A 144,179-nucleotide genomic window follows, 5' to 3' on the forward strand; every position below is an offset into this window, starting at 1 on the left:
AGAATTGTTTTGAATCCCATAAGGTGAGGTTAAGCAGGTGTTTGAAATTTTTCCAAGGGACTGGTAATTTATTTTTGGGGAAGGGAGGCTGGTGAGATCAAGATGGGGGCTGATGAAAAGTAAAAAATGACACAGTGAAAGAGGGGGACTCGCCCAAATTTGTCACAGCCATTTGAAGGGAGAGGCATGAAAAAAATGACACAGTTGTGATTTTTCAAATAGAAAAGTAATACATTTGAACATATTTAGGGACTGATCAGTTATTAGTGGAAGTAGGGGGAATTATCATGATTTCCTTTTTACTAAAATACTGGTTGACAGGACTTTGTTTTGTTGTCTTGGTTTTGTATATGAACTTCTCTTGTTTATGTTTTATGAATAAGGAGAGGCGAGACTTTGTTTTTGACATTGTTTACAGATTTGGCTAAACCTTAATAATAAATGAATAGGTGAAAAAAGATCATACATTAAAAACTCTGTTTTTTGGTATCACGGAAGGCAAACGTATGTGTTTGACCATAAATTCTTTTGCATACAATAGGATCCAATAGAAGAGACATGCTTAGCAGCATAGCACACTTTACATACTTAGTAATTTTCCATCTTCTTATTTTACCTTCAGATCAGGGCCCATCGAATGAAGGGATCTTAGCGCTAAGATGATCATAACTCCCATATTTTCCCATAGGCTTACAATAGTTGTAGCGCTAAGATCACTTTTTGGAACGAGACCCAGGATTTTTCACATAAAAGGCTGTAAACCGATGAACATGAAATATCTGCCCTGAGTTTAGGCTTATAAAAATACAAGAATTGGTTCTCAGGCAATGACTTTTGAAAATATAGTAGAGGCGGGCGGGCGATGGGGTTTTTTTTTGGGTGGGAGGCTTGTTCAAACTAGTATGTAACCAAATAAACATTTGTGTACCATCAACCTGGGAAACGGCCTCCCGACATAAACAAGCATATAAACTCCCATTGCCGCCATGACCATAACACGAGATGCGCAGTAAAGCAGTGCACATGTAAAGGGAAGTAACTGTGTGCTATATTGGATTGCAATGTTTTAAAGTATTTTGATTTTTAAGAAAAAATTAAGATGGAAGTAAAAAAAAACAACATGAGGAGGACTTTATGATGATGTGGGCAGCGCCTGAGAACCAAGACTATTTTTTTTTTTTCAGCCTTACTATTGGCTCTTGGATGTGAAGTTTAACGATTAATGGATATTTGGGGTTTAATAAAGTTTCAGATTTCTAAACAAATGTTGACATGCATTTTTCAAAATCTTTGCCTTATTTTCAGTGCCCAAGTGAAGAAAATATTAACTGTATCTCACCCAAGCGAAAGGCATGGCAGTTCGGAGCAAAACGTTCAGCGTTCCGGCGACAGCATTTGTCTTGGCCCGAGAATGTGGAAGTTACAATCCCGACGTTACGATCAGTGTCACTACAGGAGAACATGGACTTGGTGACATCTCCCTCACCTCAGCCATCTGTAGATGACGATGAAAACCCAACATTTCCAGAGGAATCTCCGAAACGATCTTGGCAGGAGGAGGATGGGGAACCAGCTGTTATAGAAGTGGAGGTGACGCGATTCTGAGAAACTGAAGAAATATGCATATCAATGTGGATGAATGGAAAATGCCATAAAATGGATATTTTTGCTGTACAAAGTTTTGATACATGAATGAAATGGATTAATGAGTGGTGATTAAGCTTCGTTTGGTACAAGTTGTCTCCCTTTGTATCTCCTGTAGTATTTTAAAAAGATGCATTTGATGACCTGGATTATGTATTCGGTGTGTGTATGGGAGCATGAATCAAGCAGTGGAACCACATTTTGTTGTTGGTTCATCTACAAGTAAATTATTTTATTTTTTGTTAGTATTTGATAAACACTTTTAATGAACATGTATTGTCTATAGGCCTCTATGTTATGTGGATATTTGTTAATTGTGTAGCAGGGTTGGAGTCATCCCACAGATGACATCCTTACCTTGTCAGCTTGCTGACAGGGTTAACCTCCTTGGTCATGAGGACAAGGCGTCCGACCTCTGATCAGAAGGTCCGTGGTTCGAATCCCATCACGGGACTCAGAAATTTTATGGCCGCTACAATTGCAACATGAAATTGCTTCACATATTTTCAAAGCAGTTTTTGCACAGCATGTACAGTGATGGGGCCGATGATCGGAGCTATGGTGGGACCCATGACAACTCAAACAGTCATGGATACCAAATACATCGGCCTCTCAGTGTGCACACAATGATCTAACGTTTGCATTATCGGTGGGGTCGCAATATACGGTACCATAAAGTACAAATCTGCCAATATTCTTCAATATCTTACAGATCACAAATAATTAGTTGCTTCTCGGTACAGAAGGCACTATTCTGAGGATTTCATAAATACTCAAATTTAGCTCTTAACTTATCCTTTATATTTTATTGGAATGGTTGGTTCATTGACTGGGGTGATGTTACATGATTTGCAGAGTTGTGTCCCTTAGTTGTCTAGACATTCAGTCTTCTGGCGCAATTAAGTCCAAGAAGCTGACTATAATGATCTGGGGTCTGTCACCACTGCACCCGTGCTTCTCCGAAGTGGTGATGGAATAGGACCTGGATCACTGTGGCTGGCCTCCCACATTGATTAGCCACAGGGGGGTGTATAGGAAATAGTGTTGAAGGTGAGGTGAGGTGAGGTGAGGTGAGGTGAAATGTGGTTCAGCATCATGGTGGCTATGTAACAGTGAATATTATCCTACCCAATTTTTTATCCCGGGGATGAAATCCTCTAGTGTCAGGATGATTCTCCCTTGTGAATTTGAACCCATACCAGTGTGTTTAATCCTATCTTATGCTATACTCTAGAGTAAAACTTCCCCAGGATAATATTTAGGTAGGATATAATCTTAGCTTACAGCTACACCCCCTGGCCGCTCAAGTCTGTTCACATCTCCAGTGAAGATGGGTCACAGAAATTACATGATGTCCTTTTGGGGAATAATCATTTGATATTCTGGAGGGGACCTGGTATATTTTTTTAACGTGTTCCAGACGTGTACACTGTAAGGAAATAATGTTTCCGCAGGTTTAAAGAAACTTGCTTGATTTCATGTAATTTCTTGTAATTGATGCTTCTCCCTTAATCAGATAAACATTTCACACATCACACTCGCCAACCGTCAGTGAGTGAGTGAGTGAGTGAGTGAGTATGGTTTTACGCTGATTTTAGCAATATTCCAGCAATATCACGGTGGGGGACACTAGAAATAAGCTTCACAAATTGTACCCATGTGGGGATTCGAACCTAGGTCTCTGGCGTAACGAGGGCATGTTTTAACCACCAGGCTACCCAACCATCCTCTTAATGTGAGAATGTGGACTTATTTCTAGTTAAACAATTAAGATTATTTGTTCCTCAAGCTTTAATTAAACAAAGTTACAAGTTTTTAATATTTTTAGAAATGTATTCAGTTTGAAAACGCATTTTCTGAATGTGAATGTACCAATCATTTTAAACAACTGTTGGTTCTGATGATGTATTGTTATTTTTTTAAATATGAAGTTTCTTTGATTTTCATTTTGTTTTCTTAAAACTTTTTCATCTTGGCATTGGTTGTATTGTTAATTTTTTAATATGAAATTTCTTTGATTTTCATTTTGTTTTCTTTAAACTATTTCATGTTGACATTGTTTATATTTTTTAATTCAAAGAAATAAAACATGTAGACATGATCTGTAGTACATATTTAATAGATTGTAATTGTTAGATCATGAGGTCTAAAGCCCAACATATTATATACTACTCAAAAGAAGTTAAAGAACACCCATGGATTAGTATAGTCACATGGTAAAATGGGGTGCTCTTTAACTTCTTTTTAGTAGTATATACAATAACATGCCATGAGGTCTGCTAAAATGTGTATATAGAACAGAATTGTGCTACATATCTGTAATGTATATGGCTTGATTTATACTGAAAATGAAAGGACAGCACAATGTTGTTTTCATGTTGAATTCATAACCATGTATTATAACTGACTGACTGACTGAGTATGGTTTTACGCCGCTTTTAGCAATATTCCAGCAATATCACGGCGGGGGACACCAGAAATGGGCTTCACACATTGTACCCATGTCGGGAATCGAACCCGGGTCTTCGGCGTGACGAGCGAACGCTTTAACCACTAGGCTACCCGACCGCCCCTATGTATTATAAACCTAGTCATGTCGTGTACAGTCATGTGTTGAGGCACAGGTTGATGTCAATGATGTACATAGGTATTTCATACGGTACAATCTCTTCTCATGATACATGTGTGATACATGTGTGATACACTGTGATACATATACACACAACATGTACAAGGTACTTATGTATACATACTGATCCATTAGGTGTTTCATATATATGTATATACGTGGAGTAATGTGGGCTCAGTTGATTGTTAGCAGTGCTATACCTGCAGGAGAAGGCGGCTATGCTATAATTAAGGCTATCATCCTTTTCTTACATAGAGTACCAAACATAAAGTACCTTATACCTCTGTATCAGCCTCTGTACCCTAAACCCTGTGAAGATCTGGGGTAGAATAGGTCTTCGGCAACCCATGCTCGCTGTAAAATGCGACTATGCTTGTCATAAGAGGCGACTCACAAGATCGGGTGGTAAGGTTCTGTGACTTGGTTGATGCATGTCATCGTATCCCAATTGCGCAGATCGATGCTCATGATATCAATCACTGGGTTGTCTGGTCCAGACTTGATTATTTACGGACAGCTGGAATATTGCTGAATATGGTTAATCAACAAACAAACAAAAAAACGCAGGAGAATCACTTTGTGTTTGGTTTTGGCTTGTTTATGGATCCCACTAACCAAAACGTTTTCTTCCTTCCGAGTTGAACACAAATAGCTGGCGCAGCAAAGAGTGAAAATGTCAGTTTTGTCGGTCATGAGATGAGATAAACATGTTATTGGACCAGAAAAGACAAACGTATTAAGATGTCACTTTCCCTCTGTGTTCACTGGAGTAGGAACCTTCATAGAGTGAGACTAAAACGGTCGGAACATCGGAGCTTCGTTTGTTGCTGTTGTGATCACAGACATGCTGTTAAACACTTTTTTGTGTCAAGTGTATGCGAAAACACTGAGTTGAAGATTAAAGTGTCTCAATTAGCACAAATGATGCTTCTACATGTATTTGTCATAAATAATTCTCAGGGGTCCCCCAGGAATGTGGAAGTAGTCTATCAGTGTTTATGTCATTTCAAGAATACAGTCTCCTGAAAAACTTTAGAACGTCAAAATGTGTCGTTCATACACCTATAACGTCAGTTTCACTGTCATGTGACCTGCCTCTTGTCCAATGATAAAAACGTATATCGTGTAAACAGCACTTTAATAAGTTATTGTATATTAAGAATTTTCTTACTGATCTTTCTCCGAAAACCATAGTGTCACTGACAGACTCAATGTATGTATGGGGTAAAGTCACTACTAAAGTGTCATATCACTCACTGTGTTGAAATAAATAACCTTTGATTTGGAGAATAAATATTGATTGCAGTAAATCAGGAAATGTGTTTTCAACAACACAGACAATCTAAAATAGTTCACAAGTATGCAAACAGTGGCAATGTTATAAATAATTGAGACAAATGTTTATGATATATTTCAGGTGATTCTTCATTCATGTCAAGTTTCATCATGTGTGATAATGAGAACAGGAGCACCTGAACTTGTTTCATTACATCACTACCCTTCCATTATCCTACTGAGGGAATGGGTGGCCCCATCCTCCGAGGCAAGCGTGTACACTAGTCTATATCAAAGCCTAGTTTCTACCCTTGCCACATCAAGGCCACTTTTCCTGGCTTGACCCTGGACCCACCTCTCGTTGTGCCCCTTGTAATGATATTGAGATATCCAATCAGATCGCTGTTCTTATATAGCTTCACAAAGATGGCGACTACCACAGACCTAGTCGATCAGATAACGAAAACATTCGTGATTTCATCACTGACACAAAAACGTAGGCAATTGTTGGGGGGGGGGTGGTTTGAAGATGAAAAACCATATTCATGTCAATATTGACAGGCAGCATTAAATCACTTTCATACGAGGTGTACTAGTCGTGGATGTTGATTTTGTGAAACATTCTCTGATTGGACTCTCGATATGCGCGATAGTCCAATAATATTTAGCACAGGAAAGTGGGCTTGACGTGTCAAGGGCGGAAACAAGACTTTGATGAAAAGGCTAGTGGACACTCTTGCCTTGTGTAGATGGGGTGGCCCAGGCGTCTTAGGTGCCACAATTCTCTTTGTAGAGTTTCATCCCTTGGGCACCCCAGAAACCTGTGATTGTGGGTTCGAATCCCCCGATTATGTTTCTAGGTTTGTCAGCACTATACCCATGTTTATGGGTTTCACCAAATGGTAGATGTCTCAGACCTGCATCACTTAGGGCTTTCGTCCACCCACATGAACCCGACATGCCGTGATATAACTGGAATACACTCCAAAGTGTCATCACCCCTACTCACTAATTAACCTGCTGGGATGAGGCCATAATAAATTATTAGATTTCCAACCACTCTGCCTCACATATTCCTGTCTCTCATAGACAGACATATGCTATGTGTATTGTCGTGTTGAAATATACCATACATATACATAGTCCCATCAAACATTGATCAGCATGTAGATCACATTCGTGGACCGTTAATGTCCACAGACGGCTTGAACAGGCTGCTTGTATATATTAATATGCATTTATGTAAAGTAGTGACAAATAGTAGTGTCAAATAGGCGTCAAACGGAATTGCATGCTTCATGGAAATGGCCATTTAGTCATATACATATAGGATTTACAAAACTAGGAATCAAGTTGTCAAAAATGGAATCGGAATCAAGGCACTTCAAACACTTTCTGACAATTTATAAAATAGAATGCAAACCGTCACAAATATTTGAAAATTTTGGATGAAAATCTATGAATATATAATGGCCTACATATATACATACCATTCCCCACATGAGTTTTATGCTTCATCAGCTGGTTGTGTTTTACAAAGTCTTTATTTTTTAGAAAAATATGCTACTGTATGATTGTATTTGGGTCACATTATACTCTGATTCAGATAGAATTTACTTCTAATTCTGTTATACCTCTGTTGTCATTCTTGTTAATAGAATAAAAACAAATGTAGAAGAATCGGTATATATTTGCTGTGCCAAGCAATTCGTTGAACACGTTTAAATTACTCTGTGATACTGTGTCATGTTCGTGCAATAGCTATTGTTGATAAGACAAGCATGTACTATATAAGTATACATAGATATTAAGAGAAACATGTATTTATTCTACTGGTCATTGTATGCAATATTTTACATATGCATAAACACATGTATATAGTTTGCACCTGCAAATGAGTACTTATCATAATTTGTATGTTTTCTAGCCACAGATTGTTTCAGATGATTGAAGTGAATGCAATGTTGTGAATAAGACCTATATCTCTGTGTTGGTAGACCTAGCTGTGCAAGTGGTCAGTGTTGTATAGAACACAAGCCGTGGTGTTTATACAGACAGGAAAGCTACATAGCTTACCGTATTCAACGTAATAAGCGCCCAGGGCGCTCTCAAAATTAGAAAAAGGGGGGCGCTTATTAGAATATTGTTTTGAGTTGAAAGATTGTAAATTTCATGGTTTATGTTGACAGCCTGAAATGTTTACATACAACAGATATATATTTCCAGAATTTATTTGCCCATATTTAAGGGTGATATAACAGAGGAGTGCGTATTATTCACGAATAAATAAGTCTTGTGTACATTGATCAATCGGAAGGGGTGCTGATTGGGATTGTTCACTAGCCAATATATTAGCAAATATCGCCATGGGCGCTTATTAGAGCGGGGCGCTTATTACGTCAAATACGGTATTTCTACCTGTTTCTCATATGTATTGTTGGTTGGATATAAAAATATTCTGAACATGACATTTATGTACAGTTTCTTATTAAGGGGATTAAAATCAGTTCCTCTTTCTTCATCGTCTTGTGTGTTTGTGTTTGGAAATAAGCTTCTGATAGTTTGCTGAAGGAGTTGGGATTTTTGTTAGAGACCGAATCTTTTTCAGTCAATGCTTTACAACATATAATTTTTCTTTAAAAGGAGGTCCTACAAGTTGAGGGATGACAAAATAGACACGATCTATACTGCAATGTCAGTTTAATTAAGGACCCGTGAAGATCCGGGGTATAATAGGTCTTCAGCATCCAATGCTTGCTGTAAAAGGCGACTACACTTGTCGTAAGAGGCGACTAACGAGTGGTCAGGCTCACTGACTTGGTTGATGCATGTCATCGTATCCCAATTTCGTAGATCGATGCTCATGATGTCAATCACTGGATTTTCTGGTCCAGATTCAATTATTTACAAACTGCCGTCATATAGCTGGAATATTGCTGAATTCAGTGTTAAACAACAAACAAACAAAATCAAATCCCAGATGCATCCCAATTGTGATCACTGATCGGTCATTATCCTTGCTCATTGGATTAAAAAAAGTGTAGACCGCCTCCATTGTTAGCGGACAGAGCTTCTGCGCGGATAGTGGTAGGTTGGTCGTTTGATCCCCGACCACGTCATACCAAAGATGTTAAAAGATGGTACTTGTTGTTACCCTGTCTTGCGCTCGGCATTAAGGGGCTAACAGAAGGACTGGTCAGCTTGGAGTGGCATAAAGGGGCTAACAGAAGGACTGGTTGGCTTGGAGTCGCATAAAGGGGCTAACAGGGGCTGGTTGGCTTGGAGTCGCATAAAGGGGCTAACAGAAGGACTGGTCGGCTTGGAGTCGCATAAAAGGGCTAACAGGGGCTGGTCGGCTTGGAGTCGCATAAAGGGGCTAACAGGGGCTGGTCGGCTTGGAGTCGCATAAAGGGGCTAACAGAAGGACTGGTCGCCTTGGAGTCGCATAAAGGGGCTAACAGAAGGACTGGTCGGCTTGGAGTCGCATAAAGGGGTTAACAGAAGGACTGGTCGGCTTGGAGTCGCATAAAGGGGCTAACAGGGGCTGGTCGGCTTGGAGTCGCATAAAGGGGCTAACAGGGGCTGGTCGGCTTGGAGTCACATAAAGGGGCTAACAGGGGCTGGTCAGCTTGTATACTGTGTCTGAGTGGGGTATTCATGTTAAACTGCAGCATGGTATCTCTGTGGGCTAGCACTATAAAATCAGCATTAGTCCGGACCATAACAAGCAATCTGGAATACACTAGAATCCCAATTACACCTCAGTATCCCCAACCTCCATCACTTGGGCATTGCAATGTACGGTGACATTAACAATCTACTTTTCAAAGTGCTGCTGAACCAGACTCCCTCGTTATCTTTCCCGTGAAGATCCGGGGTAGAATACGTCTTCAGCAACCCATGCTTGCTGTAAAAGGCGACTATGCTTATCGAAGGAGGCGACTAACGGGATCGGGTGGTCAGACTCGCTGACTTGATTGATACACATCATCAATCCTAATTGCTTGGATCGATGCTCATGATGTCAATCACAAGATTGTTTGGTCCAGACTATTTTCAGACCGCCGTCATATAGCTGGAATATTGCTGAGTAAGACGTAAAACAACCAACCAACCAACCAACCGACCCTCATTTTGCTGGTGGCTTGAATCAGAAAAACAAAATGACAGAAAATCATGGTCATGTTCCAATGCTATTTATTCAAAGCATTTTAAAAAAAATCAAATAAATGTACAAGTTTAAAATATTTGTACTGAAGAGGATGAAAAGCAAAGGCACACAAGTTATGTCCAGATGACTACGACATTTTGTGTAATGTCAAGATTTGACATTTAATCTGTAATTGACCATGTAGCCACAGAGAACTATTCACCTGTGTCGGAAATATTTTAATTATTAAGAAGCTGAAATGATGCAATTACCATTCTGCTCCAAATAAGCTGCAGAATGTTAGATACAGCAGCCACAAGGGTCTGTACTGGTTTCCACTTCGCCATGCCACTGTTGCAATGTAGACAATACTGTAAATCGTGAAATTAATGCGTCTCCAAAAGAATGCGACCACTGGAGCCTAGCCCAAAATGCAACTCAATATGAATGCGACACTCCCTCCTCTCAAGCACCAGTGGATTTCTATCTAAAGATGTCCTCAGTCAGGTTTAGAATCCTCACCTTAATTAAATATGATGTTTAAAAATGCGAGCAAAGACCAATCACATTTAATTCACGCTCGTGTTAATTTCAAGATTTACAGTATTCTGAATAGGTGGACAAAAATCTTTTTGGACGATAAGGCCGTAACAGAATTCCGTTAAAAAGACCAAATGATGACATTTAGTAAACCTGAGTCCAATAAAATAGGAATGGCTTCACAACTGTCATTAAACTGTAATGCCTGTTAAAAATATCATCCTTTTCATATTCATTGACCCATTTTGTATGGATACAAGATTTTATGACAGAGAACCTATTAAGGCATTAAATATGTGCACCAACCTTTAGTCAGTGATCCGTCCTAACTTGTAAGTGTAATCGGTATTGAAATTTTAAGAACCCTATCAATGAATATGACACTATAAAGGTAGTGTACTATATCTTAGAATATCAACCGAATTACTATCCGGCATAAAATGTCCAGAAAAATAAGCATACTAATAAGGATGCAAAAGGACTTTCAGGCAATAGTAGAAATATACAGGTATTTTACTGGTAAAATAAGTTTTCGATCATGAAATGAACGAGTATTCAAATGCTTCAGACAACTATTTATGATTCACATCAATAATACCCCTGATTTGAGGATCACTTCATGAGTAAAAAGCTATAAATCATTTTAAAAATCACATTACAAATTTTTACCAAGCAATTTTTGGACTGTGTACGAGGATCATCTTTTAAAAGTACATCTTATCAATACAAATCTTATATCAACATCATTAAAAATCATTTCTCAAGATGTCTGGCTACATACACAATGAAGTCAAGTAATTCTAGCAAGTATGCAGTAAAATATACAACTGACATGAGATATATATATAACATGAGTGTGAAGGATGATAAGATATGACCATGTCATGATGAAAATGGTTTATTAGCAAAATAAAACACAAAATGCTAAATAAAGATTTCTGAGATCTATAAAATTCCTCAATTGCATGTGGAAGAAAAAATCCTTAGAACTGATTAAGAATTCATTAATTGTGTTAACCTATCAATTTCTTTAAATCAACCATAAATATTAAAATATACACATCTTAATATATTTTTTTCATATTTGACAAATGTTGACAATCAATTTAAATCTGACAAAATCATATTGTTTTGGTAGCAACAACTGTAGAGTGATAGTTGTTACATGTAGACATGCTTGTTGGACGATGGTACTTGTTATTGCATTGATTCCTTATTATATACAGCGGACATGTACTCATCGCATCATCAATAATCTGCAAGCAGGGAGATTGAGCTTTTGAAAAATCACTTTGTTACTGTAACGCTAAATTAACATACTTTCAACTAAAAATCAACAAATGTTCAAAGAAAACAGCTCTCAAACAATGATAGGCTTGTTTTACGTAGGCAATTTAACAAGCAACACATCTACATAACCTACATTCATACATTCACACACATACAGGATACAGTAAAGATGCAACTGGACTTTGTGAACATATATCTGCATCAAGGCATCAGCTAACCGCCATCAAGACATTAGGATCTTTCTGAGGAGGCAGCAGCAGCAGCATATACACACCACCTTTTATTGTTTAGCACCGTACTAAATGTATACACAAAGACAACTGTTGTATAACATGACGGTTAACAAGTTGGGTGTGCCAGATATATCAGGCCAATATTACTAGATGTCACATTCTAATAAAGATATTTCAGAAAACTTTAATGATCTTGAAAAGAATTGATAATATAAATTGTAATATATTATGTAAATGAGACAAAGAAATGGTGAGATAATGCAATAATTGGCAATACCGTTTCATAATTTCTTTAAAAAGATGGATTATTACTTGGAACATAAACCCATAAAATAAAACTAGCTCCTATCTAACAGAGTACAGTTAGTTCCGGAGAAGGTTCATCAACCTAACCTTTATGTAAAAAAGGTATTTTCATGAAGGAAATGCTGGACGCTAAGTAAAACAATTTGGCACATCAAAATTTGACTATCAAATTTCATTTAACATACATAAGCTGTGTGTAAGCTATGGAGGTATGTTTGATTATTATTCCAGAAATACAAATTTCCCAGATCTTTGGATAATATTCAATGAATAAATATCAAAACTGACCATAACCCAAAAGCACAACATACATACAATTGTGTGCACAGCGAGATAGAGAGATGGCTCCAAACACAGTTATAGAAAACATCTCCATGATCATAAATACTTCTACTCAAAACAGAGTAAGATTTATGGGTCATTTGATTTTCTTCAATAATACTAGTCACTTCAGGCATTGCTGCACTTACCTACCGGTACTTACATAGATGTGCACAAAGCGTGTTTCATACAAACATGTGATGAAAATAATTGTTCCTACAATGATGAAGAACTTAAGAATTGCCATGATACAAATACCTTAAATTTGCAGCTGTCACTAATTATATAGCTTGTAAATTCTGTTCCAAAAAAGATATTAACTGAAAACACAAGGTCATAAAAGTGGACACAAAATTCTAAAAGCGGAAAAACATTTAATATTATTCTGTCAATCTTTTTCTTAGTTCCTGATTATGTTATTAATTAGTAATAGTTACGACCACTTACAAATTTGCATAAATTTTACATAAAGTTATTAGTTAAATAAGAAGGATATCTTATTTAATATTATATGTTCAAAAGCACTAATATGAAGTTACATAGCAAGGTGAGTTCTTTTCATGTACATATTATGTAAAGGTACTAGGAATTATACTTGAAGTCCTTTCTAATAACATTCTTGTAAATTCTTCTAGTAAATAATTATGAAGTAACATAACTGTCTTTAAGACTCCAAACTTAATTAGGCCAAATGCTACAACTCTCACACTGCCGAGAACACACTTGTCCACACAACACGAAACCCGCTCCTGGAGGAGGGGGAAGAGAGATGCAAGTCACAGTTCACGCCCTCAACATCGGTACTGCAACAGGATACCCACTCCGTTCTGGGATGTGCATAACAATATATACCCAGCTTCTATGTACAACTATTGTCGATGCAAGTGGGGGAATTCTTCACAAATTTGGTTTGGCGCCACGTCATAGTCAATTTCACCAGTATCTTAGCTTTTTCTCTTCATACTGTTTTACTGACAAAATACAACAGGTTGCCATGGTAACATTTCTGATTGCCATGACAACACTTGTGCCCATCTGTACCTAAGCGTTAGAGACTAGTGACTATGCCTTTTCACTTTGCGGCAATAATGCAAACTGTTCTGGCAAGTGTTCCGGTGATTTGGATTCGTGACTGGTTTCGTTAGACGGGAGTACAGATTGAACAGATGACGGGTCATCAAGCCCCAACGACTCGTAGTATCGCAGCCGATTTTCTGTCAATGCTGGACCCCATTCTGGAGATGGCTTGGTAAGTTTCCGGAATCTCTGCAATTGGAAGTGTTTTGCTTACAGTTTTAAGTTGGTAACTTCATATACATATTGTCTCTTATCAATAACAATTATATCAAAACTTTCAGAAGCTTTTTTATTGTACATGCATAATGTAAACTGCCACCATCTACATCAGAGGAACCCCCCCCCCCCCCCCCCCCGCCCCCTAGTTCAAGATGGAAGTGGCCACCATCTGCATCAGAGGAACACCCCTCCCACCCAAACCACTCACAGATCCACAGTACCCCATACAAGTGGCTCTTGTCTACGTCAGATGATGACCCTCTCACAACCCCTGCCTGCTCTGGTCTCTAGACTTAAATGGCAAGTTGCAATATGAAGTTGCTGCTGACGAGATAAAGAGTAAAGTTTCCACGCGATCTGAGCACTTACTTCCATTAGCGTTCCTTCTGCCAAGTACATCTGAACCACCATCATGATAGGAATTGGCAGGACGGAGATAATCCCTAACGACCAGCCGACAACGATAGCCCACTGGGGATACTCCTTGTCTCCGTACGTCACGGGGCCGAGAGTAATCACACTGAACAACCAGATGAACTGCAAGAAGAATATTGGCAATGCAAATACTTGTGATACACCCATCATATTGTTGGGTTCCGTGTTTGTCCCTTTACCATCTTCACCTGTTTTTTCAAGAGAGCAACAAACATGGATTTAACATAAAGAATTTTCACTATGTTTTTCGTTCAATATTTTTGGTAATAATTTCTGTATCATGCCATTATAAAGATCTGCACCAAACGTTTCAGCCAACAGACTTGAAGCCTGCAGTTTATGAGATACATCTTTCCTGGTCTAATGACAGTTCTTCCTCATTTACTTATGGAACTCTTGAAGATATTTATCTACAAATATCACTAAATGACTGGATGTTAAAAAATGATTTTAGAGCTCATATTTCATTAAGTTAAATCACGGTTTGGTTGTTCTTCCGGAAAAAAACCCAGGCGTTTTGAAACGAAAAATCATAATGTTTCAATATTTTTGGGTCATGGAAAGGATATACAAGAAGATCGGACATACATTGGAAGTATGTAACAGATCTGAGAATTTACCAGGAATGGATTGAGTCTTAGATATGTGTACCATGTGTAGCGGCCAAAAAATTTTCAAGTCCAGTAACGGGATTCAAGCCATGAACCTTCTGATCTGAGGGCGGACACATTGTCCACATGACCGAAGAGGTTAACCCTGTCTGCAAGCTGACAAGGTAAGGATGTCATCTGTGGGATGACTCCACCCCTTGCTACACATGAATAATTTAATATCAAAATCTGCTTCATGTAAAAACATAGCACTTCTGAAACACTCCAAAGCCACTAACGATGAGGTCAGATAGAATGACGGCACTATACTCACCAAAATAACGGAGGGAGTGACATACTTCCACATGTACTTCCACCACCGATGGGGCTGGTAGCCAATCATCAGCTCAATGTCCTTGCAGAACCGATCAGTACCTGAAACAATTAACTATCAACTGTAGATCATAGAAATACAACTCCACCTTTTCAAGCCTAAAATAGCCGTCATTTCACTTAGTAACTGGGCTTAGCATGGGAGTCACGTTCCTCTAAGCACTAAGATCTGTTTGTGTAATGGTGTCAGTGAAATCTCTTAGATGGACCCCATCACTTTGAAGCGGCCATAAAATTTCCAAGTCCCGTGATGGGATTCGAACCACGGACATTCTGATCCGAGGTCGGACGCCTTGTCCACATGACCTTGTCCAAATGACCAAAGAGGTTAACCCCGTCAGCAAGCTGACAAGGTAAGTATGTCATCTGTAGGATGACTCCACGCCCTGCTACATACTCCCCCGTCAACAGAAGGCCGCATAGTAGGGTACTGAGGCTAATTTTTCTCAAATTTAATATGAACGTGCTCAGCCCCACGTTGGGCGCCAATGTAGCGTCCATAAAATTACCGAGTCCCATGATGGGATTTGAACCACGGACCTTCTGATCCGAGGTCGGACGCCTTGTCCACATGACCAAAGAGGTTAACCCTGTCAGCAAGCTGACAAGGTAAGGATGTCATCTGTAGGATGACTCCACGCCCTGCTACAACTTCATGAACATCCCGACTCACCGTAACACCAGGAGATAGCCAGACACTCGGTGAGGGAGATCAGCATAAGGGAGAAGCTGGCACAGTACCAGTCCATGATCTGCAGGATGTAGATACCTCCCTGGAACACACACATCACATAGTCAATCTCCATCTACTGTGGGGGAGGTCGGGTAGCCTAGTGGTTAAAGCGTTCGCTCGTCACGCCGAAGACCCGGGTTCGATTCCCGACATGGGTACAATGTGTGAAGCCCATTTCTGGTGTCCCCCGCCGTGATATTGCTGGAATATTGCTAAAAGCGACGTAAAACCATACTCACTCACTCACCATCTACTGTGTCATATTGGGAACATATGCTTCAGCATAACAGCTTCGCCCCCTTGGTTTTTCCCTCTCCCCAGGGCATGCTCTGTCTACCAAAACCTCGTGAGCGTGTTTTCTCCAATACATAAAAAATTGTGTGTGTGTGTGTGTGTCTGCTTGTACTAGTCTGGACAAATGCCGATTTTATAGTGCTAGTACACTGAGATACCATGCCACAGTTTAACATGAATACCCCACTCAGACACAGTATACTGACTCCAAGCCGACCAGTCCTTGTCTTGGCCCCTTAATGCCCAGCGCCAGACAGGGTAACAACAAGTACCATCTTTTAATGTCTTTTGGTATGACGCTGCCGGGGATCAAACCCACAACACTACCACTGGACCACGGAGGTGGTCAATCTACTTTGATGCTAATTTCTTTAACTTAAAAGAAGCCACATCGTGCCAGACAGTCTGAACACTCAGTTGTTACAGACGATTTCAAACCCGCCATGTGTTGATTAACTTCAGATTAGAGTTACTTCCCTTGGTCTGAGTAGTGAGAAAATTCCTGACTTTGAAATTGTTGGCGATACTGTATTCATTTCTATTACACTGATTAATATAATTATCAAGTCTTACAGTTGTATTTAATTCTATCGCATACTATTGCAATAGTGTGGGGTACTATTGTCACACTATTGCAGCCCCGTGAAGATTCCGGGATAGAAAAGGTCTTCAGCAACCCATGCTTGTCGTAAAAGGCGACTAACGGGATCGGGTGGTCAGGCTCGCTGACTTGGTTGATGCATGTCATCGATTCCAATTACGTGGATCGATATTCATGATATCAATCACTGGATTGTCTGGTCCAGACTCGATTATTTACAGACTGCCGTCATATAGCTGGAATATTGCTGAGTGCGGCGTTAAACCAACCAACCAACCAACCAACCAACCAACCAACCAACACTATTGCAAGAGAAAAAAGCCCCTAGAGCAGTCACCTGTGTTATCAAGGGTAGTCCAATAATGAACTCGAAGAAGCAGCAAGCTGCCGTCACCAGGACTTTCTTGTTCCTCAGGTATTTGGGATACTCATCAATGACTCCACTCAACATTGTCTCGAACATTCCAAACTAATGAAAGAAAACAAAAAGTACTTCAAGAGGTGCTCCATATCAACATAGGCGGCATACAGTGATATATGAACAACAGAGCAAGGGGGGAAAGGGGGAATCATGCTCAGTATGTGGCTCAACACATAACTATATATCATACATCAATTATTGGTCAAAAGCACATAAATGCTTTGAGTAATCTACCTGTAAACCTTCGTCAGTGTGGTCTGCATGGTCATTGATACAGACCATTCTGAACGAACATTTACATAGATCTAACATACAAGGGCATAAAATGGGAACATTTCTTGCCTTTTCAAATATAAAAGCTCAGAACAAGATCATTTGTGTCTATGCTACATGGTAATGGGTTATTGTGCATGAATTTATGAAGTGCTGATCAGAATAGATACCATTTCCTTGCCATGCTGAAGTTGTGACCTTTGGAGAATGTGAGCGTTTATGTTTTCAAAACACCAAGAAATGTTCAAAGTGTTTCCATAACAACCAATAAAATAACAATATAACAATGCTATGGTCATCTAAAGAGACAATGAAGGGTGATCCCTAAATTTAATGTATTAGTCACGAATTCCAAAGCTTTTTTTTTTTGTGCAAACCTGCATAAGTCCCATATACATTTTTGCATATTTTGAATTTTCTTTTTTGTGCAAAAAAGGCAATTTTTTTGTATAGTAAGTAATATTTTTGAGAAACCTGTAGTCCGAAACAATGTGTTCCATATATAGTTTGTTAGCTTTAATACATGAGTAAAAGGAAATCAAACTTGAAACTTTGGAATTTTGCTAATACAGTATTTTGTTTTTTGTGTGTTATAAACATATAAAATAGTTTTGGTTTTTGTTCATAAACACAGAACTCAAACATTGGATATCAGATGCTTTCCAAAAACTTCACACAAGGAATCAAGTATAAGAGGCCAAAGCACTTTTCACCTCAGATGTAAACATTTATTTGTTTACATTATCACTCAATATTTGTGTCATTTACAGCACCAATATCAAACATTTGAGTTCTGTTCCTCTTGGCTACTCATGAATGTTGAGATGATGTGTGTTTTGTGGTGGAAAACTTTCACAAGTCACACAAAAATGTTTTGAAAGCAAAGTTGAGATGAGGCTTGATGTACCGGGGAAGCTCATGCAACTAATTGTCCTTCAAGCAAATTCATATGTCATCTAATTTGAAAACAAATGAGGAAATATATGTAGTATGGATAAAAAACATCTTCTTAATGAAACAATGAAACAAAAATTATTCAGAATATTTACAAAAATATCATTCATCAAAATCAACATAAAATAATTTCATATATGTTGTTAAAAGGTAATAAAATTAATCTTATAAAAAGAATCGAAAATTCTACCTTAGAATCAAACACTATTACTGTAAATTTTAATGACGAATCTACAAAATAACTAAATCCAACATTTACTTAAATCTTGAAGAGACCTCCCTGGTACAAGCTGATGTATTCTGTAATGTGATAACAGAAAACACAAGATAGACTGTTGTCTAGTTCATAACGTGTCAACAAAACCTAGCAGACTGGTGGCATCGTGTTGTTGAAGACCGGTCCGGCGCCCTGACCCGGCCTTGACCTCCCACCGTGACCTTGCTGAGAGAACAGAGGAGAACATTTTAACGTAAATGCAGCTTACCAACACTGCCAGTAGAAAATTCTACTTTCTAAGATACTTTGCTACTTCTTTTTTTTTAAAGAATTCCTGAGAATTCAGCTGCTTGTTGGATTTTTTAAGTTAGTTCTCATCTTGAATGCCTTCAGTTGTTTTCTCTATTTTAGTGAATGTTGGTATCTTTTCATTAATAATAAAATAAAAGAATGATCTCTCTTTTTTGTGCTTGCCTGATACGATTTTCATATTTTTGGGTTTAAATGAACTATATAGTTTTTTTCTTTTTTCCCTAGCATTAATTCTTCATCAACTTAATTGGTTTCCTCTCTTGGATTGTCGTGCTTAACTCTACAGCCAAGGACTTGATTCAGATCCAAACTGTAACTTTGGTACCGGTGTCATGTGTGATCAAGGAAGCTGTTTCAATTGTTCATATATAATATCCACTTGCTGTCAGATTTAAATAGAATTTCAAAATGAGTTTGCTGAAGAAAAATTTGTACACTGTGACACTTTGAAAATGCATTTTAATTTTTTTTTATAATAATTGGTAAAATGCACCCAAAATTAAATTAAGTTGTTCTGGGTATTTAGGCATGAGTTAATCAAACGACAATATTGTATGGGTTTGAATCCCATTCTATATCTTTGGAAATGGACTTAAGAAGAAAAAGAAATCTTTACTGATTTTGAGTTTACGTTGATGATTGATTTTTATTGTGTTTCTTCAGCAGATATGATCAAAGTACATGTACCGTGTCCTTGGATGTAGAATTTCAAACTCAGGTCATATCTGTCCACAACAAAACTCAAAGTTGTAATTTTTTTTATTAAAGTTGTAAAACAAAATAATCCAGTAAATTATTTTACATAAAACTTTTCAAAAATGTTCTTACATTTCCTATTTTCATAGTGTATTAGCTTTTCCAAATTATTATTTCATAAAATTATTTATTTCCAAATTTCTAGATTCAAATTTGTCTGATTAATTTCTTCAAAAAGAAATTTTGTTTCAAAAAGTTCAGGATGCCAAGTATTTTAAATATATTCCTAAATATGCTTTCCGCTATTATCATTCTGTTGACCATACAGTTATTAATATTAATCCTTGCATGCAACCCCAGAGTCAAGCACAGCGCCATATCCTCCTATATCCATCTGTCACAGGGGTATTGATACAGATATGGTTACTACGCCAACCACTTCTCTATCACCTTACTGTAGGGATCTGACAGTACTAAAATCAAAAGCCAGCACAGGAAAAATGCAACAAAACAAAAGAACGACACCAAAAAATCGTGTTTAGTTTCAGTGCACTCAAAACAAGAAGATTCTCTGTATATAGTTCTTCAATTTGACACTTATGTCAACAATATTCCAAGGATCTAAATCGTAAGTGTGATTCTTTGTGTTAACACATGTATTTGAAGACAGTTTTGCGATCTTTTTCAGAAATATTTTCGATAAATATTGTTTGGAACGTAAATTCATCTGATTTACAACAAACAAGCCATTATAGAATGCAGAACAAGATCTGAAAGGAATTAAAAGTTCTTCCATATATGGTAATTCCACTAAAGTACTATCTGTACATCATCACGATATGGCGGAAATATTGCCGATGTGACGTTACATTTTAACTTACTATCTGGACACTTCGGGCATTCCTCCAACATCAAGCTGACACACTGCGATATAACTGGAATACTGTTCAAAGCAGTTAGAAATCTCATTTAAAGGGATCACACAGAATCCGCTACCATGATAATCCTCCTTGGTTTGAGTGGCTTGTCTTATGTCATGCTCTACAAAGCAAGAAATTAAAGCTCTATTTCTACCACATTAAGTACATTTGCGTGTCTAGAAATTTAAATCTACCATTTTTTGTTAAGTGCTGGGGAAGTCACGTGTGCACTGATCACTACCATGCATGTTTTTATCTCTTTTGTCTTTTTTTCTATACTTTTGAATGTTTATTCTCTTGGTATTTTCTAAAATACCCCAACGTTAGTACATCAAATTCACCTAAAAGATAAAACAGTAAAGTATGGATAATCCAATCAGGCACTTTTGTTAGGTTTTTGAAGTTAAACTTCTACTTCAATTTTCAAAGCACAATGAATTGTTTGTTGAAATAAATTTCACTTGAAGCAACCAGAGTTGTGGTAAACATGGTACATGTCAACAAAGAATATTTTCAAAATCGAAATAAGTGTCAATGGTTTGTTAGGATGATTTACAAAAATCATGACTGTCTCATCCGATGTGTGTGCAACATTTTTTTGGTCTTTCATACAAATGAATGATGGTATGACAAAATGAAACAAAGCAAGAAGAATATGTAAATGTTCCATATCCTGGTATAAAAGTCAAATCAAAAGCCATATTAGGATACATGTGTGGGAGTTATCTCCCTTTGCCAAATGCTGTACAGAGTTATCTCCCTCTACTCAAGGCAAGCATCCTATTCAGTGCTGAAGCTGACGATGATAAATGAAGCTGTGTTGAGCAAATCTAAAGCCACATACTGCCAAATGAAAGCCATTCCACGCTGGCTGCATCCATTGTTAGTTTCTACACAGATTAGGGAAAAGGCAGAAGAAAGCAAAGAGCAGGAAGGTGATATTGTGTTGAGAAAACGGTTATAGCTTGGCGACAGTATCACTGCATGCAAATCTGAAAAATATTGCAGCTAGACTATTCTGTTAGATTCTGGGGTTACGATGGGAGTAAGTTCTGGGGCATTCCTCCTCCTGAATTATTGTTTAATTAACGGCATGTTTGTTTATTGTTAATTTAGGTTTGTTAAACCACTTGAATCCATGTACTGGAATGATGAAATATGATTATGCATCAATTGTGTCACAATAATGACTAAGCACATGAACATCACACCTGTATCAAAGCATTCTGCACACACTGCAATATGCTTAATGCACCCTCCCACATTAAACCCCACACCCATAGTTGTTTCTTTTCACCTAGGTTTGGACATAATAAAAAATAACAATCCCAAAATTTTGGTTGTTTTTCTCTCCTGTCAAACAAATTCCTCCTCCTACTTTTATTGTAACATACAATACCAGCATTTCCCCACCCACTCCATCACAAATATATTCTGTTTCTACCTATATTTCTCTCCAAACTTTCAAACCCTGTCCATCACAATAAAACATTTCAAAATTTCCATGAACATTGAAAATAAAAGCTTCATCTAAAACATACTTTATCCCAAACTATTTCTCATAAATCCACCATACAGAAATAGGTCACACATCCTCCATCCATATACTTAGTAGTTATTAGTTAAAAATTAATTCATTAAAAGAAAATTGCAGCCTTCATTACTTTCCCAGCTAACAAAGCTAACCAGTACGATCCCAAATCTTCCCGACATTAACCTTCTTTTCTGAACACAGATTTCCCCATTGCCCCATGAATCTTTAATCTATCTCCCCAATACCCAATACAGAAAACAAAAGAATATTAAACATACAAAAGTCACAAACATATTAGTCTTACCCATCAACACGCATCGAGTGCACGCTCATACTGCAATGACTTAATGTCCATTGTCTGTCATATCAGAGACTCCATAATGGCAAAAAAGTACAGCATCTTTCCAAAGATAAAGTCATCTCGTAACATCATTGCATAATTGCATTAATTCCATGGAATTTTTAACATTTTAAGTGGATTTTTTTCAATCTTTTTAACTTGTATCTTTGGAAAGAGTCTTACATTTTGCACCAATTCCAACAGTCCACATGAAAAATGAAGTTTTTGCAAGTGTCATTTCTGATTTTTCAAATTTGTTTTGTTGCCTGGTTTCTTTAAAAGAATTTTTTTTTTTCAGTTCCATTTTTTGAGATATTCAAAGAACAAAACAATTTTTTACTCATTACTTCAAACCAAAAACAGTAACTGAAATAGTAATGTGTTTTCTTTTGAATTTAACTATGATGTATTTTTGAAACTGCAGGCATTCTTTCCATCATTTGCCAGATCATAGAAATATTTTTCACTATGAAGGGAATATTTTTCTGAAGACATAAACAGAAAATGGGAAAGAATTGAAGCCCCAAAATTCAAAAGTAAAATAGAATTCAATTTTAACGTGAATTTTTTAATATGTTTTAACATTGATACTTGTCCCACAGTCTCAGAAAAATACTCCCGTGTCTTGAGAAAATTGAAATGAAACTGGGCGTCTGTACAAATAGAAAATTCTGGTGTCTGTTAGAATGTTTTTTTTGGCACCATGTTTAAAAGTTTTCAAACCTTTACTTGCAAGGGTTGACAGTAAAACTTCATTGAATACTACAAACCTGAAAAAAGACTCCTTTATATGAAGATTAGGTACATGTGAATCACAAAACAAACAGTCAGTGGTTCATAATAATGAAATAAATTTCGATGTATGTCAAAATACATTTAACATTTTATTAAACTGCATTACATCTTTCATCAGTATTGTCAGTAAATATGCTAAATTTGGAAAGTTATTTTCAAGAAAACACTAAATTTGGAAATATTTGAGGTTATTGTCATTAAGAAACATTAATTAAGAAAATCAACCTCTTATTCTAGTAACCACTGACTCATCAACAGATTGAACCTGAATAATGTGCTCACGATTCAGTGGGAAGTGAAATTCAAATTTGCATTCAAAATGAATTTTTAACATGTGTAATGGCCTTTGTCAAAAATGGCAAATTACGAAATCATTCTGAATTTCAATTATTGGAACATAAAACCAAATGGGTATTTTTAAAAAATACAAAGATTATATAGATAGAATTATACATTATGATTCTCTTTCTTTTTTGAACACATGAAGTTTCACACATTTCCCGAATCACAAAATTATCGCAAGTGCACTTAGAGAAACATCTCAGTAACATTTTAGGAGAACATGACATCCGCGAAAATGTGGCGAATACAGGAAACGAATCAGGAAGGAAATTAATTGTTTTAGTGTCTTATTAAAATAGCTTGTTAAACATTCATCTTGTCAACACATTGTCCATGCAGCGGATACATCTGCTTTCGAGATAAAAACAATCTAAATAAAAAATCAAAGATGGAGGCTAGTCTTTTGGCAAATATGATTCCCGCTTTTGCTGCTATGTGCAACCTCAAAATTTCCATGCAGGTGTAAAAACTCAATAAGGAAATAATAGAATTTCATCAATTAAAATGTGTTAAGTATCAGTCATGTCTCTGAAGTCCTAAAATGTTTTAATCATAATTAATAAAAAATGTGTTTTTTTCAAACTGAGCACCATATGTCCATCTCCCATGTATAATCTATGTCGTCGGTGTCCTTGACAAAGGAACCCAGGTCATGTGACCTCTGTGACCAGCAGAACATCGGATACAACCGTATCCATGGCAACGCTTTCATAACACTATTCCAACAAACATAATCAATACAACCATATCCATGGCAACACACTCAAACTATTCAAACCAACATAATCCGAAGCAATCACTCCTGCCATTACAGTTTGCTGGTGCACGGTGGGTTCCGATTTCACAGACAGCCGCACATTGCTATGCATGCAAAATGGTCGCTCATGATGCATCTTATAAACAGGTTGGTCTTTATTAATTATTTTTCTTGAAACACCAGATAATGTTGTTTGAGCAGATTTTTCTAAGGTTCCAGAAATAAAAGTGCCGATGTAATGGTAGAAAAAAGTCACCTGACTATCCAAGCCAATGGTAAACAACATAAGAAAGAATAGCACTGCCCACAGCGGAGAGATCGGCAGTTTAGCAATGGCCTCAGGGTATGCAACAAACGTCAGACCAGGACCTGTGGAAGGGAAAGAAAAAACATAAACCACCGTACATTTCTCAACACATGTGTATGAGTTCAAAGCAGGGGTCCGGAAAATTTAAAATCCCAATCGGACATTTGCATTTAGGCCACGCCCCCTTCAAATAGCGTATTTTAGTACGACTTTTCACACACATTACAAGTTTACGTATTCATAATATGATGAATTATGAATTGTTTCAATTTAAATTGTTTAATTCACCGGACAATTAATAACAAATAATATCATTTTAGATTTACATGGAAAACATACGTTTGTTTCTGTTATAATAACGATCTGTTAACGTAGTGAACGGTCTAATTAATATTCATGAGTTATATTCATGAGTCTGCTCAAGTGTACGCGTTGTAACATTTGGATCGAGACTATTATCCCATATTTAGTTGTCACGTGACCTCACAGGAAATTTTTTTTTTAAACTAAAGATTTTTTTAAAAGCGAGACAGATAATTTAATCACAAATACTAAAATATTGTTGATAGCAATAGTTATTTGAATACTTTTTTCATCTGTACTTATTTATTGACCATAAAAAAATTGGATATCGATCGTCCGAGAAAGCAAAATGGCGGTCAATCAAGATTCAATATACGACTAGCTACTGAAAACAATAAAATCTGCAAATCCTCATTGTATGTCAACCAAGTGAAAGTCGTTAGCCACGACTTACAAAATGATCGTCCAGACTTTGAGGGTTTGGCAGATCCGCTCGACTGATCTACATCGGTCGACTGGCTGTCGTCGAGCTTTCGCTTCTTGTCTGAGGTTACGTATCGTAGCATCAATGATGCAAGGTATTAATGTACAGTTGTAAACACCTTTCACTCAAATTAACAAGATGTTCTCAGTAATTAATCCTCGATTAATCAGTGTCAACTCAGTTTATTGCCTATTACAGTGATTGACCGATTGGACTATCATGTAGGTACGATGTATTTACAGCAATCAAAACAAACAAAGCTTGTCAGTGTAGTTAATCTTCATTGTGTTGCAACTGCAGACAGAAACTGCTCAGTCCTAACTGTTGATCATGTCCGGTCAAAATTTAGGAATGTCCGTACAATACTTTTTAAAATGTCCGGTAAGCAATATTTTAAAACGGACATTTGAGATTCCCAATCGGACATGTCCGGCGCATATGACGGTTTCCGGACCCCTGGTTCAAAGTGCAAAAAATTTGTTCTGATTTACTGACAAACAGCTTTGCATATTTGTTGTTTAACGCCACAGTATCTGTATGGTATTGCCATTATAAATAACATTTCTGTGGGTCAAAGATCAAAAGTTTGAAAGTTCAAGGTTGCAGTGTGACCTTACCCTGTGTTACGACCTTTTCCATGGTCGTTCCGGCTTCATGAGCCATGAACCCAAGAACAGAGAAGATCACAAAACCGGCAAAGATACTCGTGCCACAGTTGATCAGTGGGACAATCATAGCATCCCTGAAAACAGAAACAATAGTGAGTGAGTTGGGTTTATCGTCGCTTTTAACAGTATTCCAGTTATATTGCGGCGTGTCAGCTTAATGTGGGAAGAAAGCCTGAAGTGATGCAGGTCTCAGACGTTTACCACTTCGGTGAAACCCACGAGCACGTGTATGGTGCTGACAAACCTAGAAACATAATTGGGGTGAACCTGGATTTGAACCCACAATCATAGGTTTCTGGCATGTCCAAGGGACGCAACTCTGCACAGTGAATTGCGGCACCTTAGACGACTGGGCCACCTGTGGCCCCTTGATTTTAACAATAATATTGGTCAGACAAAATATATGGATCAGAGATACGCAGAATATATTTCCTTTGCTTAAACATTAAACAATCTTTTTTTTTCTCAAAGTATGTATTTATTAATGTACTTACTGGTAAGAAATTACTGTATTTTACAAAAATATTTTTCATAACAGAAGGATGCAGTTACAAAAAACTGTACAGGTCTAAATGTCCATCTTTTCTAACAAAATATAATCTAAATCTTTGAGATACACTGTTCATTCTCAGCAGTCATGATGATCACTCAATCCCTATGTAACCAGGGTATAATATCGTGTATAATATCCTACCTGTACACGTTATGGCTGAACTTGTTGTAGCTGGCCATGGTGATGATACCGCCCCACGCCATGCCGACAGAGTAGAAGATCTGCAGTGCTGCATCTCCCCAAACCTGAAACAGTCAACACATTCTACATGCAAGGCACATCTTGTTTCAAACCTTTTACTTTTACGGTTTTGTGCTATTTCCACCTGGGGCAACTCAGATACAGTAAAAACATTGGTCCCATGAAGATTCCGGGGTAGAATAGGTCTTCAGCAACCCATGCTTGCCGTAAGAGGCAACTAACAGGATTGGGTTGTCAGGCTCACGGACTGCGTTGATGCATGTCATCATATCCCAATTACATGGATTGATGCTCATGATGTCAATCATTGGATTCTATGGCCCAGACTTGATTATTTACAGACCGCGATCATATAGCTAATGGGATTGGGTAGTTAGGCTCGCTGACTTGGTTGATGTATGTCATCATATCCCAATTGCATAGATCGATGCTCATGATGTCAACCACTGGATTGTCTGGTCCATACTCGAATATTTACAGACCACCGTCATATAGCTGGAATATTGCTGAGTGCGGCGTTAAACAACAAACAAACAAACAAACAGAGAAAAGATTGAATCATGCATTCGGCATGCGAACAGCGTTCGGATCAGCTTGAAGTCTGACATCAAATCTAAACTTGTATGGTTTCAATAAGAGACCCTTTTCTTAATTATCTGAGCACCTGTGGTCCTTGATACAAGGAATATGGTACATCTAGTCTGCCCTGGAATCTCAACAGGAGTGTACTGTTGTGAGTGAGTGAGTGAGTGAGTATGGTTTTACGCCGCTTTTAGCAATATTCCAGCAATATCACGGCGGGGGACACCAGAAATGGGCTTCACACATTGTATCCATGTCGGGAATCGAACCCGGGTCTTCGGCGTGACGAGCGAACGCTTTAACCACTAGGCTACCCGACCGCCCCTTGTACTGTTGTGTAGTATGGAGGTTCTTCCATGGGACTCAACCCAAAGAAGTACTAGAATCTGTACTTCACTAAGAAAGTGTAATCCCAAATATAGCATTTCTTACATTTGACCGCTTTCTAAATGGCATTGTGTATTCATTGCGGTTGTTTCTCACCTGGAAGTTGGCCAGTTTCTCGAACCGGGGTATGATGTAGTATTTGATACCCTCCATCGCTCCTGGTAACGTCACACCTCGGATGAGCAACACCGTCAACACCAGGTAAGGGAAAGGAGCCGCAAAGTGCATCACCTGACAACACAACGTCATCACAGATAATGATGGTGCAGAAATAGATGCAAAACTCGCAGAGCAGCCTTTGTAGAAATATCTACTTAGAACTGTTGGTGTTTGTAGATAGTTCGTCTTGAACAAAACAAAAATGATACATTTTCTGTCAATAATATTCAGTTCCAATTTGCAGCAAAAATGGAGCATTGAGAACTGGTTTAGAATCATTGCCCTCAAATGCTACTTGTTAAACTAATATGAACATGTCACAGATCAAATTGAGGAGACTTTTTCAACAAAGATGGAAGAACAAAACGTTCATTGTGGTATCTAGTCTATTTTTGGCTATCAGATATTTCTTATGGAAAGGGTTTTGCCTCGTTTTATTTACCTATCTGATTCTATTTTCCCAGTATTAAAGTTCTAATAAACAAGAAAACAGTGTTATTCCCCACCATGGGGCACTTTATAAATTTGACTGTTCATATAGCAGTGAATATAAAAAAACATTAAGCCTTAAAAAGAGATAGGCACTTGGGCCACGTTACGTCATCAGAAAAAAGTATAAATGTGAAATTTATACACACACAAAAGGCCCCTTCCCTGGGAAAACAATTATCACTTAGATAAGTTAACTTCAGTATTTTCACAGTAAACTTGTCCCCATTGCAGACACTATGCAATAGTAAAATAACATGGATCAAGGGCCATAACTCTGTAAAAACATAATGTACGGTACCACATTTCGAACCCAGTCTTGGCAAATCTTTCTAAGATAAGCATGCAAACTTTCATTCATGTAACTTCAGTAGTTTCTGAGAAATCTTGTCCCTATTTCACGCAGTACGCAGTAAGTTAAAAAGCAGGGAGCAAGGGCCATAACAAAAATATGAATGTATGATGCCAATTTTAGTAGTCAATTGAGATAATGACCAGTAACATCAGTGTGTAAAATTTCCTGTCTTGTCCCCTTTGAGTAACAGACGGACAGACAAACTCTGTTCTTATTAGGGATAGAAACTGACCTTTCCAAGGACCTTGACCCCTTTGAAGAGACAGAAGAAGACACACAGCCAGGCAACAATGAGGGAAATCAACAGCTGCCATCGCAGGGTCCCTATGTCCTCTATACCATTGGTCAGCTCCAGCACATGGTGCCTAAAAACAAAATATTTTTTTAAAATCAAACACGATATACAAATGATTGTACCTAAAAAAACAATGACACTTTTTGGGTGAAGGAGCAAGAAGTAGCCCTGAAATGTTGTCACAAAAATTAAAAAAGATGTTATTCATAATTGTTCTTGCAAAGACATGATTGGTAACTTAATAATTGCTTTTTTTGTTATTTGACACCACATTTAGCAATAGTCGAGTCTTATTACAACAGCCTGTAAATAATCAAGTCTTCACCAGACAAACCAGTGATTGATATTATGAGCAGCAACCACACAATGAGGTTATGATGCAATCAACAAGGTCACCGTGATCACATGATCCATATAGTACCCTCTTACGACAAGTATAGATTACAGGGGACCAATTCTACGCTGGAACTCCCATGGAAACAAAGCAACATTTAGAACACAGCAGCTGGTTTTTTGTGATGAAATGACAATTTCTGACATAAGATTTCAACACAACACGTTGCTAAGTAAAGATGACATCACAACAAGCAAATCATTTTGGACTTTGTGAAAAATAGTCTTACTCCCAGAACTGTTCACTGGCCGACATGCTCTTGTCTGTTGTGTTGAGGCTCTCGAGAAGGTCAGAGAAGCTCTGGTTGGAGCACACTTTGCCAGCACCGTAGAACGTCTGTTCTATATAATATTCAGAAGAGTTGCTAGGGACAAGGCCAGATAATTCACTCGGCACGACCGTCGCGTTCCCATCTAGACAGTTGTTGATGATGTAGTTCCTGATAGTTGAGGTGTTGCCGTAGTTCTTGCTGTCCACGCAGTTTTCTGTGTTCCACTCGTTGTTACAGTGGCTCCACGGCAGTGTTGCCCTAAATGACATGAAGAGGTAGTAGACGGTGTATCCCACGATGACGTTGTAGTACACGCACACAATGCCCGATACGATAACCATGCCGATACCAACACCTGCAAACATAAACGCCGAACGTTAAAGGAAAACATGCCAACGAAATAACACAGCATTATCAAAACTAGTGCAATTTTCTTGGTTCATACGCAAAGATGCAGGGGTGGGGGTGAATCAGATCAAAATATGTCATATATTTCTCAGCTTATTATTTCCATAAGTCATTATAATTTTCTAAAGTTACTGACTGACATTGAACTGAATTTTTTTTGTGACGTGTATGTGTGAGTGAGAGTGAGAGTGAGAGAGAATATGTGTGTGTGTGTGTGTGTGTGTGTGTGTGTGTGTGTGTGTGTGTGTGTGTGTGTGTGTGTGTGTGTGTGTGTGTGAGAGTGTGTGTGTGTGTGTGTGTGTACATGTATTTATCTTCAAATATTGAGACAGTGTCAGTAACTGGGCCACATTATTAACCCAACTTTTTCAGCTCTCCACTTTATAAAAATATAATGCCACAGCACTAGCTCACCTGGATATGAGTTCAAAAACAAAGACAGGCACTGAACAAAAGTTGGTGTCAGCATTGATGTCATCATAATTAATCTCCAAAGCACTAACACCAAAATCAATGAATTGAACTATTTTTTATGTCATCATACGGACAAACAGGTCACAACATTAGCTAAGATGACTCAGTAAGGTGAGCTAAATATCATTTCAGGTTTAATTTACAATCTCTATTTAAATCATTCAGGAAAACCTGCCTTTCCTCGCCAACATTTCTTTAGAAGAGATTGTAATTGTCCATTGACCCTCCTCCATTAGCAGCAGTGAGCATTCACTGGACCCTACATGTATCATATTACAATGCATTGACCCAAACCTGCTGGTGAAACATTTAACAACAACTGGGCCAGCATGTACTAGTTTAAGTGAGACGGAGATGAACACATCAATCATTTAAACCAGTATGATGATGTCAGCTGGTCGTGTTGGGAGTTGAGTCAGGAATTAAATGGCCCAATAACTTATACGAACCATAACCATGTTAAAGCCGGAGAAATCACTTGAATCTGTTGAATTATGGAAATGGAATCACATGAGCCTCGAATCTAAAGATTTTCATGATTTCTCCATTACAAAAATACAGTAAACATGGTAAACTATGTTCATAATGAACACACTTATAATAAACTGGCCGATCTTGCAAACTGTTTTGTTTTTTGTCTCAGCCATTTGCTGTTTATATGTTGTATAAATGTCTATAACGAACTACGGTTATAACGACCTAAAATAAGTGGTCCCTTGGAGTTCGTTATAATCGTAGTTTACTGTACTGGGATTTATTAAATCAAATTATGTCCTTTGTGTGCGCAAGTTTGGTTAACAATGTGGTTAATATTTTTTTTAAATCTCTTGTTTCTGACGTTTCTTTCTAATAATTATCTTCATATCTCTCCAATACCAAATAACAAAAGATCAAAATATAACATGTTTGAACATTTTTTAAACATCAAGGACCTTAAACATGCTTAAAAAAAGGGTAAATGTGTGTTTTCTTACATATGACATATACCATTTTCCACTTAACAAATTCTAATAAAGTAGAATAATTATTTTTACACACACACAAAAAAAGTGATCATCTCGATTCTATTTATTATCTTGTAAAATACACCATACTGCAAATAATGACTACAACATATGCTTTGCAGCCAACAAGATCCTGTTAAACATGCAAGCAGTTGTTTATCTAAAAATCAATAACATTTTATCGCCAACAAATACCGGCACAGTGCTAGTCATGTTTTCAGCCTAAAACAAATCTGAAATGGACTCAACCCCTTCTTTCCTGCTTCCTGTTTAAACAAAAACATAATGACCCTTCTTCCCCTCCAGATTAATGAGCTAGTCCATGCTAAATTGGAGTGGAAATTCCCCACCGTGTGTGCGTGAATCACGTTCTTGTCTGTGACCACAGCAACGGCAAGTGAATGAATCCGTCAATAGCTTCCCACACAATGTCAGTTGGCCTCGGTTTTCTTGCAATTTCTCCAGGTTATATAACTAATACGTCAGTAAATTAAAAGCAAATCATATAGAAAATAATGGCTTCAAGTTTTTATTTTCTTACAAATCTTTTACAAAAATGTTTTTTTCTTTACACACAAAAATTCAAACCAAAAACTCAATTTTTAAATCACTCAAAGAGTTAAAAGCACACATTTTTTACTTTTTTTATAAATATCTCAGGGTTGTTTCAGAAAATAATATATTCCCGCCATTTATTTTCTATTCCCTTTATATTTTTTCTTGTCATTTTGATATTCATCATGTAAAAAAACAGTCATATTCATGCTTTGTACCCTGCCCCCTGTGTGTGTTCATATACAAAAAGATTATTTCACTTATATATAGTGACATGCATACATATGTGTGTGGCTGCTTGTACTAGTCTGGACAAATGCCAGTTTTATAGTGAGATACCATGCCAAAGTTTAATATGAATACCCCACTCAGACACAGTATACCGACACCAAGCCGACCAGTCCTCGTTTCATCCCCATAATGCTGAGCGCCAGGCAGGGTAACAACAAGTACCATCTTTTAACATCTTTTGGTATGAGGTAGCCGGGGATCAAACCACCAACCTGCTCTCTCCGGACATGTTTTATCTACCAAAGGCTTATGCTATATATGCTGCTTGTCATTGTAGACAATTAATGAGGAGCTGATGTGACCTGAATGATTTCATAGATATCAACAGCTTGGATCATTGCTCACTAAACCCTTGCCTAACCCAGGCTTATCGGTTCAAGGTGGTTGTGTTGCTGCTGGAATATTATTGACTGCAGCATACAATCACTCGCTCACTCCTCCCAAGCATCAGTGATGGATGACTGACAGGTACGTCTGGACTGACCTGTGGTAGCAATTTCCAGCTGCTTCAAGAGAAGCAAATGAAGTACGCAAATAACAGATGCATAAGAGCACATAGCCTTACACAAGTCTCTTAGGAAATAATTATCAATTTAAATCATAAATCCTAGATTGTATAAATAATTAGAATAAGTTGCCCCTACAAAGGACTGGCGTCCTGGGCCCCATTCCACAAAGCAATCTTAGCGCTACGATTGTCGTAAGTCAGTGTTAAAGAATGGGAGTTACGATCGACTTAGCGCTAAGATCACTTTGTGGAACGGGGCCTGTACTGTCCGCTTATCTAGACTTGCCTATAAGGCTAGAACAGAGACCATAATCTTTTTTTTAAAGTTACTCAGAAAAACATTGTCTTTATTTCCAGATGCGGAAAATGAGGTCTTACGACAAATGCAAGTCTATTATAGGGTCTCTGGTTAGAATTACTACACATCCATGGACTTATCATTCAGTACAGTCTTGTAGCAAGGCTTGACATCACACTCTAACCCTAAACCAATCCGAAGCAAAGTTGTGCAAGGTCAAGGGGTCATCTAGGGGCAGACATTTACCAAGGGATCACGGATACTCAAAGATCACTTAATCCTCTACAAACATGGTCAGGTAGATTAACTAATGCAGTGGAGAATTGAGTCAAGTGGTTGGTTGACCTCGAGGTCAGTGCTGACAGCCAGCGTTGCCATGGAATTAGTGAAAGCATGCATGTTCAATGCACCTCTGCTATGTCTCTTAAACAATAAACTATATTTAAATATGTCCCACCTATTCAATGTGTTACATACATATTTTGTTTCATATATTGTTTCATATATTGTAACTCAATGCTTCAACAGTGTTTCATATGTATGAATCATAAAGTTTTGTCATTTAAAAGATTGCATCTATTCCGTAATGGAATGTTTCTGCAATAAATATTATCTTATGTTTGAGAATACCAAACATGCAGAACTCAACTCAAAATATTCTTCAATATCAAAGCCATAATTTTCAATACCAATTTCCGAGTGAGTGAGTATGATTTTACACCGCTTTTAGCAATATTCCAGCAATATCACAGCGGGGCACACCAGAAATGGGCTTCACACATTGTACGCATGTTGGGAATCGAACCCGGGTCTTCGGCATGACGAGCGAATGCTTTAACCACTAGGCTACCCGACCGCCCCACCAATTTCCAAGGTTATCCCTGCACCTGTTCACAAAATGTCGGCTGTGGGTTGACAAACACCCTAGCTCTGCTACAGCGCTATAGCAATATCCATTGCACCAGCTCAGCTCAGCTCTCAAGTCTTAATTCGTTTCCAGGACGACACCAGGTTGATCCGAAAATCAATAACAGCTCTCAAATTTCCTGATGATAAAAATCTGTTCCTGTTCAAAGCTACATTTTCTGTATCAGCTTCTACATCATAATACCACTATAGACTGTTTTGAATAGTTTTAGATAAATTATTACAATCGCTGTACAGTTATTTTGGAGTTACCTGCAGATTGATATATGGATGCACCTGGTACTGCTGTGTTCTTTACAGATTTTACACAAACAACAGCCATTTTTTATTAATTTATTCTTAACGGATTTTGGCCCAAACATTCAGGTTGGTAAGCCAGAAAAAATTTGCTTAAATAAATATATTGCAATTTCAAATATTATTTTGGGTGATTTCCTTAAAATATTCATCATTATTCATTGTGTTTTCAAGTGTCAAAGATAACATTTCAACAGGTTTTAATAATAGTATAAATACTTCATTTATATTTATAAGCAAAATAAAACCAATATTGAGTAACTTTCAAAATAATGGAAAACCAAATGTTTGTAAGGAAAAATTCATTTTCCTTAGGAGGATGACTTGGTTGAACATGTCCCTGACAATACAAACACTGTAACGTATTTGTTGTAATATGCGCCTGGATGCTAAGAAAAGTGACAAGAAGTCATTTGTTTCCAGAGATCGAGGAAAGTGGACTTAGTGTGGACTTAGTGCAAACAAAATCAATCAAACTTAACATTTTTGACAGTTACTAGACAATCATACACCTTCTGTGCTGCTGGGTTGTTTTTTAATCAAATGTGTAACATAGACAAAAAATATGGACTGGTATGTAAATGTTTCATCTTATATTATGGCACAAAAAATTATTTACAGATTGGTCAAGGGGTATTTATGGGGTGGGGCATGTAATGTTGTAAATATATCATGTCAGAATACTTCCTTGTACAAATTCAGCTGGGTTCAGCCGTCACAAGGACAAAGCTTGCCTTGAAATGAGGAAACTAGTTTTACTATCCTGCTACTGATAGGGGGGGGGGGGGTGGGGGGTTGGGTTGGGTTGGGTGAAATTGGTTTAATGTCGCGTCCAAGATTATTGTACTTATATAGTGACATGTAAGCACATGTGTGTGTGGCTGCTTGTACTAGTCTGGACTGATGCCCAATGAGATACCATGCCACAAGGTCAGTTGAATACCCCACTCAGACACAGTATACTGACTCCGAGCCGACCAGACCTGGTTTTAGCCCTTAATGCCGAGCACCAGACAGGGTAACAACAAGTAACATCTTTTAACCTCTTTTGGTATAACACGGCCGAGGATCTACCACAAGACCATGGAGGCGGTCTTGCAACTGATAAGGTCACATGGTTAAGTTTTCTGAACTCGCCTGAACACACCATATTTGTCCATGATAATTGATATCCTCTGTGGTATTAAAAATTTCTCTGAAATGCTTCATTTCCTTGGAGGAAGTTTTGTATATCCATATAGTATACATTGTATATCCACTACATCATAAGATCAAGTTTTGTTCTCATATCTATTATACACTATAATATGGTCCAGTTTGGTATGTAATATATGTATATGTACATACTTCTGCCCTGCTGAACAAATATAATTGATATGATTTTTTATTTTTATTTAAAAAAAGAAATGCTTAAGTATTCATTATCAGACTTGTGGGAGAGAAATATACTATTGTTAAAAATTGTTTAAAATATATACAGAACAAAAAAAGTTAAGGGATCATGCATATTTTTTTATATTATTTTTTTTTTTTGGGGGGGGGGTAATGTCAAATAACTTACCTTATTATTGTTACACTGAATATAATAAATAATACATCAACTGCTGACTTCCTGCTGTAATCGTGAATAAATATTTGTATTTGTTACCCTATATTCATGATACGGGTCGTATTCGCCTCATAGTGTATTCGTTGCACCCCTAATAAACATCATAAACAACTGCTGTTACAAGTAGTAAAGGGCAAACAATCCCTCCCTCTAAGTATATGGGTTCAACATGGTATTCAGACTCGTCATATTTATACATCAGGGCACATGCAAGCTTCTAGAAATAGCTCCAGCATTTATCTTGTACGGCATTTATCTTGTACAGGGAAACATCTCAGTTTCCATAGCTTCTGACATAAGCTATTATGCCTACGATAGCATGGCCTTGAGTCTACCCTGTGTACAAACAGACCATATGACATTTGGCTGTCTTCCAAAGTATCTTCAACATGCTGCTATATCGATTTTAGCAGTAATAGGAGTCTGGTTCCTGTGCCAATCCAACTACACTTCAAACTTTAATTGCCATTTTGAGTGAAACTGCATACTTGAAATGAGTATGTCAGGTAACAAAATGCCAAACATATCATTTAGGTTCCTGACTCATTTGTAGCTATCCCGAACATTTGAGTAATGCAAAATATTTGATATTAGAACAAATATTTTACTTTTTTGTTTTTCAAACTATAAAAAAACCAGATGATGTAGATGTTTAAACTGTTTTATTTGTATTATAATTTCAACAGAGACAAGCACTTAATCTGTTCTCTATTAAAGTTGAGTCAAATTTAGTTTGAAAACCCCATAATGTTTAGTTGTTTGTGTCTTGTGTAATGCAATATTCTAGCCATATGATGCAGGTCTGTAAATATTTGTTTGTTTGTTGTTTAACACCGCACTCAGCAATATTCCAGCTATAGGTCTGCGGTCTGTAAATAATCAGGTCTGGGCCAGACAATCCAGTGCTTGACATCATGAACACGAACCAAGAAATTGGGATATGATGATATGCATCAACCAAGTCAGTGAGTCTGACCATCCGATCCCGTTAGTCGTCTCTTATGACAAGAATGGATTTCTGAAGATCAATTCTAACATGGATCTTCACTGGTTAATAACCCGATAATAAAACATTAATGAACTGTTATTGAACATCACATGTATCTTTGACATACAATAATTTCAGAAAATGCAATTCAATCCTATACACCTTAAAAAACAATGTGTTGCTAAAACACAACAAAACAATTTGTGGTATGCAGCTACAAGGCCATACTAACACCACTGTCAGTCTACATGTTTTGTTGTCATGTAACACTGCTCTCGATAATATTCCATGTGTATGACAGCCTCTCCACACAAAAGTTCTTACAGTTTTATTTACCTTCAAAACAGACATCTCTTCAAAAAAGACATCAGTGTTAAAAAACAAAACTCACGGTAATGAATGACTGAGACACGTTGTTGAAATCCTGACATAGTTTTAACAAGATATATGCCTGGGCATGTTTTTCCCAAAAGTAATCTGAGTGCCAAGTCATTACTCTGAAATGTTTACACAGATTAAAGATAGTTGCTCTGCCAATATTGCTTGTGGAATGGAGCCTTTGAGTCAAAAATAATCAAAAACACCATAAGAAAAGTGCCCACTTCAATTAAATATTAAAAAGGATGTTTTAATATGGATGTTTACCTGTTATTTTTAAAAATCCAAATTGGTATTCTGACGTAATAATGCCCAACTGTACACGAGCACCAAGTGCACCAGAGAAATATAATTGTTATTTTTAAAAATCAAAATGGGTATTCTGACATAATAATGATGTACACTAGCACCAAGTGCACCAGAGAAATATAATTATGTTATTTTTAAAAATCAAAATGGGTATTCTGACATAATAATGATGTACACTAGCACCAAGTGCACCAGAGCAATATGATTACTTGGAGAAAAGGTTTAATTTAAACAAACATAGTCTTTGACAAAGGTAAGGAGAACATCTAATTTTGTATACCGATGTAACAGCAGTCAATTACTGACAGATACAGACGTCTCCGTCTCACGCAAGCACCAAATAAAATATCTTGACCTGCACTGCAAACTGGCAACTGACCATGGTCCCTCTTCAGCTATCACCACTGATCAGCAGTGAAGTCTCTGCCATGATTCAACACAGCTTAATTCATTGTTTCTCATAAGATGTGAGGTGAAATGGAGCTTAACATCACTCACGTCCAAAATTATTGCACTTATATAGTGATATGAACACGTGTGTGTGGCTGCTTGTACTAGTCCGGCCTGCTGATTTATAGTTCTAGCCCTCCAGGATACCATGCCACAGTCTAACATGACTACCCCACTCAGACACCTTATAAGTTATAAGAGCCAGGGGGCACGGTGGCCCAGTTGTCTAAGGCGCCGCGATTCGCTGTGCAGAGTTGCGTCCCTTGGGCACGCCAGAAACCTATGATTGCGGGTTCGAATCCCGGTTCGCCCTGATTATGTTTCTAGGTTGGTCAGCACCATACCCGTACTGATGGGTTTCACTGAAGTGGTAAACATCTGAGACCTGCATCACTTCGGGCTTTCCTCCCACATTAAGCTGACACGCCGCGATATAACTGGAATACTGTTAAAAGTGGCGTTAAACCCAACTCACAAGTTTTATAACAAGTTTCTTAGAAAGTCAGATTTTGCTGCCCCAGCTAACACAACCTTGGAATTTAACAAACATTACTGTAACACAAAACTTCCTTCTTTATCACCTTGACTGACATAATTGTTATTTATCTGCTGGGCTATCATATTGCTAATAATAGTCTTACAGATTCTAGCTTTAAATCTAAAAAGTAGTTCAGCTATTTTATAAGGAATTTAAGTGCAATTATGAAAAATAATATCACCTATTGAAAGTATTGTCATAAAACACAGCAGTGTGTTTGAAATGTGATTATTTTTGTGAACACTGTGTTAGTCCCTTTGTGTATGAATATAATCTTTAAGTGTTTAAAAAACAATACGTCAAGATAACCACCTGTTCCTTCCTAAGAAAACTGCAAATTAAATCAGTTACACTGTTTACTTCATACCATGTTTTCATATATACTTTCAAAACTATTAGAGCATTATGTATTTTTTTTACAGTGTAGGATTAGACATAATGTAATACCGAGATACGGATGTTAGAAGCACATCTGGTTCATCTTGCGAAGCTTTCTGCGTAAGTGACGCCCACCTAACAACGAAGCTGGTTGCAACAGATAAAAGCCTCATTGCACCTGGAGGCAGAAAGAACAACCTTGAAAAGTTTCCATGCCTTCAATACCTGGAAAGCAGTGTAATTAGGTATCTAATCATCAACTGATTATTTGTCAGTGTTTTTTACATTCGGCATGAGACACTCGGGAGATCATCTGCATGAGGATTTAGTCGTAACTTGTTAATAATTCGAACAGGTTCCATCAAATCCTGGACTCATCTGCATATTTCAGTTGTCATATTTCTATCAACAGCACAATGCGTTACACAATGCACCTCCAATACGTTACACAATGCACCTCAACATAACAAAACATAAAACTGATTATTAACAAGTTAATATGTTCCTATCAACAAATTAAGGTTCTTTTTCATACCACATTCACATCACTGAATATTGATCCATGACCAGTGTGTATGAAATATCTATATCCTGCAGTGAAGTACACACATATGTCCCAAAGCTTCGTTGAATCAGATAATTAAAACAATTATCATAAGAGAGGACTGCATCTAAGGCAAAATCTGAATTAATCCCATAAAACTTCATATATAACTGAGTCAGCCCAGGATTATGGAAATTTTATTTGCAAATGATTTTTTATTAAATTTCCTTAAAAATATGTTTTGAAATAAAACACTAAAGCAAGCTACTGTAGAACAGTTAAAAAAGCAGAAGCATTGTTAATTGAAAACTTCAATTTTTACCTAAAAAACATCTGCACCTCTTCCAACAGACCATTGTCTGCATTAACAGTAACATATAATGGTCCTTGTTTACAAGAATAATAACAGACAATGGCCATTGTGTACATTATTGACAATGCAAGATCCTTAAAAAAGATATGAAATTATTAAATGCACTTATTGTGGGTTTATTGTTATTGTGTGCATCACATTTTGGAATAATTGTCAATAGATGTGTATATTGTCATAGAGTATAATGGTGACAATATTAGAAAGTTATTCTTGGTAGAGTAATAACTGTTATAACAGAACAATCTGGAGTTGACCTTTTTTATTTGATAGCCAACAGTAACAGTGAACAGCAAGAGCAACATATCTGGTATCTGGTATCCAATGGCAACAGCAACAGCAAACTATTAGGAATATGGTAGCCAACACCAAAAACAAACTGTCAGGCGTCTGGTAGAAAATGAAGCAAGTCTAAATTTTCCATAGTTAATCTCCCATTTCAATGGGGCTTCTTTTCAAATTAAATGTAGCTGCTTGTTTACTATCAAAATTATATATTTTCAGAGACTAAACATTAACGTAATGGCTTGTAACAATAATCCATCATGTTCATTAAAGTATTACCTCTTGTGTTTCATTTTGAATAAGAATATATGCATGGATTATGATCTTATAACAATAGCTGCCAAAATCTTTCAGTGTAGTTTAATATATATCTGTATACCTATCTAATAAAATTTAACACTACCCCTTCATATTATTTTCCCTTTCGCCAGCCCTTACTGTATAGCTACACCCCTAAATAAAGCAAGTCTAGGTTTTCCCCAGGTTCTGACTACAATCACACTGGGGCTCCTTTCCAATTTAAATGTAGTTGCTTGTCTCAATCAAAATTATATATTTTCAGAGACAACTGACAAATGAATGAGAATGCATGCCCATATGCAATCCTAGCAAATTTATCTGCATCATCTTTTGATGTAGATTTACAAATCTGTTACCTAGTAACTGAAATACTCAACAAGAAGAGGCTACGACTATTGTTACCTGTTACCAACAAAGGACGTCCAAATAACGACCCAGGCTATCTATACGACCCATGCTAACTACACGTTACCAAGTGCTTCCAAAGCGGTTATCAAGTGAATAATTCTTTTCATGCGAGAAGTGAATAATCTACTAATTGACCCAATCAACATATTAATGCTACATAAACACATCCCATTAATAATTAACCTACAATGTGTACCATTTGACTCTCATGACATCAGCGAAGTGGCAACTTCTTGGACAAAGTGCATGCCTCTCCTGGCACATTCCTGTTTCGGCGCCAATATTGGCATTTCTCTGGTTCATAGCAGCTTATCACACTACTCAACCTTTGATAGGGTTACTGGAATAGTTCAAACTAAGTACATGGTAAAACAAGGCTTCTTGTACCCAGACTACAGTAAGCTTCTGAAAGAATGACTTGTTTTCTTGAAACATCTTGTTACTACTTACACAGTTAAGCTTGTTTGATCTCTAACTTTCATATACATATCATAATCAGTTTGGTGAAACTTGCAATACGAGTTACAGTAAACTACGGTTATAACGAACACGCTTATAACGAACTGACGGATATAACAAACTTACTTTTTTGGTCCCGACTTTCTGCTGTAGTTGTACTGTATATATGCTTATAATGAACTACGGTTATAACGAACTAAAATTATTAGTCCCTTTGAGTTCGTTATAACCGTACTTTACTGTATTTGTTCGGCATATTTTTTTTTATCAGTTTGTTTACAAAATATTTGGCCAAAATTCAGTGTAGGTGGATGAAATTTTGTATTTGTTTAAATTTCCATTTTTGGATTATTACTGCTGGTAATGAATGAAAAACCATCTCAGAGGTCACACCATCACGGAAATGTCATGGCAAGACAATACTGAAAGAAAATTGAGTGTTTTTTTCAGTGTAGGTGGATGAAATTTTGTATTTGTTTAAATTTCCATTTTTGGATTATTACTGCTGGTAATGAATGAAAAACCATCTCAGAGGTCACACCATCACGGAAATGTCATGGCAAGACAATACTGAAAGATAATTGAGTGTTTTTTTCAGTGTAGGTGGATGAAATTTTGTATTTGTTTAAATTTCCATTTTTGGATTATTACTGCTGGTAATGAATGAAAAACCATCTCAGAGGTCACACCATCACGGAAATGTCATGGCAAGACAATACTGAAAGAAAATTGAGTGTTTTTTGAGGGGTAGATCCAGATTTCTTTTAACATATTAACCATTTCTTATGAACAGCAGAGATAAAATCTTGTGGGTTTTTTCCTTCCATTGACATGTTATTGTAAAACAGTCGTATAAAACATTTTTTGTCATAAGTCATTAAATTTTGTTTTCACTGGTAGAAAGATGAAAGCTGGCAGCCGGAAACAATGCAGAGAGCATTATCTTCACAACTGATAATAACAATAACATAACAGCTAAGCCTCTACTGGCACATGACTTTCAGTCAGGTGAGCACAAACTTCTTGCTGTTGGAAGCAAACTACTGAAAACTAAAGTGCAAGATAATCAGGTTGGTCTCCTGAATACTCATGTACCATCTATGCCAAATCCTTCCAAGAAAACTACCTGGTACAACCTATGTATGCCAAACTGCAAGTACACCTCACTAACAGGCACCTGCTGCAGGATCGGACGTGTAGCCATGTAGGGCTGACATTGTCCAAATTTGAAGTTGCTAATCCCAGATCAGACTTCCTCTGAAAACAATGGTGGAACTGGGACGGGCTGCCAAACAAAACATGACCAAGTTCCTTGATTCAACCTGTAACATGTCTCAACCACAGCCTGTAATATGGACCTCCCCTTCCGTTGGGCCCCTGGCGGCGTGATGACGTAATACGGCTCTGACCTTCCAGAACCACCTGCTGGAATTCAGGTGGGCAACAGATGATGCCAGCACTTACAGTAACAAACTCCCATATTTACAATTCTTCTGATTCGGAGTCAGGGGCACGGGTGGCCCTGTTGTCTTCTGCGCCCCAATTCGCTGTGCAGAGTTGCGTCCCTTGGGCTCGCCAGAAACCTGTGATTGTGGGTTTCGAATCCAGGTTCACCCCAATTGTTTGTAGATTTGTCAGCAATATACCCATGCTCGTGCGTTTCACCAAAGTGGTAAACGTCTGAGACCTGCATCACTTTGGGCTTTCCTCCCACATTAAGCTGACATGCCATAACTGGAATACTGTTAAAAGCGGCGTAAAACCCAACTCAATCACTCACTCTGATTCGGAGTCAACATAAAAATACAAATAAACCTACAGTAAATAATCTTAGTGCTAAGACCTAACGCTTATGTTTAACATTAATTTAAATAAGTTGTAGCGCCAAGATCCCTGATCCCTTAGTCTTCTGATACATATTTCAAATATCTTACACCAAAATGTTTTGCAGCCATAAAAAGTAATCATGTATGACAAAGATTCTTGATAAAATAGCTTTAATAACTTAAAAAGAATTAATTTGCAAACATATATCAAGACAAAAAGATACCTGATTGAAATGCATTTTGCAATATTCAGACACTCCAGAATTTCAAAGTGTCTATTTGGATAACCCATTTTCATAACCTTTTTGAACCCCCAATATGTTTTTGTAAAAAAAATGAGTCCAATATGCTTAAAGTGAACCAAATAACACGCACGCTTTACATTAGTTTGTAATAAAAGCCTAAAGAGAGAACATGTACATAGTATTTTGTGAAACCTTTACTTATTCACAAAACACTCCCCAGTCTAATATAAATGGCACTGAAGAATTAATAATTGAATTCTCTTCTTTTTTTATAAATATGCAAATAGCACAATGTGAGGTCTCATTCACAAACCACACCCGATCCATTACAAATGTTAACAAAGACTATCATTGAATTCTCTGTTTGCATGACCATCCACACACAGTCGGTGTAACAGCAAAGGCTGTATACCTTGTTGCAACAACACTTGTGACCAGCCGTAATCAATACTTGTATATTGAAAGATATCCTACACACTAATATTTTCCTTTGATACGCCTTGTGCGGTAAAATATTTGAAGCATAGCTGTGAAGTATTCTACATTGCACATAGCCATTAACTACATTCCTAAGCCAACACAGGAAAACGGGATATTCATAATTCAATATATTTTTTTCTTTGTATATAAACGTTGCACAGTATTTACTATTGGATGGACCCATTATTTATTGTACATATAACTTTCAATAAACATATTGTATGCATAGAAAGACCTTGTAATACCTCGGATGTTATTGCTAGTTGTTGCTGGGACACAATAAACATCTCGGAATCATATTCATATTCTACAAAAACCAATATTTAACTGGGAAATTAAAGTTTATCAAACATGTAACAGATGTGGAAGGTTTAGAAGTTCCATCATTGAGACTGGTAATGACGAATGTTGCACTTTAGTTGTCCATGAACACAGAAACAAGCCATACTTATTACTTAAACATATCTCAGGAGGTTTCAAGACTTACTATTGCTATTCATGTCACATGATCAGTTTCAGCAAGCAATATTTAAATACCTAATTTTGTCTAATCAGTGTAACAGCAGTCAATTATTGACAGATACAGAGATTGCGCCAATTACAATATCTGGACCTGCACTGCACACTGGCATCTGACTGTGGACTATAATCCTTCTTTATCAGACCTGTGAAGATCTGGGTTAGAATAGGTCTACTGCAACCCATGCTTGCCATAAAAGGCAACTATGATTGTCGTAAGACACGACTAATTGGATCGGGTGGTCAGGCTCACTGACTTCCTTGATGCATGTCATCATATCCCCATTGATGGATTGATGCTCATGATGTCAATTACTGGATTGTCTGGTCAAGACTCAATTATTTTTCAAACCGCCATCATATAGCTTGGATATTGCTGAGTGCAGCGTTAAACAACAAATAAACAAACAAACTTCAGCTATCACCATTGAATGATCAGAAGTGAAGTTTCTGCCATGCTCCAACACTGCCTAATTCATTATTTTGGTCATAAGAGGTGAAGTGAAGTGAGGTGAAATTGAGTTTACGTCCAAGATTTTGCACTTATATCATGTATATAGCAACGTGCATGTACATGTGTGTGTGGCTGCTTGTATAAGTCCGGATTAATGTCAATTGTATAGTGCTAGCCCACTGAGATCCCATGCAGCAGCTTAACATGAATAACCCATTTAGACACAGTATACTGACTCCCAGCCAACCAGTTCTTGTTTTAATCCCATAATGCCGAGCGCCAGGCAGGATACCAACAAGTACATATGACACAGCCGGGGATAGACCTTCCACTCTCCAGGCGGACGCTCTACCACCAGATTGATTGAGTAAGGTTTTACGCCGCTTTTAGCAATATTCAAGCAATATCATGGCGGGGGACACCAGAAATGGGCTTCATGAATTGTACCCACATGGGGAATGGAACCCGTGGCTTCGGCGTGATGAGCAAACACTTTAACCACTAGGCTACCTCAATGCCCTTCTACCACTAGACCACTGAGGGGGCCACTAAGAGGGCTCTGTTATAAGACACATTACGTTCATGGCCATATGGTCCTGGAAAGACCAAAGTGAGGGAAGTCGCAGACGTAGATCACCGAGAAGCACACAAGAACATTGGCTCACTGAGGATCACAATCAGGGAAAATCTGGGATTCAAATGGACAAACAACAGATCCCAACACCTAAGGGACAAAACTCTGTATTACAAGCTGCTGTACCTCAGAAACTTAGAAAATACGGACAAATCCATTTCTTTTCCATTTCCATCAAATTGTTGTGTACTTGTCCCAGTGAATATGGTGGGTGGGGTGCTTTATTGGTTAAATATGGTATCTACCAAATAGCATCCTGTTCCTGGTCTAACCTTGTGTCATGCCTACTGGAGTACCCAATGGCTACCATTGAGAAATTTATTTTTTTTACGTATCCATACAACCTTCTCTTTGTTTACGTATGTTTGACATGTGTTTTCTCGCCGACCCAGACTCAACACATCTGGTTGCTAATGTTCTCCATTTCCCACAATGCACCTGTGACATTTATGTCTGCCATCTTTCAATGTATGTAGACATCTTATCAATACGATCATTATAAGTTATGCATGACAGCCAAAATAAATATTTGACATCTTTGCAACCTATGTTATGATTGTACTACAGGTTAATATTTATTTCTTCAAATTTTTATCAATGGAGGCTATTGTTCAATGAAAGACAACTTAAGTATAGTCCAGACACTACATTTATAAGACTGTCAAGGACTGTTCAGCATTTTCAAAAGGGAGGGGTCCAAAACATTAAAATCCTCTCTCAGTCAATTTTACTGCCTACAACATACAACATTTGGCGAAGATCCGGGTTAAAATAGGTCTTCAGCAACCCATGCTTGCTATAAAAAGGCAACTGTGTTTGTCGTAAAAGGAGACTAACGGGATTGGGTTGTCAGGCTCACTGACTTGGTTGATGTATGTCATCGTATCCCAATTTCGTGGATTGATGCTCATGATGTCAATCACTGGATTGTCTGGTCCAGACTCGATAATTTACAGACCACCCTTATAGCTGGAATGTTGCTGAGTGTGGCGTTAAACAAACAAACAAACAAACAAACAAACAATCAAAAGGATGGGGGGTCCAGACCCCTTGGACCCCCTATGACTGTGCTGCACATGTGTTACATGCAAAACTTCATTTACAGCTGTACTTCAAGAAACAGAGAACCCTTGACAGTGCATGTTCTGATTCATCTTGTAGTGTGTAGGAGCTAATATGTATATATTATTAACCAATAACCATAGGGTTAGCATTAACCAAGTTAGCAATAAAATCGTATGTGCACAAGTGCAGACTCACTTCTCATGCACCAATGTATTGTTGATGTCATTTGAATCTTATTGTGATGTAAGGTCAGAATGACGTCACACTAGAAATGACATCATGGATGAAGATTGTTGAAGTCATTCGACAAATTGTGGTTTTCTAGGACAGAGGTGGTGATCTGTGCATTTTTCTAAAGGGGAGCTCAAAAGGATTAAGAAATATAGGGTAATAAAGAAATTATTACACTCACATGTGTAATACTGATTTTATTTAACTCGTGTAAGAATTTATGTATTACACTCGCTCTCGCTTGGAAAACAAGAATTCTCACTTGTTTTGTAAAATCAGTGTGACACACATGCTCGTATAATAATCTCTATTTATGATAATGTATCAGGAATTATCACAGTCTGTACATAACCCAAATGATCAACTCACAGTTCATCGTGAAGGATAATGTAGGATACCATATTCTACATAATAAGCGCCCAAGGCGCTCTCAAAATTAGCGATAGGGGGCTCTTATCAGAATATTATTTTGGTGAAAAAAGAGAGTTGAAAAATCATTAATTTCGTGGTTTATGCTGACAGCCTGAAATGTTTATATACGACAGATATATTTTTCCAGAATTTAATTGCACATAATTAAGGGTGCATATAACACATGAACGAGTGCGTATTAAACACGAATGTCTTGTGTACATTGATCAATCGGAAGGGGTGCTAATTGGGATTGTTCACTTGCCAGCAAATATCACCGTGGGCGATTAATAGAGCAGGGCGCTTGTTACGTTGAATACGATAAGTGTCCATTATGGCCAACTTGAAATGTCAAGTTGCAAAAAACAATCAAAATGATCAGACATGTCAAAATGCATGACAATTAGATGTATTTTTCTTACACATATCGTACCTTGACCGATCAGTTGAAACAACAAAACAACTTACCTTTGAAGAGTGGACATATTCTCCAGATGGCCACCGGGCTGAGGCTGGAGAACTGACCATACGTGACCTCCATGAAGAACAGAGGGATGCCGCACAGCACCAGGAAGATGATGTACGGGATGAAGAAGGCTCCTGGAACGAATCAGAGGTAAGTTACTGTGGAAGATGTAGAGATGTCTACAAGCCTACATCAGCGTAGCTGCCACGATTTATTGGGATTCCAACCTAATTGTCTTTGCTGGCTATTGTATAACAAACTGTTATCAGCACTACAGCAATCAAATCCAACTAACTCATGTTCTAAATGTGGGGAGGTTACTCCTGGTCAGCACTGTACATAGTCCTGGTAAAACCCTTCGTACTCAAAACTCACCCACATGGTGAAGCTATATCTTTTTATTACCTACGAGAACAAACATATCGGGGTTTTTAAACATCATATGTGCCCAAGGGTCATACCACGTAACGACACAACAGTGTATTTTTTCCATCATCTGGACGGCATTGTTGATGTCATTCGAGTCTTATTGTGAGGTGAGGTCGGAATGACGTCACACTAGAAACGAAATCATGGCTGAAGATTGTTGACGTCATTCGACAAAATTGTGGTTCCTCCGCTGTTACGACTTGCTGTTCTTAGAGGTAACCACTAAAATTTGTCTCTGTATGTAGACATCTTCTTCGGTAATAAATAGAACATGATATTCGTGTTCATGTCATACTATGTTTACGACACTCTTGCTAAATGCCGGTATTTAGACTCTCGTATCATAAACATAGTATGACATGAATACGAATATAATATCCTCTATATAATCTCTGAAGTAATCAAATCCTACTTATTCAAGCTTTACATAAAATGGGTTTTCCTTAATTACAACTGAAGCAATTAAATCCTACTACAAACTGTAGAAATCTAACCCCTATCCCCAACTCTACTACATATGGCGGAGGCATTCTTGATCAGCATTAATTACAAAGATATTTGGGCACACTCCAAAACTGGTTTATCCAACCCTCACCTCAGAAAAGATCGATTTATATAAGGACATCAGGCCAACTTATGTAGGTACCTTTTCAAAACGAATTTTTCATATTTTTTCAACATCATCTTTCAATGCTTTGTCTTCAACAAATTTTGTTCAATAGTGATTCACAGCCACACAGACCCTGATTGCATTCATCACTGTCCGGAATATTGATTCCACCGTCCCTGGGCGCTGTAACTCCATCTTCCAATAATGTGTGTATACTAGTCTGTCTCAATGTCCCTAAGCCATATATTTTCCATTCCGGCCTGCCCTAAATGTAATGCTAAGTAATGTAATGAAGCAAGTCTAGATTTTCCACATGTTCAGGTCAATATCACTGACGTACATCGCCTAAGTCTCAGCATAAATTAAATAGTGTTTCTATTTTCATAATTCGTTTTGTTACTTACACACAAAATTCTATTTCCAATATGTTTATTGTTAGAGTAATTCCAAGAATGTCAGCAGTAATTTGGTGTTCATCAATCATTACTTGACAACGCTGGCCACGTTTTTGCACAGCCTTTGCTTTCAAAATAAGTTTCCACAATTAGTAGAGAAAACAATATGGAACATCTGGCACTTCACGAAATATCAGCCATCAGGGAGTGAAACATATTGACAATTTGTGAAACCTCATATTGTACCCATAACAATAAAAATACAATATCCTGCACATTGGTCCAGCACACTCCATGATAGTGACAGAGACTTAAAAAATGGGCTTCACACATTGCACCTATGTGGGGAATCAAACCCAGGCCATGTTGTGACAAGCAAATACTTTAACCACTAGGCTACCATACAACCCCTAATCCATGATAAACAGAATTAAGGACCTTATGATATCCACTTGAAACTTATTTTATTATGTTTTGGAAAGTCAGCTATCTGATCAGTAAGCAGGGATTTAAGTCTTCATATACCAACAACAGTTGATAAAGTATCTGGCTGGAGAGCGGAAGGTCAGTGACAGCACTTATTAGAACATTGTACAGTTACACTTATTGTAGAATTCATTGCAGAATGGTAAACAAATTTGTTATTTTCCTAAGATGATTTATCATACTAATTTACTAAATATGGTATTTCTCATGTTGGGTAGTCAAGTGTTTACCTTAAGTGTTTGCTCATAAGCCCAAACCAGGGCCCACTTGCACAAAGCGATCTTAGTGCTAAGATGATCTTAACTCCCATACTTTAACATAGGCTTACAATGGTCTTAGCGCTAAGATCGTTTTGTGCAAGTGGGCCCAGGTTTGATTTCTCACATGGATAGTGCGAGGTTTATATCAAGTGCAGGGATATTTTTGATCTGTTGCTAAATGTACCGCCCCACCCCTCTGGATTTGCCAGTGTTAATATAAACAAAAGTGTTTTTAATGGTGAAGCACTTATGAACATGGACAGGTAAGAATCAGAAACAAACCATTTTTTACCACCTGTTTCCAGTTCCCCTATCTCGTGAGAGTATATCACCTGGCAGTGGAGCATGTTAATGCCACATGGTCCAAGATAAAAGGTATTATGAAAACAAATCTAAACTGTATATATTTCATCAGCATCATGACCGTCAAAAATACTTGAAAGTTTTATGGTAAGTTTTTTTTTCAGAGACCTACAAACAAAATTCAGGGTGACATGTTTCATTCGTTTAAATGTCAATTTTGGCCAACATTTAAGCTTCAGGTAATAGCTTTCATCTTGACTTAAGAAACCAATTGTTTTTCACAAACATTTATAAAACACCCCCAAAAAACCATCAAAATATTATTTTCAAACTCTATGCTGGCATCAATGTACACTTGAATCATTATTATGATAATTTAATTCCTCTTACTGAAGGCATATCTTACATTGAAGCAGTCATCTTGGTTGTACAATAAGACTTTCCCAAGGCCACTGATGAAACTTACTTCTTAAAAAAACCCTTCAAAACACAGAAATAGGCTATGATGCAACAAGACAAAGAAATGCTTTGTGTGAAAAGAGATTGATGGTAGCATGTCACATATTCCTTACACTAGACTTGCACAAGTCTCTAAGGATATTATTATCAGTTTAAATCATAGTTCCTAGGTTATATCAATAATAAGAACAAGTTGTCCCTATAAAAGACTGACATCCTGTACTGTCCTGTATATCTTGACTTGCCTATTATAACGGTAAAATAACTTTCTGTCCATGTACTTATAATTCAGTGCAGCCTTGGAGGAAGGCTATCTTGACACATGCTACCCGGTATGTGGAACCTGTAATTGCTTATCCAGAGGGGAAAGAATACAGCCACAATCAGTAGTGCATGTACAAATGGAGATACAAATGTTTGGGTTAAATATAATTTGCCTTGTGGTTGAAAGAATGAAGTCAGAGAATGGTTAACCTATAAATTTCATATCTTATAAATTGTAAATATTAGCTGTATATTTAAATTGTTTAACCTTTAGAGCAGATAAAAACTCATGGTTCATATAACAACCCTTAGCCAGCCACGTGACTTTGCTCGAAATGTGCCTCTGTTCACCAATCAGTTTGTGGGTACCCGGTAGGATGAGATGGTAATGTGGCTGTTAACCTCCTAGCGCCTCACAGGCAGCTTGGATTGTATACTCCCCAGGGAGCTGAGAATGAAAATCGAGTGCTCACTGATCCATTGACCGGGGCAATAATAGTGTAGCGCTATGAGCATCCACTTGGTGAATGGAATCTGGCGCATTATAGATGCACTAATTATTATTATTTTAACAGAGTCTCTACTATAAGTTTTGAAAAAGTAAACCAGGCCTCGATTTAAGGAAGTTGATCGAACTTGCACCAAGTGCATTTTGACATGAAAACCAAGTTGCACCAGAAAAAAAAAAGGTTGCACCCTGGTCCCCTCAAAGTTGAATATAGATGCATAAATTAGTCTGAATAAATAAAATCTCAAATCTCTGACGACTGGTCATGATTTTACATAAATTTATGACCTATTGGTTGTAAAACTTGAGAGGACGTATGTACATAATCTTGAAGTACCCACTTTGATGACTTGAGATAACATGACAAATTACACATAACACAGAGGTTAGTGGTGCAGTATGGTACATGAAGTTTCGAGGTATTGAGTGTGTTCAAAGATCGATGTTGTGTGGAAATGTATGGTTAGAAACACAAATTAATGTTTTTACATTCACTTCGTGCATATTGACATAAATATTAGATTGAACTTTTCACTGATAGGTTGCACTGATGCATGTTTTATATAGTTAAATTGAGCCCTCTATATAAGTACTTAATCATATTTTAACAAGTGTTTGCCACTAACGTGGCTATATCCCCCACCCCTGTTGCAGAATTTATGACATAATTAAATCTAAACAAACCCTAACCTTTTTTAACCGAGGTGGAACATGTCATGGAAATTTTTACAAAAAGATGAGTTTGGAACCTAAGTCCATCTTGTTGCCATGGAAACGTAAAAAATAAATATTTCTAAAATTTCTAAATAGCAAAAGGCAACAGTTCAGCATGTACCTGACAGACCTGCAAAGTTTGATGAAAAAATATTGAATGGTTTATGAGTTATGCTCCGGAAACGAACCCTACCCTCACAGAACCTAAGTCCATCTTGTTGCCATGGAAACGTAAAAAATAAAAATTTCTAAAATTTCTCAATGGCAAAAGGCACCAGTTCAGCATGTACCTGACAGACCTGCAAAGTTTGACGAAAAGATATTGAACGGTTTATGAGTTATGCTCTGGAAACGAAACGTGACGGATGGACGGATGGAGCCCGTTTCTATATCCCCCGCCAACTTCGTTGGGCGGGGGATAATAAAAAGTCAGTGTTAAAAGTTTGAGGGGAAAAGCAACTAAACTGTCATTAAATCTCATTTCGAAAAACAATTCCTACATGTCATGATGATCAAGAAAGAATTTTGGAAGGTCAACAAATGCATGTATACGTCTGGGGTCACCTTGACACCAGTGGAAAATCTCCAGACGGAAACCTAATCATAATTGACCAGTTGCTAGGCTTCAAGCTGTTGCTGATCTTAGGAATAAAAGTAATCCATATTATTTTTGTAGCAAACTTCTCTGTAAATGCCCATTCTCTCTCACTGCCATCTTTGTATTTGGTTAGCTCTAGTGTTTAATCAATGCCAGCATCCATCGTCGTCATCCACAGTACTGACAGCACGGCTGTACAGTAGTGTGTGGGTGTGGACGTGGGTGTGGGTCAGAAAAACTCCAGCAATATGACGCTGGCCAGACAATCTATAATCAATATTGTGCATAAACAATCCACGCCATTAGGATACAATCAACTAAGTCTGCAACGTTCCTGTTTACCGGTATTTAACAGATTTTACAGGTAAAATTATGCTTGGACCGGTAATTCATGTAATTGCCTGTCCCTGTGGACTGGCAAACACCTTGTAAATCTCTTTCGTTGAACAAAACATTGGCGATATTCAAATAAGTATATTTTCAAAACGAAGTCAGCTTGTCTGTTACCATCAGGGTTTCCCCTTGTCTAGTTTAAGCAGGGAAATATCATTTCACTTTGCTGCTATGTTAAATATATATTTGTAGCGACTTAGTCTCGAAATATTCAACAACAAAAAGGTAGGAATTGTGACTTTTTGTGAATGGGGTGTAGATCTAATTAAGTTACTTCAGAGATGATGTCATTGCATTGAACACGATGTTGAAAGAATTAAAACCTGCTAATTTTCATATGTCTTTTTTATTTGTTAAAAGTTGGGACTGACAAACGGGACTGGCATTTTCAAAACCCGGCAGGGAGACTGGTCTGACTACCCGATCCCGTTAGTTGCCTCTAACAGGCTCACACAAACACAAATATGTCCCTGTTCTCAATGAAAAACACATTAAGGCTGACATTGTTAACATGAGCTGAAAACACTACATCCTGGAATCATGTGACGGAAGTATTTTTTATTTCACAACGACTTGCTTTCAAACCCTTGTGAATATTTTTAAGTGATTGTGAGTTGTACGATGTTAAATTGAATCACAGGATATTCTAAAACACTGAGTAAAGTATTTCAGGTTTCAAACACTTTTCTCACAATGCATCTGAAAATGTGTCATTGTCTAGCTTCATCCACAGGGTGACGGTTGGGTAGCCTAGTGGTTTAAGCGTTTGCTCGTCACGCCGAAGGCCCGATTCCCAACATGGGTACAATGTGTGAAGCCCATTTCTGGTGTCCCCCGCTGTGACGTAATACCTCACTCACTCATCCACAGGACCAAGTAACTGATATTCTGAGAGTTTGTTGGAAAAAACGATTAGTTGCTTGGTCCTCTCACTTCATCATAACTAATATACATTGTTTATCCAGACTAATAAACATCCTGTTTTAAAAATAATGAAATGCACAAACTCAAAAGAACCCCTTTTCCTCATAATTTAAACACCTTATGGTTATAAATTCAAATATGAAAGCACATAAATAGAACTTCCACTGTGCATCTGCTAAACTGATCCTTTCCTCGTTTTTATCACATTCTGTAATACTTCCTCCACGTACATTACCATATAACAATCAGGCTATGTCAATACAATCATGACAGGCAGTTTCGAAATCTTTTGTTAGAAGTAAACCACTCTCAGAACCATCTTTGATCTTCAAATCTATACGTGATATTATGTGTATCAATGTACAATCAACCCTTGATCGGACCCACACCCACATTCCTTACACCCACTGGCCTTAGTCAACAAAGCCCGAGTTTCTGAAATCCGTTGACCCTCGATACCTCTTCAGACCTCTTCCGGCTTAAACTATCATCTCTCAGCTTACATATTGAGATAAGCCTGTCCCTACCATGTGCTCCACAAGGGGCAGCAGGATAGCCTATCTGAATCATCTCATGGCTACTCAATGGGTGAAGTTCATGTCTCCAGTTTCAACATAACAGGATGATCGCCACTCGACTGAATGTTTCAATGAAAATCTTATCTCAGGACTTGACCTTGTTAAATCCAAAACAAACAAACAACATGTCCAACCTGCCTATTTATGGACTGATAGAGTACATGGTTCATGTCGTCCAAGGTCAATCTGTATAAGGAGGCCTGCACACTGGGAAAGTTTGGGCAGATATAAGGATGGACTGACCCAAAATACACAACAGTGCAAAGATTGGGCAGATATAAGAATGGACTGACCCAAAATACACAACAGTGCAAAGATTGGGCGGATATAAGAATGGACTGACCCAAAATACACAACAGTGCAAAGATTGGGCGGATATAAGAATGGACTGACCCAAAATACACAACAGTGCAAAGTTTGGGTGCATATAAGAATGGACTGACCCAAAATACACAACAGTGCAAAGTTTGGGCGGATATAAGAATGGACTGTCCCATGATGTATAAAAGTGCAAAGATTGGGAGGATATAAGAATGGACTGTCCCATGATGTATAACAGTGCAAAGTTTGGGAAGAAATCTTTTCAAAACCTTTTAAATCAGTTCTTGTCTTATTGAAGAAAGCACCCATTTCTCTAGTGTTATAAGAACACAAGTATGAGAAAAGAAGTATGAGAAAAGAAGTATGTGGGAGTGCTTGCCTAAACATACTGTAACAAGATCAGTGTTATGAGGCCTATGCAAGTTAGAGCTTGCGCACAGTTGAAGGTGAATGTGGAGAGGCTCTTGTCTCCAATAAATAGATTTAGGGATCCTTAGAATCCTTAGACAAATTCCTCATAAGGTCACCAGGACTGTATGTTTTATTATCTGGGTGGGGGGTGGGAAGGAATAATTAAACCTTGCTCTAATTTTGTCAGATTTCACGTGTACGAGTACAGAAACATTTTAGTTTACTTCTGTTTTTTCATATGGCATAATTCATTTATTTTATTCTCAATAAAGCAACCGCCTCCTTGGTCTAGTGAATAAAGCGTTTGCCTGGAGAGAGGAAGGTCGGTGGTTCAATCTCCCAGAGCTACAGATAAGCTGTTTATTTGCGTAAAATACCCCCCCCCCCCCAATTATTCAAAACCCAATTACTTTCAATTAACTTGCGTAAAGAAACGAATGCATTAAATGAAAAACTCAATTGTTTGAAAACAGCACGCGTAAATACCCAATGAAGCTTTTTCAGCATGCGCACATGCGTACAAAGGAGCTAATTTTCAAAACACAATTACGAGCTAATTTACTGTCCAAGTCAAGCCTGTATTTAGAACCGTTATATTTAGAACATCTAAAACATTATTTCATTTTTTTTTTGAAATGTCAAAATGAGTGCTGAATAGATGAGTGAAAAAATATTGGTTACCCAATGAAAAATGTAATAACTCAATAAAAATAGAAACCTTCAAGTAAAAACTCAATTGCTCAAAAAGTTACCGGGAGCTCTGATCTCCTGGCTGTGTCATACCACAAAATGTTCAAAGATGGTACTTGTTTGTTTATTTATATGTGGTTTAACGCTGCACTCAGCAATGATCCAGCTATATGACGGCGGTGGTACATGTTTGTTTGTTTGTTGTTTAACGCCACACTCAGCAACATTCCAGCTATATAACGGCGGTCTGTAAATAATCGAGTCTGTACCAGACAATCCAGTGATTGACATCATGAGCATTGATCCACGAAATTGGGATACGATGACATGCATCTACCAAGTCAGCGAGCCTGACCACCCGATCCCGTTAGTCGCCTCTTACGACAAGCATAGTCGCCATTTATGGCAAGCATGGGTTGCTGAAGGTGGCAAGACAAGGACTGGTCTGTTTTGAGTCAGTATAGTGTGTCTGAGTGGGTCCCCCTGTTAACTGCAGCATGGTATCTAAGTGGGTGGGCTCTATAGACTGCATAAATCTGCCTGCACTTTACACCCGGTATGGGAAATAATCTTGCACATGACATCAAAACCTCTTTTACCTCACCTTTCAATTGAGCCATGGGGAACAAATAAAATATAAAAGTGAAACCGGAGTTGTGTTTACCAACTCACGCAAATCTTTAAGTGTCTACATTGTCACACATCCACCACAAAATTAAGTTTAAAGCTTTAAGAAAAAAAATAAAATAATGTGCAAAGCTCTTTCAATGTCATTTGGGACTGAAACGGCTTTACTTTTATGTGTGAGTCACATTTAAAACACCTTTGTGCATACACCCTACTTTCACTCCACCACCCCTACTTTCGTTGAAGCACACCTAACATACTAAATATGTATACATTTGAAGTTATCTAGGCAATCAGGCAAATTAAGTGTAAACATATTACACCACTGCAGCTCATTGTTGATAGATTTTAAAATAACACATCCCAAAATAAATTGCTTTGCTGATAACTCAATTTATCTTCATTGACGATAGATTTTTCCAAAAATAACACAACCCAACATAAATTGCTTTGCAGATTATTCACATTATCTAGTCAAGTATGTTAAACAGAAATAATGCACACTGTATCCAAATATCATAATCCTGTGAAACTAATATATTAAATTAAATAATCCTTGTAAATTATTAATTACATAGCCATTTTTGCAGAAAAGACAAAGAAATCTCCAGATAGTGCAAAGGCCAACATGGAAGTAATACACAAGCTGCCCCTAAATCATGACTTTCCGTAAAATGAGCATTTACAAACACTTCAACCATTAAATTCAACTTACCTCCACCACTCTTGTAGCACAGATAGGGAAATCTCCAGATGTTGCCGAGGCCGACTGCATACCCGATGCAGGTGAGGATGAAGTCCATCTTGCCACCCCATCCTTCACGCCCTTGGGTGTCCAGATTGCGCTTCATCTTTTCCACGCTATTTGTACTACCAGTGGAACTGGAACTGTCGATGGCATCAAAATCGCCCTGGAAAATAGATCATAAACTATCTGGGTTTGGAAAATTACTGGAATATTATAGCCCATGATATGAAGGCCATCTACACCTGTTGGCAAGCTGCTGCAACTTATGCAAATTACATACCGGTAATATTATTCATTTATAGCCCTGTGGAAATGAAGAGAGACGGGTTTTGAAAAAGTCACCAAACTGATTACTATGATAGTATTTTTGAAATAACAGTTAGACTCACAGGTATGGGTGGTATGGGTGTATCCCATGCTAAAATATTCTGCTAAAAATGTGATAGGGCCTTGGGGTTGAACTTTTTTTTATCCTGTTACAAAACTAATGGACAAAATATTATTGAATCTCTGGTGGCGCTACAAGCGAGCCTGGAAATTCCAGCCTAGTTCGGCAAGGATGGAAACTGGACTTTTATAGTCAGTTAACACCCTTGCCTCAGGAAGATGAGCACTTCCAAACAATCAGTCTCATGCAGACCCAAGCCGGACACTCGGAATATCTTTAATAACAGTGTGAACATTCTTCCAAATATTAACCAAATTGTTTCAATATGGACTTTTGATGGGGATCATATGTCAAAACAATTAATAATCAACAGCTTGATGACAGCTGATACAACAGCTGTTTCATAAATGTCAACAGAAAAATTAATATATTATTGATTATTTCCAAAATGGGATATTTCAAGATCCCTTTATCCTCACTACACAATTAAACAAGATACTCCAGCAAACTAAAGCAGTTAACGCCCAGCACATTCATCTAGGTCATCTCCGAGCCGATCTAAGAAAATGATTATTCATAATTCTGGATATCATAATATCTAATGCTTTAGCTTCGCAAAGGTAACTTTTTTTGAACTTTTATCCAAAAGTATTTGATATGTATCAAAAGATTCTATTTATCATCCAAAATATTTCTTTTAACATTTTCAGTTTGTAAACAGTAACAACCAATGCCTTGAGTGTAACATGCAGAGCTAACTAGCTTCAGCAGCAGAGAGATAAGTGATGTCATTTGATTGTGATGGCATGATAACTGATGACATCACAATGTTCTGCAAAGCATTGTGACGCAATTCATTGTAACAATATCTACTAGGAGATAATTATGTCTCGATCTCACCCAAGGATATATGTGGAGGTCAGTTTTGGATAATACATAGAGAATCTCACCTGAGTGCCTTTGATATCAAATATACAACACGAGTTGATAAAAGTGGAAAAAGTCTGAGGCTTGCCGAGGAGATTTTCCACTTTTATCAACAAGTGTTGAGATATTTGATATCAAAAGACACAAGTGTGAGATTTTATTCATCATCCAATATCCTTCTTCCAACTTTTTCAGTTAGTAGAAAGTAATAAGCAGTGTCTTAAGTGTAAAAAGTACTGCTAACAGCTTCAGTAGCTGAGCCATTAGTGATGTCATTTGATTGTGACGTCATTGCTTACCATGATGTCACACTGGTCAGCAAAGCGTTGTGATGCAATTTCATTGCAGCGATATCTACAATGTAGATATTGCTTGATCTCACCCAAGCATATCTCCTGTGGGAGACAGTTTTGGATGACAAATTGTGCCATCATACAAGGCTAAATATAGGTACATGTACAAATACACCAATATGCCATATGGCACAACAATAACTTGTGAAATACAATTAGCTGACAGTATTCATGTTTTCAGGCAATTGTTTAATCAACACATTTATTAAATTCTTTACATAGCGGAACAAGTGTTGAGTGTTGAATCACCATTAACCAGAGATCACGATATATGGTTCTCACTTCAATTAAGTGTTCTGTTACAACAGGATAGATATTCCTTGTACTAGACGTCAAGCGCCAATGGCAGGTTTAAGATCACAGTGTTACAGTTAAAATAGGGAGCACCAGGGGTCCAGAAAATTTAAAACCCCAATGGGACATTTGCATTTAGGCCACGCCCCCTAGCGTAGTGTAGCATATTTTAGCAAGACCTTTCAAAAGTTACACGTATTCATAATATATATACAATAAAAGCACAATAATATACACTGATATATCCTGGAGCACATTTAGAAATAACATTTTAAGTTAAGTTTCTTCTGGCGTTATTATGTGAAACTGACGAGAAGTGTACTTAGCATGAGTGAAATGGATAAACATGGAAAATGGTAAATATATGAACAAGAACTGGTCTTCTCTTGTTTTAGTTATTCTTTGAACCATTTTTTTCAGCTTGGAACACTCGGAAAAATAAACACGAGAGACTCTAAGTCTCACTTAATTTAATATAATCATGATAATAGCCAAAATCATATAAAAACATCACATAACACTAACCGCAAAAAGCCCATCACATTTGTGTCTAAATAGACATGCCAGTTTTTCGCTACTTATTTTCAGTCACACAATCAGGTAATTTAAAAAAAAAGACTCACTTAATTTCATATAATAGCCAAAATCATATAAAAAAATTATATAACAGCAAAAAGCCCATCATGTACACATGTGTCTAAACAGACATGACAGTTTTTCGATACTTATTTTTCAATCAAACATTCAGGTAATTCTCAAAAAATATTTTCCCATCAGAGAGATTACTTACATCCACCTACCTTTGTAAATAGTGGACCTGATATAATACTCATGCAACATGGCGCCTCGATACCACCATCAGAAATAAATATTCATGAGACAACTTTCCATTGCTACATTTCCATTGACCCTGAATTGTTGGCGAAATATTCCAAAACTACAAAACCATGAAACCTAACTGGTCACAACCAGTTCCCAAAAGCTCCACCTGTCATTAAATTCATATTAACTGCCTCATTACTGTATCTATGCAAATCAGATACCAGACAAAATCATGTGCTTGATGAATACAAAAATATTCTTTTGAGTTATTTATATGCAGGGACATGGCTTGCTTACGGAGTAGTTACCAGGCAACTAGTGACCAGAATATGTGCAGGAGCATCGGCACTATTTTCACAATTCACTTCACAACCGACCCGTGAAGATCCGGGGTAGAATAGGTCTTTACCAATCCAAGCTTCCCGTAAGAGGCGACTATGCTTGTCGTAAGAGTCACTAATAGAATCGGGTGGTCAGGCTCGCTGACTTGGTTGATGCATGTCATCGTATCCCCATTGCGTGGATTGCTCATGATGTCAATCACTGGATTGTCTGTTCCAGACTCAATTATTTACAGACCGCCATCATATAGCTGGAATATTGCTGAGTGCGGTGTTAAACAACAAAAAACAAACCTCAAAAACCTGACATGAGAATTCTATACTCAACAACAAAAGTTTCAGATGATGAATAGTTAGATAGGGAGATATTTTTATGAAATTGTGTGCTCTGTCTACACTAAAAAAATATCCCAAAAATATCCATGATCCCTAACATATTTTGTTCAGTATATGATGAAATATGCCTATTCTGCCAAATTTTAGTCGTTTGTCTCTGCCTTGTATTACAGATTTCTGTAGACACAAGAATTTAGAGCCATTCTATTTTATTTTGTTGGATATGTTTCTGTTAATAATTGTTTTGTAAAAAGGCATTTAGTTGGGTTTAATGCTATTTTGAATTGTTTCAAAATTTTATCAACTCTTTTTGATAGCCACAACAGTTAGTTGCTGTGAAGATTTGACACGTTTATCAAAGAACTTATTTTTAACTGACTATTCTAGCCAACAAGAATATAGTTTTATAAGTGAACAAAAAATATCCGCCACATTAACTGTATTATTCAGAGTCCATTGTAGATCATGGTAGATTGTGCCTTTCGCAACATTAATTTTCCAATGGCATACATGAATATTCATGAGCCATGATGGTGCATAAATTAACTCTTAAATAAACAGTTATTCACTATGACAAAAGAGGACAACAGAGAACATCAAGGATCACACTTGGATCCCTCACTAAAACGACAATGTTCACTCTGTATACCAGAGCATTTCTACTCCATGGATACTCCCCATACTGTCAGTCAAGCGAACCATGAACCTACCTATTGTCATGAATAGAATACTGTATTTCCTCAATTAAAAGAACCCAGAATTTATTTATTTCAGACAATCTTTACCCCCAGCATTTAATCCTAATGATAATACTTTGGAGAATTCTTTGCATAAAAAATACCCCAGCATTTATTCAAGCCCTGTGTTTATTCAAGGAAATACGGTAGATATTCACAATGTTGCCTATATTCAGGCAATGAGCAATATCACACACTGTATCTACTCTTACATCCATTCAATATGAATACTATTCGTTTCATTGTCTACAGTTTTTGCATGGAAAGTAACAGGTGCTACTTCTGACTAACACCCGACCACACCCCTGCATACAAGTGAACTCACCCAAACAGATGGCCTGTACAAGAAATATTACCAGGAGCAAGGAACTGATAACTTCTGATGGTGGGAGTGAAAAGGGGGAGTGGCAACTAGGAATGTGGTGGCCCCCACAAAACCAATTGTATTTTTGTCTACCTCTCCCTGCCCACCCTACACCTACTCCCTCTCATAGAAATGACTGGCATTTGTTTTATAAATAAATATATTTAATCATGGCCACAAGATTCTTGAACATTTAACAGACTCTAGCAGTTGTAACACGTTCAAAAACATGTTTTGATGAGTTCTCACAAAATTTTCTAAAATGTGACTTTTAGATGAAGATCCAAATTAAACGAACAATTTTCAAACCATAAAATAACTCTTAATAATAAAGGAGTGAATTTTACCACGTGCGCTATTATCCAGAGTTAGTAGAGCGAGACAAACCCTACCCCAAAACTACCTAATAGGATGAAAGCAAAGGCGAGACCCTAACCCAAGGCTAGTCAACAGGGTCCTTATCTGAAGAAGCTCGCAAAGAGGTGAAAACTGCAATGAATTCCTTTGGTAAAAGAGGTTAGCGTAAGACAGCGGTTAAGCTATACTGAACAGCGTTTGGGGAGCTTTATCGTGCGGCCACTGGAAATAATTCACTATCATTCAGGCACAGGATCATATAACTAATAATTATAATAAACAAATTCGCAAAAATCTCGTTGGCTTCGGCCACGTCTGCCGCTTTGTTTGTTATTATTTTTAGTTAAATGGTCCTGTGATTCAAGTGAGATTCAATCTATCCCCCCTCCCCTCCCCTCTTTGCCCTCCCTCAACGCATAGCGGAGCACCAGCTGCTGTTTTTCATAATCCTAGACCATCGCGCCAAAACGCACCATGTCTACGGGAAAACATAATTATATGTCGGTCACATGTGGACAGCCGATATTGTTATACGAATCACGTATGTTCTTTTGTATTTATGCCAACATAAAAATAACACTGTAACTTACAATAGATGTCCTCTATGGTTAGGAAATTGATGACATATAAAAATATTGTTCTATAACATTCTAGCGCGAATTCCATCCTTTTTTTTCATTACTGTTACTGCTTTAATACCAGCATTGTCTAGCTGCGTTTAAAATGATTAACACCGAAAAACGAAATTTGTCTTACCTTTTTATCGCTTTTCATTTTGATAAATGACTGATTCCAAATTTGGAATTCTCAGGAAACAAGTAAACTTGCAGAGCAAACAGCTTTCACGTCGTCAAGCCACGAGCGCTTGTATCCCAATATGCTTCCAACGATTTAGCGGCAACGGGGCATCGGCTGTAGGAATGATCCATTATTTTTCGGAAGGGGGGTTCTGCGTAACCTTGACTCGCGTGTAGGAAAATTTTAGACTTGTTATTGAGCCCCTCGTTAATTCAGTGCGTAATTCATTGGAGTTTTCTTTATTAACCCATATGACAATTTCACATCTGGTACTGGTGTTAGTTTTAATACAACGGTCAACTTCTTATAATTTTTTATTGTGTTTTTTTAAATAACGTGACTAGTAATTAATTCCAATAATATAGAAAATTGTAAACATAATTAATAAACTATTATATAAAACTAGAAAAACACACACACACACAAAGAATTGATTATATCAGTGTTGTTATTGGTCGGACAACATGGTATAACGAGGAAGTATATAGATTTGTTGTGACAACAGTGACCATTTGTAATGCAGACCACGAGACAAACAGGACAATCTGGGGCAGTAGTTGTTTTCAATAAATATGGCGTAGCATTCGAAATATAAAGCTGAGTGCCGGTTTTCGAGCCCTCCGAAACATTTTAGTCGCTCAAGGAGTCTTTGCGAAGAGTTTTCACTCGCCCGTTTTTAAACACTGTGTAATAAAGAAACATTTACACATGAATGTATTGTTTTAATATAGAGAGAGAAGTGGAAACAAAACCAACAAACCCCTACGTTCCATCGTCACCTCTTCCATCCCTTCTCTCTCTCCCTATCCATTAAGTCCCCCCTCTCCTCTCTTCTCTCACTTCCTCTGTCTCCCCCTCTCTCTCCCTATTCATTAAGTCCCTCTCTTCCTCTGTCTCCCTATTCATTAAGTCCCTCTCTTCTCTCCCTATTCATTAAGTCCCTCCCTTCACTCTCTCTCACTTCCTCTCCCTCTCCCTGTATCTCCCTCTCTCTCCATTAAGTCCCCCGCCCCCACTTCCTCTCTCCCCCCACTCTCTTCTCTTTCTCTCACTTGTCTCCCTCTGTCTCCCTATTCAATAAGCCCCTCCCTTCTCTCTCTCACCTCCCCTCTCTCTCACTTCCCGTCTCTCCCTCCCACTTCCCCCGTATCTTCCTCTCCCTCTCTTTCCATTAAGTCCCCCTCTCTCACTCCCCCCCCCCCCCCCCCCCCCCATCTCTCTTCTCTCCCATAGACAGTTGGTCATGTCCTCATGTCACATTGAATGAAACATAATGTTAAGTGAAACATGAAATAATTCTTTATGTAGCATTACTTTTCATAATGATATTTACATGATGGGACCCTTTCTCTGTCGATTTCATGTGAAATGAAAATCTGACCACTTACCATTCCAGCACAACAGGAGTTGACCGCCCGTCGCTTTTTTTAAAATATGAAGCTTAACTGTTATGCAGAGACGATGTACCGACACCCACATCAGGGTCCGGGGGGCATGTCTGGATGCATGTGCCCCCCCCCCCCCCCCCCGGCGTGGATCAGTAATAATACTTTCCGCGGATACCCGTTAATTATCTACATGATCAGATATAATGGTTGTTGGTGACTGAACACCTGCGTTTTGGGCCACACGGATGAAATTACTATCTATTAAGGTGAAACCCCATGTATGCTAAGTTGTGGTGAAGGGCATGTGAGGACATCTGTAACTTCACTAGCGGCGCCCGCAGCGGTTATATAATGTGCTACTTTGGAGACAGAGAGGGAAAGGAGAGAGTGAGAGTAGGGAAGGAGAAGAGAGGGAGGTGGGAAGCGGAGGGGAGAGGGAAGAAGCGAGGGGAAGGAGACGAGAGGGGGGAGGAGAAGAGAGAGAGAGAGAGGGGGGGGGGGGGGGGGGGGGGGAGAGGGGGGAGGAGACGGTGTGCGATATAACCGCTTAACCCCAAGCCAGTGGCTAGCTAATTTTTAAGTCGGGCTAAAGACTCTGAAATGAGTTTTGATGGTAATAAGTAACTGTTTAAGCGTTTAGCATGTTGCGATGAACTTGGGCTGCAACCATTTTTGAAGACATTACTCTGACTACGCTAGGCAATGCAGATTCACTTTCAGACTTTCAGATCAGTACTGTGATACTAATACCATCTTGCCACTGGATTCAAATATAATATCTGACTCATGTTTTGCAATTTGGGTTTACTTTATTAACTTTGCAGAATCAAATTTCTGGAAAATAAACTCGCATACTAAAGTGAAAGTTGAAACTGGCTAGTATAACTTTTAAGGCTAACCAGCCCACCTCGCCAGAAGAATGTTGAGACTATTTCACACGCTGGACAGAGAGGGCTGTGTTGTTGTTGTTATTGTAGTTACTTTTCCCCACGTCCTTATATATATAAATAAATACCCTGATATTTCAATAACTCTAAACTTTAAACAATTTGAGAGAAAATCACGACACAATGATACCTTGTCCTACTAAACTATATCTGACCTCCAGATTACCGGCATGTCTCTTTTTTATTTCGAACGAGACAGTCAGTTTATTGAAGGGTCGTATATCAGCACAGAAATAAAATACACACTGACTGGAAAGCTTAATAGTGACACTGGCCATGCTGGCATTGACTGCATGTAGAATTACATAAAACAGGACCAAATACACGGGCATTCTAAAGAATATATAAATGCACAATGCACGCAGAGAACAATTTATATATATCCATATCATACACAGACTGCATAGACCCATGGTATGATACTCACAAACCGCGAACACAGACTACGAACAACCAACATAGACCCAGAACACCGAACACGTGTCAGCGGCTGGTTTGAGCCGTGCAACCTCGACCGGCTTGAAACCAGCGGCGGCGTGTTTGTTCTGGTGGCGTTTTATGGTTTCTTTCATTGTTTGCCGATCCACCGTTTTATCAGAGACGTGGTGGGTTAGGTTCAGCCATATTCCAGCTATATCACTTCGGCTTGTAAATAATCACGTCTGGACCAGGCCATCCAGTGATTAAAGCACGAACAACGATCCACGTAATCGGGGTATGCTGACGTATGGATTTTACGCCACTTTTAGCAATATTCCAGCAATATCATGGCGGGCGACACCCAAAATGGGCTTCACACTTTGTACCAGTGTGTTGAATAGAGCCCAGGGTCTAGATTTTTGAAACGATCTTAGCTACGATTAATGTTAACAACTTACGTTCAAAGATAAGCAATCGTAACTCTGACAGAGAACTCATTTGTGTTAGAGATTTTAAAAAACGGGGTGTTTCCCAATGACGTCACGGGGATTTCCCAGCCGCTGAAAATTAACAACATGGAGAAGTGACACGGAATTCATGATCACATTGTCAGGTACCATTGTTTAACACGCAGCTATTTAAGTGAAATTCTGTACAATCCTACATAATTATGTCCTACATCTAGACGTTTTGTTCTTATGATAAAATATGCCATGACTACCAGAACACAAATAGCACTCGCATGCTATGCAAAGACATTTTTCAAATCCAATACATGTTATAATCAATAAGCGTAGTGTTACCACACTATAGCTATTAAAATTGAAATATTGTGCAAAAAGATTCTTCACTATTTTCCCTTCAAATGGTCCTCTCGCGAGCGCGCAGAACTTTATGTGGACATATTGCGTACAAAGTCAAGGACGAAAGTAAGGGACGTTATTCTAAATGAAAATGACTAGACCTTTGATTGAACAGCAGACATTCAGCATTTAAGATGCGTGTTCAAGTCTGATGTTACATGATGTATACTGGATCCATAATTCTTTTCAATATTTAAAAGCGACACTAATTTTCGTTCGCAAAGAGAGATAATTTTGGAATTGTCAAGGTATGTTGTCTCATGGAACTCGCCCCAAGTTAACGTGAACATACATATAATGTAGTCCTTTTCTATCCTTTTAAATTAAGTAGAGCTAATAAACTGATTTGTCTTATTTCATTTAAATCTGTCTGAGGAGCGAAATACATTCAAATGTGTCAAATCTATTCCAGAACGTAGTTCGATGATATTTGGCTTGTCTGACAGCATTACCTGTATTTGTCCGTTGACCCTATACTTTACAACGATTTTATTGTCTGAATGGTCTCAAATATCTATCTATATTTTTTAATATAAAATGGGTAGATGTACACTTAATTATCAAAAAGACCAAAATCAATAATTATTTTAACATCGGTTTATTGAATGCAAAATTCAAAGATTATTGTGTTGAAAATGTCTATTTTATATTGATCAGTAAACTTCATTCAATAAATGTTTTCTGCGAACATAATATTGGAAAGTGAATTTTGGACGATGTTCAAACTATTCTACTTTTTGACGACATTTTAAACCCGAATGGGAACCCTTTTTTTTCGATACGAAAATCTGTGCTTAACTTTTGTTGTCAAATTTTCAATAAATTGTTATATTTAATGGAATACATCTATATGCCGTTGATCACCTGTTTTTAAAGAATGCAATTGTTCAACAGACAGTCATTAATCACTTGTTATCAAATATTTGTCTCCAAATAGAATAGATAACCTAGGTATTGTATTTAAAATGAAACAAAATACAATTACTTTTGCTAGAAAAATGTTAAATATACCATACAAATATTTGATCACATATATTTCCTAGTTAAGTCAATAAAAACTTCACTGTATAGTTAAAATTCAATTGTTAAAACCGCTCCTCCCTCACGATTTTAGATGTAAAAACTGATGCGAAACCTTTATGGTTTTTTTTACATATGTAGATTGATGTAATTTTATAAATTGCGAAAATAAAGACTAAAGCATTGACATAAATGCGATCTAGAACATATAACAGGGGAACTGCGCTTTATGAAAACTGTAACATTGCGCAAAGTCTCGCCGGGCGAATACAAAGGGAAACCACTCTCAACTAGAGTATGAACTAAGATTAGCTGCCCCTGAGTTATCAATAAGGTCACAGTCATAAAAATAGCCTGCCGACACCTTCCATTTTTATCCTTCCCAAATTATCGAAAAGGTACGTTGTTTCACGCTTCTCCAGCATGGACTTGGATAGAAATATAGTTTAAGCTATCGACTCCATAGTTATGTGGATCGATTAAGAACATTTCTGACGTGAAATCAGTGATGCGTTCTTCGTGTTTTCGAAGTGTCAATTTGAATCACACACAAAATGAAATGTCAATGTTTGAACGTAGAGCAGACTTATTGTTTGCCTAAATATCTATGGCAAAGTATACCGCCATCTTGGATGAAGATAAAATAAACTTACGACAGGTATGGGGCTATCTTAAGATATCTCAGGGCTACGATAGTTTCGAAAATAGGCTACGATAGCCTACGATTTCCTCACGATAACTTTACGATAATTTTAGGGCTACGGTCGTTTCGATAATCTGGCCTTTTGCGTGACGAACGAACGCCCTTAGCCACTAGGCTATGCCCCGTTTACCTGTTTTCGTACTAAAAGCCACAAAGCGCTGTTGTCGACCGCATTATGACCTAAGTCAGCCAACAATGCAAAGATAGGTCAACCAAAGCTCGAATGCGATCAGTGCTTTCTTCACCATTCTGACGTTTATGACATTTTAAAGCATTTGCGGCATGCTTCAGCGTCAATCAAATCCAACAATACGTAACGGATGGTTGAGATATAGAGAATTTCACCCGAGTGTCTTTTGATATCAAATATATCAACCAGTGTTGATATATTTGATATCAAAAGACACGAGGTTGAGATTTTATTTATCATCCAACATCATTCTTTCAACTTTTTCAGTTTGTAGACAGTAATGAGCAGTGTCTTTAGTGTAAAAAGGTACTGCTAACAGCTTCAGTATCAGAGCCATTGGTGACGTCATTTGATTGTGACGTCATGGTAACCAATGACAATGGTCTGCAGAGCATTGTGGTCATTGCAGTGATATCTACAATGTAGATATCGCGTGATCTCTCCCAAGCGCTATCTCCTGTGATAAATGGGTGATAAATGGAGGATATCATCCGAGTATCTTTTGATATCAGATATACCAACACGAGTCGATAAAAGATTAAACCTCTGAGGCTTGTCGACGATTGATGATATATTTGATATAAAAAGACACAAGGGTGAGATTTTATTTATCATCCAACATCATTCTTCCAACCTTTTCAGTTTGAAGACAGTAATAAGCAGTGTCTTAAGTGTAAAAGGCACTGCTAACAGCTTCAGTAGAAGAGCCATTAGTGATGTCATTTGATTGTGACGTCGTGGTAACCAATGGCGCCACAATGGTCTGCAAAGCAGTTTGATGCAATTTAACGCCGCACTCAGCAATATTCCAGCTATATGACGGCGGTCTGTAAATAATCGAGTCTGGAACAGACAATCTAGTCATTGACATCATGAGCATTGATCCACGCAATTGGGACACGTTGACATGCATCAACCAAGTCAGCGAGCCTGACCACCCGATCCCGTTAGTCGCCTCTTTCGACAAGCAAAGTCGCCTTTTACGGGAAGCAAGGTTTGCTGAAGACCTAATCTACCCCGGGTCTTCACGGGTGACCAGAGGGAGCGAGATGAAGGCATGTGAAGACCTGGGTGATGAACTGTCAGTTTACGCATCACTGACGGTGAGATTCACGACGGAGGTTTCACCTTATGAACTCCACGACATGTCTTGACACGATAATAACACTGATTAGGCCAACCATGTGGCAGCTGTCACCCAACAGACAAAATAAATTCCGTCACTCGATTTGCTTGTTGTATGAGGCATCTAATTCTGTAGTCATGCTCTGTGAATTAGCTGATTGCGTGTCACAACTTTAGTCACTAGTTTCTCTGGTGCACATGCAGGATCGGTGGGTAGCCTTGTGGTTAAAGCGTCCGTTCAACATGCCGAAGACCCGGACTCGATTCCCTACAATTGTAATATGTGAAGGCCATTTTTGGTGTCCTCCGCATTGATGTTTCTGGAATATTGCTAAAAGCGGCGTAAAACCATACTCACTCAGTCACTCTGGTGCACATCCCGACCCACCAACAATCTACCTATCGACTGGTATATGCATGGTGTGAACCTCTCGTGGACAGTATCAACCAGTCGTTCAGTAGTAATAGGGACCCGTGAAGATCCGGGTTAGAATAGGCCTTCAGAAACCCACGCTTGCCGTACGATGCTTGTCGTACGGAATCGGGTGGTCAGACTCGCTGATTAGTTGATACATATCATCGTATCCCAATTGCGTGGATCTATGCTCATGATGTCAATCACTGGATTGTCTGTTCCAGATTCGATTATTTACAGACCGACGTCATATAGCTGGAATAATGCGGAGTGCGGCGTTAAGCAACAAACAAACAAACTAGGCTGAAAAAAGTCGCCGAAACGCTGCAAACGTAAGGTCCAAAACACAACTATGATACCCTATCAATTACATCACCATCGAATAACCATTTCTTATATGTTTCATTTTTAGCCACCATCAACATGGTTGTATACTTTCTCTTGCCTGGAAGTATATCATTACAAACAATCAGATGTAATTTATAAAGCTGTTGATTACTGTCGGGCAAAGAAAGAATACACCCATGTACCGCAATTTATGGGAGAATTCGTTCATAATTTACGAAATATATTTTATTCAAGAAAATACAGAAAAAAATGTTTTTGCTCGTTTAAAAAAAAATCTACTATATTGTTCGCTGGATATGCCGCATGACCCGAATAAAAATGTGAAAAAGAATTGTTCAACCTCTTCTATCAGAATAAGAAGCGATATCCGAAAAACAATATTCAGTCTCACACATCACTGATCCACCCACTATCGAAAATAATAGTTTTCTTACAAATATTACTTCTATTTAAGCATTCCCTTCTTAATTAATTGTTGCTATAGGAGACTGAATGTCCATGTTAACATTTTATTATAGGCAAAGGTTTTTGCCCATACCCTGGATTCGTGTGCATCAGTAACAAATATCTTTAGGTATAATACTCTTCATAAATTGAGTCACAGCTGCTACATGCACTAGCTTGTCGCCAACATGCACCAGATGCACAGAAATAGACGCAGAGCAGTATGAAGTAAGGTCTATTTTTAGCGATGATGCCAGAACCCCTGTTTTCTCGCCGCCAGCACATGGCTAGTTTGCATGGCAGAACCTGCCTGCATATTATTAATTAGTGCAAATAATCCGATCACTCTGTCGGCTATACGGAATCTTTGTATATTTCTATAACAGAGCATTGCCTAATGATAGACAGCTCTGATACACACTGTACATAAGGACTTATTTTATTTTCTTGGTTTACGGATCTGCTGACATTAGAAATCGAAAATTCAGAAGAAAGAAAATAAGAACATAACATTTTTTTGAGTCATACCGTCAACGGTAAAGATCGCAACAAGAATAACAACATAATGTTGCTGTCAGATTTATAATATTTATTAGGACCCAACAATGTTGGAATATGCCCATGTGTATTTTGTAAGAGGTTCGTGTTAATACGTCATTCTACGGAAAATATCCAAGACTTTTTTGGCCTAACGATGTTGCAGAGATACTAGGTTCGAACTGACTAGCAAGTCCTAGCAAGTTTAATTCAAATAAATATGGACGGTTTTTTCGTAGAATATCCAAGTCAGTATGTTATTCTATGGAATATGCCATCAGATGCCTGCAGAAAGTTCAAATCATGAAAGCATGAAAGTCTTTGGAATATGCCGTTGGAAAAGATTTGTGGAACGTCGAAATCAATACGTTATTCTACGGAATATACGCTTGGATGTTTTGTGAAAAGTCCAGGTCAGTATGTAATTCTATGGAATATGCCTTTATATTTCTTTTTGTAGAACGTACAAGTCAGTATGTTCTTTTTGTAGAACGCCCAAGTCAGTATGTAATTCTATGGAATATGCCTTCATATTTCTTTTTGTAGAACGTCAAAGTCAGTATGTAATTCTATGGAATATGCCTTCATATTTCTTTTTGTAGAACGTCCAAGTCAGTATGTAATTCTATGGAATATGCCTTTATATTTCTTTTTGTAGAACGTCCAAGTCAGTATGTAATTCTATGGGATATGCCGTTGGATGCTTTGTAGAACGCCCAATCCAGTATGCAATGTTTTGGAATACACCCTTTTAAGTTTTGTAGAAAATCTAAATCAGTATGTAATTCTATGGAATAAGCCCTTGTATATTTTGTAAGAGGTTCATGTTACTACGTCATTCTACGGAAAATATCCTTTGATAAATCCGAACCACGTTAGGTTAGGTAAATATGATGAACTTCATTCTTATCATTCGCATTTTGCTCAGTCAGCAAGTGTGGACGGAAGACAGTAGCAATATTATCCTCTTATTCGTTCGCCTTTGACCTCAAGTTCATTAAAGCTATAATGTCGGGGAGGACACTATAAAGCTCTAACTGTGTCAGTATGAAGCCAATGATAGAGACTGATCCATCCCCCGGGTACAGTCCCACGCAGGCATACACAAGCTAGGCGCCCCCCTCTGTGGCCAGCAACCAACATACAATGATTACCCCCATGAGATGAGCCGGTTCGTCCATGCCCTCGATCCCTAGTTTAGACGCCACTTACAAGCGGGAGACACCTAAAAGGCGAACAAGGCTCTGCAAACTGACATTCCCAGCAAGTTTGAGTCAAGTTGATAAAACATTTGGTTCCAAATGTTATCGTGTATATCAAACTAGACTACATATTGACACAATGCACCGATTACGTAAGAACCAGAGCTTGGGCACATGCTATGAAACATAGTCGTTAATGTCCATGGGGTTATCCCATAGTGTAAATCATAGCCGGTTGACCCTTGTCTACTTGAAAATAAATTTAAGTTTGAAACAGCAGAAAAATCATGTTTGATTGTTAGGCGTTAGTAGGTACAGCGGAAGCAAGAAGTTGCTATGGACACACCTTGTCGTCATCGGGGGGATCAGCCTGCGTTATCTCCATCACAAGACCTGTATTCCCCACGTGGTTGACTTCAGCCATCCCAGGATCACTGGCTGGTCCTGCTACAGTCCGCAACATTATGTACAATAAGAAGTCCTGTGTGAAAGATAAGCCTTCGAATACGTTTCTTCCTCACGGCTGAAAAATGGACTCGTCCGACCTTGCCCGGTAAGGAATTTACCCATTGCAGCCCGCCATTTCGTGACACAGAAGCATTGAATATACTTTGAGTTATCGATTGCAATGGAACAACAGTCTGTTGTCAAGTGCTTTTCACACCGTGTCGGGTTTGGTGTAATACTTCACGTCGTATATATTGGTGTTCGCTGTGGGATATCCAACCTTAGTGACATTTATTTATGAAAACCCTCACGTATTTGTTGTGCAGAGTTGCGTACCTTTACCATTCCAAGGCCAAGCTCATCCCAGCTATATGGTCCATTCATGGAGGTTTGCTCAAAGTACGGCAACGAAGGTGTCACACGCTGGGGCGGACCATGTGCTAAGAGTGAGTGAGTGAGTGAGTTGGGTTTAACGCCGCTTTTAACAGTATTACAGTTATATCACGGCGTGTCAGCTTAATGTGGGAGGAAAGCCCGAAGTGATGCAGGTCTCAGACGTTTACCACTTCGGTGAAACCCACGAGCACGGGTATGGTGCTGACAAACCTAGAAACATAATCGGGGCGAAGCGGGATTCGAACCCACAATCATAGGTTTCTGGCGTGCCCAAGGGACGCAACTCTGCACAGCGAATCGCGGCGCCTTAGACGATTGGGCCACCCCTTCATGACCGATGGCGTGGGGGTGATCGATGCCTTCAGTCAGAGTTTGTCTGGTCCAGATTCGTTTATATACAGGTCGTTGTTTCATAGCTGGAATAATGCCTACACTAATTCACTCCTGAGGTTTGGCTTTCCTCCCATATTATAATGACACACTGTTATAAAACTGGAAAATCAAACTCAACCCACTTGATATGGGGATTGAGAGCGTTGTTCTGTTCATTAGTTCCGTTGACCTTGACCTTAACCTTAATGATAGCCGTGTCTGACTTTAGAATAGGAGTCAAACATGTGCCAGCGATAGAATATCCTTCTGAGCTTAGCCGGATATGACCAGATACTCTTATCTGGGTATTGCATTTCTTTCGCCATTGCACGTGAAAACTGGTACAACCTAATAACGTTATGTTTATGGATAACCGCCCTGTATAATGCCAATCTGGAAGTGAATGGAGATATTTCTAGTTTACGTTGTATTGTTTTTCGTTTTGCTTCTGAACCCTAACTTGCTAATGTCTTTAAAGCTAAAACTAGGATCATATCGCTACGCAAAGAATGTATTGGTCCTAAACTCTATTATCGGTATATATGGAACCCCAACTCTGTTATCGGAATATCGAACCACAACTCTGTTATCAGAATATGTATCGAACCACAATTCTGTTCTCGGAATATGTATCGAACCACAACTCTTTTATCGGAATATGTATCGAACCACAACTCTGTTTTCGGAATATGAATCGAACCACAACTCTGTTATCTGAATATGTATCGAACCACAACTCTGTTATCGGAATATGTATCGAACCACAACTCTGTTATCGGAATATGTATCGAACCACAACTCTGTTATCGGAATATGTATCGAACCACAACTCTGTTATCGGAATATGTATCGAACCACAACTATGTTTTCGGAATATGTATCGAACCACAATTCTGTCATCGGAATATGTATCGAACCACAATTCTGTCATCGGAATATGTATCGAACCACAACTCTGTTCTCGGAATATGTATCGAACCAAAACTCTGTTATCGGAATATGTATCGAACCAAAAGTCTGTTATCGGAATATGTATCGAACCACAACTCTGTTATCGGAATATGTATCGAACCACAATTCTGTTATCGGAATATGTATCGAACCACAACTCTGTTTTCGGAATATGTATCGAACCAAAAGTCTGTTATCGGAATATGTATCGAACCACAACTCTGTTATCTGAATATGTATCGAACCACAACTCTGTTATCGGAATATGTATCGAACCACAATTCTGTTATCGGAATATGTATCGAACCAAAACTCTGTTCTCGGAATATGTATCGAACCACAATTCTGTTATCGGAATATGTATCGAACCACAACTCTGTTATCTGAATATGTATCGAACCGCAATTCTGTTATCGGAATATGTATCGAACCAAAACTCTGTTCTCGGAATATGTATCGAACCACAATTCTGTTTTCGGAATATGTATCGAACCAAAAGTCTGTTATCTGAATATGTATCGAACCGCAATTCTGTTATCTGAATGGTATCGAACCAAAACTCTGTTCTCGGAATATGTATCGAACCACAATTCTGTTATCGGAATATGTATCGAACCAAAAGTCTGTTATCTGAATATGTATCGAACCACAACTCTGTTATCTGAATATGTATCGAACCAAAAGTCTGTTATCAGAATATGTATCGAACCACAACTCTGTTTTCGGAATATGTATCGAACCACAACTCTGTTATCTGAATATGAAACGAACCACAACTCTGTTATCTGAATATGTACATCTAAACACAACTCTGTTATCTGAATATGTATCGAACCACAACTCTGTTATCTGAATATGTATCGAACCACAACTCTGTTATCGGAATATGTATCGAACCACAACTCTGTTATCGGTATATGTATCGAACCACAACTCTGTTCTCGGAATATGTATCGAACCACAACTCTGTTATCGGAATATGTATCGAACCACAACTCTGTTATCGGAATATGTATCGAACCACAACTCTGTTATCGGTATATGTATCGAACCACAACTCTGTTCTCGGAATATGTATCGAACCACAATTCTGTTATCGGAATATGTATCGAACCAAAACTCTGTTCTCGGAATATGTATCGAACCACAATTCTGTTTTCGGAATATGTATCGAACCAAAAGTCTGTTCTCGGAATATGTATCGAACCGCAATTCTGTTATCTGAATATGTATCGAACCAAAACTCTGTTCTCGGAATATGTATCGAACCACAATTCTGTTATCGGAATATGTATCGAACCACAATTCTGTTATCTGAATATGTATCGAACCACAACTCTGTTATCTGAATATGTATCGAACCAAAAGTCTGTTATCAGAATATGTATCGAACCACAACTCTGTTTTCGGAATATGTATCGAACCACAACTCTGTTATCTGAATATGAAACGAACCACAACTCTGTTATCTGAATATGTACATCTAAACACAACTCTGTTATCGGAATATGTATCGAACCACAACTCTGTTATCGGAATATGTATCGAACCACAACTCTGTTATCGGAATATGTATCGAACCACAACTCTGTTATCGGTATATGTATCGAACCACAACTCTGTTATCTGAATATGTATCGAACCGCAATTCTGTTCTCGCAATCTCTGTTATTGGAATGTATTGAACACAGAACTTTCAGTAAGGAATAACGAAGTGTGGATGCATGGTATCGGCACTTTTATAAGGTTTTAGTGTCGTCTTTCCTAAACCTGTTCTCAATACAAAGACTTAAACGGGTTCTTTTCGGATATTCGTTCAGTTCGTAATAAATCAGAAACCCATGATATACTACAGTTTAAACGCTAGTGTGCTCTGAATTCATTTCATATTCCACACACCTGTCGCTCCATGCTGTGCACCTTAGAAATCCCCGTGTCATATTTCAAAAGCTTATTTCACAATGTCGCATGTGGGAGGACTGTAAATGATATACTGTTCGCATTTTATGATAGAAATTCACTGTTGTTTGTGTGAGTGAGTGAGTTGAGTTTTAACGCCGCTTTTAAACTTTATTCCAGTTATATCACAGCGTGCCACCTTAATGTGGGAGGAAACTCCGAAGTTAATCAGGTCCCAGACGTTTACCACTCCGGTGGAACGGGTGTGGTGCTGACAGTCCAAGTAACTTAATCTGGGCGAACCGGGATTCGAACCGTCAAACATAGGTTTCTGGCGTGCCTAAAGGGACGCAACTGTTGTTTAATGCCTTTTAAATCTTAACTATACTCACCGTCAAAAGAAACGCGAGTCATAGAAACATACAGAGAAGTATGATCGTTAAGAAGAAATGTTTCCAATGTGTACCAATTAATCGCAAAGCTAACAACCAGTCAAGTGTTACCACTTTAGACCCGTGAAGATGCGGGGTAGAATAGGTCTTCAGCAACCCATGCTTGCCGCAAGAGGCGACTAACGGGATCGGGCGGTCAGGCTCGCTGACTTGGTTGATACATGTCATCGTATCCCATTTGCGTAGATCTATGCTCATGATATCAATCACTGGATTGTCTGGTCCAAACTCGATTATATACAGACCGCCGTCATGTAGCCCACTTCTCTCTCTCACACACAGTGACATCAAACTTTAACCACACACACAGTGTCATCAAACTTTGATCACACACAGACAGACATCAACTTTGACTCACTCTCACGCACAGACACACAGTGACATCAAACTTTGATCACACTCACTCTCACGCACAGACACACAGTGACATCAAACTTTGATCACACACACTCATTCACACAGACATCGAACTGTGATCACACACAGTACCATCACTTTTTGATCACACACGCACTCACTCTCACGCACACACACCCAGTGACATCAAACTTTGATCACATATACTCTCCCTCACACACACAGACATCACACTTTGATCTCACACAGAGTGACATCAGACTTTGATCACATACACACTCACATACTGACATCAACTGTGATCACACATAGTGTCATCCAATTTTGATCACACACACACACTCTCACACACAGTGACATCAAACTTTGACCACACACACACACACACACATACTCCCCCCCCCCCCCCCCCCCCCTCTCTCTCACACACACACACACACACACACACACAGTGACATCAAACTATTATCCCACATACTCTCTCTCTCTCACACACACACAGTGGCATCAAACTTTGACCACACACACACACACACACATACACACAGTGACATCGAACTTTGATCACACACACAGTGACATCGAACTTTGATCACACACACACACTCACACTTACTCGAACGCATACACATACTAACATCAAACCTTGACCACACATATTAACATCAAAATGTGACCACACACACTAACATCAAATTATGACCAAACATTGACATCAAGCTTTCACCACACCCACTCTAATCAAAATTTGACACCCACATCCAACTTTGACCACACACTCTGTTTGTTTGTTTGTTTGTTGTTTAACGCCGCACTCAGCAATATTCCAGCTATATGACGCATGTCTGTAAATAATCGAGTGTGAACCAGACAATCCATTGATTGACATCATGATCATCGATCCACGCAATTTGGATACAATGACATGCATTAACCAAGTCAGCGAGCCTTATCACCCGATCCCGTTAGTAGCCTCTTACGAACCTAGTCGCCTATAACGGCAAGCGTGGGTTGCTGAATAGACAGACAGACAGACAGACAGATTGTTTATTTGAGTCTCACCTCACAGAAATAATTACATAAATACATATAAAAGGACATAAAAGTGAGCCACCCGTTAAGGGTTACGAGAGACTTAAAATGTATCACAGTATGTACAGCATAAATATATTGGTGTAAAAGGGGTATGAAAATATACTACCCGTAACTAGCCATATAAAATATTTTTTCCTCGTTGGAGAATTAAAAATTAGGTTTTGGCTGTAAAATATACATTATATTTAAAAAGTACAATAAATTTATCCGTATTGCATAACTCTAGAAAGTTGGGATAGCTAAAACTCACCTTTTCGTATAAACTTTCACGCAAATCATCGTACACAGGGCAATCAAGCAATACATGACATTCATCTTCAATACTTTCCTTACACTGAAAACACACTCTTGCATTCACATTCATATTCGTATATCTGCCTGTTTCCAACTTCAGAGGAGCAGTACCTGATCTAAATTTGGAGAAGGCAGAGCGGTAAGAACGAGGCATATACATACTTACATAACTTTCACATCCATACCAATCGTTAAACATTCTATACGTACGTAATTTGTTACCACCCGTTCTTCCGCCAGGCTTGCATAACCGTTCATTCCAATCAGACACATACTTTCCCATGCATATATCTTGCACACGTACAACTACACTTTTCACGCTAACATTCTCAGAAATATTCAGACCCCATTCGTTCAGCTTTGCCCTCACACGAAAATTCCAGTTTTTCACACGTCCACTAGCATAACGTTCAGACCACATAAAAACATACTTATTTAATCTAAGGGACATTTTAGTAAAACAACAATACTGTCTAACAATACACATCCACTGTCTAATTATCGGAGGAATCCATTCCATATCTCCATTAACAGCAACATTTGGAGCGTATTTACCCAACCCTAAGAAAAATCTTAAAGAATACCTATTCTAACCCATATCTTCCCGGGTGACCGCACGCACTGACATCGCACTAATACACACGATACATAACTATGCTAAACACTAACGGCCGCCTCCGTGGTCTTGTGGTAGAACGGCCGCCCGGAGAGCGGAAGGTCCGGGGTTCGATCCCCGGCCGCGTCATACCAAAAGACGTTAAAAGATGGTACTTGTTGTTACCCTGTCTGGCGCTCGACATTAAGGGGCTAAAACAAGGACTGGTCGGCTCGGAGTCAGTATACTATGTCTGAGTGGGGTATTCATGTTAAACTGCGGCATGGTATCTCAGTGAGCTAGCACTATATATCAGTCCGGACTAGTACAAGCAGCCACAGACACACACCCGCATGCACGTCGCTATATAAGTGCAATAATCTTGGACGCGACGTTAAACCCAATTTCACCTCACCTCACCTAAACACTAACGTCCTGCTTGCCAATGATGCGAGACACATTAACATTCACAGGTCATGGAGAAGTGTTGCGTACTCCGTGCACATATTCAGTCCTATGGGGCATATAGCCCCTCCAGCTGTTGTCACCGCTGTGATGACACATAGTCATTATGATCCGCTGTCGCGGCTGCACATTGTTTCGAAATGAGCACACACATAAACACGTCACAGCATGGACACTTAATAAAAATATAAAAGGTCAATAGCCACAGTAACTGTTCCTTAATGTAATCAAACAATTCAGCTTGTTTGATTTGTATACTGTCCTCCTTTGGCAGGTTTTTTATACAAATTTTCAGGTACGCTCGTATTTATAATGTTTAACCCTTGGGGCGCCAATCACGCGTATTCTACGCTGATTTATACAGTATCGACGCCTGTATATACGTTAATACCTCAAACGCAAAAATAATATTCAAAAAGTCAATTCCGATGATTAAATACATTAACAACAATAACGTCACAGTCTTATTTAATCATAACATGAAGAACATTGTGGACAACAATACCAAATCAGTGAATTCTGTTATCAGCCAATCAGGCAACAGTAGTCAAGTGCCCTGGGTGCCGTTGTACAAAGCGATCTTAGCGCTAAGGTGATCGTAACTCCCATACCTAACATAGACTTACGACAGTGCATGTGCGTGCGTGAGTATGGTTTTACGCCGCTTTTAGCAATATTCCAGCAATATCACGGCTGAGGACACCAGAAATGGGCTTCACACATTGTACCCATGTGGGGAATCGAACCCGGGTGTTCAGCGTGACGAGCGAACGCTTTAACCACTAGGCTACCCGACCACCCCGTTACGACAGTCGTAGCGCTAAGGTTGTTTTGTACAACGGCACCCAGATCATCAGATGATTGCTCCCTTACTATAGATGATGGGCGGTTGGGTAGCCTTGTGGTTAAAGCGTTCGCTCGTCGCGCCTAAGGCCCTGGTTCGACTCCCTACATGGGCACAATGTGTGAAGTCCTTTTCTGGTCCCCGTCGTGATATTGCTGGAATATTGCTTAAAGCGGCGTAAAATCATACTCACTCACTGCTTTGTATGCATACGCAGTATCATGTTTACAAGAGTCTTTCCTTCTATCGCTAACGAGATATCAACAAGTATTTCCGCTCGGAAATAGTAGCGAACGTGCATCGAATTGATTAGAGAAAAGGACGACCATCCATATGCCTGCATATATCGGCGTGTCTCATGTCGGCCTAGAAGCTGTTGGTCCAAACTTTGTTGTTTTCGTCTACCAGACGTGTATTCACGTCATAACATGTTAGCTTACGTACCTACTGACTTAACACACATCATATGCTATTGACATACGTAACTATGAACTAATACACATTTTCCAGGATCGTATTCAACGCTCAACACGCGACTGTGTTTCATGTATTGCCTAGGGATCCAGATAATGTTTTGAACCCTTGCGTCCTAGCTCACAAGTCATCATTCACATTTGGTATTGATAGTTTTTGTGGGTCTTCAACACTTTTTTACTCCCTTGGTTCCAGTTTAATGGAATTTTGTACACCAATGAGTTGTTTGTTTGTTGTTTAACGCTACACTCCGCAATGTTTCAGCTATGTGACGTCGGTCTGTAAATAATCAAGTCTGGACCAGACAATCCAGTGATTGACATCATGAGCATTGATCCACGTAATTGGGATCGATGACATGCATCAACCAAGTCTGCGAGAATGACCACCCGATCCCGTTAGTCGCCTCTTAGAGTTGACATTTGTTTAAAATTCTGCTGAAATACTGTTTCAGGTAACTTCTTATTTGTATCCCTTCGTGTGTGATATGCATGTCTAATAATTAACAATAATCAAGACGTAGAGCCCTGTTTATGCATTTTTCACAACATGGTTTATTACCGCGAATGATGTGGCTTTTCTGTATGGAAATAAATTAAAAAATAATACATTATCACTGTGTATGCATGTATTTTGAACTGACTTGTAGAGTGAGGTATGAGTGAGTGAGTGAGATGGGTTTAACGCCGCTTTTAACAGTATTCCAGTTACATCACGGCGTGTCAGCTTAATGTGGGAGGAAAGCCCGAAGTGATGCAGGTCTAAGACGTATACCACTTCTGTGCAACCCACGAGCACGGGTATGGTGAAACCTAGAAACATAATCGGGGCGAAGCGGGATTCGAACCCACAATCATAGGTTTCTAGCGTGCCCAAGGGACGCAACTCTGCACAGCGAATCGCTGCGCTTTAGACGACTTGGCCACCCGTGCCGCCATTTTGGTATGAGGCAGCCGGGGTTCGAACCCCGGACCTTCCGCTCTCCGTGCGGACGCTCTACCACTAGACCACGGGGGCGTTCAAGTCTGTCAGACTGTGTTGACGAATCTATCCAATTCATTATTTCGTACGCGTTTGGCCGTTTAACGCCGCACTCATTAATATTCCAGCTATATGACGGGGGTATGTAAATAATCTAATCTGGACCAGACAATCCGGTGATTGACATCATGAGCATGGACCATCGACAAGCATGGGTTGCTGAATACCTATTCTAACCCGGATATTCACGGGTGACGTTGATTGGGAGCGTAATGCACAAACAGAGGAATATTTGTTTTTGAAGATGTGTTACAGTCCGACATTAAAACATTAAGCCATGCATGTCCACGTAATCCCCTATACCTCGGCTATAATTTAACACCTGTTTTTTCTGTAAAATATATTATAAATACATTCCAGAGACTAGATGTTAGTCAAGGGCTTGGCGGAAGGGAAAAAAGTACTGTTCAGGGACGTGAGACAAACTAAGGTACGGGATAAGGTGAGGTAAAATGGGGTTTAACGTCGCGTCCAAGATTATTGCACTTATATAGTGACGTGCATGCACGTGTGTGTGTATGTGGCTGCTTGTACTAGTCCGGACTGATGCCGATTTATAGTGCTAGCTCACTGAGATACCATGCCGCAGTGAATACCCCACTCAGACACAGTATACTGACTCCGAGCAGACCAGTCCTTGTTTTAGCCCCTTAATGGCGAGCGCACGACAGGGTAACAACAAGTACCATCTTTTAATGTCTTTTGGTATGACGCGGCCGGGGATCGAACCCCGGACCTTCCGCTCTCCGGGCGAACGCTCTACCATTAGAACACGGAGGCGGTCCTGTTAGTCAACGGCTTGGCGGAAGGGAAAATAGTACGGTTCAGGGACGTGAGACAAACTAAGGTACTGGATAAAAATGGGATTGGGGTGACTGTTTTATTAAATATATTCTCTCTGTAAGAGAGACCAAGCGACCTATTCTAGTATCCGCGTGCTGTTTTACACATGACAGCAGAACGGACATGGTGGAATGGCATTGATTCAGTCTCTGGCGACCCACATCGTTTTCAAGTTGACAGAAAGTCGGTACGGTTGACACTGAAATCGGTCAACACTTGCGCACCGGGTCACCGTTGTTGTTTTCAGCTGTTTGTCACAATCTGACGATGACCAGTCAGGCCTCTGTAACAATGTGCTGATGGATGTTCAGGCAAGTACAAAGTAATTAAGCGATGGAAACATACGCAACGTTTAAACAAACAATGGAAACTGCCGACGTAGGATGACGTCCTTTATTACAGAATAATTCCGCCCGAGTTACGTTACAGCAAACAGAAAGAACGTCATTGACGAACAAACAATCAGTTGTTACCGTCAATATAGTATATAGTTATCTCGAACATTTGTAGATTCATTCCGTGAATCATTTAATAATTTTATAACTATGATGAACTATTCAAACAGTGTTATCGATGCCAGCTAAAATTGAAGTATTAGCCTCGGTTTCCCACAGAAACCCATATATCAGATTGGTCCCCCCACTATTTATGCACTGGTTAGCGGCAAGCATTGTCCTAATCGCACCCGCAGATGGGGGAGCTGTTGTATGTTGACACTCGTCACTCAAAGGCAGTGATAGCCAGGGCCCCGCTCCACAAAGCGATCTTAGCGCTACGACTGTCGTAAATCTATGTTAAAGTTATAATAATGATGATATGATATGATATGATATGATGATGGTGATGGTATGATGCTGCTGATGCTGTTGATGATGATGACGATGTGATGATGGTGGTGACGGTGATGATGATGGTGATGGTGACTTGAAGATATGATGGTGATGATGATGATGATGATGGTATGATGCTAATAGTGATGGTATGATGTTGATGGTATGATGATGATGCTATAATGATGATGGTGGTGATCGTATAATGATAATGGTGATTGTGATGGTATGATGGTGATGATCATGATATGATGATGATGATCATGATATGATGATGATGATGGTATGATGACGATGATGACTTGAAGATATGATGATGGTGATGGTATGATGATGATGGTATGATGACGATGTTCATGATGCTGATGCTGATGGTATGATGACTTGAAGATATGATGATGTGATGGTATGATGATGATGGGTATGATGACGATGTTGATGATGCTGATGCTGATGGTATGATGATGACTTGAAGATATGATGATGATGATGGTGATCGTATGATGATGATGATGGTATGATAACGATGTTGATGATGATGATGGTATGATGATGGTGATGGTATGATGATGATGGTATGATGACGATGTTGATGATGATGGTATGATGATGACTCGAAGATATGATGATGATGGTGATGGTATGATGATGATGATGATGATGATGATGATGATGTGATGGTTTGATGATGACTTGAAGATAGGATTATGATAATGATATGATGATGATTTGAAGATATGATATGATGATGATATGATCATGACTTGAATATATGATATGATGATGATGATGATGATGATGACTTGAATGTTGATGACTTGAAGATATGATGCTGCTGCTGACTTGAATATATGATATGATGATGATGATGATATGATCATGACTTGAAGATATGATGCTGCTCCTGATGATGACTCGAATATATGATGATGATGATATGATGACTTGAATGATGATGACTTGAAGATATGATATGATGATGATGATATGATCATGACTTGAATATATGATGATATGATGACTTGAATGATGATGACCTGAATATATGATATGATGCTGCGGCTGCTGATGATGACTTGAATAGATGATCCCAATTGCGTGGACCGATGCTCATGATATTAATCACTGGATTGTCTGGTCCAGACTCGATTATTTTACAGACCGCCGTCATATAGATGGAATATTGCTGAGTGCGGCGTTAAACAACAAACCAACCAACTTGAATAGATGATGAAAAGATGAATTTAAGTATTAGAGTTACGATCGACTTTGCACTAAGATCGCTTTGTGAAACGGGGCCCGGTTTGCCTTTCCCATGTAAAATGTTCTGGTCAGGGATTTAACGTTAACCCTTGTACCAAGGGTGACATTGGTCAATCAGATGATAGACGTTCGACATCTGGGTGATTATGCCCTGACCAATAGCTTAATTGTCCAGTTATTAGGAACCTCGTGAAAGCAGCATCAAAGATCAGGGCGCTGACTGCACATCATAGAGCTATGTACTCGGGGCAGCTATGCCTTTATAGAAAACTGCTCATTGACAAAGGATATCACAATTATACAGGAAAGTTATTAGAATCAAAGAAATTATAATACCATAATGGACAACCACTGGACCAAGTGGACTGGGGTGTGGACAAAGGATTGATAGACCTGAACAGTTTATAATTAGACCTAGTCGGCGTCTGATGTCAGCAGTTTTGTGTAAATAGAAGTTGGGGACCCACAGACGAGTGAGTGAGTGAGTATGGTTTTACGCCGCTTTTAGCAACATTCCAGCAATATCACGGCGTCATTGTTCGTTTGTTTGTTGTTTAACGCCGCACTCAGCAGTGTTCCAGCTACATGACGGCGATCTGTAATGAATATTTATATTAGGAATATCACGGCGGGGGACACCAGAAATGGGCTTCACACATTGTACCCATGTCGGGAATCGAACCCGGGTCTTCGGCGTGACGAGCGAACGCTTCAACCACTAGGCTACCCGACCGACCCAGACCCGCAGACGAGCTTGGGTAGTTCATGCCAAATGGCACATATATCACCCAACATAAAGTGCGATGCATACTTTGTATGGAAACGCAAAATGTAAATTTGAATATGAAATCTATCTTAATTCTATTATTTAGAATAATGCAGCAAACCAACTGTTTTAAACAATAAAAGTTTAACTCAAGCGCCGAGTAATAAAACCAATATTAATTTTAGGTTTAGTTATCATGGAAGGCAATACGAAACCAACAAACTTCATTTGAATAAATTGACATTAAAAATATCACCAGCAAATACATGTATACCGAATTAATCATATAATTAACAGACAGACAGGTACATAACATCCACACTGTCCCCGTGAGGATGCAAGGCTAGACTAGATCCCCAGCAACACACAGGTGGAAAGAAGCGTCTAAATGGAACGGGTGGCCAGGCTCGATGACTCTCATGTCATCCTCGATCATTAACAGGCTACTAGTTTCATTTAGATCCCGATTCGAATAGTACGAGGCAACAAATAGCCGTCCAATCAAACTACTCTGACAAGCCAGACACATTCTGTGCAGAATTAGAGATGAGAGAGGGAGAGAGAGAGAGAGAGAGAGAGAGAGAGAGAGAGAGAGAGAGAGAGAGAGTCAAGGTCCATGATATATATTGTATGTAAGGCCAATATACAAGAGAGTTACAAAGATGTAGTTTACATATTTGGATATATACTCATGTTTAACAATTTGTTGAGGGAAATGGCATATTTAACATATATAGCCAGTTTTAATATGACAGCATAATCTTTTGAAGAAAGAAGAGAAATATAAGCAGGTACAGGATAATTTGACAGATGGCGTTCTGGTATAAACCTTCTTCTTAGGTCACAAAAATAAGGACAGACAAAAGTAAAATCAATTTCATTTCCTATACATGTAGCTGAATGACATAATGGGCACAGCCTCTTCGCCTTTTTAGTGAACATTTCTCTTCCTACATTTATTATGAGATCTAACAATCAGAGCCTAAATTGAATAAATGGACGTCTGAGGGTTCTTGATGTTAATGTAGATAAGTATTTTTCTGGTTGAATAAGACTCTAACAATTCTATACAAGTCATACCTTGAAATGTTTTCTAGAGTGGAATGCCCTTCCTGATAAAACATATTTATAGATTGTACACGAAATTGTTTCAAAAAGAGTTTAATATCACCAACTGTTTGGTTTAATCATACAAAGCCGTAGCCATGAGAAAACAAAAGGTTTCTAATATGTGATGCCCATGTTACTTTGCCCATGTCGTCTAAATGTACCAGCATATTTTAAGCAAGGTGGGGATTCGGCGTTCATGCATTCCAAGAATATTAAACCAGTACTTCAAGCATCTAATTTGGGAGTTGATATATTACGGGTATCTGCCACACTCGCCATAGACCATACAATTGTGTGTTGATGCACCAACAGATAAGAATTTTTTACAGGCTAAAAGATGTAGCTTTTCAAGACAATCGTATCGCTGAAATCCCAATACTTCTGATCCATATAACAGGATTGGTTGAATTTGGGCATCAAACAATTCAAAAAATATATTCGGTGTAAAATCTCCTCCTTTCTGCGAGACAGACATTACATTGATTAAGGCCTTCTTTGCACGTGATGTTAAGACCGAGACACTTTTCTTGAAGTTCATTGTATGGGTAAACATTACACCAAGATATGTATAATAGCTCAGAACATTAAAACATTTACTATCGAAAAGACATCTTTCGTTCATTGACACCTGACCCCCTCTTCTGAAAATGACAATATTTGTTTTATCATGGTCAACTGATAGTTTCCGCTCTTTGGAGCAACATTCTAAAATGTTAAGTTGTTTTTGTAATCCAACAACAGAATCTGATACTAACATGACATCATCGGCAAAAAGAAGCATAAAAATTTCTATTACATTTGGGAACAATTGAATACCATGTTTACCCTTAGCCATAATTTCATAATATAATTAACGAATAAAAATGAGAACAATATCGGGCTCAAGATACAGCCTTGTCGTAAGCCAACACGACAGTCAAAGAAATCGGTTACATCGTCACCACATCGTACACATGATTTGATATTTGAATACATAGCTTTTGATATAAAGTACATTTTCCCCTGAAGGCCAGTAGTTATTAAACAGTGCCATAGTTTATAACGATCAACGGAGTCAAAAGCTTTTTTAAAGTCGACAAAGGCGACATACACTTTGTGTTTACGACGTGATAGACATTTTTAGATTATTGCATATAATGGGAATATATGATCTGAAGTTGAGTACTTTTTTCTAAAACCAGCTTGAGTTTCGGGAATCTTATCTCGCATGTTAGCCCAATTCGTAATCCTGGTATTAAGCACTGATGTAAAAATCTTTCCAAGAATATTCATTAAGGATATTCCCCTATAATTTTCTGGATTGTTAAACTCTCCTTTCTTGTGTATTGGAATAATTATCGAACAAGACCAGCTTCTGGAGAAAATACCACTGTCAAACATATTATTGAAACATTTTTGGAGAAAAGGCATCATCTCAAATTTGGAACATTTTATCATTTTAACCACAATATGGTCAGGACCAGCAGCTTTTCCACTTTTTAGATGTATTATAGCTTCCAGGATTTCATCCTGTGATATGGGTGATTCTAAAATAAGTTCGTCAACATCATTATAACATGAAGAGGTAGCATCATTATTATCGTCAAACACATCACTGTCAGTGTTGAAAACAGTGTCATTTGAAAAAACTTTAATAAAATGTATAAGCCACTCAGCCTTTGAGATACTAACTTTTCTATTTGTCTGCTTTTTTTAATGAACGTATTTGTTTCCAAAACTTAGAGGGAGAGTAGATAGTGTCACTCAGTTTTTTAAGTCTAAATTTACACAAGTCAGATTTATTTTTCCTACAGCAGGATTTATAGTGATTTCTTTTTTTGCAGAAGATGTTACTATTAGAAACAGTACGTCTACGTCTAAATGTTCTCAATGCTTTTCGAGCATCCCGTCTAGCAATCTTTCATTCGTCACTTAATGGGGCCTTGGTATGTTGATAATGCATAATTCTAGTTCTTTTCCTCATACAATCTGCAGAATCTAAGATAACATGGACGAAATCATCTATAGCCCCATCAATGTTAAACTCCAGTTTACTCAAAAGTACTTGATTACAAGACACCATCCTTTCCTGCAGGCTGTTAAAAAAGTTTCACAAAGAGATTCATTCCAAACAATCTTTACTTTAAAGCAACCAGATGTTGGCTTATCATTTTGGGTGTTCATGTTTGGGAATTTACATGTTAATTCTAATGGTAAATGATCGGACTCTATATGATCTCCAATGTTTAACATGTCAATGTATTGAAACAGATCCGGAGAACAGATAAAGTAATCATTCACACTACATCCCTGGTGACCACAATATGTATATTCCCCTTCTGCGTCTCCATATACCCTGCCGTTAACAATAAATAGCTGGAATGAATAACACATGTCCAGCAATATCTGCCCAAATCTGTTTATCACACTGTCATGGGATTTACGATCATCAATAGGTAGATCTTCCTCCTCACTAAATGGAATGTTGTGTTTATCAAAATCATCATCAAAGTTAGCGCGTTGGTTGTTTTGTTCACCTGCACGTGCATTCATATCACCACAAATAACTGTGTAAGAATCACTAATTTCTGAAAGGTTTTCTAATAAGAACTGATCGAGCAGTTTAATGTTACATTTAGAGTTACTATTGTTATAGTATGGAATAGAATACCCGGGATAATCGAGAATGGTTGCCGGCTAGCCCGAGGCCGTGTGATTAGATGTTTCATAGAGCGTCACAACTGAGTTGAAAGAGCTGATATTTTTTGTCGCCACACCTCAAGACTATGAAGCTATAAAAATGATGTGTATCAGCTTACAAAGTGTTTTCTCACCTGCGTGAAATCGTTTTATAACAGCTCTGTGAATCTTATTGTGTAGGTCTTATACAAATAGTATATACCCCCTTTCTTAATCTATTTCTAGTTAACTGTAACGGACAAGTATACATAAAGCTTCATTGTACGTTAATGTTGTTTGGTTTTTTGCTGAACAGTTTATCAAAAGGAGCCAAGAAGCAGAAAGATATCGTAGATGTACACGCATGGACGGAGAACTTAAAGTGACTGCGACAAAGACTGGGCACTTATAAGACAGATATTTGATGTCAGCTGTGGGGTTGTCGTCACACAGACCCTGACATAAAGTATCCACATATCTATAATACTTGACAAGTCTAGATTAATGTAGTAGTTGGATATACAGACCCTAAATGAATATATCCAATACAGCCCATGCAAGTCTATAATAGTTGGCAAGTCTAGATTAATGTAGTAGTTTGCCATACAGACCTTAAATGAATATATCCAATACAGCCCATGCAAGTCTATAATAGTTGGCAAGTCTAGATTAATGTAGTAGTTTGCCATAGGACCCTAAATGAATATATCCAATACAGCCCATGCAAGTCTATAATAGTTGGCAAGTCTAGATTAATGTATTTGTTTGCCATACAGGCCTTAAATAAAAGTATCCAATAGAGCCCATGCAAGTCTATAATGGCTAGCAAATCTAGATTATTGCAGTATTCTCTCACACGGACACTGAAACAAATATATCCAATACAGCCCATGCAAGTCTATAATAGTTGGCAAGTCTAGATTACAGCAGTTTCTGAAAATGGTGAGACTATATTTTATTAATAATTCAACAACCTTTTTTCTGTACAATATTTTCATTAAAGAGTCGAGATGTTAGTCTGTGAGGGATGTGAGAGACACCAGTGTTAGGGTCATTGACTTAGTTCTATTTCCAGTACTCCCAGGGGGCACGGGTGGCCCAGTCGTCTAAGGCGCCGCAATTCGCTGTGCAGAGTTGCGTCCCTTTGGCACGCCAGAAACCTATGATTGTGGGTTTGAATCTCGGTTCGCCCCGATTATGTTTCTAGGTTTGTCAGCACCATACCCGTGCGCGTGGGTTTCACCGAAGTGGTAAACGTCTGAGACCTGCATCACTTCGGGCTTTCCTACCACATTAAGTTGACACGCCGCGATATAACTGGAATACTGTTAAAAGCGACGTTAAACCCAACTCACTCACTCACTCCAATACTTCTAAATGATCTAAGCCATCGGCAAATGGTCAAGGAATACCGAGCGTTGATGTGTTCATGCCGGATCAGGCGGCTCTATCAGCACTGCCGTCATCTTGGTAAAATCCTTAATGGCATGGTTGTGTTCTGTCAAATGGACTTCTCTTTAACCTGTGCCACATCATGCATGCCTATTATATGTAATTGATCCTCTTGTTATCTAAATTTGACCATCATTGTCCTAATATCACATCCGGCCGCACTGATCACACATTTACTACCATCAAACTTTAACCACACATACTAACATCAAACACTGACCACACACACATACTAAAGTCAAACACCTAATACCACAGACACCGTCACAGGCCTTGTACCTAATATCACAGACACCGTCATACACCTTGCACCTAATATCACAGACACCGTCACACACCCTGCACCTAATATCACAGACACCGTCACACACCTTGCACCTAATATCACAGACACCGTCACACACCTTGCACTTAATATCACAGACACCGTCACGCACCTTGCACCTAATATCACAGACACTGTCATAAACCTTGCACCTAATATCACAGACACCGTCACACACCTTGCACCTAATATCACAGACACCGTCACGCACCTTGCACCTAATATCACAGACACTGTCATACACCTTGCACCTAATATCACAGACACCGTCACACACCTTGCACCTAATATCACAGACACCGTCGCGCACCTTGCACCTAATATCAAGGACACTGTCATACACCTTGCACCTAATATCACAGACACTGTCATAAACCTTGCACCTAATATCACAGACACCGTCACACACCTTGCACCTAATATCACAGACACCGTCACACACCTTGCACCTAATATCACAGACACCGTCACACACCTTGCACCTAATATCACAGACACCGTCACACACCTTGCACCTAATATCATTGACACCGTCACGCACCTTGCACCTAATATAACAGACACTGTCATACACCTTGCACCTAATATCACAGACACCGTCACACACCTTGCACCTAATATCACAGACACCGTCGCGCACCTTGCACCTAATGTCAAAGACACTGTCATACACGTTGCACCTAATATCACAGACTCTGTCATAAACCTTGCACCTAATATCACAGACACCGTCACACACCTTGCACCTAATATCACAGACACCGTCACACACCTTGCACCTAATATCACAGACACCGTCACACACCTTGCACCTAATATCACAGACACCGTCACACACCTTGCACCTAATATCATTGACACCGTCACGCACCTTGCACCTAATATAACAGACACTGTCATACACCTTGCACCTAATATCACAGACACCGTCACACACCTTGCACCTAATATCACAGACACCGTCGCGCACCTTGCACCTAATGTCAAAGACACTGTCATACACCTTGCACCTAATATCACAGACTCTGTCATAAACCTTGCACCTAATATCACAGACACCGTCACACACCTTGCACCTAATATCACAGACACCGTCGCGCACCTTGCACCTAATATCAAAGACACTGTCATACACCTTGCACCTAATATCACAGACACCGTCACACACCTTGCACCTAATATCACAGACACTGTCATAAACCTTGCACCTAATATCACAGACACCGTCACACACCTTGCACCTAATATCATTGACACCGTCACACACCTTGCACCTAATATCACAGACACCGTCACACACCTTGCACCTAATATCACAGACACCGTCACACACCTTGCACCTAATATCATTGACACCGTCACGCACCTTGCACCTAATATCACAGACACCGTCACACACCTTGCACCTAATATCACAGACACCGTCACGCACCTTGCACCTCATATCACAGACACCGTCACACACCTTGCACCTCATATCACAGACACCGTCACAGGGCTTGCACTTGATAGCTGGTTACAATGAGGTCGTTCTAATGAAACAATGATTATTAACAACGCACTTCTCACGACACAACAGCGTACTCCGGTGACCTTACCAGGACATTATACTGACGGCACATCCACCCATTTCCGTCACCGTCAAATACTTTGCACCTTATATCACAGACACCGTCATACACCTTGCACCTAATATCACAGAAATATGACGTCAATGCGCTAGCATGGGTCAGCAAAAAGGTAAAGCGGGTCATGCATTGGTCAACATGGCTTCACCACGGTCGAAACAGGTATGGAAACGGAAGGCGAGCAGCATTTCAACAAGTATAACCATGGATTTCAAAACTCCTTTTATTTGTTTGTTTGTTTGTTATTTAACGCAGCACTCAGCAATATTCCACCTATATGACGGTCGTCTGTAAATAATCGAATCTGGACCAGACAATCCTGTAATTGACGTCAGTGTGGGATACGATGCCATGCATCAACCAAGTCAGCGAGCCTGACCATCGATCCCGATACCTGATAATCGCCTCATACGACAAGCATAGTCGCCTCTTACGGCAAGCATAGTCGCCTCTTACGGCAAGCATAGTCGCCTCTTACGGCAAGCATAGTCGCCTTTTACGGCAAGCATGGGTTGCTGAAGACCTATTCTAACCTAGACCTTCACGGTATCCTATCATATGTTTTGTTTGTTTGTTTATTTAACGCCGCACTCAGCAATACTCCACCTATATGACGGCGGTCTGTAAATAATCGATCGAGTCTGGACCAGACAATCCAGTGATTGATATCATGAGCATCGATCCACGCAATTGGGATACGATAACATGCATCAACCAAGTCAGCGAGCCTGACCATCGATCCCGATACCTGATAATCGCCTCATACGACAAGCATAGTCGCCTCTTACGGCAAGCATAGTCGCCTCTTACGGCAAGCATAGTCGCCTCTTACGGCAAGCATAGTCGCCTTTTACGGCAAGCATGGGTTGCTGAAGACCTATTCTAACCTAGACCTTCACGGTATCCTATCATATGTTTTGTTTGTTTGTTTATTTAACGCCGCACTCAGCAATACTCCACCTATATGACGGCGGTCTGTAAATAATCGATCGAGTCTGGACCAGACAATCCAGTGATTGATATCATGAGCATCGATCCACGCAATTGGGATACGATAACATGCATCAACCAAGTCAGCGAGTCTGACCACCTGATCCCATTAGTCGCCTCATACGATAAGCATAGTCGCCTTTTATGGAAAGCATGGATTGCTGAAGACCCACTCTACCCCGGATCTTCCCGGGGCTTAGCATATGTTACTGAGAGCTGGACGTGTCACGTGACACAAGCGTTTCTACAACTGTTCCTGTCTGTTCTCGCGACTACCAGTGGTCGGCTGGAAACATGCAGCAGGACTTGATTACAAATGTCGGTTAACACAACCTGGCGATTTGGCATGCATCACCGCTGGTAGAGATCTTAGCCAGGTTATATCGAATTGCTAACGGCTGACAACCTCAGTATTTGTCAGCTAATGTGCAAAAGAGTAACGGCTGGACGGTTGCTATACAGTACCGTAGCCAGCCTGGGGGTGGAGGGTGGGTGAGGTGGGATAGGTGGGATGGGTGTGTGGGTTTGTGGGTGGGGACAAGTGATACTTGTACAAAAATTTGCCCCCACCACCCCCACCCCAACCCCCACCCCAACTGTCAAAAAAAGATAACTAAGGCCTTGGTATATCTACATTTGTCTCATATGTGTTAACAATAACCAAGCGTTATCTGTTCCCGTGGGTAAATATAGGTCTAAACAATCAAGTTGTGGGTCAGTATCATCCCTCCGGGATTAGATTATTTGATCTAGAGTTAGTAATCGTGTCAAAACAACTAAAAAATATGTTAACCCCCCAAAAAATTAAAAGAAGTTTGTTACTATGGATATTTGGATACAATGAAACTTGCTAACTCGAAGTCGTAGGCACCATCGAAAATGATATCAGAAATGCTGGTAGATATAGCAGACTGGGGTATAGGTGCTACTCTACCTGACCATAAGGTCTTAAACGGTATGCCACATTAATGGAGTATCACATTATATTAAATTGGCTACCAGGCAACAACTGTATTCAAAGGGGACAACGCTCGGGAAAAATGGTATTTGTTGTTACCCTGTTTGGCGCTCGGCATTTAAGGGGCTTTCACAAAGCCTGGTCAGTAAACTGTGTCTGAGTGGGGTATTCATGTTAAACGGTATCTCAGTTGGCTAGCACTGTAAATCGGCATCAGTCCGCACTAGTACAAGCAGCCACACGCACACACACACACACACACACACACACACACACACACACACACACACACACGCATGCACACGCATGCATGCACGTCGCTATACAAGTGTAATTTTAATATTTTGTAAGATGGGTATTTCAGAACCTGTTGAAAATCTAGACTTGGTTCATTTAGGAGTAAAGCTTTACAGTTATGGCATGCGGAGAGGAAAGGAATATATCCCTATCCTTGAAGTTTGTGGTTAAGTGGACCAACACATGTATGTCCACTGAAGACTATTCCGGGACATTCCTTACATGTTGTCTACGGCGCATACCTGCCAAATTCTGAAATTTATGTTTTCTATGGGTATTTCTTAAGTGTTTCACCTCTGTTGTCTGGTACCGAGTCTCATATTTGTTCTCCCGCGTCGTATCATATAACACTGAACATTATGTTGTATCGATACATCTACCACCGTTCAGTGAATCATAGTGGACAAGCAAGGACAGTTTGACTGGTACATCCACTGACTTACAGACATGGTTAAAACGTTTATAGGATAAAACAGACGCTGCCATTGTTGTACAAATGGGATTCCTTGCCTATAGGCAGTGTTTATGTTTGTTTGTTCTTTAACGCCGCACTCAGCAATATTCCAGCTATATGACGGCGGTCTGTAAATAATCGAGTCTGGACCACACAATCCAGTGATTGACATCATGAGCATCGATCCACGCAATTGGGATACGATGACATGCATCAACCAAGTCAGCGACCATGACCACCCGATCCCGTTAGTCGCCTCTTACGAAAGCTTAGTCGCTTTTTACGGCAAGCATGGGTTGCTGAATACCTATTCTACGCAGAATCTTCAAGGGGCCTGAAGTTAGCAGCGGGTTCGTTATTCGTTATTCGTTTTTCGAATAACGAAAAACATTCAGGCAGCATATCATAACGTCTTTTGATAAGTCACAGCCGGGTATCGAACCTCCAACTTCAACTCTCCAGGCAGACGCTCTTTCTATTACACCACTGAGGCGGTCACTAGTCATGTAATCTGAGTGTGCGTTTAGGATAGAGGGCACTGACCGCTTGACAGACGATGCCATGCTGCATGGAGGTAGCTAAGAAAACAGAGACCGGTCATAAGATAGGCACTTCACAATGCAAAAAGCCATTAAAGGGGTTAATCCTTTCCCCTGTTGTCAGTCATAGGACATTGACCTTTGGTGTTCTGCTACACGAGTTAGACGTTGACCCAAGGGACTCTCCCCATCTTATTGCCATGTATACATAAACAAATGCGCATGTGCAGTTCCCCCTTTGTGCCGCTACAAGCGGGTAAACAGTTCCCATGTCATGGTACCCAGTGGTTATCTAAGTCGCCGCACCAACACGGTCAGAAGATTAGTGACCCCATCATGGGGTGAATTGAGGTGAGATGGGGTTTAACGTCGCGTCCAAGATTATTGTGTGCGTGTGCATGCGTGTATGTGGCTGCTTGTACGAGTCCCGACTTATGCCGATTTTATAGTGCTAGCTTACTGCGATACCATGCCGCAGTTCATCTTCCCGAAGCAAGAGAGTTAACTGACTTTAAAAGTTCGGTTTCCACCCTTGCCGAACTTGGCTGGAATTACTGGGCTCGATCGTAGCACCACCAGTGGCTATTACCAGTTATGTCCCCTCTAAGCCTCCCCTATGGACCAACGAGACTCCACCTCTCGTATCACTTGCGTTTGCTTCACCCAAAATGGTGGCGCCCAGTCAGGGCGATCTGATCGATAATCAAGACCTATATTGTGATAAAACGAGTCTTACATCGCGAAATGCATCAAATCACGTGAGCATCTTGATTAAAAACATGAACAGATTTGAAAAATATCTGCTGACATCGAGTGAGCGATGCACATGCTTTGCAAATCCTGCAATCGACCGAAATCTGCACACGACAGTTTACGAACCGGATTTCGATTTCGGTGCGCGATTTTGATTGCACTATGCATAGACTCGTTAGTCCAGCCAAAATGTAACTCCATAATACCAGCCTTGTTCGGCAAGGGTGGAAACTGGACTTTTATAGTCAGTTAACTCACTTGCCTTGGGAAGATGGCCGCAGTTTAACATGAATACCCCACTCAGATACAGCGATACCATTCCGCAGTTTAACATGAATACCCCACTCAGATACAGTATACCGACCGGTTCTTGTTTTCGTCCCTTAATGCCGAGGCCAGGCAGGGTAACAATAAGGACCATCTTTTAACGTCTTATTGTATGACGAGGCCGGGGATCGAACCCGCGACCTTCCGCTCTCCGGGCGGACGCTCTGCCACTAGACCAGGGAGACGGTTGACACCGGAGTAACAGTTACTGAGGCGGAAGTAGTGGTTGGGACAGTGTGCACGCAGATGTATAAAACCCAATACACCAACATTTCACTTCCATTTCACGACCGGGGACACTAGAAATTGACTTCACACATAATGACAACCATACGGGAATAGAGCAACCACGCTCAGCCTGGTACCCACGGAACCAGGGGAAAGTTGTACAAAACAACCTTACGACGAATGTCGAAAGTCTATGTTAAGGTATGGGAGTTACGAGCACCCGAGGGCAAAGATCGCTTTCAACAACGGCACCCAGGATGCCAACATGCCACCCGCTCGCACAGTACTTTATCAAACTCAAGGCTGTTACAGAGAATATATGAAGGGTTTTACAAAGATCGAGAGTTGTCAAATGACGGTCTTTTCTGAAAGTATGCATTACAATTCTACAAAATTGGGCAAGTTCTGGGAGAACACTTACATTTGCCTATATTCGCCGTAATAGGCCCGTCAGCGTAAACACTGACATAGGGGTGCGCTTATAAAAAACATACAGTACAATTTAAATGTGTTTGTAGAGATCAAGCGGTAATGAATAAACTTAGTTCAAAAGTCGCTAAAACTAAAATGATTTGGATAATAGTTACAATGCAATAATATGCCCCTTTTACGCTTCCGTTTTCTGTAATATACAAAGGAAAACGCGGACTGACTTGTAATTGTATAAAGAGTATCTAGACGTTAGTCAGGGGGCATTTATTTGAGCAGGGCGCTAAATATGTCGAATACGGTAGTCGTAGCAGCTTCTGAATTGAGAAATATTCCTGTTAATAATTTGAAATTTTCATTTTGGCACTCCCGGAATAAGCTTCAAAAGCTGTCGTGTTTCGTTTTAGGCAGGATACAACTGTCCATAGGAGGTGCATGGTAGCATCTTCCCGAGGCAAGGGAGTTAACTGACTACCAGTTTCCACCCTTGGCGAACAAGGTTGGAATTATGGAGTTACAGTTTGGCTGGACTAACGAGTCTATGCATAGTCCAATCAAAATCGCGTAACGAAATCGACATCCGGTTCGTTAACTGCCGAGCAGATTTCGGTCGATTGCAGGATTAGCAAAACATGTGTACCACCAACTCGGCGTCAACAGATATATTCTAAGTCTTTTCATGTTTTTAATCAAGGCATTCACAGAAATTGATGCACTTCACGAAGTTAGACTCGTTTTATTACAATACAGTGTTTGATTATTGATCAGATCTTATTGACTCTACGCCTCCATTTTGTTTGAAGTAAATGCAAGTGATATATGAGAGGTGGAATCTGATTGGTCAATAGGAGGGACATACAAAGGGCATTACTCGTAATAGCCACTGGTGGCGTTACGATCGAGCCAAAATTTGAGGGGCGGTCGGGTAGCCTAGTGGTTAAAGCGTTCGCTCGTCACGCTGAACACCCGGGTTCGATTCCCGATATGGGTACAATGTGTGAAGCCCATTTCTGGTGTCCCCCGCCGTGATATTGCTGGAATATTGCTAAAAGCGGCGTAAAACCATACTCACTCACTTGCTCACTCCCTGATATGACTGTTCGAGCGCACGATCCTACAGCGACATTTTGTCCGATGGTCCATGACATACCCACTGCAGGCAAAGCTCTGGACTAACACTCTGTGTCGGAAAAGATTACTTTTGGTAGAAACAAGCAACTACATTTAAATTGAAAAGGAGCCGCAGTGAGATGGAAGTTTCTGGAAAATCTAGACTTGCTTCATTTGGGGCAATAACATTACATTAAGGGTTTGACGGAAGGGGAAATAATATGGCTCGGGGACTGTGGGACAGGCTGTAATAGCTAACCAAGTGCGGGAAACGCTACATGTTTCCATGGCAACGTGATATGTGATAAGTTTGATAGATAACACATAAAACCAACACACAATGCGCGTCCCGTTAATGTGAGTGACCTGAGTCAACCGAGGTAACCACACTTCTGGCAACCAGGGTTGGCTGGATTCAACCTGCGTTGACCAGTTGTAATCAAGGATAACTCGAAATAAAACACGTAAAATGCAACCTTAGATATGAGATAATAAAATACAAATGGCTGGCAGAAGAAGGAGAAACACAACATACAACTATGAGAGGTTAGCAAGTGTTTCATTGTTTGACAAAGCTGCCATTGTACTAGTCCTGCACCATGACCGTGGAATATATTTATTTTATGAAAAGAAAATATCTAGAAATGCATACAAAAGCAAGTCTAGCCAGCTCAAGCTAGCTCTATTCCACATCAGTATAGGGATTTTTTTTGGTATTTTTAGAGGAAAGAAGGATATTGTGTAATATAAGATTTCAGAGACTAAATGTTAGTCTACCATTGTACCTTTTCTATTTAATGTATGTAAAACGACCAGAAAATTAAAAATAACGCGCAGAACATCAAGCAGCTGCATTATTGATTGTAATTTAAAGTATGTATATCAACGAAGCATATCAGAATACTCATTATCATTAAAGTACCATATATAGTTAATTATATTCATTAAATGCATTTATTCATGAAAGCAGAAAGCTGAAAATAGATTTTATGGTCTCTGATGAAAGAAATGATACGAATTAGCATTAACGATGACGTCACTTGGCAGCTGCCAACGAGAGCACTCCACCCAGGGAGTTCAGTAGGTATGAGCAACTAGGGCCGATCGAGGTTCGCGTAATTCAGTTTGCATATGATAACACTGGTCAACCAAGGTAAACGGGCTAAACCTTGGCCAACACGGGTTCACCTGGGTCGTCGAGGGTTTTTGAAATCGAACGCAAACACATTAGCAGTTCCCACGCTCGAGGTCAAGGGTCGACTGAGATATGCTAACGGTGGCTTGTATTGCCCACTTGAAAGTGAACTCCTAACACTGTGCATGGCTGTGCGGAGTTTCTGTTCAGTGAAGGAAAAACTGGATTTTGGATCATGGGATCTTTATTCTAAACACAACCTGTTTCCGAAAATGCCGAAAACGTCTTGGTCGCCATATTCTCCCAAAAGAATACATTTTACAAAATCCATCTCAAGTCTAGAATGATTTGCCAAGTCTAGATTGGTTCAAATCTAAAGACAAGCATTGTTAAGGGTTCCATTTGGATTTCATTTTTATATTTTGTAGATATATATTTTTAAATAAGATAAGTTTATTTCTGGGACTCGATCTTTTACATCACATCATCGAACATTTACAGGATAAACATGTGTGAAATACATACAATCATGTTCCACTTTATCCTTTCACATTAATTACTAAATCTTTACTTTACACCTAAAAGTATTTGAGGAAAAAATAATGAACACATTAACTTATGTTGTTGTTTCAAATGAGCTACAAAACACTTAAATTCAAACGAAGTCATTATCTTTTTGTTTATGCCGTTCTGTAAGCATCTATTTACACATTTCTAGACAATATCATGCATCAACCGCGTCATCCTGACCACCCGATCCTGTTAGTGGCCGGCCGTATGAAGTCATTGTTCGTTTGTTTGTTGTTTAACGCCGCACTCAGCACTGTTCCAGCTACATGACGGCGATCTGTAATTAATATTAATGTTAGGAATATTCCAGCAATATCACGGCGGGGGGCACCAGAAATGGGCTTCACACATTGTACCCATGTCGGGAATCGAACCCGGGTCTTCGGAGTAACGAGAAAACGCATTAACCACTAGGCTACCCCCTGTGGATGAAGCTAGAAATAGACACGTTTTCAGATGCATTGTGAGAAAAGTATTTCTCCAGCAATCCATGCTTGCCGTAAACAGCGACTATGTTTGTCGAAAGAGGCGACTAACGGGATCGGGTAGTCAGACTCGCTGACTTGGTTGATGCATGTCATCGTATCCCAATTTCGTAGATCGATGCTCATGATGTCAATCAGTGGATTGTCTGGTCCAGACTCGCTTATTTACACACTCCGGGCGGACGCTCGACCACTAGACCACGGAGGCGGTCCCAATTTCGTAGATCGATGCTCATGATGTCAATCAGTGGATTGTCTGGTCCAGACTCGCTTATTTACACACCGCCGTCATATCGCTGGGATATTGCTGAGCGCGGCGTTAAACCAACCAACCAACCAAGATGGTCACGTGGGGATTCCAGGTTAGACTTGGTCCCAAGCTATCAATGCTGTGTGTGAGCGGCGACCGAATTGACCACGAGGTCATGTTTATTGATTGTGTGTCCTCGCTCCCAGAAGGCGTGGATCGTTGTTCATAATATCAATCACTGGATTGTCTGGTCCAGACTGAGTATGGCTTTAAATAACGAGGTGAGGTGAGGTGAAATGGGGTTTAACGTCGCGTCCAAGATTATTGCACTTATATAGCGACGTGCATGCACGTGTGTGTGTGTGTGGCTGCTTGTACTAGTCCGGACTGATGCCGATTTATAGTGCTAGCTCACTGAGATACCATGCCGCAGTTTAACATGAATACCCCACTCAGACACAGTATACTGACTCCGAGCCGACCAGTCCTTGTTTTAGCCCCTTAATGCCGAGCGCCAGACAGGGTAACAACAAGTACCATCTTTTAACGTCTTTTGGTATGAACCCCGGACCTTGCGCTCTCCGGGCGGACGCTCTACCACTAGACCACGGAGGCGGTCCTTTAAATAACGAACAACAGGCACATTTGGTCGGCTTTCAGCCCATGATGGACAGTTATCAAAGGGAGACAACTTTATGAATCCATTTCGAATGTAAGGTTTCATAAAGAGTATCTGGAAGTCTTAATATACCGTTTTATTATTTCACTTTATAAATTAAACTTCAGTTTAACTGCATCGATACTTCATAATAAATAAATAATGAATAAGGTTATATTTGTTATGGGATATTAAACCCGCAAGCCAATCACCCCCCTATAAATAAAATAACTTGCTACCTGTGGTCAGTGAAATACAAAGACAAAGGGAGACAATTCTTCGAAATAGTTTCGAATGAAACGTTAAATTAATAAATATCTGTAAACTTAATAGTCAACATATAAAATAATTAATTCACTTTATTACTCCAACTTAACTTTACGTACAATTTTATTATAAAAAATATTTTTGTATAAACGTAATTGTATTTAGTAAAGAGAAATAAAACACCTGATTCCATGTAAATCTTGAAAATAAATTATTATTTTCTCACCCCGTCATAAATTTACAATTAATCAATTTTAATTGAATTTATTTCAATTCCCAATTTATGTCAAAGCCTTACCGTCTAAGGCTTTAGTAACTTCTCATACAAAAAAAAATTTCAAAATTAAAAGTGACCACATAATAAACCTGGAATGATGGACTACACAACTTCAATTCATTAAAATAGTCCACGAGGGTGCTTCACATACCATTTTCACGAATACACACTTTCATGGTCTTAATCTGACAAAGCAATTCAACAGTTGTGGGAGCATGCGCAAGAATGCAACCTGTAGCCCTTGTTTAAATTTCATCAACCGCGTACTAGCGAGTCAACTAGGAATTTGCTTTGTGTAACTTGTAGGGGTGTTTGTCTCTACATGATGTCGTATTACCTAAAATATACTACACATTTGACCCGTGACGACCCGAGTTAGAATAGGTCTTCTGCAACCCATGCTTGTCGTAAGCGGCGACTAACGGGATCGGGTGGTCAGGCTCGCTGACTTGGTTGATGCATGTCATCGCATCCCACCCCAATTGCGTAGATCGATGCTCATGACGTCAATCACTGGATTGTCTGGTCCGGACTTTGATTATTTACAGACCGCCGTCATTTACCCGGATTATTGCCGAGTGCGGCGTTAAACAACAACAACAACGCCCTTGTGACGTTGCTTAAATATTTCTAGATTAATTAATGTCACGAGTGTCAGAAATGCACAGTGCATTGCCACATTGAATATATGCACTGTGCATTTCTGACACTCGTGATGTTAATCGATCTGTAAATATATTTAAACAATGTCACAAGGGCCTGTGCACTTTCCTGGAATTACCGAGTGAGTTAATATTTAACTTCGCATGGGCAACATTTCAACTCAAAACGTAGGTTTGATTAATTAATCGGTACAATAATTTGTATTATTCATGTCCTTCCTTGGCGTGACCCATGCTGAAATGCTGGAGCGTTTTTAAAAAAGGTGTGAAGACAACTCGCTCAACCCTTTTGAAATTTCCACTGACACTCGCAAACAAATGTAGTGGAATGTATTCAGTGTCACGCAGCTGACTGATATGATCAGCAGTCAAAACACGTGCTGCACGCACAACTCATGACTGTCAATTCACCTGAGTGCCATAAAATGAAGGTCGTCAGCAGCGAGAAGATGAATGTATATGTTGTTGTTGCAGAACTGCGTGCTATGATGTAAATACACGTGTTGACGGGCGCAGAACAATTGCCACCCAGACAATAATTATTGCCACCTTGGAAAATTGCCACCCGTGACAATTTCCACCTTGTTGTTGTTGGTTTGTTGTTTAACGACGCACTCAGCAATATTCCAGCAATATATGACGGCGGTCTGTAAATAATCGAGTCTGGACCAGACAATCAAGTGATTGATATCATGAGTATCAATTAGGATCGATTACATGCATCAACCAAGTCAGCGAGCCTGACCCCCCGACCCCGTTAGTCGCCTTTTACGACAAGCCTAGTCGCCTGGGTTGCTGAAGACCTATTCTGCCCTGTAACTTCACGGGTCTAGTTGCCACCCAGGACAACTGCCACTTAGGACAATTGCCACCCAGACAATTGCCACTTAGGATAATTGCCACCCAGACAATTGCCACTTAGGACAATTGCCACCCAGGACGATTGCCACGTAGACAATTGCCAACCAGGACAATTACCAACCATACAAAAAGATATCATTGATATGTTTATGATTCCATTAGTCAGTTAGTTTTTTTGTAAACTTTAATCTCTTTTTATCTGCGTGATCTATCAATGAACATCAAATGTTACAGCGTCTTCTGCTTGTCGTAACATCCTAATAAAACGGTAGACCGTGGTCTAGTGGATAGAGCGTCTGCCGGAGAGCGGAAGGTTGGCGGTTCGATCCCCGGATGCGTCGTACCACAATAATTCGATATCTGTTAACCTTGGGCAGGGTATCTCAGTGGGTTAGCACTATAAAACCGGCATTAGCCCGGACTAGTACAAGTACACTAGTACACACACACATGCATGTCTCGACGGTAAAATTCTCACCACCTACTAAAATGTGAATCGGATGGCCCGGCTCTGTGATTCTGTGGTGTCATCACAGCCCGATAGGTCGATCGTTTTGCTCGTACATTCATTCACTGGTTTGTCTGGTCCAGACTCGATTGTCTACACTCCGAAGTATAGCTGCAATATTGCTGAGTGCGGCGTTAAACAACAATCACCCACTCAAAAGTTACTGCTATATTCGAAAAGGAGTGTAAAGTCCAATTAATTTCTTTTGAATAAATCGTGCACGTTATGGATAATGAAAAAAATGACTTCCAAAGTTAACCGTAAAATAGCTTTCAGTGAGTTTTGTCTCACATAATTGCATGTTTCGATTTTTTATATTTTGTAAAATGTAGAATTCCTGCAGAGACCCTCACCGCGATTGCAGCCGAGGCAGTTACAGCAGTGGGTGGCAGCGCCGGGAATGACGGATCTTTGCCTTAACCTCGGCCACAAGGTCATGCCCAACTGGGCATGCGCACCAGCGAGCGCCGGGAACCGATTACGTTGAAATATTCACTCTTGGCAATAACATTGGGCCACTGCTTGCCATAAAGACATATGTTTGTAAAATAAACGTGCCACTATTTAGCAATCACGGGAATAAACTCGATATTTGGTTCCTTGATTCATGCAGTATACTTGGTTGGGAATTAGTGATGGTAGATCTTCAGATTTCGTTTTCAATTTGAGTGAGTGAATGAGTGAGTGGGTTTGGTTTAAAGCCGCTTTTAGCAGTACTCCAGTTATATCATTGTGTAAGCTTAACGTGGGAGGAAAGCCCCAAGTGATGCAGGTCTCAGACGTTTACAACGAGCACGGATATGGTGCTCGCAAACCTTGAAACATAATCGGGGCGAACCGGGATTCGAACCCACAGTCAAAGGGCTCTGTCTTGCCCAAGGGACGCAACTCTGCACAGCGATTTATAATTCCAAATTGAAAAGGCATGAACAACTTAAAAGACAAAATTCAAGTATCGGACAATTGGAATAAAATAAGATAAAAAAATGTAAGTTTGAAATAAATATTGTAACATGCCAACATACCAATTAGGATGCACCAGATATATGTTTGTTTGTCAAATTAACCCTTTTATAATACTGATACCATTTTACGATGTATAAGAAACAGCAATGACAAACCGCGAAGGCGAGACACACACGCTGATCAGTATATCTCGGCTGTCGTCGTAACTCGAGGGGTTAAGGTCAGGTGCTGTGGTTCTGAAATGTATATGTAGTGGAGCGATAGGAACAATCGATTTCTGCTATTCTTAGAATATTGTGACAAAACGGGAATTGTCTGCCCCGATTGCCATGACCTGTCTGGAAATGCGTATATAGATTCCTCGCGCCTTTGTAAACACCAGTATCGGTTCCCTCGTGATATGGGTCAAATTACATGTTCGCGAAGCGGAGCGTATCCAGTATATCCAATCACAGGAATTATTGATCATACCTGTACGGAAATAAAATATCAGATATTGACACATGTATCCTATAGGATGCCTCGTAGGATACACAGGTCTTCAGCAACCCGTGCTTGTCGTAACGGCAACCATGCTTGTTGTAAGAGGCGACTAACGGGATCTGGTGGTCAAGCTCGCTGACTTGGTTGATGCAAGTCATCGTATGCCATTTGCGTAGATCGATGCTCATAATGTCAATCACTGGATTGTCTGGTCCATATTCGATTACTTACAGACTGAAGTCACATAGCTGGAATATTGCTGAGTGCGGCGTTAAACAAACAAACAAGCAAACAAACAAACAAATCCTTCTCAAATGATCATCCGATTGTGATTGGTGTACGTGTATCGTTTTTGTTGTTGTTGTTGTTGTTGTTGTTGTTATTATCTTGGGGTTTGGTTTGGGTTTTTATTTTTTTTTATATTTATTTTTATTTTTTTATGCTCCGGTATGTAACGACGGTTGTGTAACAAGGTGGAGTATGTGTGTAAGTTGCCAAATGGGTGACTAGGTTAAATATAGACACCAAGATAACGACAACAATAAGTGTATAGTCGTTGACATAACCCCATGAAGGGTCAAGGTTGAAAAACAAACAAAACAAAAACTCATTAACACGCATACTATGTTTCGTTGTGCATCAACGTATTCCTGATTTTCACGTCAGACAACCGGAACTATGTTTTGCTATTAAACGCTGTGCATGTATTCGACTCAGCGACCGACTTTTAGAGCGCGAGAGACAGTCAGACTTGTGCAGATAGACGTGTACCCTGACATGATTCTAGACCCAAACATAACTGTGAACCCATGAACGTGATTCCACACTACCAAATGACTCAACACTACGACATGACTCCACACTAAGATATGACTCCACACTAACACATGACTCCACACTAACACATGACTCCACACTAAGACATGACTCCACACTAAGACATGACTCCACACTCAGAAACGTCTCCACACTAACACATGACTCCACACTAAGACATTGGTCCACACTAAGACATGACTCCACACTAAGACATGACTCCACACTCAGAAACGACTCCACACTAAGACATTACTCCACACTAAGACATGACTCCACACTAAGACATGACTCCACACTAAGACATGACTCCACACTCAGAAACGTCTCCACACTAACACATGACTCCACACTAAGACATTGGTCCACACAAAGACATGACTCCCCACTAAGACATGACCCCACACTAAGACATGACTCCACACTAAGACATGGGTCCACACTAAGTCATGACCCCACACTAAGACATGACTCCACACTAAGACATGACTCCACACTAAGTCATGACCCCACACTAAGACATGACTCCACACTAAGACATGGGTCCACACTAAGACATGACTCCACACTAAGACATGACTCCACACTCAGAGACGACTCCACACTAAGACATGACTCCACACTCAGAAACGACTCCACACTAAGACATTACTCCACACTAAGACATGACTCCACACTAAGACATGACTCCACACTACCACATGACTCCACACTAAGACATGACTCCACACTAAGACATGACTCCACACTAATACATGACTCCACACTAAGATATGACTCCACACTAAGACATGACTCAACACTAAGACAAGACTCCACACTAACACATGACTCCACACTAAGACATGACTCCACACTAAAACATAACTTTACACTAAGACTTGACTCCACACAAAGACATGACTCCACACTAAGACATGACTCCACAATAAGACATGACTTTATACAAAGACATGAATTCATACTAAGACATGACTCCACACCAAGACATGACTCCACACCAAGACATGACTCCCCACTAAGACATGACTCCACACTAAGACATGACTCCACACTAAGACATGACTCCACACCAAGACATCACTTTACACTAAGACATGACTTTACACAAAGACATGAATTCATACTAAGACATGACTCCACACTAAGACATGACTCCACACCAAGACATGCCTCCCCACTAAGACATGACTCCACACCAAGACATGACTCCACACTAAGACATGACTCCACACTAACACATGACTCCACACTAAGACATTACTCCACACTAAGACATGACTCCACACTAAGACATGACTCCACACTAAGACATGACTCCACACTCAGAAAGGACTCCACACTAAGACATGACTCCACACAAAGACATGACTCCAAACAAAGGCATGACTCCACACAAAGACATGACTCCACACTAAGACATGACTCAACACTAAGACATGACTCCACACTAAGACATGACACCACACCAAGACATGACTCCACACAAAGACATGACTCCACACTAAGACATGACTCAACACTAAGACATGACTCCACACAAAGACATGACTCCACACTAAGACATGACTCCACACTAAGACATGACTCCACAATAAGACATGACTCCACACTAAGACATGACACCACACTACGACATGACTCCACACTAAGACATGACTCCACACTAAGACATGACTCCCCACTAAGACACGACTCCCCACTAAGACATTGGTCAACACTAAGACATGACTCCACACTAAGACATGACTCCCCACTACGACATGACTCCACACCAAGACATGACTCCCCACAAAGACATGACTCCACACTACGACATGACTCCACACTAAGACATGACTCCCCACTAAGACATGACTCCACACCAAGACATGACTCCACACTAATACATGACTCCACACTAAGACATGACTCCACACTAAGACATGACTCCACACTAAGACATGACTTTACACTAAGACATAACTTTACACTAAGACATGACTCCACAATAAGACATGACTCCACACTAAGACATGACTCCACACTAAGACATGACTCCACACCAAGACATGACTCCACACCAAGACATGACTCCACACTATGACATGACTCCACACTAAGACATGACTCCACACTAAGACATGACTCCCCACTAAGAGACCGCCTCCGTGGTCTAGTGGTAGAGCGTCCCCCCGGAGAGCGGAAGGTCCGGGGTTCGATCCCCGACCGCGTCATACCAAAAGACGTAAAAATATGGTACTTGTTGTTACCCTGTCTGGCGCTCGGCATTAAGGGAGTAAAACAAGGACTGGTCGGCTCGGAGTCAGTATACTGTGTCTGAGTGGGGTATTCATGTTAAACTGCGGCATGGTATCTCAGTGAGCTAGCACTATAAATCGGCATCAGTCCCGACTAGTACAAGCAGCCACACAAACACACACACGTACATGCACGTCGCTATATAAGTGCAATAATCTTGGACGCGACGTTAAACCCCATTTCACCTCACCTCACCCCACTAAGACATGACTCCACACTAAGACATTGGTCAACACTAAGACATGACTCCACACTAAGACATGGCTCCACACTAAGACCTGACACCACACAAAGACATGACTCCACACTAAGACAAGACTTCACACAAAGACATGACTCCACACTAAGACATGACTCCACACTAAGACATGACTCCACACTCAGAAACGACTCCACACTAAGACAAGACTTCACACTAAGACATGACCCCACAAACATACCCGAGACATGTGTCTCTTACGACAAGCATATTTGCCTCTTACGACAAGACTAGGTTGCTTCAAACCTATTCTAACCCGGATATTCCCAGGTCACGTGTAACAAGAGGTCGGAAGGTTATATGATAGTTTAAGCAGAAAATACCATGAGAAATCAAAGCGGAACTGCTGTCACGTGACGAATATGTTGGGAATAAACCGAAATATGAATCGTAAATAAATACAAGATTAGTTATTTGTTTACAATCGACATTGAACAACTTAAATTCAGTAAATGGATGAATGACGCGATCAGGTTTATATTGGGTTGATAAGTTGAGGTGAGGTGAAATGGGGTTTAACGTCGCGTCCAAGATTATTGCACTTATATAGCGACAGGCATGCATGTGTGTGTGTGTGGCTGCTTGTACTAGTCGGGACTGATGCCGATTTATAGTGCTAGCACACTGAGATACCATGCCGCAGTTTAACATGAATACCCCACTCAGACACAGTATACTGACTCCGAGCCGACCAGTCCTTGTTTTAGCCCCTTAATGCCGAGCGCCAGACAGGGTAACAACAAGTACCATCTTTTAACGTCTTTTGGTATGACGCGGCCGGGGATCGAACCACGGACCTTCCGTTGATAAGTTGAAGCAATGTGCCTAGTGGCATGGGTAGGGCGAAGACACCACCCAGGATTCCGAGGCCGGACAGATCGACGGAGCATGTGTAGACTGGTCCCGCCCAAGTCTCGTGTATATGTACTCGCAGTAGTAAACAATCTCCAAATTTAGTTGACCGAATTCCATGTAGGGGGTTGTTTTTCTGGAGGCTCTCGAGTGGGATACACAATACACCGCAATAACCCGAGTCAGCGTGATGAATGGGGGGAGTGCATAGAGATTACACGAAGTTACCCCTCGTGTCTCTCGAGGTGGGGCGAGCCAGTTTGCAGTTATCTTAAACCAACAAACGACAAGGCTGAATGCTCTGCAGTTTACTACCTTACTACCTCTTCATTGAAATGGTATCACCCAGAGATACCCCACGTTGCAGACATTATCAATAAGATATAATAATGAAACATGAGTTTGTCCATATTTTTATTCAGTCATACAAATATTCATATTATAGCAGACATCCAACGGACCGATTTATTCTGTCATATGCATTATTTCTCCATGTTTATTCTGACATCCAACATTTACTGAATATCATTTTCATTGTAGACCTAAACCCATCATAATTATGGGACGAGGAACGTGTTTAGGTTTAGGATTTAAACACATATTTTGCAGTGTCGTGATGTATAGTCGTGTATAGGATGTATGGTAGATCTAGCCTTATAATAGGCTAGTCTAGGTGAGGTGAAGGGGGGTTTAACGTCGCGTCCAAGATTATTGTACTTAAATAGCGATGTGCATGCAAGTGTGTGTTTGCGTGCGCGCGCGCGCGTGCGTGCGTGTGTGTGTGTGTGTGTGTGTGTGTGTGTGTGTGTTTGGCTGCTTGTACAAGTCCGGACAAGTGCCGACTTATAGTGCTAGCTCACTGAGATACCATGCCGCAGTTTAACATGAATGCCCCACTCAGACACAGTATACTGACTCCGAGTCAACCAGTCCTTGTTTTAGCCCCTTAATGCCGAGCACCAGACAGGGTAACAACAAATACCATCTTTTAACGTCTTTTGGTATCACGCGACAGGGGATCGAACCCCTGACCTTCCGCTCTCCTGGCGGACGCTCTACCACTAGACCACGTAGGCGGCCCTTGCAAGTCTAGGCAAGCGTAATGTAAGAAGGCCAGTCTTTCATAGGGACAGCTTGTTCTTTTTATATATTGTACTTGTTTATTTATATATTCTACGAATTATGATCTAAAGTAATGATTAGTTCCGTCGAGACTTGTGCAAGTCTATCCTTGATCTATATGTCTTAGGGTCACGGGCACAAATAATACACTGAGATAACTAAATTCGATCATATTCTTTTTCTTTATATAAATACTAATGGAAACTTTCTGGCTTGACACGAACTATCCTTGCTGTTATTTCGTAATGTCAATGACATTAATTTCATTCGAAACATGTAGGTACAAACATTAATGTATGCACATTCATTCTTATCTCAAAACAAAACGTTCAAAGTGTATTTGGGGATCAAGGGTGCTATCGCTTTGACGTCATTCGGCTTGTTTTCCATGCTGATGTCGACGTGTCATGCCCCAGAAAAATATGTGTGAAAACTCCTAATCATTGTTGTTGATCTGATAAATACTTGAACAGATCATAAATATTCAACTGGATATGTCATGGACTTGGGATGAGTCAGAACGTATATCAGGGTATTAACAGCTGATTTACCTGCTACCTGGCATACATAAACCTGTGAGAGGGGACACGCTAGACCAGGTGGTCAGGCTCGCTGACTTGGTTCATTGCGTGTCATCTGACGACGTGAATCGTTGCTCATAATATCAATCACTGGTTTGTCTGGCCCGGACTAGACTAGATCATACACAGTCGAACCCCGTTCTCTCGAATGTCCGGATATCTCAAAGTTCCAACACGCTCCTATTAGTTTCGAGATAACGGGGTTCCTCTGTAGCTGGAATATTACTAACTGCGGCGTTAAACAAAAAACATAGAAACATAAAATTTTCTTTTTCAGTGAGTTAGTAAATATAACAACATTTTAACAATATTTCCTGCTGCAAGAAATGTGAGGAGGAGATTACATAAATCTATACAGAGAAAGCAGCCCGGGGCAGGCTAACGCATGGCCTGTTGGGCTAGCAACCTTACAGAATGTTAGCACATCCCCTGATAACTCGCTATATGGGATAGTCGTGAGTTATCTCCCCGTATATCAGCATCTTTGTTCTTATTCGACATCTCTTTCTGTTGAGATTTCATTTCTGAGTGAAAGGGTAAAGGTCTGCCTGCGTCAATTTGGGATTTCATTCAACATTAAACACACACACACGTTGGTACAACTGTTTGTGTGTTGTTTAACGCTGCAGCTATTCAGCAACACACGTGGACTAACATCTAGTCTCTGAAATGAACATATCGTACAGAAAAAACCCAGTTGTTCAGTTATCTTAATAAAAATATAATAAAAGGGAGCCCAGTGACTCTCTTCATTTTCAGATACTGCAGTAGACTTGCCAAACATTATAGACTTGCATTGGCTGTATTTGATATATATTTGTATCAGGGTCTGTAAAACAGACTACAACATAAGCAGCGATCTCCGCTATTTGGGATACGATGGCATGCGTCGACCAACCGATCACGTTAGTCCAATTCTTCACGGGACCTTGGTACCATTTAGAATGCAGTGTTTTTTCACTAACTCTAGGTGTGCTACCGCCGCTGCTACTACAACTTCTGCCATCCCTTTCATCTACTCATACTGCCACTTCTCGTACAACTAATTCTAACCAGTACTACTGTTCATACAACTGCTACTGCATGCTATTACTACTTTCGCTTTTACTTCTTCTGCTACTGCTACTATTGCTACGACGTTAGTTGGTTGGTTGGTTTGTTGTTTTACGCCGCACTCAGCAATATTCCAGCTATATGACGGCGATCTGTAAAAAACCGAGTCTGGACCTGATAATCCAGTGACTGATATCATGAGCATCGATCAACGCATCGATGACACGCATCAAACAAGTCAGCGAGCCTGTCCACCCGATCCCGTTACTCGCCTCTTACGACAAGCATAGTCGCCTTTTACGGCAAGCATGGGTTGCTGAAGACCTATTCTACCCCGGATCTTCACGCTACGACGATAAATATTACAACTACTACAGCTACTGTTTTCACTTCTACTACTACGGCTACTACTGGTACTACTATACTAGTGCTACTGCTACTACTATTACTATTTGCGCTATTCTGCTACTGCTACTTTTGCTACGACGTTAAATATTACAACTATTACGGCTATTGCTGTTACTACTACTAGTGCTACGGCTACTACAGCTACTACTATACTAGTGCTACTGCTACTACTATTACTACTTCCGCTATTCTGATACTGCTACTTTTGCTACGACGTTAAATAATACAACTACTACAGCTACAGTTGTTGCTTCTACTACTACTTCTACTGTTACTATTACTTCTACTATACTACTGCTATTGCTACGACTCCTACTTCCGTTTTCTGTTACTAGTGGTGATACAATTAAACTGTCTTTTGCTGACTATATGTGTTTACGATAGCAAGTATTACGGACTCGCTAAGTCTGGAAAATCATTAATCAATGTTATAGATAATCGAAATGCTAAATTAATTATTCATAACATACTAATCAACAGGTGACAAATCTGAGTAGGTCGATAGTTGAAGTAGCCTGCCGGCGTCCACCGCGTGATGCAGACGCGGGAAACTGACCTGGGTATCTCCAGGACCATCCGTCTCCACCACTCCAACAATGAACCAAAGAACTTGTTACAGCGAAACACAAGACGCGCTGTCCAAGCTGTGAAACCACACAAAATAAATCAAAGAGAACCCGATTTTTTCATATCATGACATATTAACTTTCAGTATTATTAAAGAATCGGATGTTCTTTAGCTTATATATATCGACATATCCGTAGTGCGAGACACGCAGAGGGATATAAGGTCATGTACTGATAAGGATTATGTCCACGAAGTCCATCGTCTTAAGCGACTAATAAAGTTAACGAATGTGGTAAGTAGGTTATATTAAGTCAGAGGAAGAGGGATAGCCTAGAGGTTCATGCGAGGGATCGTCACAACGAAGAATCGGGTTCGATTCTCCACTTTGTTGCAATGTTCGAAGCCAGTTATTGATGCCCCTCGCTGTTATGGGTTGGGAGAATGTTAAAAGCGGCGTAAAACCAAACACAATCAATATATTAGCTGGAGTGAGTGAGTGAGTGAGTGAGTTGGGTTTAACGCCGCTTTTAACAGTATTCCAGTTATTTCACGGCGTGTCAGCTTAATGTGGGAGGAAAGCCCGAAGTGATGCAGGTCTCAGACGTTTACCACTTCGGTGAAACCCACGAACATGGGTATGGTGCTGACAAACCTAGAAACATAATCGGGTCGAACCGGGATTCGAACCCACAATCATAGGTTTCTGGCGTGGCCGAGGGACGCAACTCTGCACAGCGAATCGCGGCGCCTCAGACGACTGGGCCACCCGTGCCCCCTGTATTAGCTGGAAAGCAACTGTGATCAAGTACATGTTCCAATAACTGAACATCTATCAGGACAGGTGAGGTGAAATGGGGTTTAACGTCACTCCAAGATTATTGCACTTATACAGCGACGTGCATTCACGCGTGTGTGTGTGTGTGCGTGTGCGTGTGCGTGTGCGTGTGCGTGTGCATGTGCGTGCGTGTGTGTGGCTGCTTGTACTAGTCAGACTATTGGCAATTTTATAGTGCTAGACCACTGAGATACCATGCTACAGTTTAAGTACCCCACTCAGACACAGTATATTGACTCCGAGCCATCCGGTCCTTGTTTTAGCCCCTTAATGCCGAGCGTCTGACAGGGTAACAACAAGTTTAATATTTTAACGTCTTTTGGTATGACGCGCCTTGGGATCGAACCCAGACCTTCCGCTCTCCGGGCGAACGCTCTACCACGAGACAACGGAGGCGGTCTTGTAGTATATGAGTGCATGCGGTGAGTGAGTTAGTGAGTGAGTGAGTGAGTGAGCGAGATCACGGAGGCGGTTTATAGTAATAAGCCAGTTTTCAGTCCATTTAAGCAAAGATAATACAGACAAAATTTAAATGCATCAAGAACTAATGATAATCATATAATATGTCAGAAGTCCTTGCGCTTATGGAATGGGTGAATGAGTATGGCCGTACGTCGCTTCTAGGAAACATTACGGCCGTGCATGTGGAGAATCTAACCACGCCTCGGACGTGAGCGGTTTAACATCTAGACCCACCCCACGGCCCATGTGGAGCATAGCACATGGGTTATACGGTGTGCATGATGTATAAACGCTAAAGATTGCTATGTCAAAATAGCACTATTTATTACCAATATGAAGTTTTCCATTAAACAATTTAAACATATTATTTATTTAAATAAGGAATAATAATTGGGCGTATATTTGAGTCAAACACCCTCGATAAACCAGACGCATATCTGCATTCCAAGATGCTAAAATTATTTATTTCGAGACCTATATTCGGGAACCCCGGAACACGTGGCATTATGTTAGCTGTATGTGAAATAAGTGAAAGACAGCCCGGTAACCAGAAGGGGGAGTTTCACCTGTTGACTGCTTCTCCTGACGGCCTCAGAAGAGACAGTTGGAAAATGATTAACATTCGCTAAGAGTTATGATATGGCTGCGTGCACCTTGGTTAGACATCTTCTTTTGTTTTGTCGTTGTTTTCAGCTGAGCTCAGTTACCGTATTGGTTCTGATTAGTTGCCTGTACTGCATGGCGTCTATTCTTTTCAGTCACCTCTTAGACAAGATATACCTGATTTTGACCAATTCCACGTGTTCATGTTTGGTGTCCATTAAGTCCACACGCCCCTGCATTGATTGTAATTAAAAGATGTTTATTTTAGAAGCGATATATGGCAGGAAATGTGTACGGTAGAATTGGAGACGTCAACGTATCAGTGAGTGAGTGAGTGAGTGAGTGAGTGAGTGAGTGAGTGGATGAATAATTAGTTGGATGGATGGCAGGGTGTACGGTGAGTGAGTGAGTGAGTGAGGGGATTGGTGGGTGGGTGAGTGAGTGAATAAGTGAGTTGGGTGGATGGCTGAGTGGGTGAGTGAGGGGATGGGTGGGACTATTATTCTTCGGGCAAACATATATATATATGTTCATAACCGTTTTGATATGTGACAGACGTTGGAAAACCGAGTGAGTAATTACCTGTATTCAGAACAGGTAAGCAGTATTTTCATATGTTTTATTTATTCCGCACGTGCCCTGTCTACAAATACAAACTGCTTTATTCCTAGATCCGTCGCGCGTGCCAGTAGAAAGTCGAATGATTTAATTGTTTGTTATTTAACAGTCAGCAATATTCCAGCTATCATCTTCCCGAGGGAAAGGAGTTAACTGACTTTAAAAGTCCAGTTACCAGTTATGTCCCTTCTAAGCCGCTCCTATGGACCAATCAGATTCCACCTCTCGTATCACTTGCGTTTGCTTCACACAAAATGGTGGCGCCCAGTCAGGACGATCTGATCAATGATCAAGATCTATATTGTGATAAAAGAGGTCTTACATCGCGAAATGCATCAAATCACGTGAGCACCTTGATTAAAAACATGAAAAGATTTGGAAAATATCTGCTGACAACGAGTTTGCGATGCAAATGTTTTGCAAATCTTGCAATCGACCGAAATCTGCACGACAGTTTACGAACCGGATTTCGATTTCGGTGCGCGATTTTGATTGGACTATGCATAGACTCGTTAATCCATCAAAAAGGTAACTCCATAATACCAGCCCAGTTCGGCAAGGGTGAAAACTGGACTTTTATAGTCAGTTAACTCTCTTGCCTCGGGAAGATGTCCAGCTATATACTGACGACCTGTAAGTCACAGCGTCTGAACCAGTGATTGATATTATGAGCAACAATCCACGCCCTGGATGACACGCAGTCAACCAAATCACCGAGTCACCCATCCACGTTGTTGCCCTGACGACAACCACATGGTGCCGGGGACCTGTTCTTACAAGGAATCCACAACAGAATTAGGTCGTGTTAGGTCCGTGTGATCTTGACAAAACGCATACAAAGTACATTTTGTAAACATTATTATATATTATATACACCTAGAGTTTTATATATATGTCAAACAAAGGAGACGTCAGCACCGTTCGGAACAAGACATTTACGAATAACCGTGAAGAATAGTACCATTTTAATGTTGTCTTGTCCAAAACACAATGTTCACAAACAGCAGGTAAAATGAGTAAAATTGACTGGGCTAGACTAAGTATGTAGGAGCTTACACGTTTGTTCAACCATGTTCCAACAGTGTGTTTGGGTGCCTCACTCATGTTTTACATGTCCGTGAACGTTGTTCATACAAACCGTGAAGATCCGGGGTAGAATTCGTCTTCAGCTACCCATGCTTGCCGTAAAAGGCGACCATGCTTGTCGTAAGAGGCGACTTACGGGATCGGGTGGTCAGGCTCATTGACTTGGTTGATGCATGTCATCGTATCCCAATTGCTTGGATCGATGCTAATGATGTCAATGAGTGAATTGTCTGTTCCAGACTCGATTATTTACAGAGCACCGTCATATAGCTGGAATATTGCTGAGTGCGGCGTTAAACAACAAACAAACAAACAAACAAACGTTTTACATACGCTCTCGGCGTCATTTAATACACTGGTGAGGGATACGAGTGCTGAAGTCGCGATTAATCAACTCTTGTCTAGTTTTTGTGATCTCGCTCTCACTCACTCACTCACCGCATGCACTCATATACAAGACCGCCTCCGTGGACTGGTGGTAGAGGGGGTTCGATCCCCGGCCGCGACATACCCAAAGACGTTAAAGACGGTACTTGTTGTTACCCTATCAGACGCTCGGCATGAAGGGGCTAAAACAAGAACTGGTCGGGACGGAGTCAGTATACTGTGTCAGAGAGGTATTCACGTTAAACTGGTATCTCAGTGAGCTAGCACTATAAATCAGCATCAGTCCGGACAAGAGCAAGCAGCCACACACACACACACAAGGACACGTGCATGCATGTAGCTATATAAGTGCAATAATCTTGGACGCGACGTTGACCCCCTTTCACCTCACTTCATATACTTCAATGACCCTGTACACGCCATGTCGTTCAACAGGAGACATTTCGCTCCAGGGGACGACATCAGAAGCGCCATATTGTAAACGATAAAGTACCATTCGTGACATACGTTCATGCTATTGCGTAAACCGTTCTGTGATCATTCCTAGCTGAAATCAGACGTCTAACCAACAGACATCTTATAACCTGATCAATAAGATGCCTCGATTGGGTCATATTGACTCTGGACAAGGTATCGACGTTTTTGATTGGCGTCCGCCGGTAAGTAGAAACCCATCTCCACAGACAGAAGACAGTTCTTCCAGCCTTTGTCATATGTATTAACATGATTCATATGTACAATTCTCTGACAGCTGGCATCCCCCTGATCAGCCAGTGGCCAGAGTAGGCAGCACGGTAATTGCCCTGGCCGAGTTCCGCTACGTCATGACAACACGCAAACCCAGCATCTGTGTTCTGCATACATCGCCATCAACATGCCACTCCGGCAGGCGCTGCTTCACTCGTGGCAGATCCTGTTCGGGAGCAACCATTGATTTTCAAGGGGGGCGGGATAATATTGTTAGGATATCTTCATTTCTTGCAGACTGTATTTAAGTTTACAAGGAATACTGTTCGTTGTTTTTATTATTTGTAAATAATTGAGCACATATTATCGTTTAAAAAGTAACTGGGCTCCTCAACATCAAAAGTACAAAAACATGCTGACCCCCTCCCCTTCTCCCTATCCCGAATGGTTGCTCCTGACTTGAGCAGTTAAGACCTAGCAGGTGCGAGACAGGACATCTATCATCACAGTGGTCATGCACTGGCAGGGTTTTTAAATTGACCTACAAAACTAGGGGCCCATCGGACCCCCAATTACTAATTTCAGAGGTCCTCAGACGAAATATGAGGGTATTATGAAGATTTGTTTTGTTTGTTTGTTGTTTAACGCCGCACTCATCAATATTCCAGCTAATATCGAGCCTGGACCAGACAATCCATTGATTCATATCATGAGCATCGATCAACGCAACTGAGATATGATGACATACGTCAACCAAATCAGCGAGCCTGACCACCCGATCCGGTTGCCTCTTACGACAAGCATGTGTTGATGAAGAGCTATTCTACCCAGGACCTTCATGGGTCACCACTTCAATGACAGCCATAAGCACATGTATAGTCAATATTACAAACCAAGATCACAACTGGAGAAAATGTGGGATTCAAACACATGATCAGCGGATCGTAGGGTTAAGGGACGCAACTCTGCACATCGATTTGCAGCACCTCACACCAGGGACAACGTACCCTGTATCTGTGAGGCAAATAAACAACAAACAATTGAATAGTTGAATTAAAAATGTATTTGGTAAACTGTTTACAAAAAAGGAATTGTGATATGGATGCATTGTTATTGAGGATGAAGCATTAGAAATTAACAATGGCCTGACAGTCCGTATCAAGTAAAATTGCCAAGGGCTTCTGGAATGTCTATTTAAGGATTGTTTTTCATGTTTTTTGCATTTATCTGCATAAATGTATAGACAACAGTCACAAATCGTAGAAAATCATGTACCGTTGTTACCATCTTAGTGACAAGGGTTAACAGGATGCTCTTAACACATGCCTTAAATGTTTTTGTTTTTGTGATTAACAAAACACCATGCATAATGATTGCTGTCAACTAGACAAATAAGAGATGTTTACCAGCAATTCATAAACAGCAAAAACAGTAAGGGTCAACGTTTCAGAGGTAAATTGTAAATGTTATCGTAGTACTCTTCTGCTAAATCCAGCTCTCTTGTTCATTTCTAACACCATGGGTGTGATTATATTTCATGATAATTAATATACAACATTTAAGCACATTAGAGGTCAAAATTATAAAATGTATATCTCAACATGTCATAAAACGTATATCTCCTTGGTAATGTTGAATGGAGGAGAACATGGCTGAGAAGGAGTGTAATTATTGTATTGACACTGGGGGGGAGGAGGGGGGGGGGGGGGGGGGGATATTAAAGGTATGATTTACTTTGACTGCAGAACGTCTACCCGAACAGTGGTTTTAAGTCCATGCATCCTGTTCTGAAGAGAAAGTCTATCTCACAGTCCCAGAACCATATTATTTTACCTTCCATCCAGCTCTTTTTGTATTTCAAAAGCCAAAAATGAAGCAACTCTAGATTTTCCTCAGGTCTCCCATCTTACTGGGGCCCTTTTTCAATTTAAATGGAATTATTTGTTTTTATCAAAATTATTTATTTTCAGAGACTAAGCATTAGTCTGTCAAAGAGTCTGACAACTGTCTTTCCTGTTGTCTCTCATGCAGACCCTAAAACAAAATTATCCCCAAACAGGCTAGAAAGTCTTAAATTACTTTGCCAATTCAAGAAAATGAAGATATCCTCTATAATATATTTAAAAACAATTTAAGAAACGCATTTCAGATAAAAGAGAATCAGATAATGTTGTTCTTCCCGTGCAGTAGACTAACATCTAGTCTCTGAAATGAACATATTTTACACACAAAAAAAGGTCTTAAATTATCCAAAGACGTACATACATCTATGAACGTCTTTGAATTATCTCAATAAAACATAATAAAAAGGAGCCAGAGTCGCTTTTCATTCTCAACTGCAGTATGTTAGACTTTGACCACTATTATAGACTTGCATAGGCTGTATTTGATATATTTGTTTCAGGGTCTGTATAACAGACTACAGGTGCTGTGGTGAATTCCAATCTAACCTGGAGGTGTCTGGTAAAGGGAGATAACTATGTCTTGAAACGTGACCACCCATCAGACAAAGAAAGAATGTTGGAGCTGCAGACAGCAAATTAGAGACCAGACCGTCACATGCTAATATGAATCCTGTGAAGTAAGTGTGAAACACACACTGGATTCCTAACATATCAAACTTGTTACGTCACTTAAATTGCATTGAAAGTGAGAGCAGTTTAAGAAACATTCCATCGCTATGAACATATTCTACTCAATGTTCGATAGGGATAACCAGATACATCATTTGAGGTGAGGTGAAATTGGGTTTAACGTCTTTTGGTATGACGCGGCCGGGGATCGAACCCCGGACCTTCCGCTCTCTGGGCTGACGCTCTATCACCAGACCAAGGAGGCGGTCCACATTATTTGACCTTCGGCATATGAGAATCAGCTTTGTGTATCATGGAAAGAGTGAGTGAGTGAGTGAGTTGGGTTTAACATGTTTAATGCCGCTTTTAACAGTATTCCAGTTATATCACGGTGTGTCAGCTTAATGTGGGAGGAAAGCCCGAAGTGATGCAGGTCTAAGACGTTAAAAACGGTTTACCACTTCGGTGGTCAAGCGAATTTGACAGCGAATTTGACATATGAGAATCAGTTTTGTGTGTCATGGAAAGATAGAAACATCTCTGTCAAAAGTAGTCTAGTATATTATTGAGGCAATGCACTTGGGTTTCTTTACATTTAAATCTTTACCAATAAATATTCTATTTCCGAATATTTAATTAAACAAAACAAACCCAGAAGTCTTAAGAAACAGTTTCTGACAATAAATAATTAAGGTGTTTGGTTTTGACATAACAGTAGGTTGTCCTAAAAAAAATCTGCCTGAAAAAATATAACAGCATATTGAGTAGTTTTGCCAGGTATAAAAAAATTGGTTCACAAAACAATGTATCTATTTTTACTTTAGGTGCCAACCTAAACAATTATAGTGATGATATTATCAAATATATACACTTTAACTTTTCATAGGGAGTAGGGAACCAAATATCAGCAATGGCTTCAAGATGGCAATGGCTGACATACAAAACGTATTCCAGAATCAATGTTGCCAAGCAACTGCCTCATTTTCATCTTCATTACATGTCACAGTGCAGCAACCCATGCTTGCCGTAAAAGGCGACTATGCTTGTCGTAAAAGGCGACTAACGGGATCGGGTGGTCAGGCTCGCTGACTTGGTTGATACATGTCATCAATCCCAATTGCGTGGATCGATGCTCATGATATCAATCACTGGATTGTCTGGTCCAGACTCGATTATTTACAGACCGCCGTCATATAGCTGGAATATTGCTGAGTGCGGCGTTAAACAACCAACCAACCAACCAACATGTCACAGTGGACATACGCAGACACATAATTTGTAGTTTTTTTGTAGTCATTATCCCTATCAAAACATGAGCAGTATATGTGACAAATTAGACCTTTTACGGTGCTGTCAGCATTTTTTTAAATCAATGGATATGTCATAGTGGTTTTAATCTTTAGTATCAAAACATGTGAAAGTGGCACTGTTGGTGGAAGATAAACATTTATGACAACAAATTTGTTTACATTCTTGTTGAAAATGGAGTGAACATAAATCACATAAATTCCTTCTGTCTCTAACTAGGACCAGTAAATCAACTAATCTAATCAAGTCGCCATAAATCAAAGGAACAAATTGAGCAAGCAATAAATATGATACGCTATATTCACAAGCCGAGCAACTTACCAGGCACACTACATTAAGATGATAACACCTGCTGTAACCTGGAGACAGGCAAATGAAACATGTCAAGACATCATTTGACTATCATCCTGAATCTGAGGAAGATACCATTTGATTTTCAGGGGGGGGGCTCAAGATTCTGGTTTGAGCATTTTTTAAACATGTTTAGGAGCTAAATTATATTTTAAAAATTCAGTAACAATAACAAACTATTTCTTTGGACCATTGCCTGCAAGAAAAGGCCACATTTTTTTTATCTACAATGCTAGGAATATGTCAAATAAAATCAGTAAAACTGGGGCTTGATCTTTTTAATAGAAAAAATAACCCCTGCACCCCTCCGAAAATGAAATGGTTGCTCCCTAAAACATGAAACTTCAAAGCTCTCTCATTCCTGTGTACATGGTGTAACACTTTAAAATTTCTAATTTTTCTTACAAAAGATTTTTTTCTAAAGTAATGTCAATTACATTTCATCCACACCAATGGATATAAGTACAAATATATTGAATAATCCAAGTGATAATGAATGTTGCTGTCAATCTGTAAATTGTAAAAAAAATATAATCACGCTATAAATATATGACAAGAACCTCCTGCAGGGAATGATGCTAAGATCGATTAAGATGTTACGGGACATAACACATGTATGAAACACTCCCTTGGATCTGAACAATGTTTTAAACAATAAATACACACATCTCCGAATATATGGAAGTTGAATATAGAAAATATCGACCCAATTCATCCAGTTTCCGTACTGACTACTGAGCATTGGTAACAGACACGACTGTTTGCATACCTAATAGAAAATGTCGGATAGAGCAAACTGAATATTGGTGTTTCTTCAGGTTTGGGGTTGACTCAGTGAATACGGTGATATTTCATTTTATCGCCATCTGTTTGAATCATTCATCCAAAGAAACATCAGTGAGATTAAAATAGTGAAAATAGGACTGCACATGTTTTGTTTGTTTGTGCTTTTGTTGTTTAATGCTGCACTCAGCAATATTGCAGCTATATGAGTGAGTGAGTATGGTTTTACGCCGCTTTTAGCAGTATTCCAGCAATATCACGACGGGGGACACCAGAAATGGGCTTCACACATTGTACCCATGTCGGAAATCGAACCCGGGTCTTTGACGTGACGAACGAAAGCTTTAACCACAAGGCTACCCGACCGCCCCTGCAGCTATATGACAGTGGTCTGGAAATAATCAAATCTGGACCAGACAATCCAGTGATTATCATCATAAACATCGATCCATGCAATTGGGATAGGATGACTGGACATGTAATATTCTGGAGGTGGGGGGTAGGGGATGGTTGGGGCTGACTGGGATTTGTATAAGACAAAACCTTTATTCATTACATCCAGCATGTCAAATGAAAAAATATTTTAAATTTTTCTTTAAACATGTTTAATACCGAGGTTAATTATGTTCCCTGGTAACTTAGGGAATAAAACAAATCAAATAAAAAAATTCAAAGCATGCCACAGAGTTTCAAACGATCGTTACTAAATAAATGACAGATTAGGATGGTGCTGAAAACTCTTCATCTACAGATTATTCTGGACTCAAATACTGATAGCCACATTTGTTTGGAACTAAAATTCTGATTTCAAAACACATTCAAGCTGCTATATCAAGCCTCATTTATCACCATCATGTATTTACAGCCAATCACAGCATGTTGCAACTAGGCAGAAAGGTTTCGCAGCAAATACCACCACGCTAATATAAAACATTTATGCAGCATATCACGGGTTCACTAGACATGAAATTGTTTTGCAAATGAATAAACAGTAATTTCAAATTAACTGATTTGATGTGTGAACAACACAGAGGACACCTACTGAGATATGTTCCACATTATTGAAATATTTATTTTCCACACACCTTCTGTTACCTGTGGCTGAGCTTCAAACTGGATAAATAGCAAATGTCAATGTCAGAGAATAACCAGTGTCAATTATCCGACGAAACCGATTCCATCGGGTGGAAAAGTCGACATTACGGTGAAACTTACATGAATGAATCACTGTAAGTCAGTGACAACACCAGCCGTCAGGGTTCACAGAGTTATCTCCCTTGAACATACAGACTGTACAGAGCTGTAGTTCACAATTTTCTTTGAAAAAATATGACATATTATTTGCAGTTACTATTAATTAAACAAGGGGAACAATGGCACGGAAATAGGAGGGGTTCACCAAATATGCTTATTAGTTGTGACTTAAACTCATTTTCAATTGAATGTGACAGAATCAGTCTGTTTCACTGAGCAGCATTTAAATCTTAAAGTGAGTGAGTGGGTATGGTTTATGCAGCTTTTAGCAATATTCCAGCAATATCACCGCGGGGAAAACCAGAAATAGGCTTCACACATTGTACCCATGTCGGGAATCGAACTCGGGTCTTTAGCGTGATGTGTGAACCCTTTCACCACTAGGCTACCAGACCGCCCCTTAAATCTTAAAAGTCAAGCTAGATGCACAAAATTTGCAAATAACTAGAATAAAATATGTTGGCAAGATATATAGATGACAATGTCATCTTTTGCTTTTCACTCACATCCTATTTACAGATTTATTTATGATAATGAGTAGCTATGTCAAAATGATGCACCAATTGCCTAATTCATGTTGGTTATACACAATACGAAAATGTTCTAATGTACAGAAGTTCACCTTCACACAATGATGTTATGAGACAAGGGTTATCATTGTCCAGTTAATAAGACACCCTCACAGCCTAGTATTATCATCTAAAATAAGATAGCTGAGTGATTAATCGCAAAGAACAATGAAGAACGAGGCGTATTTATTTCATGATAAAACATTGTTATATCATGACGTCATTATTGGAGATTCAGACATGCGCTTGCAACTAGATGACATAAATTGGAAAGTTATGTTTGAGAGGGAAGTGTCTTGTGAGTTGTTCCCCACAGATGTAGCTGGGCACTTAGATAAATGCAATGCAAAGTGGGTTAGATGTGGCAATTGGTATTAGGAGAAAAGTACAGATAATTGACAGGAGGATTGTGAGAATACGCAGGAAATACCAAACCCCTCTTCATAGAATGGACTTGTCCGACATTGCCGAGGTCAGATTGTGTTCAGGGAGTCATTATTATTAAAATTATGGTAACTATTTGAAGCTTGAACATTTTATCATCATCCTTAAAGAGGCTGTACATAATGTTGATATCTCATATAACAAAATATATGACCTGTGGTCATTTATCGTACAATAAAACACTGCAGGGAGAATAAACCACTCTGGGATGCGTCCCTCATTGTTTATTCTCCCTGCAGTGTTTTTTTGTATGATAAACAACTCGCACTCCTCGTTTATTTCTTAATTCAAAAGGAGTTAAAGAAGACCAAATTGGTATGACAGTTTAGCTATAGCCATCTTAAAAAAATCACATGTCTTTAACTTCTTTTGAGTAGTCTATATTTTTAAGCTATAGAGGGACAAAGATGTGTCAGGTATCATATTATTGTTTTGAAAATCAAAATCTCACTCTTTTGAAGAGAAGAATCTTGTAAACATCTTCTAAATATCTTAAAACAATATTCCCAATAGTTTCAGAGAAAATACAATACAACACACTGCATTATTTCTTAATACAGATATGTTTGTGTGAATGCTTCTCTCATTCCGGGAATTAAGAAGCTGATTGGCTGATTGGAAGTTCACCTGACACAACCCCGCCCACACACTGTCAGATCTTCACACAGGGAGGTACCATATTTGTGTAGAGGAGCTGATGTTTAATGTATTGCAACTACTGCAGCCACATGGTCCCCAGACTGACAAGTATACTTGTCAAAGGTAACAAAGTGACAAAACCCTCACCATAATCATTAGAAATCTCTACTTAAAGCGCCCCTTGTGAATTCCGAACATAAGCCATCACTAGCTCGGTATATCCATCCTCCCGAGGCAAGGGTGTTAACTGGCAAGAGAGTAACTATAAAAAGTCCAGTTTCCATCCTTGCCGAACTAGGCTGGAATTCCTGCGCTCGATCGTAGCGCTACCAGTGGCTATTACCAGTTATGTCCCTTCTATGCCTCTCCTATGGACCAATCAGATTCCACCTCTCGTATCACTTGCATTTGCTTGAAACAAAATGGCGGCACCCAGTCAAGCTAATCTGATCGATAATCAAGATCCATATTGTGATAAAACAGGTTTTACATCGCCAAGTGCCTGAAATCACTTGAGCACCTTGATTAAAAACCTTAAAAGATTTGGAAAATATCTGTTGACGAGTTGGCTTAGCACATGCTTTGCAAATCCTGCAATCGACTGAAATCTGCATGACCGTTTACGAACAGGATTTCAAATTCGTTGAGCGATCTTGATTGGACTATGCATGGACTCGTTATCCAGGCCTAAGTAATTCCCCAATACTAGCCTAGTTCGGCAAGGGTGGAAACTGGACTTTTAATAGTTACTCTCTTGCCTCAGGAAGATGGGTATATCATGTGTATATTCGACTCAACCATAACTGATATTATTTAGCAAGCAGGAGGGAAACATGTCTGTTATACACATGAAGACTTGACATGGTTCACCTGTTGTTTCAGTGTCTATTTACAACCATGTTAAGTTTGTCATTCAATACAAAAAAAACCCACAACCATGAAGGAATAATCCCAAAACTAATGCTCTCTTTGCTGCCATTTTATTGTGTTTATTAGCACATATATTTTTGGTTCTCTTGTGTTGTAAAAACAATGTGCTCTTCAGATGAATTCAATAATCTACAGAAAAAATAACTGCATGGTTTAACGACATTATATAATTAATAGGAGTGTGTGCTGCAATCTGACTGGTTGAAAAACGTGATTGAAAGGGATTCAAAGCTAGGAAATCTGCTGGTCATTTCACTGTGCAGAATAACTTTCTTGATGATGATCTTTTTCTCTATCCCAAATTTGTGAAATAATAGAATGGAAATAGATACCATGTTAATTAGATACCTGGAAATTTCAATACTTGAATCCTTCAGAATGCCGAAAATATATTCCCGGGCATTGATTACTCAATAAAACCCGGTAATCTGAAACTACATGTTTATCTCCTAATTGAAGGCCAGTGATGGTGACAGACGGAGAGGGCAGTCCATCACTTGCAGTATGTACAGTTTTATTGAAGCAATTCCTTCACAGACTGGACCAAGTGTGAGGCAATATTCCAGTAATATGGAGACTAATATGGAGTAATATATAAACTGGAGACACCAGAAATGAGTTTCACACATTGTACCATGCAGAAAATTGAACCAGGGTCTTCAGCATGACAAGCAAACACTTTAACCACTAGGCTATCCAATTGCCCCTGATGGACTGAGAAATCCTACACATGGGGAATCAAACCTGGGGCATAATGAGGGAACACTTGACCCACTCGGCTACCCTAGTCCTCCTCAATGAAGTAGCATGTCTGATGCATGGTCTCAACACCTGTGACTTGATAGGGAGTGGTTTCAAAGTGACTACAGGAGAACGGGTGACCCAGTCGTCTAAGGCACTGCAATTTGCCGTGCAGAGTTGCGTCCCTTTGGCATGACAGGAACCTATGATAATGGATTTCAATCCCGGTCCACCCTGATTATGTTTCTAGGTTTGTCAGGACCGTACTCTGCTCGTGGGTTTCACCAAAGTGGAAAATGTCTGAGACTTGCGTCAGTTAACATCAAGCTGACATGCACTGATATAACTGAAATATTGTCCAAAGCAGCCATAACCCAACTAACTCACTAACTCAAAATCACTACAGACTCATAATGATGTCTTGTGTGCAACTGAATCAGATAGAATCGATAAGGGAAGTCTAAAGAATGTTGCAAGGACTTTTTCATTGTGGGAACATTTAAAACTTGAGGTATGAAGTGGCAACGCTATGGATTAGGCTCACATTATAGACATGATGAATGCTGACCACCTCTTAGACATTTAGACATTCCAGCAGTAATAAAGTGTTACAATGTCTACTATCTACATAACTGACTAAAGACAAAAACAAAAATGTACATCAATATGTGTCAGTTAACATAGCACGGCTATACAGAACTACTGGTACTTATACAAAGATTTCTCATAAACTGGAATGGCATGTGAATATTGGGTTGTAAAATGACCCAATGCTTTCAATCATCAACGAATGAAAAGGTGAAATGGAATGTAATGAAAATGCATTTTCCAAAATATTGTGTTTGAGAAAGTAAAATGAATATATACAAGTGGAACAGTTTTCTCAAAATTTATACTTGTGTGTGTAAATTTCTGAGGTTTAAAAACCGGTGTCAAGGGTTCACAAAGATATAATTCATGAACAACCTCACTTCATCCAAGAACTGACCTGTACACAGAAGAGAATTACATAAACCCTGTCTATACCTGCTCAAGGGGCTTTCAGGCAGACCTCTTTCAGGTACAGAGCATTACAAGCCGCAGAAACAGCCCCTCTGTAATTTCAAGCATATATCTCATGTGATCAACATAATTTCTAAGGCACTTAGCCAAGGCAAGGAACAAACTCACTATCATTGATCAATGCTGTCAAACTTTGCAAAACAATATAGTTTCCATGGTTACAAGTTCTGTTACATACTCTTGAATATAAACAAACTCATCTGCTGAAAAAGACAAGACCAAATTGATTTCTTGGTTTACATATTATCTTGACAAGAGGCAAGAGGAACAAGGAAATGTGGTTTGAATTGATTTAAGAGTCATTTCCCCTAAAAAACCTCAACAAAAAGAAGTTTAACATGTTCGAAAACAAAATAATCCTCAATCAAATAGAACATTACAATTTTCAAGATCAATACATTTTGCCATCTTTATGAGAGCTACTCATCAAAATAATACTATTTTTCAAACCCTCATAATTGGGGGTGAAACGATACATTGGTGTAAAGGTACGATACACGATACTTTTTGGTTTCTGTATTGATACAAGATGATACACTTGCTGAAATATTACTTACTACTCTTTTAATTTATGAGTGAGTGAGTGAGTTAATGCTTTACGTCACATCGGCAATATTTCAGCCATATCGTGACGATTTTAATTTATGACTCCTGGCATTTTTGTCAGTCAGATATCGCAAAATGTGTTGTAATTAGCGTTTCAAGTTCACTACTAAAAATAGCCACTATGAACATGTGTCTACAGCCAGCTCTTCCTTTTGAACTTGCTCTGAAATATTTATTGTCAAGAAGTTTCCATGCGATTTGACGTAAATATACGTATCGCGATACGTATCTTGACCTATATTTTGTGATATGTATCGTATCGTAACCTATGCATCGTTTCACCCCTAAACATAATGACATGTGACTACTGACAACAGCCGATACAGAAGGTGGAGGTGAGATGAACAAGAAACAGTGAATCTCATCAACCATGCCCAGTGTTTTTCTCTTTCTAGTTGACATCTCCAGGAAGTTCAGTCCCCAAGGTAGGGCGGTGGACCCTTCTGAAGCCGATCCACGCTCTGTATTTCCAGCTCCTCCATCTCCACAGCATCCCTGTATTCCGTCAGTTCCTTCGATATCCTGATGCGGGTGTAGTTGGCCGCCAGACAGATCATGAAGTGAATCTACACCCAGTGGAAATATGGTGCAGGACTTACAATGAATCATTATATCCACAAATATCCCCACGTAACATGTTTTCAAGCTTCACGTCTTTTCGAGCCTCTAAACAATATGTAACCAAACGCTTAATGATGTTTTGTTTGTTCGTTGTTTAACGCCACACTCAGCAATATTCCAGCTATATGACGGCGGTTTGTAAATAATCAAGTATGGACCACACAATCCAGTGATTGATATCATGAGCATCAATCCACGCAAGTGGGATACAATGACATGCATCAAACCAAGTCAGGGAGCCTGACCACCTATCCCGTTAGTCGCCTATTAGGACAAGCAAAGTCGCCTCTTACGGCAATCATGAGTTGCTGAAGACCTGTTCTACCCTGGATCTTCACAGATCTAGCCCTAATGAAGCTGATGAGACAGTAAGCTGAGGTGAACCACCTTGATAACGGTGAAATAATCTACATTGAAACACAATCTCATTAAAATCAGACCTCAGTTCTCCCTACCGCATAAAAAAGATCTGAGGACATCCTATTAGGGGTCACATCAGAACGACCTTTCATCCGACCAATAAGAGCATCGCTTACCAGATTATGAAAGTGACAGTCGGAATGTGATTTCTAATCATGCAACCTCGAAAACTTTAACCCCGAACGATAGTTACGTGTTTAACGACTGAATCCATGCATTCAAGACCATCTATTAGCCATACCCGAATGTTCTTTTGTTCAGGTTTCAAATTTGTAATCGAGAATTTGTCAAAATATGTTTCGAAGCATAGCCGCCAATTTGAAATTAGTGCCATAAAGTACGAGAAAGCTGCCTTCTGAACAGCATATTTTCATCAGTATATGATGGTATTTAGTGCCTAACCTAAATGTTCTGCTTGGTTTTGTATGAACTGCCAGTGAAATACACTCTTTATAATTATAGTTTAAACACTTTGACATGCTCAAGGTGCCTTTTATATAATGTACGCTTTACTGTCATTATTCTCCAAAAGATCTCAAAACAAACTCACCATTCCCAACACAATTAGAAGGGCACTGATGAAGGCCACACAGAAGAGAGGACCAGACTCTGTTACCTGAAAGATAAAGGTCAGAGTGAGTGAGTGAGTGAGTGAGTGAGTGAGTGAGTGAGTGAGTGTGTGAGTGAGTGAGTGAGTGAGTGAGTGAGTGAGTGACACCCCCGACAGGTGATGTGAAATGGGCTTTAACGTCGCATCCAAGATTACTGTATTTATATAGTGATGTGCATGCACGTGTGTGTGTGGCTGCTTGTACCAGACTGAACGGATGCCGATTTATAGTGCTAGCCAAATTAGATACCATGCCGCAGTTTAACATGAATACCCCACTCAGACACAGTATACTGATTGAGAGCCTGCATGCATGTCGCTATATAAGTGCAATAATCTTGGGCGCAATGCTAAACCCCATTTCACCTCACCTCACCACCTCTCTGAAAGGAGGAGTGTCAATTTTCATCATGTTCATTGCAGAACATCCAACAAGTCCAGCAAACAGCTTCTTTTCATTGTTAAAACAGATGTCAATTTCTGCCAGTAGTAGAATGAACAAACTTTTTTTTATACCCATCCCCAAATATCAAATGAATGGTCGGTGTAATGTAGTGGGTTCAAGTTCTACTTGGAATCACTGCATATTTTCATCTGCTCAGGTTCTTTAAAATCAAGAGTACTTTGTCTACTGAAGCATGTCAACATGGCAAGTGCCCACCTTCACACACATCCTCTTCAGTTCATTGTGCAGACACACCGCTTCTTTTCCCGGGGGAGTGATACCAGACACGAACGAACTGTTCCGGTAGATCCCTGAAACAAGACAAAAGTACAGTAAAACATGCTTATAACCAACACGCTTATAACGAACTGGCCGTCATATAGCTGAAATATTGCTGAGTGCGGCGTTAAACAACAAACCAACCAACAAATATAACGAACTGACGCACATTACGGATATATTATTGAGTGAGTGAGTTAGTTTGGTGGATGGCTGAGTGGATGTGTGAAGGGATGGGTGGGTGGGTGGGTGAGTGAGTGAGTTGGGTGCCCATGTTGGGGACTTTACCACTAGGCTACCCGACTGCCCCTAGAGTGGAGTGGAGTGGAGTGGAGTGGAGTGGAGTGGAGTGGAGTGGAGTGGAGTGGAGTGGAGTGGAGTGGAGTGGAGTGGAGTGGAGTGGAGTGGAGTGAGTGAGGGACTTTACCACTAGGCTACCCGACCGCCCCTGGAGTGGAGTGGAGAGGAGTGAGTGAGTGAGGGCCTTTACCACTAGGCTACCCGACCGCCCCTTGCGCGGAGTGGAGTGGAGAGGAGTGGAGAGGAGTGGAGAGGAGAGAGTGAGGGTTTTTACCACTAGGCTACCCGACCGCTCCTGGTGTGGAGTGGAGTGGAGTGGAGTGGAGTGGAGTGGAGCGGAGGGGAGCGGAGGGGAGTGGAGTGGAGTGGAGTGGAGTGGAGTGGAGTGGAGTGGAGCGGAGTGGAGCGGAGTGAGTGAGGGACTTTACCACTAGGCTACCCGACCGCCCCTGGAGTGGAGTGGAGTGGAATGAGTGAGGGACTTTACCACTAGGCTACCTTACCACCCCATTTTTTGCAATGAAAGAACATGAGAACCAAGTTGAAATTTTGACATCTTTAGTCAAAGTGAATCCTAACCTAATCACAAATAATAAGAAAACCCCAGACTCTGTATATTATCTAATGCTAAATACACACTGATATTATAATCAACAAGCATAACTAATCAAAACCTGGTTGGTTGGTTTCTTGTTTAACGCCGCACTCAGCAATATTCCAGCTATATGACGGCGGTCTGTAAATAATCGAGTCTGGACCAGACAATCCAGTGATTAATATCATGAGCATCGATCCACGCAATTGGGATTGATGACATGCATCAACCAATGCAGCGAGCCTGACCACCCGATCCCGTTAGTCGCCTTTTACGACAAGCATAGTCACCTTTTAAGGCAAGCATGGGTTGCTGAAGACCTATTCTACCCCGGAATCTTCACGGGTCACAAAACGCTATGGACTCACCAAACTGAGTCAGGTTGAAGCAGTAGTTGATTGTCTGTGCATTACGGCTGTAGACCTCGTGATTGCAAATGGCTGCCAGTGCTCCGTACATGATCATAGGGACGACGGAGAAGGAGAGGATGATGATCCAGGCCAAATTCAGGATGTACGAGATTACCATGAACTGGAAACAGAGTGAGTGAGTGAGTTCGTGAGTAAGTCTTTGGGCGAAAAAAAAACCACACAAATACATGTTCACATAATGAATTATCCACGTGTTTAATTTATCCATAACACCAGGTTAATGAATATTATACATACGAAAGCTGCAGATATTCTGCCTCCCATGATGCACTTGGCTCCAGAGTACACGTTCTGTCTGGTGGCTCCGGTAGCGAGCAGCCCAAAGATGAGCAAGATGATGGCGAAGATCCCCATGCTGACAGCCAGCACAACAAACACCACTTGGATCACCTCCAGCCTGTCATGAAATATAGGTGTTACATTAAATTGCACATATTTCCTTTTTGTTTGTTGTTTAATGCCCCACTCAGTAATCTTTAAGTTTAAGCTATCTGACAGCAGCCTGTAAATAATCGAGTTTGGACCAGACAATCCAGTGATTGACATCATGAGCATTGATCCACAAAATTGGAGTGAGTGAGTTTGGTTTAACGCCGCTTTTAACATTATTCCAGTTATATCAAGGCGTGTCAGCTTAATGTGGGAGGAAAGCCCGAAGTGATGCAGGTCTCAGACGTTTACCACTTTTGGTGAAACCCACGAGCACGGATATGGTGCTGACAAACCTAGGAACAAAATCGGGGTGAAGCGGGAATTAAACCTACGATCATGGGTTTTGGGCGTGCCCAACGGACGCAACTCTGCACAGTGAATGATGATGCAGGTCTCAGACGTTTACCACTTCGGTGAAACCCCACGCAATTGGATACGATAATATGCCTCAAGAATGGGTTTCCTGAAGACCTATTCTACCCCGGATCTTCACGGGTGGCACATCTTTTCATTTTATATCAGTCAGGGTGGCCTCTTGAAAATGTGGACTTTTCAATTTCAACTACATAACACGGTTTTTCAGGCACTGGGCCAAGTCACCGCACACATATTAAATGACTGTGTATGCACTGTGTACTAGTGTCACCGACCCGAAAGCACTTTATTGATTCCCGGCTATTGTCATGATTGTTGTTTTTTGTTTTTCAAAATGAAATCAACAGTAACCATAAATATACCCAACTATTTATGGCTTTCCTAGGGTGAGTGTGTACTTCCTTGATAACAAAAATGGTAATCAAATCTTTGAAAAATAAGTCTGAATCATGGAGTCATGGAATTTCATCCCTCGAAATGTCACAAAAGCAAGAGTGGGTGAGCATGGTGAGTGTGGTTTTACGCCACTTGTGGCAATATTCCAGTCATATCATGGTGGCAATATTTCAGTCATATCACGGCGGGAAACACCAGAAATGAGCTTCAAACATTGTACCCATTTTGGGAACAATCCTGGGTCTTCAGTGTGGCTAGCGAAAGCTTTAACCACTAGGCTACCCTACCGCCCCTCGCATAAGCAAGGGACCTACCTGACTGTAATATAGGCCTGTTGCCTTTCATACTTTAATTAATTTAATTGATACTGGTTGTTACATATTCTATACATTTCAATTATCACATAATAGCATCATGGCCATGATGATAAATACTGTAGTGAGATTTGAGGGACAAAAGAAAAAAGTGTTCAATTTTACAACAATGACCTGTCTTCATGAGTACATGATGTAAGTGTGGGCCAGAATGTTTTATCCTACTTCAAATAAATAAAATACTTCAATTTTGCTGATGTGTGTGTGATGCCCTAGAGTGTGTGAGTTGGGTTTAACGCCGCTTTCAACAGTATTCCAGTTTTATCACGGCGTGTCAGCTTAATGTGGGAGGAAAGCCCGAAGTGATGCAGATCTCAGAGATTTACAATGTGAAGCCCATGAGCATGGTGCTGACAAATATAGAAACATAAGCGGGGCGAACTGGGATTCGAACCCACAATCATAGGATTCTGGCGTGCCCAAGGGACTCAACTCTGCACAGCGAATCGCGGCGCCTTAGACGACTGGGCCACCCGTGCCCCTGTGATGCTGAAGAAGGAGTGAGTGAGTGAGTGAGTGAGTATGGCTTTACGCCGCTTGTAGCAATATTCCAGCAATATCACGGCGGGGGACACCAGAAATGGGCTTCACACATTGTACCCATGTCGGGAATCGAACCCGGGTCTTCGGCGTGACGAGCGGACGCTTTAACCACTAGGCTACCTGACCGCCCTGCTGAAGAAGGAAAGCTATGCTTAAAACCTTACCATCCCACTTTAAAGTTGAACAGATCATTGAGGATGTCGTCGATGAAGATTTTGAGGGCCTGGTAGGAGGTGCCGCAGAAGACGCAGACTCCGATAATCACAATAATCATTGCCAGCAGGGACCCAAAAGGGGTCCGACCAAGACAGGTAATACAAGCTGAAATAAAATATCAATCTAGTATCATGACTATGTATATTTGCATATTTAGATGATATCAATGGGGGGATGATTATCAAGTTGTCTTCCTTCACTAACCCACTGTTGCACTGACACAGCTGGCCCAACATTAAATGGATAGCGCATGTGGTACAATATCTGAGTATGCTGGGGCAAATGTTCCATACAGACGGTAACCACTGCCGCCTTCACAGGACCAACATTGTTATTAGTGGTTATCAGCAGAGGACGTAACGTGTACGCGAGACGGCTCTCCTGTCTCGCGTAAAAGTGACCACCTGAGAGGGGGTCACTCGTATGCGTGACGGCCTGTCAGTAGACCATGGATTTCTGCATGTTGCACAAAAATGTCTCTACAAGCGTTATTTGTGAAAATAATACAACAAAATTAAGTACAGTTATTGATCATTCTACTAGTTATCGAATGACATGAAAAGAATGTCATAAGAAAAATAATTTACGGTCAAATTGGGAGAAAAATGTGCAAAAATCGAGCAAAATGTTCTGTTTTTGACAGCGATTTTCTCCTATGTACATATTTTTCAGAAACTAACACGTAGTATTTAGTATTTAGTTATTAGCGTCACTGAATATTTACTCAATTGCTGACATTCACATTGGGTTGATAGTAAGCAGTCGCAGACCTAACGTTTGTTTGTTTCAACGCGGACCTATGTTACAAGTATTTACAATTCCGTGGTTTCAATTGGTGCATAAATATCTTTCAAGACATTATCATTATGTTAAAAACCTACCTGTCAGTGTTAAATTAAATCATCATCACTTTATCAGTTTATGTACCTTCAACTGGTAGTATTGTTAAAAAGACATCTCCAATCTCCATCCCAACTGCTACTGGGATCAAGGAGCCCATAAGTAATTGTAAATTGAAACTTTTTTTTTTTTTAAATTTAGCTTCTGTCAACAGATAAACCTCTAATCAGCTAATGATGTTCTTGTTCAAATGAAATGTCGCCATTACGCCTTATACATTATATGTTGTTTAGATCTAAATCTTAATTAATATATTATATAGCGTAATTCATTGCTTATTGCATAGGGTTATGAAATTACTTTCAATCTGGGGTACGGATTTTTTTAATGTCTTGAAAGATATTTATGCACCAATTGAAACCACGGACTTGTATATACTTGTAATATAGGTCCGCGTTGAAACAAACTCAAATAATTAATGAAAAAACTTTTTGACCTATCTTGTGATCTTCAATTGCACACGGAAATAACATTTACTCGTATATAAATGATTAACTTCAGTTTCAATCACAAACATGACAAATATGAGAACACCTGTAATTCTGATTAACAAATAGGTGATGTTTTTTCACACAGGTAATGGCCTTCAAACACACTATGATCAAATAAAATTAGAACCCTGTGATTAACATAAACACACCAATTCTCTATTACTCACCCATTTTGGCAGGTGCGTCCAAACCCGGCTGTTTTATGATCCAAAACACATAAAATACCTGTCAGAAACACCTGAATATTTCGAAAACTTCCGGTTTAACGACCAAGGGACATAACTCGCACGAAATGATACTTTTGGCGGACCACAAAGCAGGTGAAAATTTCCGGACTAAGACACGAGGTTTAGTCATATTATTTTTTGTCCACTGGTAATATTACCACATTGCCAATAATTAGCAATTAAAGAAACAAAATCAGAACAGCAGAAGTGAAACGTAGTTTCATGTCATGTCATGTTTAAACAAACAGACGTCATTAGACGAGTGTTGCATTTTTGTGGACCGGTATAGCAGATCATATAACACTTGAAATCCTCGTAAAGCGCTTGGTGCCAATAAAAATAAGAGGTATCTAATCTCCAGTTAGACTACCTCAAATTTCATAACACATCAGCTTTTGTCCTGATTAGCTACTCTTTGGCCAAAGCGATATGTTATTACGGATTTCAGTGTAGTCATTTGGTGAAAATGTCTTTTGGGGTCAAAGTTCATAGTTGGAAGTGAAAATCTGTATTGTTTGTAGCGGCGTTTCAGGGCTAATTCTTCTATGAATGTGATACATCCACCTGGTGAAGGGATAAGAAGTAGACTATTCATGTTCTCACAACTCCTAAATGTCAAGCGAAACTTCACTGGTTACCTATATAAGTATTTAGGAGATAAACATTATGTGTTGGAAGATGTCCCTGTGTTATTGTTGTGTGTTGCTTATTTGCTGTTTAACGCCGCACTCGGCAAAATTTCAGCTGTATGGTAGCGGCCTGTAAATAATCAAATCTCGACACGACAATCCATGCAGTGATTGACATCATGAGCATCGATCTACGCAATTTTGGGATTCGATTACATGCATCAACCAAGTTACTAACACTCATATGACCCATAAAATGTCACTTTTTGCAATGAGATATTCCGTGCTACCAACACTCTCATGAACTGTGCTGGGAAGTTCGTGAATCAATGATGGTGTATGGGGAGGTCTTTCACACTTAAGCCTATAAAAAAACATCCTTGTTATCAATCGCATAATTATTACTCTAGAAAGCTCCAAGCTGCATGGTTTTGTTTGACCCAAGCTAAGCCGGCGAACCCGACTTGGCCTAACCGGCGCTCCCGTCTGGCCCGACCCAAGCAAACCCGGCGCTCCCGACTTGGTCTGACCGGCGCTCCCGTCTGGCCCGACCCAAGCCGAGCCGGCGAACCCGACTTGGTCTGACCGACGCTCCCGTCTGGCCTGACCCAAGCCTAGCCGGCGCTCCCGTCTGCCCCGACCCAACGCTCCCTTCTGGCTAGACGCAAGCGGAGCCGGCGAATCCGACTTGGTCTCCGATCGACGCTCCCTTCTGGCCCGATCCAAGCCGAGCCCGCGCTCCCTTCTGGCCTTATCCCAAGCCTAGCCGGCGCTCCCGTCTGGCCCGACCAAAGCCGAGCCGGCGAACCCGACTTGGTCCGACCGACGCTCCCGTCTGGCCAGACCCAAGCCTAGCCGGCGAACCCGACTTGGTCTCCGATCGACGCTCCCGTCTGGCCTGAACCAAGCCTAGCCGGCGCTCCCGACTTGGTCCGACCGACGCTCCCTTCTGGCTCGACCCAAGCCGAGCCGGCGAACCCGACGGTTCGACCGACGCTCCCGTCTGGCCCGACCCAAGCCGAGCCGGCGAACCCGACTTGGTCTGAACCAAGCCGAGCCGGCGAACCCGACTTAGTCTGACCGAAGCTCCCATCTGGCGCGAACCAAGCCTAGCCGGCGCTCTCGTCTGGCCCGACCAAAGCCGAGCCGGCGAACCCGACTTGGTCCGACCGACGCTCCCGTCTGGCCTGACCCAAGCCTAGCCGGCGCTCCCGTCTGGCGCGACCCAAACCGAGCCGGCGAATCCGACTTGGTCTGACCGGCGCTCCCTTCTGGTCCGACCCAAGCCGAGCCGGCGCTCCCGACTTTGTCTGACCGGCGCTCCCTTCTGGCCTTATCCCATGCCTAGCCGGCGCTCCCGTCTGGCCCGACCAAAGCCGACCCGGCGAACCCGACTTGGTCTGACCGAAGCTCCCGTCTGGCGCGAACCAAGCCTAGCCGGCGCTCCCGTCTGCCCCGACCCAAACCGAGCCGGCGAACCCGACTTGGTCTGACCGGCGCTCCCTTCTGGTCCGACCCAAGCCGAGCCGGCGCTCCCGACTTTGTCTGACCGGCGCTCCCTTCTGGCCTTATCCCATGCCAAGCCGGCGCTCCCGTCTGGCCCGACCAAAGCCGACCCGGCGAACCAGACTTGGTCTGACCGACGCTCCCGTCTGGCGCGAACCAAGCCTAGCCGGCGCTCCCGTCTGCCCCGACCCAAACCGAGCCGGCGAACCCGACTTGGTCCGACCGACGCTTCCTTCTGGCCCGAACCCGACTTGGTCTGACCGGCGCTCCCGCGAACCAAGCCTAGCCGGCGCTCCCCGCCTTATCCCAAGCCTAGCCGGCGCTCCCGTCTGGCGTGAACCAAGCCTAGCCGGCGCTCCCGTCTGGCGCGAACCAAGCCTAGCCGGCGCTCCCCGCCTTATCCAAAGCCTTGCCTAGACCAAGTTGGTCCGACCGACGCTCCCTTCTGGCCCGACCCAAGCTGAGCCGGCGAACCCGACTTGGTCTCCGATCGACGCCCCCGTCTGGCCTTATCCCAAGCCTAGCCGGCGCTTCCGTCTGGCCCGACCCAAGCCTAGCCGGCGAATCCGACTTGGTCTGACCGGCGCTCCCTTCTGGCCCGACTTGGTCCGACCGACGCTCCCGTCTTGTGTCGTGTCCGACACAAGCCGAGCCGGCTTTTCCGTGTGACCAATTTTCTGTCAGAGACACCACCCAAATCACCCACCATATCGAATCCGACTTGGTCTGACCGGCGCTCCCTTCTGGCCCGATTTGGTCCGACCGACGCTCCCGTCTTGTGTCTTGTCCGACACAAGCCGAGCCGGCTTTTCCGTGTGACCAATATTCTGTCAGAGACACCACCCAAATCACCCACCATATCGAATCCGACTTGGTCTGACCGGCGCTCCCGTCTGGCCCGACCCAAGCCGAGCCGGCGAACCCGACTTGGTCTGACCGGCGCTCCCTTCTGGCCCGACCCAAGCCGAGCAGGCGAACCCGACTTGGTCTCCGATCGACGCCCCCGTCTGGCCTTATCCCAAGCCTAGCCGGCGCTCCCGTCTGGCCCGACCCAAGCCTAGCCGGCGAATCCGACTTGGTCTGACCGGCGCTCCCTTCTGGCCCGACTTGGTCCGACCGACGCTCCCGTCTTGTGTCGTGTCCGACACAAGCCGAGCCGGCTTTTCCGTGAGACCAATATTCTGTCAGAGACACCACCCAAATCACCCACCATATCGAATCCGACTTGGTCTGACCGGCGCTCCCTTCTGGCCCGACCCAAGCCGAGCCGGCGCTCCCGTCTGGCCCGACCCAAGCCGAGCCGGCGAACCCGACTTGGTCTGACCGGCGCTCCCGTCTGGCCTTATCCCAAGCCTAGCCGTCGCTCCCGTCTGGCCCGACCAAAACCGAGCCGGCGAATCCGACTTGGTCTGACCGGCGCTCCCTTCTGGCCCGACCCAAGCCGAGCCGGCGCTCCTGTCTGGCCCGACCCAAGCCGAGCCGGCGAACCCGACTTGGCCCGACCCAACGCTCCCTTCTGGCCCGACCCAAGCCGAGCCGGCGAATCCGACTTGGTCTGACCGGCGCTCCCTTCTGGTCCGACCGAAGCCGAGCCGGCGCTCCCGACTTTGTCTGACCGGCGCTCCCTTCTGGCCTTATCCCATGCCTAGCCGGCGCTCCTGTCTGGCCCGACCAAAGTCGACCCGGCGAACCCGACTTGGTCCGACCGACGCTCCCGTCTGGCCTGACCCAAGCCTAGCCGGCGCTCCCGTCTGGCCCGACACAAACCGAGCCGGCGAACCCGACTTGGTCCGATTGATGCTCCCGTCTTGCCCGACACAAGCCGAGCCGGCTTTTCCGTCTGACCAATATTCTGTCAGAGACACCACCCATATCACCCACCACACAGTCCATGAACAATGTGCATGTAGGTCTTTGAAGCAGTCATAAAATCTTCCTTCGTCACATTAATAATTTAGAGTCCTGATATTAAGTCTCCAGATGCATTATTTCACTCTGAGCACAATAGTCTCTTTCATTGTAGTCACTTTACTTTGCAAACTTTCAATACAATCTTTACTTTCTGGTTTTGCATGTGAAAAAATTAATTTCAAATATGTTCTGACCCGTGAAGATCCGGGGTAGAATAGGTCTTCAGCAACCCATGCTTGCCGTGAAAGGCGATTATATGCTTGCTGTAAGAGGCGACAAACGAGATCGGGTGGTCAGGCTCGCTGACTTGGTTGATATATGTCATCGTATCTCAATTGCGTGGGTCGATGCTCATGATATCAATCATTGGATTGTCTGGTCCAGACTCGATTATCTACAGACCATCGTCATATAGCTGGAATATTGCTGAGTGCGGCGTTAAAAAAAGAAGAAAAAAAAGAAGTCAAATATGTTCTCTGAGAACACACCCTGCTTTGATATAAATACAGCACGAAAAATCTTACGTAATTTTTCTTAACCGTGTCTAACAAACTCCTTGCAATATCCCAAGGAGCATATCTTCTTGCGAAAATAACCCGTGAAGATCCGGGGTAGAATAGGTCTTCAGCAACCCATGCTTACCGTAAAAGGCGACGGTGCTTGTATAGAGAGGCGACAAACGAGATCGGGTGGTCAGGCTCACTGACTTGGTTGATATATGTCATCGTATCTCATTTGCGTGGATCGATGCTCATGATATCAATCACTGGATTGTCTGATCCAGACTCGATTATCTACAGACCGCTCTCATATAGCTGGAATATTGCTGATCTCGGCGTTAAACAACAATCAATCAAACAAACAAATCTTGCGAAAAAGCCTTTAAGCTCGAACTTATGTCATGGACTCATTACTGAGTATATAGTTTATGCATAAATGTAGTAACTCAAAGGTTAGGAATATTTAGGGTAGAACCGTGGCAACATGGTATGAAACCATCACAAAACATCACTGATTAAGTAAAACTGATGTTGCCGGCTTTTCGACGAATTTGTATGGAGGCAATCTTGAAATTTCCAAATGGCCACCATTTCTCATCCGCAATCGTTCATATTTCAACTGTATTTGATATTTGTTTGTTTGATGTTTAACGCCGCACTCAGCAATATTCCGGTCCAGCGGTTTGTAAATAATCGAGTCTGGACCAGACAATCCAGTGATTGACATTACGAGCATCGACCTTGGCAACTGGGATACAAAGACATGCATCGAACCAAGTCAGCGAGCCTGACCATCCGATCCCGTTAATCGCGTCTTCAAGTGGCAGATATTCAGTATTATGTTTATTAGTGTTACTTTATACGCCGAACATCTGGTTATGCGTTTCATATTTGAGGAGTATAACACAACCCCCAGGCATGGAAATATCCAAGAGACCGCCAGCAGAATAATGACAGAAGTGACTGGCAATTTACCATGGGGGTGGTTTTGTTTGTTTGTTTGTTTGTTTGTTGTTTTACGCCGCACTACGCACTATTCCAACTTTGTAACGGCTGTTTTGGGTTGGAGCAGCGACAGATTGATAAAGAGAAGGTGAAGAAGATGACACAGCGAGGTTGGGGTGGGTTGAAGGAATAAATTTTTTTTGATAACCACTTTTTATATTATTTGTAAAAATAATAATAGATAAATATATATTTTTTTAAATGAATATACTGTACAGACTTTGTTAAGTCTTAAGTTGGTGTACTTTGTGCTGACTGAGGGGTGGTCGGGGGTAGTCTAGTTGTCAAAGCGTTCGCTCGTCACGCTGAAGGCCCGGGTTCGATTCAGAAATCGCACATTTTGAAGTATTCACAAGAAATCACATATTCTGAATCATTTACAGGATATATTTATTCAACTTTAATGTAGAAAATATTTTACTTTAA

At 40.1% G+C, this 144,179-nt stretch overlaps 3 protein-coding genes across 6 annotated transcripts in view; 1 reads left to right on the plus strand and 2 right to left on the minus strand.

Annotated features, from left to right (window-relative positions):
* The window catches only part of LOC124115625, a 247,733-nt gene extending 244,118 nt beyond the window's left edge, over nucleotides 1-3,615 (plus strand). For all 3 annotated transcript variants that reach the window (XM_048387630.1, XM_048387629.1, XM_048387631.1), the window contains one exon: nucleotides 1,306-3,615. In XM_048387630.1, the coding sequence (XP_048243587.1) occupies nucleotides 1,306-1,605 (300 nt within the window). In that variant the 3' untranslated portion in view covers nucleotides 1,606-3,615. The remainder of the gene's footprint in view (nucleotides 1-1,305) is intronic.
* A 6,113-nt stretch (nucleotides 3,616-9,728) lies between these two features.
* On the minus strand, nucleotides 9,729-73,363 carry LOC124115626 (sodium- and chloride-dependent glycine transporter 1-like). 2 transcript variants are annotated; one of them, XM_046476682.2, is made up of 14 exons: nucleotides 73,232-73,363; nucleotides 57,534-57,729; nucleotides 47,851-47,982; nucleotides 29,698-30,094; nucleotides 29,012-29,144; nucleotides 27,873-28,007; nucleotides 26,748-26,851; nucleotides 26,003-26,127; nucleotides 24,548-24,660; nucleotides 17,068-17,199; nucleotides 15,776-15,875; nucleotides 15,044-15,144; nucleotides 14,054-14,221; nucleotides 9,729-13,654 (listed from the first exon to the last, which is right to left on the minus strand). In XM_046476682.2, exons 1-14 carry the CDS (start codon nucleotides 73,346-73,348, stop codon nucleotides 13,451-13,453), a joined length of 2,157 nt encoding a protein of 718 aa, XP_046332638.1. In that variant the 5' UTR covers nucleotides 73,349-73,363; the 3' UTR covers nucleotides 9,729-13,450. The 2 variants fall into 2 exon arrangements, with proteins under 2 accessions (XP_046332638.1, XP_046332639.1); XM_046476683.2 differs by lacking the exon at nucleotides 73,232-73,363 and adding an exon at nucleotides 63,242-63,398.
* Nucleotides 73,364-128,172: 54,809 nt separating this feature from the next.
* On the minus strand, nucleotides 128,173-138,274 carry LOC124115627 (neuronal membrane glycoprotein M6-a-like). Its single transcript, XM_046476684.2, has 7 exons — nucleotides 138,143-138,274; nucleotides 136,533-136,689; nucleotides 134,486-134,645; nucleotides 134,186-134,348; nucleotides 132,860-132,954; nucleotides 132,139-132,204; nucleotides 128,173-131,113 (listed from the first exon to the last, which is right to left on the minus strand). Exons 1-7 carry the CDS (start codon nucleotides 138,144-138,146, stop codon nucleotides 130,961-130,963), a joined length of 798 nt encoding a protein of 265 aa, XP_046332640.1. The 5' UTR covers nucleotides 138,147-138,274; the 3' UTR covers nucleotides 128,173-130,960.
* Between the last annotated feature and the right edge of the window lie 5,905 nt (nucleotides 138,275-144,179).

The sequence above is a fragment of the Haliotis rufescens genome, unplaced genomic scaffold, assembly GCF_023055435.1.
Source record: "Haliotis rufescens isolate VD_foot unplaced genomic scaffold, xgHalRufe1.0.p SCAF_7, whole genome shotgun sequence".
NCBI lineage: Eukaryota > Metazoa > Mollusca > Gastropoda > Lepetellida > Haliotidae > Haliotis > Haliotis rufescens.

Bases quoted from the DNA above. Each gene is read 5' to 3' on its own strand.
- LOC124115626 (XM_046476682.2), bottom strand. From the start codon at position 73,348: ATGTTGCGGACTGTAGCAGGACCAGCCAGTGATCCTGGGATGGCTGAA. The intron at 29,145-29,697 runs GTAAGACTATTT...TTTTGTTTTTAG, and splicing joins GCCAGTGAACAGTTCTGGGA to GCACCATGTGCTGGAGCTGA. The intron at 26,128-26,747 runs GTAGGATATTAT...TTCTGTTTTCAG, and splicing joins TTCAGCCATAACGTGTACAG to GGATGCTATGATTGTCCCAC.
- LOC124115627 (XM_046476684.2), bottom strand. The intron at 134,349-134,485 runs GTATGTATAATA...CTCTGTTTCCAG, and splicing joins GCAGAATATCTGCAGCTTTC to TTCATGGTAATCTCGTACAT. The intron at 131,114-132,138 runs GTGAGTTTGTTT...CACTGGGTGTAG, and splicing joins TTCTAATTGTGTTGGGAATG to ATTCACTTCATGATCTGTCT.